Here is a 140,419-nt window from a genome sequence, read left to right on the forward strand (position 1 = left end):
GGAGAACCCTAAAAAGTAAAATAAATGTATTGAAAAAAAGTTAAATAAAAGTGAAAAAAACGACCAAGGAAATATAAAGTAATCTATCTAAAAAGTTGCAATTATTTTATTATTTTCGCAAAGATGTAGTGTAAAATATTATAAAATTAAAATTACCTTGCTGCTTCTTTCAATATTATCCCGTTTTATCGACCATGCAAATGTTTGCGCAATACACAACATACATATTATAGAAAACACGTTATACATTATTTTCTTAATGTTTTACTTTACTATTTTAAAAACAAAGCATAATTTTATCTTAAACATTTTATCATTTATATTACATTAAACATTCTAAGTTAATGTTTATTAAAATATCAGCCAATAAATTAAAAAAAAACTTTACCTTTAAAAACTTAGCATAAATAATTTGTTATAACTTTTATTTTTGCTACACATATATAATTTAAAAAAAAGTTTACATAACCTATACAAAAAATTAAAACATTAAAAATTAAGCAAAATTATATTGATCTTATATTAAAACCACTTATTCAATCAATATATCGCCATTGACTTTTTGAGGTAGAACGCCAATTCGTTTTGAATTTTAAATTTTACTTTAAACGAACTTGTCGCAAAAAATAAGTTCCTATACAATTTCTTGTTTTTATTTTGCTACGATGTTATATTTTACTGATGACATTCGTCTCTTTATATACCTTCGATGAACTAAATCAATGTTATAAATTTTCCCCTTTTTCTTTTTTTCTAAATCTGTAATATTCTGGTTCTTGTAGATGTTATTGCCACCCAGGCACTTTTCGCTATAAAATATAAACTGTTATATTATGGTGTTACGTTTAATAAAAGTAATATTCGAACGTGAATTGATTTTCTAATAAAACTGTTGTTTGAGACATATGGCTTACGTATTTTTTCCGGTTTCTTTTATGATTTACACATTTTATCTTTCAAATTAACCGGAGTTGCCATCCATGTCAACTAGCCATAAAAATTTTTGCAAAGATAGCGCGTAATGATGACACGCAGGGTGCAAAAGATTATACTGTGCTAATTTTAAATTAAGATTAAGGTGGCACACTTCTCCTTAAAATAAGACAGTTCAACAAAATTTCGTTACGTCATAGATTTTTATGTTTTGAAATTCGTTTGCGATGAAACTACAATTTCCAAAAACCCATTAAATTGATTTTATTTTACAGCCCTAATGTTTTAATACATATTATTTTCGCTTAAAACAGCCACGTTAAGTATAAACAGCAATGGTTAGCTCATTAAAAATAAACAACGGATATAATAAAATTAAAAAATGAAACTAAAATTCGGAACAAAGGGTTAACAAAGATCTTCAAATATATCGTAATCGTCTGTGTGAGAGGAATTGGTTCCGTGAAGACAATTGTAAGTCGCATTTCTATTTTCTTGGGTAAATTCGAATGATTTATTTGATGGTTTATTTCCTAAAAAAAAACAATTTCTGTACAACGTTTTTTTTTGTAAACTATTTTATTGCAACACTGATGGACGGACGTACACAATGTTTTGAAATAACGTCATGAATAATAAATCAACTACGTAGTTTAAACACCCCATTATACATTTTAACGATTTTATTATCAATTATCTTATCTAATAGTTTTACACCAATATATAAAAAATAATATTTATACATTTTTTATTTTTTCATTGAAACTAGTTCAATTCTGTTTTATCTAATTAGCAAGCATACCTTTATTTAAAAAAAATACTTCATTATTTACGTTGTCTGCGATATCATCAGCAATTCCCAATGGTGATAGCCTCTTCTTAATGGTCATTTGTCGACGGCCGTCTTGAATTTTTTTACTGGAATGACGTCGACCGATTTTATCATTGTGCGACGACGTCATATCAACTTTAATTAACAAAAGTCAAGACTGTGTTTTTAACAATGTTAGTTAGATTGTAAAAAGCTCATGAATGTCAAGACTTGTTTAAATTACCCATACATGAATTATTATTTTACACTACGCCAAAAATATTTAATAATGTATTTAGTTTTTTTACAGTTGTCAGTTGAACTTGAAATTGTTTCTTCATCATCATCAGTTCCACTTAGACTTTCATCGTCGCTCTCAATTTCTGTCATAACAAAATTATTTAAATCGTTTTCCAGATCTTCGATGTCGTCTGTCAAAATAAAGTATGTATACGTAAAGATGATGTTTGATTATGCATACAAATACAAATGTTTAAATTTAAACTGAGAAGCGCGATTTCATTAAGTATAAATTAGGTGTTTTTCCAAAATACACGCGTTCAATTTAAAACAATTTTCCTTAATAATTTATACATATGCCGCAAAAAATATGTCTTGGTTTTTAGCAAGACATCGAAGTCGAAATAGTATTAAAACCAAATAGATTTGGGTTAAATGAAAGATGAATTATGTAATTGTGTTTACGTCTTTACACTGTACAATAAACATAAGAAACATAAGCCATTTAAAATAAATAAAATTGCGACTGAGAAACGACATATTCATTAGAAAAAAATTAATTATTTATTGAAGTATATTTCCTAAAATTGTTAGTTTATATGGCCTAAGTTTACAGAACACATAAGACTTGATCAATAATGCATTTACATGGGATATGACCCCATTGTGTGTTTGGTTACACAAATTGTATCCAATTTGTTTACCATGCCTGCATCCTACAATTAAGATTACATGCACTAATATATTTTTTCAATAAATAATTTAACAACATTTATAAACGGATTATAAAGCAGTGTAAAGATTATAACATCATCATAAAAAAATATTTTTTGCAGGAGCTAGTTTTTCATTTTTTTAAATAAAAACTTTAATTTTAATAAATGTTGTTTATGATAGTTTTTACCGTATAAATTAGGCCCAGTTAAATCAAATTCATGCGATGTGATTGGTAAATCTTCTTCCCGACTGTCTTTTTCCATTTTGGTTTCATGATTATTTAACAGAGCCATCATGCGGTTGCTTGCTTGTCTTTTTTCGTGGATTTCGGAGGAAATATTTGCTAGGTTCAAAAGTGATTGTTTGTATTTTGCCTTTGCAGCATCGATATGAACTTGAATATTTATAACTTTTTTTTGTTGTTCCTAAAAAATATTTGCTTTTTAGATTTGTTATTTTACCCAAATATAAACATAACTTTTAAAGATTATTACTTGTAAAAATTTTTCAAGACTTTCTTTTTTCTCGAAGTAAGATTTAGTTTTTTCTGTCGAGTTTTTGTGCTTATTCTTAATTTTTTGACATTTTTTTTCATAAAATTCAAATCGCGTTGTTGCTTGTTGGTGCAGCAATTCACTTCGCTTTCTAAATTTTATGGTGGTTAGATAAAAAAACTTAAACATTTTTCTTTTATTATATGTAACAACAAAAAACAAATAAATAATGTAATATTATCTTTGGAAGTTATGGCTAATAGTTAAATTGCAATACGCGCTAAAACTAATCTATGAACTTTGCATTGTGACGTCATAGACTGGAGAAAACGTAGGTGGCTTTTGTTTACTTGCAAAAGCAATGTTTAAAAAAGGGCATTGAATACTCTTACTTACGTTAAAAATTAATCGTTTTCAACGATATTTCTCTTAAATAATCTTGAAAAAATATTTTAAATTACGGTGCTGATAAAAACGTTTGGCTGATAATTTTACAATAAATAAATTTATAAAAAGTCAAGCCTATTATTGGTGAATATTTTTACTGTGTTTATTTAAAGAAGTGCGTTGTTTTGGTATACTAGAATGATTGTATATTGTAAACCTGATTCTGATTTAAACCAAAAGTGACATAAAAATCGAACACGTTGCAAAAAAAAAACAACTACCCTAAAATTTTCATGTTAATAATTAAGCAAAATTAATAAAAGTGAACATGTAGTACAAGGTAGTAGAAGGGATACAGAAAAAAAGGTTTGTTTCATCAATAAAATAAAGTTAAGTAATTTGATATTTTTCGCAATATTAAGTTCATTTAACCATTGCATGTATCGTAGTTTTGGCTACTGTTCTACGTGCAGATGTATTAATTAACTTTATTAAAAATGAATGATGGCTGAATAAATCAAATACAATCTATTTGTTGTAGCTTAGGCTAATAATTATTTAAAAAAACACCTGTCCGCATCAGCCTCCATAAAACGATTGGTCTGCAAATTTAAAACTTCCTGCCAAGCAGCATCGACCTTGTAGTCAGAAAATTCGGACAACCTTTGTTCTGCAAGGTTTATTGTCTCTTTAGCTGCGCGGTAAACCCCGTTCGCTCTTTGAAAGTTGTGCGCTGCTCTTTGAAGGGCTGCGCGAGCCTATGCCAAAAAAACAATTAAAATACTAAATCTGATTTTTAGCATCTCACGCAATATAATTGTATAAATGTTTTGCAAATATATAATACTATGTATAATTTGTGATTTTTGTAACCAAAAACATGCCTGATTTGCATCTTTCAGTGCAGCGTAGTAAGGTCTAGCTCGGGCAATCGATTTTTCAAATTTCTTTCCAACTGCCTCTAATTCTGATGTAGCATCGCTAAGAAGAATTTTAAAGTTGCTTCTTTCATCTGAAATTTCGGTTTCGTATTTATTAATTTCGTCGGTCGCTTGATTTAATGATTCTAGTTCGCCCTTAAAAATAAAAATATATTTAGTATAAATGTAAAGCCATTTTGTTTATTTTTAAAGTACAAATATATAAATAACATTACAAACCTGAACTCTTGGATCCAATTCTTCATTGTCATCACTGTTGCTATCCATGTTAAATAAACTTTGCTTACAAAAAAGTTAAATTGTAATTTTAAAACACAGGCTAAATAAATTGAATCCCTAAAAATAATTGAATTTCGTCAATGGAAAATTGTAATTTTAACTTAAATATTTTAACTCAGCTTTAGTTAGAGCTTCTGCATTATAAGCAGGTACAACAAACAAACTCGGGTCGGTTTATTACAACATACTACATATTTTAAGTAAATGTTTAATCAATTGTACCAGGTTGCGATATCGAACAAATAACCGAACTGTAAATAGGAAACGTAACAGTTTTTGAATTTAATTGCATCCTGAATTGATTTGTTGTTTGAACAAATTTAAAACGTTATAAACATTTTGTAACATGAACGAAGCTTGTTTGTTGCATAACAATTTACATGGCAAAAATTGTGAAAAAATAGTCAAATTACTTCTGGAATAAACATGACCTATCGCCAGTATTTGCTATTTAATGATTAACAAATCTTTTATTAAGAAAATGATATTAAAAATGTAAAAAAGGTAAAAAAAATGGTAAAAGGGTTATACAGTAATTTTTACTCTCTTAACATTAAAAATAAAAAACACAAAAAAATTGATTTCAAACCGTTCTGAATTATAATCAGGCCAAAAATTGATTAAAAAATGAATAAACGATGAAAAGCGGTTAACCTCGGGCTATTTGATAATTAATCCTATTTATTTGACCGTTTGTTCATAAGCCAACGTGATTAGATAAATAAAGGACCTTGTCGTGAAGTGATTAAGCACACGTGACGTGATTTTGTTGTAAGGCAAAGAGTAAGTGGCTTAATTATTTCTGTGTCTATAATTTTTCTGTATTTAGAGTAAACTTTTTTGTTAGGTATACAAGAGCGCAATAAATCGGTCAAACACGATTCGCACTGTTAAAAAACAACGCCTAATGATTAGAAGTTAAATATGAATATAATTTATTTACAAAACAACACGCCGCCCTTTTTAAATAATTGCATTTTTAAAGAAGGGGGAATTACAATTTAAATACTATGGTTACAATTTTATAAAGTCGTCAAGAATAATGTTAGTTAAATATGTTTTAAAATATAATGTTTTAATTTGAAATTAGAAAAACAAAAAAGTATTGGTAGTTGTAGTTTTACTGTAAACATAGCTGTTTCAGTAAATCTGATTCGTTTAGAAACACATTCATATTTGTTTATAGAAGCTTGAAAAGTTGCGTTTAAAAAATAAGTTTTGCAAAAAAAAGATTATAAAATTCATTATTAAAAACAGATCCGGTTGTTAATTTGATTTTAGCTTAGACTGTTATCAATACCTGAAAACAAAATATTAAACGTATAAAGTTTTTTTTACAACAAATTTTTATTATATTTAATTTGTAGGTTGTTATCTTCGAGGTTTAAATATGTTATTATGTGGAAAGGAAAATTTAATATTTAATTAAATGATGCATAGATAATTATAAAGTATTTTCTTTTTAGTATTTAAAACGCACATCCATGTATTTAAAAACGTCATGTTCTTCATTTTTAACCAATAGGCTTATTAATCTACCTTTAGCGCAGGTACGACTTTTTTAAAGGTATGCGGCAATGCGACTTTGTTGAGTTTTTAGAACAGGATTATTCTTTGCTTGGGATTTAAAGGTTTGTTGCTAAATACTTACGTGAAAACTGGTATCAGTACTGCGTGGTAACAAGTTTAAATGGCGTTGTAACTAATCCGTATGTATACCATAAACATGCTTTTATCGCTTTGTCGTAATTAAAATTTCAAGTTATTATTGAAAATTTAACCGGATTAATGGCGTTAGGTTAAATAAAAAAAAATTGTCTGACATTTTGTAAAGGTATTATTATTCAATTTTAAGCTATAAAGGTATGTAGGGTTTCTGACATTACATGTTGACTGATAAGAACTTCTATTACAGAGAAGTTACGGAAATATAACCTGCAATTTACCTTTAGTTTTTAGTTGCCGTTATTAGAACACGTTTGTTTGTTAAATATCAGCAAGTAAGAACGGTTGGATTAGAATTGCTAACGCATTGTTAACGTGATGAATGGCATTAAATTTAGTTGATTGTGTTTAGTACTGAGCATTACCTTACATTTAAATACAATTTAAGTATTTTTTAGCTGAGGTACCAATTAGCTCGTTTAGGATGTTTATAGCAATTTTGTGTTTTAACTACCTCCGGGATTTATTTACATTGCTTTTACAACGACTTTAAATTTTATGACTATAGTTTTAAGGGCACAATATGTCATAATTTTTGACTTTGTTTTTGTTTACCTATGTTAACAACATTCAGTAAAAAACAGAAGCAGAAAAATTTGAATAATGTTTTTTCAGCCCATTAATTTATTATCAAAATTTCTATAGAAAATAGTTGTCTGGAAACTTAGAAATATTTTATAAAAGATGTTTAAAATTAAACTAGCACATGTTGGAGTATTTAAATTACAGGCGCCAGTGTGACGATTAAGTAACTCAGTCATGTTTAAGGTGTGTAGGTGGTGATTAAAAATGTCTTCTGATCAGCAATTAAATCATTTTTTCAACCCACAGCATAGACTTTTCAAGTGATGGTAAATACCAAGGTTTTCCAAGTAAAATTGACTTGAAATTTATAATTAAATTAAGTAATTATTGTTTTGGAGCATGCGACGTTTCCGACATTTTGTTTGCGTTGTCGTTTTATGCGTGACGTCATTTCACTGGACAATCGCAGCCAGAGGTAATTTTAAAACAATTATATCCAAATTTGCTTTTCATTTTGACACCCAATAAATCTTTAGGTTTAAAAGAAGTTGTAAATATATAAAATAGCTATTGTTTACAATAGTAAACAATAGCTATTGTTACTTTTTGTATAGTTTGGGAGAGAAATTTAAATAAAGTTTATGTTAATTTAATGCATGCGTTTATTCTGTTGTGATTAAATGTTGTTTTTTTACAGATTACCGTGATCATGTTCTGGATTTGCCCGACCTTAAAGCCTACGAACGAATAACTAATGCAAATACATCAAACCCAGCAATCTCAGCATGGTCGAATAAACTAGAAATTTCAGAGCCCGTATCTGCCTTGAGTATTGGGGTTTGGATAAAATCGACTAATTTACTACAGACCGGGACCATATTTAGTTATACTACCAATTTACACTTACACGAAATATCGTTGGTTGCATTCAGTACTCAGTATGACAATCGCAGGTTAAGCGTTAACTTGCATCTTATTGTCGGTGACGTCCTAGTTTCAAACAGAGCCATCCCATTAAGAATAGATGACGCGAGATGGCATTATATCGTTTTAACTTGGAATCACCAAGGTCGGTGGAGTATGTATTTGGACGGAAGATTGTTAAGAAGTGGACAGAACCTCAAGGTCTGAATTTGCTATTAACATAGTTTGTTTTGCGTATTAGGCTAATAAATTATATAAGCCTCATTTTTTAAGTGCGTTTTGTAAAATCTTATTTTTTATAGGTGACTAGATCTATTGTTGGGAATGGGCATTTTATTTTCGGGTCTGGGCTTAATCCTTCCTCTTCTAAAATTGTTAACAAGTTTCCAAGGGGTATTTTGCCATTTGTTGGTAAAATAAATGCATTTACAATGTGGGGAAAAGTTCTTTCCTCAAAAGAAGTTAGATTATTATACAACTGTGAGGTAGCAAACAATAAACAGGTCCCAGTTGGTTATAATGAGGATTTGCAAGATAAATCAACAGCAACTTACAATCGTCTGAAATCTGTGGTACTGTACGATTGGTCTCCACAAACTACCAGCCTTGACAACCTGGCTAGTTTTATAGAAGGCGAAAATTTATGTGGTAAATAAAAACCATTGCTGTTTTTAAAAAACGTTTTACAGTTTTTATTGTCTGATTTATTATTTTAATAAACGTCGCTTACATTTGGGATAATTGCATGTGGCCTGCGTTTGGTTTGGTTGGCTTATAACTAGTTATTTTATCTTACAACAGGTGGCGAAATTACAGTTGATTGTAGCCACAACCATATTCTTATTTCCATTTCAAACAAGGGACTTTCAGCTGCTGGAATTAAGAAAAATGATCTTCATTTAAACGACAGAAGATGTCGACCAAGTTTAAGAGGGGCGCGCGGTGACTTCTTTTTGTTTAATTTAAGAAACTTTGAAATGTGTGGAATGCGAAAAAAGGTAATTTTTTGGTATTCCAATTTTACTTGAACACTGTTTTAAATAATATTAAGATTAGGGTTTAAATTTGTAATCTTCGGATTTAAAGCTGATATTTTTTTAATATAAAAGACTACATTTTTTTTCGAAATGTAACATCATTATTTTTTTAATATTATAGATAACGACTTCCGAGGTAATATACAGCAATGCTGTTAGTAATTCTCCTGCTGTCAGAGAAACAGTTTTTATTGGCCACATGTACAACTCGTTAATTCAATGTCGATATCCTATTGATCTTACAGTCTCAACCAGATACCTTAGTACACAAAAGAAAGAAATTATGTAAGAACATGTCATTTTTATGGTATAACAAAGGAGCTCTTGTTAAAGTTCTCTTATATAATTGCAACGTTTTACGTTAGTTTATAGGGTTTGCTGTTTATTTCAAGCTCTTTATACTTACATAGGCCTAATTAAATTACCCTTTTTAGGTATTAGTAAGTAATGAATTACCAAGTTTTTTGTTATAACATAATTTTTAGAACTAGAACGACGATGGAGAACCCAGAAACCAAAGATCGTGACCTTGAAACAATTTCTTTGTTGTTTCAAGAGGAAACGTTTTCGCAAACTTTTGGCGAAGCTCCCGAATTATCTCCCAACAAAGATTTATTCGTTGGCTTATTGGTACAGGTACACACAGTTTTTGTAATGTTAAAATATTATTATTACAGAGTTTTATCAAGATGAGGCAATTTTAATTTTTTTCAGAACAAAACAAATAATCAACCTGCAGAGGGCGCTAACGTAGTTGTAGACCAGTGCTGGTTGACCTCGGAAAAACGAAGGCGTAAATTAATTGATCAACAAGGGTATACTAAGAATTAATATACTAAGAATTAATTTATTTAATTCCACTAAAATATTTATTTATTCGTTTCGAATGTTCTTTTTTAGTTGTTGGACATCTTCAAATGAAGGGGTTAACGTTTTGGAAAATGGCCAACAATCTCAGGCTCGATTTAAAGTCTCGTCCGAGGAATTGGCTTTTACGAACGACCCAGTGTTTCTTAAATGTTCAGTATTCCCCTGTGTTGGCGAAAAGTGTTCGCCTCAATGCAATACAGATTCAGTAGTTCAACAGTAAATTTAAGAATTTACAGTTTTAGATAAAATAACTTTATGTTATCTTTTTTGAATTTGTATTTGGTTTTAGGGCAAACAAAGATGCATTTGAAAGCGGCAAGGATTCTAAGTCAAAACGGGGTAAATACATTAAGAATTTAAAATTAAATGTTAATTTAACTAACCATAGCAAAGACGCTTAATATATTGTTTTTTTAAAGATATTTCGAGTATAAAGTCTTCTGTAACTTATTACGACATCGTTATTGGGCCCATGTACACGAAGGGGTTTAAAAACATTTCAGCTGAACCCAGTGAAAAAAGTAAGACAAATTTAAACTTATTTTTATTAATTTTAAGGCAAAATTGTTTTATAAGCAATATGCTTTGTTTTATAAGCAATATGCTTTGCTCTTTTTAAACATAGTTGTAACTTTTTAACATAAGGTTTTTAATTAATTAACGCTAATACTAGTTAAATTTTAAGTACTTTTGATAGAAAAATGTTCCCCGTGTAATCAATCATACAGACTCGAGTTTTTTTAGATAGGTTTTAGGAAATTATTCAATACCTAATCACTATAAACTTTGCAGAGGAAAACAATAAATTGTATGTTCATCCTATTTTGTTTGCAACGATTGTGATCCTGTGCTTTATCTCCATATGTTCTGTCATCTTTATTTTTACCTTGGTCCGAAAGCGTAAAAAACAAGTAAGCGGTTCGGCCGTAGTCCAAAAATCAGGCGGTGTGCAAGTGACAATGCACAAGCTCCACTTACCACCTTCTGGAGATTCGATCTCTTCAGTTTCCTCTTCATATCTAGGTAGCATAGAATCGATAAATTCTTCCTTTGATTAAAATAGTTTGGGAATTTTTTTGCTATTACATATTTGCTTAATATTGTATTTGGCTACGTAAATATTACAGGAAGTTTTATTGCCAAATACACTTATTCCGTTATAGTGTTATTTATCGCCTTACTTTTTTATATTTATTGCATATTTTTTAAAATCGAATCAGTTTGATAAAATATCAATCCACATTTGTAAGTTCCTATTATGTTCAAAAAAGTTTTCATGCCATTGTTATTGTCCTGAGTTTTGTTTTACTTCACCAGTGCAGAAACTTTAGGTAACATTGTTATAACAACTTTTCTTGTATTTTTTTATGCAATCAACTAAAAAAATATAATAAACACAAGGGAAAATGTTTTTTAGTTTGCTTTGATTAATACTTTTTAAAATTACATTTTTTTATTGTACATAAATTAGGTTTTATTTGTATATTATATTTAACCACGAGAAAAAGTGCGATACATTTATACATGCAACATTTTTTTGTTTAGCACCATAGGTTTTTGCTTGCCTTATTTTGATAATAAAAAATATGCCATTATGTTGTAGCTATTGTGTTGTAAATTTCATTTTAAAAATAATCTTTTGAATACTCTTAAGTCACTTGGTATACGCACAGTTTTTGTATTTAAACTGTAATCCGACACAGTTTCTACACTAAGGCACGCTTTCCTATTGTTATTTAGCCATTTAAGATATAACATAATGTAAATGATATCCTAAACAATGCACAGCGACATTCTTAAGACAATTTTTTTACTTTATTTATTATAATTGTTATTATTGCAACTGAATCATTTTATACGAAGACTTTTATAATCATATATTAAAATTATACCTTAAAATCACTACAAGGTTGTAAAGTTTTTAAGATGCGTGCCATTTAATGGCCAGGTTTTCTTTGTTTCTGGACAACAGTGGTCTTTTGTATTAAGTTAACCTGTAGAGGTAGGTAACGTGTTTGACAAGTTGTACCACAACGGAGCAAGACTGGTTCTGGTACTTTACTGTAAATAGTGGAACAAGAATTCGGCCAACGCTGAATACCTACTTGGTTAAAACAAATAAACTAATAGAAAATCGTGAGTAAACATTGAATAGTGTTTTCTAGTATTTTATGCTCTCTATAATAGGCGTGTTGCGGTATATTATAAAATAAGCGTACTAATCAACGCGACGCGATTATACGACCGTAAGCAAATAGAAGTTACTTATTAACTTAGTTTATTTATTTGATATATTTGTTACATTGGAATTCACTTAATATAGTACTTTTCGCGAAAATTAATTTAAATTGAATTAAAGTTGTTAAACTAACTATCAATATTGCAAGAAAAATGGCTATAGTTAGTGATCATATAAATCGTTATGAAGTAGAAAGTGTAGCATCAAATCGGTAAGCATTTCTTATTTAAATCCATAAAATGTGCTGTCTGTCTATCGGGGGCTAGACAAACAAATCTAATTTTATTATTTTTAAGGTAATCTTGTTTTGTGTATTTATTTTATTCAAACAGCAATAAATGTGCAAATTTAGTGAACGCTATTAAAAATGAAAACCCATTTTAAAAACTATTGAATGCTGTATACTTAGAATACATCTAGATGTTTTGTCAATGATATTTTTTATAGATACAGCATTGGGGAATTGTTAGCAAATATGCGATCAGACAACCAACAGACAGAAACAGTTGGGCCACCTGTGGATTTCTCTTTTCAGGATGCTCATAAAATGTCAGAATTTGTTCGAGCGGTGCCACGAGAAGGGCCTCACAACTACGTCACCGTTTCGGTTGAGTTACATGACGACGAACTAAATAAGACTCGTGCGAAAACAAACAGCGGCGGAAATGAAAATGCCAAAGAGGAAGCAGTTAAAAAACACGTCAAATATTGCAGGTACTATTTTTTCTTTTATACCTTATTAAAGGCAAATAACTGCCCATTACTTTATCTATAAATGTAAAATTGCAATTTATAAATGCTGTAGAGTCCTAAAGTAGGGCGCTTTAAACGATATAAACTCCTGCTGAGCCAGCAGTTAATCAACAGCAAAATTATGGGGCAATTATATTCTATAATATCTAAAACTGCAAATAGCCAATGGCAACACGAGACTTGGTCGGGGTAGCAGATGTTACTTTATGTTTAGGCCGTGAAGTCGACCTTTCTACATCGAGGACAAAAATACATAAAAAAAAATTTTTTAAACTGTTTATAATTTTGTTTGTTTTATAAGTAAGGCAATTCGTCTGAGCAACAACTCTCTTTCAAGTTACCTTGGATTTACAACGGCCATGCATGCGGTGTTACATGCACCAGAAAAGCTAGAATGGATCGACCTGTCGTTTAACGACCTGACTTCAATCGGTCAGGTATTTTTACCTCTCTTTTTTCTAATTACCTTAGGCAAATAATATTAAAAAATAAAGATAGTAAAGACACTTTCCAAGGTTATTAAGAAACGAAACTTACTCTAGGACATTCTACAATATACCAACCTAAAGGTTTTATACTTACATGCTAACATCATGGATAACATTAAGCAAGTCGAAAAATTAGCGACTCTTCCAAACTTGAAAACGCTTACCCTTCATGGTAACTTGTTTGACGGAGAAGTGGGTTATCGGTTAGTTAATTTTATTTTTAAATATTAGTTTATAAAACTAAAAAAATAATAATATCGTTTGTATATATATGTTTAATATTATTTGTATGTCTAAGTACAACAAATTATTACCTACCAAATACTCATCGTTATAGTCTTTAGCAAGTAAATTAAAAAAATTAGAAACTTAATTAAATTTTAAAGGGTTGAATTCTGTAGAACAAAATGTTTAACTAGGCGCCAACTCTAATGCCTTTTGAGGACAATTGTAGCGTAACACATAAAAGCAATAAACACCCATGCAATATCGTTTAGTCAAAAAATTAATTTAAAGTAGAAAACAAAATACAATACCCTTATAGCTAGCATATACAAAGATGGTTGGCATTAAAGGCCGTTGCAACTCACGCGTTTAGGCTTAATTAAAGGTTGCCTTGAACTAAATTGTGCACTAGACTTTTTAGTTGTGGATATTATATATTAAGTGGTGTGGGTGGTTTTTAAGTATTATTCTACACAAAGGTGTAACAACCTCCTTTTAAAATATTCTGATGTAAAGTATAAGTATATATAAATTCAATGTGGTAAAAATAGTTCAAAATCTGTTTTAGGCAATACGTCATCTCTTCGATTCCCCAGCTCGAGTATTTGGATTTTAGTCGTATAACCAAATCAGACAGAGATAAGGCAAGTACGTGGAAAAAACTAAAAATTGTAGGAAACTTTCACACAAAAAAGAAAAAGGTTGTCAAAAAGGAATAAAGTCAAGAATTTTAAATTTTATTTGGCGCTTTGAAGTTTTACTAAATTGTCTCAAAAATTAGTTGTAATCCTTTATGTGTTATTCCCCGACAATACATGTTGTACTAAACATTTCTGTGTGTGTAACACTTAGTGTTGTTAGATGTTAATAATCTAAAATAATTATACAGTTTATATCTTTGATTTGTTTATTTACTTTAATAAAAATAACGAACAATATTCGAAAATATATTACAACTGTACAGTAATAGAATTATGTTGGTTAGCAAGGTAGTTTTTTCAGGTAAAAACATTTAGCTCTAATAAGATCATGAAAATTTACGAGACATGATAATCAAAAACGCTTACGTTCCAATTAAAAACTTTAAATTCTTAGAACATCGCGGAAAGCTTAATTGTAAACTATGTTTAAAACTTCCAGGTAAACTAACCCACGAACCAACAAAAATGTCCATAAATGGTTGGTAATAGTTCAATTCGATAAAAAAACAGTCACAACTCTCTATTTTTTAGCTGCCTTTTTCTTTGTGGCTGCTTTTTTTGCTGGGGCCTTTGTTGTTTTCTTTGCTTTCGTGATTTTCTTCTTAGCAGGAGACCTTGTCTTTTTGGCAGCAGTCTTCTTTTTGGGCGAAGCTTTGACCTTCTTTAAGACAGTTTTCTTTTTCGGCGATTTTTTTACCGGCGCTTTTTTCTTTGGCGTTACTGCTTTGGTTTTTTTAACTTGCATCCTTGCTACTTGCTTTTTGGTCACCACTTTTTTTAGAGATTTTGTTTTCTTTTCTGCAACGGCTAGTTTAAATCTACCTTTCACACCAGTTCCATCAATTTGATTAACCGCCGCACCTTTTATCATTCGCAAAAGGGACAATCTGGTTTGAACAGTGGCATTCGGACCAACTTTAAAATTAGCCTTAATGTAATTTAAAATTCTAGCCCTTGAACTTCCCTTTTTGTCGTTTAATTCCCGAATGGCTGTTGTAATCATTGCCGAATACGGGGGGTGATCGGGCTTTTTTGGTTTAACATTTTTCAAATCTTTAGTGACCATGATTTTCTGCAACTTTATTTTCGTTGGACGTCTAAGTAAAATGAAATGAATTTCTTACTATGCAACTCGCTTTGTTCAGTTGTTTGTACCGTTATTTCGGCGCGCAACGTGACGTCACGAAGTCAGACGTCGTCGAAGTGGTAAATAAAGAAACGAGAGAACATATGCGTAAATTTTTAATATGTGCTTCAAATTGTGCTTGTAGCTTTTAGTGAATCCGTTCGTGTGGCTTACCCCATTTTTTAAACAAGCCAAAACTTTGCAATATTAAAATATAGGTATTATACTGTAATCCTAACAATTAACGGATTCTAAAAAGTCAAATTAGTTGGTTAAAACAGGCTTTAAAAACACCTTACCTGGACGAAAAAAAAATAACGTTAGCTCATCAGACGAAAATCAATTTTTAAAAAGAAGCATCAATATCTATACCAATTTTAAAATTGTATGTGTTAATTATGTTATATTTTTAAATATTTAGCCAAAATTTGAAAAGTTTAATACACGCTTATATATCTTATTTGTTGTTATAAATAGCGTACCTAAGCACACAAATATTGTGAATCAAGCAGCTAGAGAAGAGAGGGGCTAGTTTACGATTTAACTTATATTATTACAGAGTAGTAATATATTAAATTTTAACATAAACTAAATACGTTTTTATTATAAAACATCAAGTAATTTAAGTTTAAAATGTCAAAGTAGCGTTGTAGTTTAAAATTTAGAAGTTCTATTTTTCATACCGTGTGATTTGGGCATCTAAAAGCCAACAACCCGTTTAACTTGTTGGAACGGTTGAAGAATAACACTTCAGTTAATCAATATTAAATGCCGTTAAATAAAACAAAATTTAATAACATTTTAATTTAAATATGTATAAATAAAAAAATGTTAAGCTTTTTTGTAATATCCATTAAAATATTTTAGTGTAATACATTAATTTATAGTTCAATGATTTCTGACTGTCGTGCAGTTAAGCGCTTATGTGATTAATTATACAATTAATGGTGATCATTATTTAGGTAAAAATGTGAATACAAAAACAATCTACAGAAAATTAGTTGACAACCACCCATAATATTTAGCAAAACTAACATTTTGGAAATATTGCTGGTAGATAACACAGTATTATTTAAACCTTAACCAGCATTTGTAAACGAATATTTCCGATTTTGAACGAAAATGTGTCAGATAAGCATCTACACAGACATCAACTTAACTTATTTAATTTTTTTAAGTTCAGAGGTTGGATATTGCTTTGTTATTGTAATAGATGTTGTTTGAAATTCAAGTTTTTATTAAAAAATAACTATCTTTGGCTTGTGTTTTGAGAGAGTTGTATTCACTAAACAATGTCATTTATTTTCTGAACTACAGTAAAGGGTCCTCTTTTAGCACTGGATGATAAAACCAGACCGGTTCACCTTCCTTTAAATATCTGTAGCCGTATTTCGATCGTGATAACGTTTCATTTACTTATCTGATATCTGTAATTTTAGTCAAGCAAACTCATGGCCAAAATCAATGAACATTTGATGTTTATCGACGTATTTAATGGCTAAATACTCTGTAGTTTCCGGCCTTTCAAATAAAAAGTCCGTTGGCATGTTAAGTTCTTGTGCAAAAATCACAGTATTTCACGCGTAGGCGTTTAGTAAGTCATTAGTAAATAAGGTAAGTACCCGTTCCAGTTATTTAGGCTATGATCAACATTGACAACTGCTCACTTTCCATATGCCATTGTTTATCTTATTAAGCTAAAAAATACACAAACATAATTTAAAATAACACAAAAAAATATATAAAAAAAACTTAAGAGATAAATAAGCGTATGTGATTTGATAGTGACTAAAAAGATCATATAAATTAACCCAGTAGGTAAAATTAACTTAGCTGAGTTAAATATCTTAATGATATCTAAATCTTTTTTCCTTACTTATTAAGTGGCGCTTTCTGTTAAAAAATGTCATCACTCTGCGTTTGACTGTCCTAACAGATTTGACTCCAAACTTAATCTTCACCTAGTGTACAAGGTGCATCCGGCGCTTTGTCAGTAACTTTGTGATTGCCATTCCAGTTCCCTGCATCCTACTCTTATGCCAGAACACAACATCACACACATCACGACGTTTACAATAATCGGTTTACTGTCCCGCCGTTACCATGGTAGAACGTTAGCAGTGTCTATATTCAAAGAGGTGGTAATATACCAGAATATACGTAGGTGTTAATAAGGTGCAATACGCATTCACGAAAAGCAAATGGCAAAGCATTTGTCGGAATACCTTTACATCCGTGAATGTTGCTTAGGCCGTATTGTTCAAGATCGTCCACCTTCCGATCCAGCTCCATCTGACACCTGTTGGGCGGTTTAAGATCATCTTTTAAGCTGGTGACCATGTTACGAACTTCCTGAATGAAGTTCCCAAGTCATTTAGCTTCTTTTTAGCGGTGTTTTGCATTTTAGCGGGGCTACGATACACCTGTAGCTATAGGGTGCTTTATATTCTAGCGGGGTTACGTTTGTTGCTTGTTTAGTCAGGAGATTTATGTTCTGTCTTTGCCTATTAACCTTTTCCGTTATTATGTTGCAACCTTTTCCGTTTTCCATTTAATAACTATTTGTTTGGATCTTTTAATAACGCGCGAATATAATGTGCTACTTTTTTGAAAAATGCGCTTAAATCGACTTTTTTTACTATTGTTTTTAATTGTTAATGTTTTGATTATTAATTTTCAATAAATCTTTTTTATCCTGGACTATATGTGAGTTTACTAGTTGGACGATAACGTAAATATAAACTTAATCGGCGGAAAACGACTGTTAATAATACTTAAATTAAATAAAAAATACAAGAAATTATATTATGTTTAATATGATTAAATGTTATTTGTTAAAATGATGGTAGAAACAAACTATACTTTTTCTATAAAAAAAATATTAAAAAACCATAAAGCAAAGGTGCACTTTGATCATATACGAAAATCAGAATTTTTGATCACCTATGTAACAATTGTAAACTGTTCTTATAGTGCCTCATCTACTTAGCCATGGCTGTAGTTTTGTGGCAATGCGTTTTAGGGCAAATTCTTCTAGATTTGTATCACTTATCAGTCTTGGCACCTTTTTTCTTGCATATATCTTGGCACCTTTCTTGTATTGGTACGTTTTTTTTTCGTCTAGTACCAGCCGTATCTATTCAACAACTCTTAAACTAACACAGAGTTTAGTATATAACATTTATTCACAAAATATAGACTAGCACCGCAACGACCAAACATAACCGTTCAGCAGATCCTTCAAAACGTAACTATTCTCAATGTAACACAACATATTTAACGTAGTAATTCGGGCCAAAAACTAACACGCCTTATCAGAAGGTGTCAAGACAGATAAATATTTTACTGGACAAGTACAACAAGGATTGGGGCAACTGGGATGTTTACGCCATTTGTTACAGTATTTAGTTTAGTTGTTTTTTTTAACTGTGTTTTATTATATTGGTTGTTCTCTGTAGATCTTTTATATGAATAACTGTACTTAAATAATTTGTATCTATATTTTTCATTTTATATGAATAAGATTCTATTTAAATAAGTTTAATAAAATTAAATAAGATTACTGTTAAATTTGGTGAAATAATTAATAAAAACTTGAATTCCAAACAAACATTTATTACATTAAACAACAGTACATTGTAAGCTATAAATATACAAAATGTAAAAAATAGTAGTATTTCAGTAAAAATATAATTAGCAAAAATATTTGGTTTTAGTAAGTATTTAAAAACATATATGAAATAAGATAGTAGTACTTGTAGCCTATAGAAGCACAAAAAAAGAAAAATATATAGTATTTTTGACTGCTGGGCCTAACTCAACAAGCCTAACTCTCCATGCAAATGTTGAAGAACAAATTGTTTTTTACATGTTTTCTTAACTGGAGAAACCTTGACAACCATTATAAGGCCTTTTTGTCGTTACCTAGATAAAAAAGAATTTAAAAATTGTTACATAAAAAATCCTTAATATTTTTATAATTATATTTTGTATAATTATTCTCAAAGAAAAGAACAAAAAGATCTGAGTTGCCTCAAAAGTTTTGGATATTATTTATTAATATTGCCTGCACATTAACTTGCTATTTAATTTTAGGGTGGGTAGGAGTTAGTACAGAAAGGAACGAACCCATCAAAAATTATTTAAATGCTTACAAAAAAATTTAAATTTCTTACAAAACAATTTAAATTTTAATATTGTAACAAATGTAAACTGTTCTTATAGAACCTTATCTATTCACCCATGTATGTAGGTTTGGGGCATTACGTTTAAGGGCTCATTCTCTTTTTATTTGTACCGCTTATCAGTCTCGGCACCTTGTCTTACCTACTTTATGTGATTCTTTAGTGTTTAGTTTAAGTGTGTTTTTGCGATTCTATTTGAATAAGTTAAATAAGATTACTGTTAAATTTGCTTAAATAGTTATAAAAAATTAAATTGCAAACACATATTTTTTACATTGGAGGTCCTGCCGAGATCGAAATATTAAATAAGTCGGCAGCAGATAATTTAAGTGGTTCGGAAATATTTTTTAAACAACAAAGAAAATGGAAAGAGGAAATCCATTCTGTCGCGATTGCAGAAATAAGAGTTTAAGAAACAAGTATGCATTGAAATAAGGGAAGAAACGGATCGGCAAATTGAACAATACAGAAAAGAATTGAGACAAACGTTAGATATGACTGTAATGGATATGATGCAGAAATATAAACTGATGGAAATGAAGGCGCAAAATTTTAGTTCATCCACTATTCAATTAATTAACGACTTAAAAAAAGTTGCCGATTTATTTTTGTTGGAGATCGAACTGAAGTAAACACAGACAACATTAAGAAAAGGGTAGAAGAAAAGCTCAACAAGAAAATTTAATCAATCAACTAAACCGACCTGTTGCAGAAGTTTTAATTGTTGGGTAATACTTGATCTACTAATAAACAAAAAGTAAGTACAAAAAAGATTGTACAATAGAAACTACTGCAAATATGATAAAAAATCTATACCATATATGAAAGGTGGCGGAGTATGGTACTGCAATTGGACAACACATGTATGATAAAACTTAACAAAAAATGATAAAACTTAACAAAAAACTGTACAAGTTAAAATAAAAGAAAGATAATAAGATTGGCAAAAGAAACTTTAAAGAAAGCTAGCATGGCAGACATTGTTAACGATGGCACAAAAATTACAACATACACCTAAACAAGGAAAACGATAATTCAGCTTAATCAACAGTTGTACTACGTAAGTGCAAAAATAATATTTACAACTTATATATAGGAAAAATACAATATAAAATTGCTGTTTGTTTAGTTTAAAATGGTACCATTTTGAAAATGTTACCATCTTTTAAATTTACAATTTGGAACCATTTTTAGGAGATTGGTTTACAATGGTATAGTAAGCAGGCGAATTCAACTCTATATCTTTGTTATGGTGTATTTTGGGCATGGCATATTCCAACTTAAGCTCAAAAAGATTTGTATCAAAATTGGTCTCACTTGAATAGAAAATGACCCTGTTTAACTAAAACAAAATAAATACTTATTAAAAAATTTTTAAAAATTCGCTTTACCGGAAGTTATTAGGTTCTGCAACTTTAATAAATAAGCGACTTACTTTAATCAAATGCTTGATCATTCTACATGTGGAGTCCTCTTTCGAATGTTGATTAATGTACTCTTTTACTCCGGGCAACATAATAAAAATGATTTTTAGTTTAGCCTCAATCATTCGCTCCAGAGCCTTTTAAAAATTTAAACAAAATTAATATTTTAAGCATTTGAAAAAGTAAGAAATTTATTAAAAAATAAATAAATATGATTTCCTAATAATTATAAAATTTTCAATTTTTTTATAGATTTACCTTCTGAAGTGTATAAACACTCCAGTGATTGTTAATGTATTGTGTTGACATAAAAACAACAGCACGGTGACTTTTCGACATTAGCGAAATACAATTTTCTGCACGTGCTTTAAAAAGAAAAAAAATCAGCATAAAAACATTTTATTTAAAGCATCATAAAACTTGGTTAGTAAAGTTCAAATTTAAAAAAATTAATTTTTTTAAGCAGCTAAACTTACATGCTCCAAAACCATCACCATCACAATTTTCATCAAAAACACTGTATCCATAATTTTGAAGAATACTGGTTGTCTTTATCACTGCATCTTTAGTGACTTGTTGAGCAAAAGAATCAATTTCAGTTTTTGAATACTGGTAGGAAAGAAAAGCTCCATATACCTTGTTGTCTTAATAAATTAAAGAAAAAGAAATGGTTCAGTCCTTTTTTAAAAAAAACTCACTGATTTGGGTTATAATTAAATACAAAAAAGTAAAAAACCTTGAAGTGGAATTTTAAAATAAATAACATACCTTCCTGAAACTTTCCAAATTTTCTGCGAAAGTATAACTTAAAATAAAATAGTTTCCAGTAAACAAGTGCCATCAGAATAAGAAGGCATACCAATATTCCAATACAAATGCCAACCACTTTTGCCTTTTTAATAAGTGAAGGCACCACATTGAGTTCTAAAGTCAAGGTTTCGTTAACAGAATTGTCAGAATTGACTCGAAACAAGAGCGAATACTTTCCTAAGTCTGACAACTGAACATCACTAAAACAAATTAAACAATTTGTATAAAAATGACATAACCCAAACAATTATAAAATACTGTAAAACAATAAAAAAACATTTAGTTTTTAATATGCTCTTGATAATGAAAATAATAATAAATAAATTTTACAAATTAAAATGTAAACCTTTAGTTTTAATAAAAAATTCCTTTACATTATTTTTAAAAAAGCAAAAAAATTATTTAACCTAATTTGAAGTTTTAAAGTAACAATGGAAGCAGATGCAATAAGCTCGTCTTCCGTTGGTACATTTTCAAAACATGGAGCGGACATTGATTGAATTAAATTCCTGATAATATAATTGTTTATAAAATACTGTACATAAATAACTATTAAATATTTTAAAATAATTATCAAATTTTAAACGAAAATCTCAGGAATATTTAAAACCTAGCATGACGGAAATTCCGTTTCTTTTAAAGAAACCAAATAAAAAGTTTTTAATTCAATTGTGATTAATAGGGAAATTTTAAATAAGATAAATTGAAAAATTACATAATAAATCAATCTTAATATAATTAGGTAACTTTTAAACATTATACCAGTACTTTATTTTTTCTTTTAAAAACATCTTGTATGACAAATCAGCATTTAAATTTACACTTTAGCGCTATTAGCAGTAATCTATTACATATTGGTTATGCTGTACTTTCTAATATATTACCATGAGCATATTATTTTGTTGTCCTTGGCAGATTGAGTTGAGTTCTTTAGATTGACACATGTTGTTAAATTGGTTGACACATCCTGGGTTGGAAGCTTAAAATAAATTCATACTGATCAAAACAAGTATCAAACACAACAACACTTACTTACTAACCATTTGTTACGCTAGATAATTCTATTTTTATCAAAAATGTTTTAAATAAATGTTAGTTTGTTGTTGGTTTTGTCAATCGATAAATAATAATTGTACACAAATTTTGTTATTAAAAAAATGTTTTTTTAACTTGTTGTAATTCGAGAGCATAAATTGTTTAATTCAAAAAAAAAGTCAATGGCGTGTTAAACCAGAAATACTATTTGTAAATACTGAAGTAGATTACTTCCTCTAAATAAAAAAGTCAACATAATTTAATAAATAGCATGCCAAAAGCAATAAATAAAAAACTAGCGTACATTTAAATTAAAAAACATTTTTTGTTGGGGTACTGAAAACCCCAACAAAATTTTTTTTTTAAATTGTGTGGGAGTTTTCGAAAATTTTACCTTTTAAAATTACAATTTATTGTTTGGGGATTTTACAGTGGGTAAATATAAGTTTTACAAAAAAATTTTTTGTTATTGTTACAGTAGCCTACTAAAAAAAAATAATAAAAACAAAATTATATATAATTAATTGCGTTTGCCTATTTCTAAATTGATAAATAATTTTTAAATAACCTTTATCTTATAACAAAAAACTTTAATTTGAATTAATGTTTCTTATAAAGTTGGTGGTTTGGGAAAGTTTATTTCACAATTCATTAGTTAAACAATTTTGTTGACTTGGAATATGAGTTTTAACAAACAAAAACTTAACCTTATATTGAACATATTAAACGAATGCTTTTGTATTAATTTGTTGGTAAAATAAAAACATTTACCTGCACCCAAGATGCAGCAAAACCAGTAAGTGTATTTTTTCCAGTGCCTAAATTAACAGAGCATTCCATATCAACATTTTCTCCAAGTTCAGCAGAATACTTGTTCTGAGAACACAACAACGACAAACTTCCTGGTACTTTAGGAACTAAAAAGTTACCACAAATGATAAATAATTCGCGAACCATAAAATTTAAATAGGTGTTTTAAATTATGATGTTAAACTCTTTAACTAAGACATTTTTGATATATTTAATGTTTTATAATATTTTATTAAATCCAATATTTTTATTTTTAATAGTATTTTAGTGAGTACAAAATAATATCGTTTTCAGTCAATCTAGTCATTCCTACATTATTATTAATAAAAAAAATTTTTGGAAAGTTTTAGTGATTTAAATCATGAACTGGCCTTTAAAAAATCTATAAATACTTTTTTTATTTTCTGTAAGTTGCAAGTTTTGCAAAAAAAAAACAAACTTTTCAACAAACGGCTTTAGGCAAAAAACGACCAATACTGTATATTTATGACACTTACGCCGTAAGCAGAGCTTTGTAGTGTGCAGGTATTGAGTCATTTGATTGTAAACATACGCACAAGTATAAAACGATCCTGCATGTTGTCTGTCCACTTTCGGCAACGAGAACTAAATCAAAAAAAAAATTAACATAAGAAAAAATCATGTTCTTTCCTTATATATACATACATATTTTATTAAACAACACATTTTGGGACAACATATTTTAATATTAAACAACACATTTTGGGACTTTAGGTTTTTATTCATAAATGCAATTATTAATTTAGGTTTTTCTATAACAACTTATTTTAAAAGTGCAATGAAAAACACATACTGAGTTTCCTGTTTCTGTTAAGGTACTAGAAACATTTCCACAATTCCGAAACCACCTCACTGAAAATTCTCCACTGTCACCTAAAAACATTTAAAATCTTCTTTTTTAATTAAATTTAACCTAAGTGTATTGATTAGTAAAAAATGAAAACAAAAGAAAATTTTTTCAGAATATAAAAAAAAGAATAGGCTATTTAATCAAGAATCCCATGTGTATATTGTATTTAAAATTAGTCTTAAATTAAAATAAAGTTATATATTATTACTTCAAAAGCAAAAGCAAAGTTAAAATTAAATTTTAACAAATTTTATATATACAAAACAGCGAACGAAATAACGGGTCGCTAAACGCGAATCGTTTTTTTAAATTAGCAAACCGTTTTTTACAAATATATTAGAATTAGCGAATCAACCAAAAAAGTTTAAGCGATAATAATACTTTCGTGTATATTTGTGTATTGTTACGATCTATTTTTGCGAAAAATTATTTATGATTGTTTAACAACCGTTACATTTTAAAACGCCACGCAACGCGTCAAGTGTTATCAAATAACGAAGATTTTGACTTGGACCTAATTATTGCTCTAAAAATTCAACCTCATTTTTAGTGAATCGTTTTTTAAACGTTAATTCGTACCCTGAAAAAAAATTTACCCTGAAAAATTTAGTCAAAAATATTACTTCAAATCAAAATAAAAAGATAATTGTAAGATTTGTTGACAATGCATTACTACTGTAACAGCCTATACAAATCTTTTAAAATTTATACATAAGCTTTAAATCATGAATTTAATTTCGTCGTTTTTTTTCTACCATTTATTTTGTCACTTTTGTAAATGTGTAAAAAAATAAAATTAAAAAAAAATTAACCTGGGCAGAAAATTGTGTATGGCAAGCCGATTGTTGGCCTTTCAGTAAATGTAGGAATCACATTAAGAGCTTGTTCACAAGTTTGTTGAACAAAATTAGATGCATTAATGAAAATATTAATCTTACTACAAACTCCGTTGAGCTAAAGAAAATACAAAAAATCTATTTAATACTTATATGTTATCTGAATGAAATTAAGTTAGCAGCCTTTGTATACACTTTAGATGGCCAAACAACAACTAAGTAAGTTATTCTGTGTATTTACTTAAATGTTTTTTTACATACAATATAGTTAATTTCATAAAGCACTGAAGAATTAGCAGAAAAATCTGAAGTCATGTAAAAAAGTTCCTCAAGATCATAATATGACGAAACAGACTCATTTAAAAGCAGTTGACCAGTTTCTAAGTTCCACAGCAAACACTAGAATTAAGAATTAAAAGTTTTAACATTATGTTTTTAAGTTAGTTAAAATTAATACTACAAAGCATAACATTTACATATAAAAGAGTTATTAATTTAGAAAAGTTAAACAAAAAATATGATGTTGGTGTTGCCAAAATCAGTATTTTTTTGTTGTTGAATACCACTATTATAAGTTTAATTTACCTTTGCCCCATGTTCTTCTATGTCATCATAATCTTTATCAGCCAAGTCATCAAAAACACTGCAACTTATTTTAACTGGCCACCCAAAAAAAACTGAAATTACTTGCCGCCCAGGATCAATTAAACTGCAGTTGTTTTTTGGTATATCTATAGAAAAGTTAATTTGTTTAATTATTTCGTTGTCTAAAAATTAACAAATATTATATTTTTCGAGATAAAACCATCAGAACCTTGAGAATGAACAGGAAATGAGAGTAACAGCAAAAAAAGGCATCCCGAGATAAAAATTGTCTTCATTGAATTATACAAACCTAAGTTACGATTAAATACACAAACCTAAAATTAGTAAATAAACAAATATTGGACAAATTTTCCTACCTACCTATTATGAATAAAACATTATTCTGTGTTATTTTTTGAACTAATATTCTAACATAAACTGCTTTTTAGCTAATTTAAAGTGACTTGACATCTTCGATATAAATTTTAATTAAATTTACTGACTATACAGTCTGGCAGTGCGTCATCAATTCTTACTTAAACGTTTTTTTATGCTTAACTGCTTAAAGCAGAACGATTACTTCGTAATGAATGACTCATAAAAATAAGACTAGAATATATGTAAACGTGACTTGACAATATTGTTTCCTTTTCGTACGATAAAAAAAGGCAATCAGCCTAAAAGTGTAGTAGTTTTACTATTTTAGTACTTTCCGAAAAAAAAAAATTATTCATGAAGTAAACAATGGTTTCTTCAAGCAGATGCCCACAAAATAAAACTTGAGCTTTGTGGAGGTTATTTCATTAAATTGAAATATTTATAATCAAACCAACATTAGTAATATTTTTAAAACGAAATTATTTTAAAAAACTTTTACTTTTATAAATAAAAATAAGTCAAAACTTTAATATTGTTAGTAAAATGCATATAACTTTACCATACCCTTTTTAACTAACAGTTAATTCTATTTTGTTAATCAAATAACAACAAACCGACTTTACTTTATCGAGGACAAACTTTAAATATAAAACAAATTTTAATATCTATAATTTTTTGATACGCCGTGTAGGACATGTTTTTCGGATTTTGTGTTTTTTTTTTTTTTGTAATTGCTGTGCAACCCTGAAATAGAAAACTTAATTTTAAAGACCGGCGACTCAAATTTAATTCGCAGAAACACAGTAGCAAGTAACAATGGAATTGATTTTAGAAAGACAACGAAGATTACATGAGGAAAAGGAGCGAATTATAGAAGCAATGCTTAAAGAATCCTTACATAATAAAACTACGGTAAAATTAAATAGCCTAATGCCTTTTCTCGTTTCTGTACCTAACAATGTTAATTTGTTATTGTAGTAGCTTTAACTTGAGGTTTTTTTAATGTAGAATGGAAATAAACTTACCTATTTGTTAGTTTGCTTAAATATAGTATATAAAAAATTGTTTTAACTTTATCCTCGATTTGAATTCTTTAGTATTAAAAAAAACCTTTTTTTTATATTTTTCTGTTATTTGTTTTAGCTTCGAGAAAACATAAATTCTGATCACCGATTAAAAAAACTCTTATTAGTAAGTAATGTCAATGCAATGTTATACTATTTAATAATTTAAATTTTTGATAAAAATTTAATTATATATATTAATTTTTTTATATATTTCAAAGAGGTCAACAGAATTATCCTCAAACTTAAACGAGTTATATGAAGACAAAGATGGACTACGAAAAGAGGAAATACAAGTAATCCAAATTTTTAAAATGTTTTTTAAATTTATAGCCTATGTAGCTACTATTTGTAAAAAAGTAAAATAATAATTTTAAATATTAATAAATGTATTAATATACTGTGCTTGGTACAAGGTTACAATTTCCTTAATCTGTTTTACACTAGACAATAGGGGGCCCTAATGAGTTTAACGAATTCTATAAAAAACTAAAAGATGTCAAAGAATTCCATCGAAAACATCCGGACACAGTTTTTATTCCAATGTCAGTTGAATTTGATGAACTTGATGAAGCAAGGGAAAACCCAGTTGATGAAACAAATAGTAAGTTATAACCCTGAGGTATAACCAAAAAAAGTCATTTTTTTATTTATATATGTAATGTGTTAATTTCTTAATTCTGCCAATTCCTATTAATGTTGTATTGTTGCCCTATTTAAAACTTTTTTATATATATTTGTGCCTGTTACTAAGTTTAACCATAATATTTTAACATATCAGTCATAAACACTAAATTGAAAATTTTTTGCTTTAATTATAAAACAACTTATTTTTCCTGTGTTAATAGTTAATCAATAATTTTAATTGCATTTACCAAATCTAATTTTAAAATGCATTTATAGAATTTTGAAGTTTCTTTAGTTTGTTTTTTTTATTAAAATTTTTAAATTAATTAGATCTGGTAGAGTTTAGTGATGAAGAATCTTACGGAAGATTTCTAGACTTACACGAGTGCTATTCCTATTTTATTAATTTAAAGGGGGGACAACGCATCAGTTACATCAAATATCTTGACACCTTTGATAAGTTGTTTGAAATAGCAAAAGAAACAAAAAACAAGCATTACAAAGAGTAAATAGAAATCATTTTTAAAACATTTACTTTTTAATATTTTTCTGGCTCTGTTTGTTTTTTTTTTGATTCATTTGCTTGTTTAAACGCCAGTCTATACCTAAAATTTTTTAAAACAAGGTCCTATGAAGGTAAATATGAGAAAGTAAAATGGTGTTTTTTATGAAAAAGTTGATATATATTATACTTGTTTAATTTTAAATTTTAACTTTTTTTAACATAAAGTATATAGTTGTTCCACCAAACCAATTTCAATAAAAATAAGCCAATGTAATTATTAAAGTGATGTTTTTTTTTTAACAAAACAAAGTAGATTATTTTTATTTATGTTTAGTTATATTGCAATGCTTGTCCACTACCTAGCTTCCTTCTACAAACGAGTTAAACCACTTTTAAATTTTGAAGAAGAAAAAAAAAAAATTGAACAAAACTTTAATGAGCAGTGGAGCAATTTACAATTTCCAGGTTGGGGTAAAGAGGCTGGAAGTGCAATGGCTCACTCTGGTGCTCATTTAGACCTTAGTGCATTTTCATCATCCGAGGTAAATGTTTCTGAATTATTATGTTATAATGAATTCTGTAACAATTAACACCCATTTGTTAAAATTAGAAATAAATTATTATCCTATTCCCTGTGAAAGTATATAAAAACTAGTTTGTGTATATATTTTCCAAATTTAATTTAAACAATTAAATTTAAAATAATTTTTTTTTTGTTTTTAGGAGCTAGCATCTTTAGGTCTTGATCGATTAAAGTCTGCTTTAATGGCGCTAAACCTTAAATGTGGTGGAACTTTAAACCAAAGAGCTGACCGTTTGTTTTCAACCAAGGGCAAGGAAATCAAAGAAATTCCTGCCACACTCTTTTCCAAAACAAAGCAAACAAAAAAGTAAATTGTTGTTATAATCTTGTAATCGAGACAGCATTTTTTAGAGATTAATACCATGTTTTTTTTAATGTCTGTATACTTTAGAGATGATCCAGACCGCGGAAAAAACATCGCCTTTCTCGAGGCCCAAGTTTATCACTGGATTGACCTACTTGGGGAGCAAAGGCAAGCAACCAGGGATAACGTGCAACGACGTCAAGCAAGAACTGAAAATGAAAGAGAAGATGATGGGGAAGAAGTTGTTTCAGGTAAAAAATAAAACATTTTCATGTATATGTAAAATTAATTTGTATAAGATTTGTTTCATAAAAAACGTATTTATATTTTTGTTATTATAAACTAGACTCAAAAATGTATATAGTGACTGTTTATTAAATTAAGCATTAAAGAAACGATTCAAAATTTAGCATGGGATGCCATGAAAGGTTTCTCTTTTAAAACAGTTGCATTTTTGTCCTGTCCAAGGATTTTTAATTATACAAACAAAACTTAAACTAGACAATGAAAGTGATGAAGATGATGATGAAATTATATACAATCCCAAAAATCTTCCACTTGGTTGGGACGGAAAGCCAATTCCCTATTGGTTGTACAAACTGCATGGATTAAATATTAATTACAATTGTGAAATTTGTGGTAATCAAATTTATAGAGGACCAAAAGCTTTTCAACGTCACTTTTCAGTGAGTTTAAAATTTCCTTATAACTTTTTCAAATAAAAAAAATTATTTTTTATGTTAAAAATCTTAGGTTCAAAAGTATAGAAAAATTTATTTTTGTTAGGAATGGAGACATGCCCATGGAATGAGGTGTCTTGGAATTCCAAACACTGCCCATTTTGCTAATGTAACCCAGATAGAGGATGCCTTGGCTTGTAAGTATGCACATAAGATTTAAAAATACCAAATAAAGTTAAAGTTAAACCTAAAATCCAAAATGTTGTAGTGTGGACTAAAATAAGACAGACTAAGGATCTGGAACGTTGGAATCCAGAAAATGAGGAGGAATATGAAGATTCTGCTGGTAATGTTGTGACCAAAAAGACATTTGAGGACCTTCAACGCCAAGGCCTTTTGTAAGCAAATCGATTTCTTTCGATTGCAGTATTTGTGCAGCTTACAATAATATGTACAGTCACACTTATTTTAAGACTTGTGATGTTATATTTAAGCTGGGTTTTTCAACAATTTTTGTATCAATTGTATAACCAGTTTCTAAGCCTACTAGTAATTGTTTTCATTCTTAATGAGATAAATGTGTACAGAAAAAACTAACAAATTACATAATACCATTTTAGATTTTTATTAAAAATCAATAAAAGAATTATTTTATACATACAATGATTGTCTCAAATCTACTGAATTTGTTAAGGTTTTTAAATGTTTCAAAACTTCCGATTCATTCTAAAAAGAAATTTCAAGTATGTAAAAAAAATAAAAGGCTTTACATGTTGTTTTATTTATATTCACCTTTTGAATACTAATAAATGGCTCTGATGTTAGAAGTTTATTAAAGGATTTTAGTGTCGAAAGGTCAATTTGCATTGTATCAGTTATGCAAATGTGAAGTGAACCATTGATTCCTTGTAATTCGCAATAACTCAACACTGTAAGTACAAACAATAGATATTTATACTGTTGTGTTATAAATGGAAATGTTATTTAATACCTACCGGCAGCTGATAAGCCTTTAATCATATTTGGCTGGGGTAAGGAAATGGCCTTGTAGTATTTTTTGCAGTTAGAAGTAAATATTGATCGAATAAAAGGAGGATTTGTTGTGGTGGAAAGATGATGATAATCATAAACTGATAATGAATCCAGAATAACAACTTGGCATTCATCAGAGATTGTGATATTTAAGTTCAAAAATACCTTTTTGTATGAATACTTCAAAGTTAAAACTTTCTACAATCACAGTCAGTAATAATTTACTTTTCTTACCATTGAAGTAACTTTCCATAGTATAGCTGGTGTTATATAGGAAGGAAAATGGCAGAAAACAGTTTCTATTCTATTTTGTTTCGACAATGCAGAGATGGATCCAATGATGTTATCTATGTTAAGGTAATTAATACTGAATCATGTTGGTTTGGGTATTATTTTAAACGTATTTTTTGGTATTAAATAAAACAGGTAACTGAACACATATTTACATATATATATATTAGAGGGCAAACCAATATAAAAATATGCAAGCAGTTTTGTAGAAATAACATTTACATGTTTCTTTCTTTAGATTTTTCACAAATAAATAAATGAAGATATACCGAATATTACAAAATGTGAGAAAAAAAGGACAAAATTAATTTTATAATTTAAAACATAAATATTAATATTTACATAAAGATTTAAAGTCTGTTATGACATGGTCACCAAACTCAATATAAATTAAAATTATTAACGAAAAAAAAATACATAAGGTTTCAAATACAGAAAAAAAGCGTGGAATGAAAAAATAATAACAACAACAGAAAGGTGTGAGAACTAAAAAAATTGTAACATTTGGCATACATAGTATATATAATATATGAGCAACTCTAACATTGTACATATATGTTTTTGATAGAATTTGTAAACAAGCGTGACATTTGCTTACATATTTTGATTAAATAATTTTGACGAAATGACAAGATAGACCTAGATAACAAACCTTATTCATTATAAGTGTTTTTTTTTAAGTTTACCTTTATCTGAATTTGTTTTCATGACTTTTCCAAGTTCAACTAAATGTTTACCATATTGACATTTCATTACTTGGGTTGGTATATTTCCTACTGTAAAAATGACCCATTCAGTTAACAATGGTGACTTAAGTTGTTGATAAAAAGATGATGGTTTCCAATCTATGTTTGAGGTGCTAAACATAAAACAATACTAAAGGGAGGGAGGTTTAATAAATTAGGACATAGCTAAAAAAAATTTGTCTTTAATTTTAAGCCTTGAAAAATTTTTTTTTTGAAAATTTCAAGTCTAAATAAGATTTTTTATCAGGAATAATGCACAATAGGTATGTAGGTTTTATTAATATATGTTTTTTCTTATCAGCGCCTTTTATTTTTTGCTTTGCAAACAAAATCGTTTTTAAAATTTACAATGTTGTGAAGAATTAAAAATGGTAAAAAAATAACTAAAATTGCTGTCATGCCTATCTATTAGTCCAAAACCTAATTTTTCTCATATTAATTTAGAATTATTAACAATTTTTTAATAATAAAACCAGCAGTGTGGTGTAGTGGTAAGAACCTTTGGATTCTCTACAATAGGTCTTGGGTTAGATTCCCACTGCTTTTATGCTGTGATAAATGGTGTGAACTCCTGCTGAGCCAAAACTTAATTAGCATCTTATAGTTATTAGGAATTAAAATCAATAATATACCAAACTTTTAAGGTCAACTCGAGACTAGGTTGGGGTAACTGATTTCTGGATGTAACTCTATGTTTAGATGTTAAGATCGTAAAGTTGAAATTTAAATTTCTACATCAAAGATAAATAAATGTGTAAAAAGAGTTATCAAATACACAGTCCAGCAATCTGACAATATAAAAACAGTAAACCAACCAGATAAGTTCTTCCTCTTCCTCATCTACAGCTCGCGACAATACTATGTTATCTTCGTAATTCTGCATTTCAATTCGTAGCGGTCATGTGGTAACGCGTACTTTAGTATTGTCCCTCTACAGCGGAGACGGGCTTGCGGGTTTTTTGACACATTGTGTCAAAATTTTGTGTCACGCAAAATGACACATTTTATGTGTCATTTTCTGTGACACTATTTTTGTTGCGTTTGGCGTGAAATTGACACAAAGTTGTGTCATTTTTTTGTTCCACGATAATTGTTACATAGAAAAGCTTTAGATTGTGTGTTATTTACTGCCAAGACTGGTGAATAAGGTCTACCTTTTGCTTACTCTAGCAGACAAGGTTAGCTATTGAGGTTTTATGTGTTTATAGGTTTAAATTCTAGATTTTTTCGTTGAAATATGAATTTCAATGTTAGATTTTTTAAGTTTTGCTTTATTCTGTATCACGTTATTTATTACTTAATTTTTTACATTTAATAATTTTAAATAATTTTACATTTAATTTTGTTGGTTATACGTTAGTGCTTATTTTTTAATAAAATTTAAATAATATGCGTTAGATTTTGAATGGTTAAATAATGTGTATAAAACTTCAGAGATTAGTTATATTCTAAAATTGGAAAACAAAACTCTATATTAAAAAATAAAAAAATTGTAACAATGGCACGACCTTATATGCTCTTGCAGAACCTAAAAATAATTTTAAATAAATTTTCTGATGTTTAAAAATTTGTATTGCTCAGTTATGAAGTTGTACAAACAACTGGTTACGTAGTACTATTAAAATTAAAACTGGTTATTTAATAAACAGATTTTAATTATGGTATGTTTTAAAAAGTGACAGTAATTTTGCACTACTTAGTTATATTATGTGAACTGCATCATTAATGCAAAAAAAATCTGGGTTTATGTCTTTTGAAAACACTTGTTCGTTATGTAATGGTACTTTTGCAATAATTTACACGACTTAGTTTATAAATGGTTGTTTTACTGCACATCTAAGTTAGCTTAAAAGTATAACTACGAGGTTTAAAAAACAACTTGAAGTGCTTTTAATTTTATACCAAACTAATTTAACTTACCAGTTTAGCATTATTTACTGAAATATTTCTTACAATTGCTAAACCGTTCACAAAGACATCCCCGAACAACACTTCAAACAACAAGTTTGTGCTGTGATGGTCTTTGTTAGTTTCTAACTTTTAATATTAGCAATAAAGGTATGAGAAAAATTTAACAAAAATATAAGAACATAAGTTACCCAACATATTCATCTGCAATGTTTTTTAGATATTTCACAACTTCTTCCAAATTTTCTTGTTCGCCATAATCTATCACTTCTGTAACATATATGTTTTGTCACGCGTCAGTGGCTCCTGACACCTGATAGTCTGTATATGCCCTAGTATATCTAATTAATTAACCTTATCAGGATTTCTTGCCCTAAACGGAAATGTAGCGCCGAATGTTGTATGTAGCGCCTACCAAAAGGTTAGTGCTGACGTGGGTGCGGTTAGGTGTAGTTGTGTTGTTTTTATACTGTTTTATTACTCTTATGTTTTTATTGCAAGTATTGTTTTAGTAGTTTTTATCGAATATTAAAAGTAAGTTTACACACCTACCGTACATGTTAATATAAATAACAGAGTTAGCCAACTTGGTTTTTACAGTGGACCGTTAAAGCGGGGTATCCTAGGCTTTACTAAATTAGGGAGATCGTTTCGTCCTACTAAGCAGTTAAGGGTGAGGGTTTAATACAATTAGGACCTTTATTATATCGCCACCTAAACGTTAGGCTAAATTACGAGACGATCAAACTTATCTTGTAACACTTCAGTTTTAGATTTTTTATAGCCATTCTTTTTTAAATTGACAGAATGTATCATCTTTAAAGGAAAACAAACACACGGTGCATTTTTTATCATTAAGTGTCGCTAAAAACGCGTCTGATGTTTTACCAGAGAAAACACTAGCCATTGAATTACTAATTTTTAATAACTTTATAATATTTATTTTTTGTTATTTATCTTAACTCTGTAAAATGTTTTTTGTTTTCCATGACCACTAACAAGCATAGGGTCACATATAATAAAAATAATATAGCCTATTATGATGTGTTAATTTTAACTCGCGAATTAACCAAAATTTGCCAAAAAAAACAACCATGTGACTTCACTTTATTCTGAATTGCATACAAACTTACGCTTTATTAAATAAAAAAGGCGTTACAAAAAATACAAAACAAATAGTAAAACTACATAATTCATCCATATAATTCATCCATCACGAATAGCGCTCGGAAGTGAAAAATCTTTTCCAGTTGCGTTAAATCAGGATAATTTAGCGATAAAACTTAGAATCTTACTAAAAGCGATCCCCTACTAATAAATCAAAAAAGGTTGCTGATAATATTATAACATAATATGACAAAAAATGTTTTTATCAAGCTATCGGACTAGGTTTTTTTATTTGACGATAACAACCTAATAAGCAGTTTTACAATCAATCCTATAAAAGATCAACAAATGATCTTTCTCCTGCCATATTAACATTTTATAAAAGTTATTTTAATTTAAAGAGATGGTTCGGTCAAAGAAGTTCTTTTTTAATTATGTTGTGATTTTTACAACTTGTACGATACCATTATTTTAAAAATTGGTCAAGTAGTTTTTGAGATATCGGGGTTTGCAGTTAAAATCATAGAGATACTAATATATACAATTAAAAATATTTAAAAAGTAACAACTGTCAATTTTGCTTATCATGCTAAGTTTGTTTTCTGCCAAAAATTTTTTAAAAAAGTACAACAAACGGATCAGAGAGAGCAAAATAATTTTATTTCTTTATGTCTCACATGATCTTACGACGATGACGTCGTGCGTCACGTGACTCGCGAGCGTAGGGAATTTCCCTATTTACAATATTTACCTTCAAATTCCGATATTTCAAAAACTACGCGACCAATTTTTAAAATAATGGTATCCTCGTGCAAGTTAAAAAAATTTTAACATAATTAAAAAAGAAACTCTGCAACCGAACCATCTCTTTAACTTTTTTTTTCGTATGTTAATAGGAGTATAACAGCAAACATAAATTTGTAGAATACAGCAATCTTGCAAAAATGAAAAAAAAGATTTTAATTACATTTAGGTCCAGCAGCAAAGTGGCGCAACCATTTTTTTATAGTTATGTGTGTCGACGCTTACTTTACAGTTTTTAAAGTTTGTGTTAAGACTACAAACATACTTTATAAGTTTTTTGATAAGCCTGAATGTGGCAAGTTTAAAAACTAATACTAACAATAGAAGTTATTTTTAATATTTAAGGCTGCATTACTATAAAATAAAACTTCCAAAACGACTCCAATATTTCACATAGCTCAAATGTTTAACATATTCTAATCTAGCACTAAACAAGAATTTTTTAATTTTTTTCTATTTAAATTTTAAATAAATTTCAAACTTTATTTTCTATTTAATTTTTTAACTTATTTATTAAATTTTTTTCTAAGAACTCTGTTAGTCTTAAATTGTAAACCTTTTAAAAATTTAAAACTTTATAAAAGACGTCTCTTTTTGCGAAATTAAATTTTAATTGTGAGGAATTTTATTTATCTTTACAAATTAAAAAAATGGTTTCCTTTTTTAAACACTTTTTTAATTACCTCTTGCTAGCCCCCTCTGTGTAGCGACGTAATTGTGACGCCATGTAAATTAAAGCTGTTTTATATTCAAAAAAAGTTTGACTTTGCAAAATCTGAGTATATATAACTTTAAAGTGTTAAACCCTTATGTTATTAACAAACAAAACACTATTCTAACACTACACAGCACACGTACAACAAAGGTTTTTTTAATTGTATAATATTATAATATTAATAAAAGAAGTTATAATTCAGCTTTAAATTAAATATCATGGTTAAAAAAAGTAGTTTTCATTAAATTTTATATAACCGGGAAAGCAAAAGAATTAAAGTTAATAAAAACATAGATAATTTTAATTGTTACTTTGATGTTAATTTTTGCTTTAATAACATAATTTGATAAATAGTTATTGATCTTGTGGCTTTTAGTTTTCTAAACAATTACACATCGTCGTTGTCAATCATAAAGCAACATCATTTTGTAAAGCTGTGGATCTGAAATAAAATCTTGTTTTTTAGTTAGTTAATATTGTAAACCAATATTTTTATTAAATAAATTTTAAAGATTGTGTCATTTTTGTGGAACACAATGTGTTTGTAAAACAATTGTGTCATTTAAAATTGACACAAAAATTGTGTCATTAAAATTGACAAAAAAATTGTGTCATTTAAAATTGACACAAAAATTGTGTCATTTAAAATTGACACAAAATATGTGTCATTTTATATTTTTTGACACAAAAGTTGTGTCATTTCTAGTGACACAATATTGTGACACATTGTGTCAATAAAGCCCGCGACCCTTGTTGCTACAGCGCGCGACGTTTTACAAACAAAGATTTATGACCAATGACGTAATATGAATAATCGAACTTATTTTTCCTGCTTCGCTAATGCCAATGCCATGGGACCTCATTGATTTTGTATTAGAAATTTACTTAACTGCAACCGAATTTTATTTTATGTGAAGACCATTCTAGATCCTGGCCATAATTATATTTTTTAATATAAAGTTATTATTATTTGTAAAATATAATAACGTCATTTACGGTTATAAGTTCTGTCAAGTCGACATCAAGAAAAGTAAATAGAGAAGAACCAGATATACTAAAATACTTAAAACGTTAGTTATATAGAATAGGTCTGTCTTTCTGTACGCACGTTAACATAAAGTGAGATTTATATTAGCGCTACAATTACGGCCATAAAAAATACATTTCTAATTTTGTTTCGTTAGAGACGGTTAGACAGCCATCAGCTAACAGGCTAAACAGCAGAAGAAGCGGATGATTTTAAAAATCTAAATGATGACCCGAAATTTATACGTTTTTTATCGTACAAAAAAGCTCTTTTCTATGTGTGTTCAATTATATGTGGCAATATTTTTTACATTTGCAATTAAATGTGATGCAAATCTAAGAGGTATTTTTTTGGTGTTTAAATTAACAGAATTTTTTGAAAAATTGGCATCAAATTTGGGTCCTGCTAATTAAATCCAGGGCTGCACAGGATTGATAAATTATCATCAATTTTACCACAATTATAAATTTAAATATTTTTAGATCTAATACCATAAAAAAAATTTTTTTAGGTCATGATTATCATACAAGGCTAAAACGGGAATCTAACAACATTGATTTCTTATGGAGTTGTGTGAAAGACAATGACTGTCTGAATCAAGTTCAGACCTGCCATTCAACATCTGGTAAGTTGTAAAAACTACTGGGCTTGTAGCAGGATGTGGGTTTTAAACACTGGGCTCTCCTCGATTCCAGCTGATTTTATGTTAAAGCACCCTTAAGTATGACTCTATTTAAAGTATATTTAAATGCCCACTAGGCCAAACACCAATCAAAAGATTAGTAATAGGACAATTACAATCGATATTCAAAACTGCAACAGATAACAATTGTTATTCGTTGTATTAGTCAGCTTTCTAACATTGATGACAAAAGCATACAAAAAATACTATTTTTAAATAGTTTTGTATATAAACTTACCCAGGATTTTTAACTTAACCTGTATTTTTCATGGTGTTATAAGAGTGTGCTGAAACATGGAAAATAAATGATGTAATGCCGTGCAACTGTTCTGTAGATCTTGCTGCCAACACCAATCTGGGTAAATATTAAAAGATTTCTGTACAAAATAAATTGTAATAGTTTGTAAATTTTTTCTTGTTCGTTTTATCTTTGTATAAATTTATTTACAATTTAGCTTTATTGGCAATGTATTTTCAATTTCAAAACCTACAGAATAAATAAAACTGCTGTTTGTGGTGCATAGATAAATAGTCATGGGCAAATTTTAGTTGCGACCACATGATAAAATTGACTAATATTACCAATGCAATTTGGTTTCTAAAATGATTTTCATAATTGATATTTAAATAATACAGATTTACCTGCATTGGATACTGTTATGTGTAATCCGCACTCTTTTGCATCTGTTTTGTTGTCTTGGATTCAACTTGCCAGCATGCCCGAGTATTTAATAGTAGCCTCTCCTAATCAAAGTGATTTAACACATTTTTTATTAACTAACCATACAACAGTTATTATATCACCCGATCAAACTACCTCAACACTTTCTTACCAGGTAAGTAATATGTTTGTATTTAGCAAATGTTACCTTGTGTACTGTCAATAGGATTAAAAAAACAGAATAAGATATTTAAAAAATAAATCTATATTGACAAACCCTAAAGCAAATTTACTGCATAATTAGCATCACTAAATAAAAGCTTAACTAACATACTTACATCAAATCCAATAAATAAAAGCTTTAAAATTTAATTTTTATAATTGGCTTAATTTTGATATTATTTTACTCCATTTTGGCATTGGGTAAGTTATGTATACTGTTTCAAAGAAAACTTTTAAATATCTTTCTTATTTTTTTTTGTTACTGTGTTAGATTCCATAAGCAATTCTGTTTACCACTTTCTATTATATAGGCCTAAATTTTTTTTTCATTTTAGGTTCAATATCAAGTTGGTTCTATGTACTCCAATCTTTCCATTCCTGTTTTCTGTAAACCTTTAAGTCCTCCAAATAATCTGATGATTTCGCCCCCGACAAGTCAATCTGTACCAGTTAGTTGGAAAGCCTATCCAGCTGGCCAAATTTCACAAATTATCATATTATGGGCTGAGTCTCAGGTATTTGCAAGAAAATTTTAAATTTTAAGACTTTTGTGATTTTATGCAGTTTATTTTTCTTTTGATAGAATGTTTACTAAATAACTTTTACTAGGGTTTTTTAGTGTCACTGTTCAAAATACTAGGGTATTATATTCTCAAACTTATTTAATAGGCCTAGCCTATTTAAAAGGGGCTATTTTCTGTGAGGTGTTGGTCTTGGAAATAACTATTATGAAATTAGGATTTTTTTTTGGTTATAGTTGCACATGGTTTATTACAACTATTTTTGTTAATAATTTTTTTTTAGATTACGTCATCATCTGATGAGGTATGGAAGAGTAGTTTGCCTCTTCCTGGGTCAGCAACTAAAGACACAATAACCGATCTACAACCTGGAACTGGTTATTTAATAAAAGCTCGTATTGTGTAAGTATTTGATGCTGAATTATCCAAAATTGATATTTATTGTTTAGCATGTGTAAAAAAGTAAAAAAATTGTCAATATGTGGAAAAGTATTGTTTTATTTAGCTATTTGAATTAAATATAGAAAATTTTTTATTTGGAACTTTTTTTTATTAAATATTTATTCTTCTTTTAAAAAAAATTTTTGTGTAGAGAATGTATAACTTCAAACAATTTTAATTTTTTATTTTATTTTTTTATTTTAAAAAATTTAAATAATGTTGTTAATAGCAAGTATTACATATATTAATATAACAACATCAGCATGTGCAATAAGATATGGAAATAGAGACTAAATATTAAAAATATGTAATAAGTTGTTGTCCCAACACGAGGTATGACTACACAACTTTAATTAGTTTTTTTTTACCTAAATAAAAGAAAGTCTGGGCTTTTGTTCAATATGGCCACTTATTTTTGTTTAGAGGTTTGAATTTGTTTTGTTGTATCAAAACTGCATATTTTTTTATGATATATTTTAATATATTTTTAATCAAAGCTGATTTATTCAATGTAAAGGTATGCTTTTAACAATTTTGTTAATTACACACTACAAATTTCGCTTATAACACTTGATGGTGTCCCAAATGCCCCACAAGATGTGCAAGTTAGAGGTCAATCACCCAATGGGTATTTAACGTGGTCAGAACCTCCACTACAAGGAAACCAGGATATTTTAAATTATGTCATTGAAGCCAGGTATGTAAAAATAAAAACTTAAGTTTAGTTGGTTTATGTTTATATTTGATGCATAAAAAAACAGAGTCTTTTTTTAGTAGTGAAGATTTTGGTGCCTTTAAAATATAAGCGATTTATTATATTTGTAAATTTATTTTTTTTCTAAATAAAAGAATGTTTTTTAAATTAAAAGACTTGATAGAACCACTAACATACAAGAATAATTGGAAATATTTTTTTGCTGTGTATGAATAACAACAGTAGCACTAGATTAGAATATCTTAGAACCAATCAATGCAAAACTAATTCTTTTAATGGTTTTCAGAGAGGTTTCGGATCCACAAAGTCCCCTTGCAATTCGTCAAAACTGGCAAAATGTTGATAACCTTACTGCAAATGTGGATAACATATGGGTTATAGATGGACTTACTGCACAAAAGTTTTATGAATTTAGAGTAAGTTATTATTTATTCATTTATTTATCTTGATAAAAATATAAAAAATTTAAATTTTAGGTATAAAAATTATTATTAATATTTATCTTAAATTTACTCTATTTTTATTGGTACAAGCACTCCTTTATGTATGTCGTAGCACCTTAAGTAAGATGCTTTAACTGGTATATACTAGGGATGGGCCAATTGAATCCGAGTCCGAGTACTCGGCCCAAGTATTAGAAATATGGTAATACTCGTGCTCGGCAAGCATTTTTTAGTACTCGGACGCCGAGTAACAGAGTAATAAATTGTCATTCAAGATCGTATACGATTTACTTACCATAAAAAATACGAGGTTTGCCTTTTTCTAATAAATTTTAAACTACTCAATTATGTTACGTAATCTAAGCAACAATTGCGCAACAAATACATTTTTACTTGGTAAAGTTTCACGGTTTAATAAATTTGAGACTTACATTTTCGTTTAAACTTAAAATGATATTGCTATCAGCTTTTGAAATTATGCGGAAGAGATTCTCGTAAACAGTTATATACGTATAAATGACGTCGTAACCGAGTACCGCGACAAAATACTTGGGCTCGTTGAATCCCGAGTAATTCGGATTTCAACCCATCCCTAGTATATAGTTATTCAGATTTCCGCCCCAGTAATTCGGATTTCAGCCCGAGTAATTCGGATTTCAGCCCGAGTAATTCGGATTTCAGCCCGAGTAATTCGGATTTCAGCCCTTACCTAGTATACTACTCAATTATATTACGTAATCTAAGCAACAATTGCGCAACAAATACATTTTTACTTGGTAAAATTTTACTCATAATAAATTTGAGACTTTTACATTTTCGTTTAAACTTAAAATGATATTGCAATTAGCGGTTAGTAGTTTTACCAACGTTAAATACTTTATAATCCATAAATACGTGTTTTTTGGCAAACCTCGGCACTTTTAAAGTTATGCGGAATAGATTCTCGTAAACAGTTATATACGTATAAATGACGTCATAACCGAGTACTCGGACTCGGCCGAGTACCACGACAAAATACTTGGGCTCGTGCCCATTCCTATTAAATACTTTTACCAAGCTCAAACCGAGCAGGTTAATTATCCGGCAGTGGCAATATGCCCCACAATATCCAAAACTTTTAAAAGTAACTCGGCATCGCCTTGGCGAAGTAAATGTCACCCTGCGTTGACTTACCACATCAGTAAAAGATACAAAAAAATATAAAAATCACGTGTTTGTTAGAAGTTGAATTAAATTTAAATATGATAATTATTTTTTTTTGTGTTATTATATATATATATAGATTTATGCAACAAATTCTGTTGGTAGAGGGGATGTTAGTGCATCAACCTCTATTTATCAAGTTCTTTATCCTATAGATGGTACAATTACTTTAATTAAAACAAATTATTTAACTAATTTATACATTTAAAAGAGTTATCAAAATTAAAAACTTATTTACATACAGTTTGTAGCATAAATTTAACTGATTACTAATTGTCAAATTTGTCATTTTTTAGATGGTCGACATTTATGGATGATAATTGGATCTTCAGTTGGTGGTGTAGCTTTACTTCTTATTATTTTTGGAGTTCTGCTTTGTAAGTTTTTTTTTAAATCTATGTTTGGTATTGTTTGTTGAGTCTAATTATAGACATGGGGGTTATTACTGTAACTCATATTTAGAATTATAAAGATTGCCTTCAATTTTTACTTTGCAGTCATATGGGTGTTGCAAAGTTTTATTTTTACTATTTCATTTATTTTGAAAAAAGGATTTTATTAACTTAAAGCCCAAACATTTTTTTATTTATAATAACATAAATTTTTTTTTTTCTGATACAGGGTGCTGGTGTAGGAAGAAACGTCGCTTGAAAAAATTACGCAAAAACTTTCCCACGGTTCCAACAACAATACATGTTGATTATGGAATGGACGTGGAGTTAGCTAACATTCGTCACATGACAAATCTTGCTGTGGCAGCTGTTAATAATGACTCAAACTTGCCGCTTGATTACCGAGAAAGAATTCCTCTGTTTCCTCGAGATCAACTTAAACTTGATACCTTACTCGGTGAAGGAGCTTTTGGAGAGGTTAACTTTACTTTAATAAGATTTAAAATTGTTTTGATAACAACAATAGTTTATTTAAATGCATCTTAAATTGTTTTATTTTAAATTATTTTCAATTACTTGCATATCAAAATGTTCAATAAAATTAATTTATTTGTAACAAAATTTAATTGCACAAACAACCTGGCCACTTTGGCCTACATAAAGTCAACTAATAAATAACAAAATTAAAGGTAATCTTTTAAAATTTTTTACTTCAATCTTGTATATTAGGTATACAAGGGTGTTGCAACCGATATTTTGGGGGAAGATTGTGGAATTGAAACAGAAGTTGCCGTAAAGACTCTTAAGGTTGGAGCAACTGACAGTGAAAAATGTGAATTTTTAATGGAGGCATACTTCATGAGGTAGCTTAGAACACCTTTCTTTAAAAAAATACATGTCCAGCTAGTTTATATAACTTAAAAAATCCAAAAAACTAGGTAATTTTTTAACCAACACACTGACCAACTAGTGTAATATCAATAAAATGTATTTTCATTTTTTTTAAATTTAATTTTATCCTATATATCTGTACTAACATTACCAAGCAGTAGATAAAAAATAAAGTAAAAAAAGTGTTACATACAAAGAAATGTAGGGTTGTGTAAACAACTATAGTTTTTTTTAGATAATTAATTTCTATAAATTTTCCAGCTTGTTCGAGCATCCAAATATTATATCGTTGCTTGGTGTGTGTTTGGACAACCAGTATCAATTTCTAATACTTGAACTCATGGAAGGGGGTGACTTGCTTAAATATTTAAGACAAGCTCGTTCAACTGCTGTAAGTTAAAAACCTAGTATCTGTTGTTTTATTTAAATTTTTTTTTTTTTGTAAAAAAACTTTAATAGTGTTTCACTTTTAAAAGATGCTTTTAATACGGTATCTATATATATGGCCCTTTTTGTATCTGAATATGCTAAAAATCAATTTTCTCTATATTTGTTGTGGAAAGGTCAATTTCTTAAATTAAATGGGGTATCACATGTAACCGGAGGCAGGCACATTTTCACTTTTAAGTTAACTTTAAAAAATATTATCGAACTTGTAAACTTTTGCTCAATAGTGCTTCCATTAATATAAGTTTGGTAATTTTATTTTTTTATAAACTATGCTAAGATAGAGATATATTTGTCCAATACTCTGTTTAAACTGTTGTGGTTTTTTAAACTAAGTATGTAAATGGCATCTGGCCATTATACCAGCAATTAGAAACTTTTTTTAAACTTACATGTTAAGTTAAATCATCAAAGATTCAAACTATTGATTATATAAAAATAGGATTGTTCATTTGTTTGTTTTAATTAAATTCTATTGTAAAAAAAATCAGTAACCTTCATCACAATCTGTTTAATTTAACTAATCAACAGTAACAAAGTTAATTTATTGTTGAACGAATTACCATTTAACAAAATTACTTTTTTGGTTACCTGTGCCAACTTATACTTGTTTCCCAAATTTAGTCTTTAAGTTAGCTTTGATATTTTTTTTGTGCTTGGTAATAACCTGGCCTGTTAGTCGTTTTGTGGGTCAACAGGAGTTTGTACAATATGGGGGGCTTTACTCAGAGGCACCTAGGGAAAAAGTATTGTGAATTAAACCTAGGCCTAGTACATTTTAACCATTAAATCACACCCCAGTTAAGTTGTTATAGATAACAATTGATATATTTTTAAGTTATCCCTCTAAAATTGTTCATTTATATAAATGTATTTGTACATATTGCAGTTGTTAAAAGCAAAACTAAATATTACCGACTTACTGGATATATGTTTGGATCTTGCTGCTGGATGTCAGTATCTGGAAAGTCAAAAATTTATTCACAGGTGTTTACTTTATTGCTTTATAATATTTAATAAAAGAAACGCTATAAAAATTATTTGCTTTTATACATTAAATGTTAATTTCAAAATGTTTTTTTTTAAATTTACCATTGCAACTTGTCTAGGGACCTTGCAGCAAGAAATTGCTTGGTATCGACACGCTTATATAAAGACGATGCAAGAATTGTTAAACTTGGTGATTTTGGTCTTGCTCGTGACATTTACAAAAGTGAATATTATCTAAAGGAAGGGGAAGGGTTGCTTCCTGTCCGCTGGATGGCGCCAGAGAGTTTAACGATGAAACTCTACACAGTACACAGTGACGTCTGGTATGTTATATTGGTTTAAATTTATTTGCAGATTTTCCTTTAATTCTTTTTTTTGAACATTTTTATTTTCGATGAGGGAAGGCTGACTTTACAACCTAAAGATATAGTAACAATCTTAACTTTGACCTAATTTTGAAATGCCTTTGGCAGTTTTGTATCAGCATTTTGCCAGATAATTAGCATAGCATACTGATTTCTTTGTTTTTGATTGGGCAGAAATTTGTACTGTTATAGCGTAAGCTACTTTTTGTAAGTTGTGTTACACCAGTAACTACCGTAAAGTTGTTTTTTTATCAAATTTGTATTAACCACATTATTTTAGGTCATTTGGTGTTTTAATGTGGGAAGTTATGACATTTGGGGAGCAGCCCTACCCAGCATTTTCGAATGTTGATGTAATTCAATATGTTAATAATGGAGGAAGATTGGAACAACCATTAGGGTGCCCTGATAAGATGTAAGTTGATTTAATTTATTCCTTTTTTTTACATTTATTAAAATAACCATTAAATCACAGCTATCAATTGATGCAGCGATGTTGGAATATTAAAGATATTCAAAGACCTTCTTTTAATGAATTACTGGAAGCATTACAGCAATATAAAGTAAAAAATTTCCTAATAAATCTTTTATTGCAAAACAAATTACCTTTTAATTTATTACCATTATAAATTCTTATATTACAGTTACACAATGTTAATCCAAAAGAATTTTTAAAAAACAAGACAAATTATTCTCTTGTATCTCCCGATGACTCAGTATTTGAACCAAATTCAAATTTTTATGACAATCAAGGTTTTAATAATACAGGAGAAGGTACAACCTAATTTCAAAGCTTCTTAACATTTTTCTATTGTTAATATTAATCAGTCTTTAAAAATTTTTGTTCTAGACGTAGGGGATAATAGCATAAGCAACTTATCTTCTTCGTATATCAACAACAATACTGCATTGGATTTGGTATTTCAAATAATGAGTTACATTAATTTTACAATAAAGAATTTTTTTTAATGTACATATAACATTTTTATAGAGTACAAACACAGCACCTACTGTACTTAATTATGCACAACTTGGATTTCCACCCAGCAGAGACACAAGCATGAAAAATTCAGGGTAAGTTTAATACTACAACAACAAAAAGTTCAAATAATAACAATTTGTTTTTCAGCAATGGTAAAAATGAAAACCAATACGTTAGTTCAAAGGTGGATACAGCAGCATTGCATTTATCTATATACAAACCCTTGCCGCAGTAAGTTTTCAAGTTTTTTAATTAAATTTTTTTCAAATGATGTCCACATACCACTTTTTGTTTACAGAAACCAAAATGAAAGCAACATTTGGAATAATACTTATTTGCCTGGGACCAAACAGGAGCCTAGTGCAACATATGTCTAACAACATTGCAAACTTAAAAATTATTTTTTCTTTTTTTCTCGATCTTCTCGACATTTTGGACAAAACCACTTTCCCTTAGGTTTTGAAGTAAGGTTTACGCAACCAAAATGAAACCATTCAATTGGGCACTGCAGTAAAAAAATATACATGTAACCTAGAGTTTACGAATGCAATAATGCACACAATCATTCATATATATATATATTTTAGCAGTATTATATTCCCGCGCAGTATTTTTTAAATTTTGTAAATAAAACTTGTGAAAATTTGCTAGTGTTTTTATACTTACATCCTGGTTATCACAACCAATCATTTCTCCATATGAAACCTGATGACATAAACAGTAAGTTGGTTCATTGGGATCAACTGGCATATCTAATACATCTGAAGATTGGTAAGCAGCTACTAATGGAGTTGCTAACAAAGAATCTAAAAATATATTAGTGTAGTAAATATTTTTGATAGTTTACTCGTTACACATGCCTTTAATAAACTTTTTTCATATTAATAACCTGTTTTTATTTTTTTTCTTAAAGTTTTTGTTGTTTCATCATCTGAACCCACTCGACCCTTTTTTCTTCTCTTTTTATCACAAATTCCACTTTCATCAGACTGCAATTCAAATATTATAGTTAAATAATGGTATTCGAAAGAATTAACATGATATAATTTGTTTCACCTTTAAACTTCCAGCTGCATCCTGAATTGATTTTTCTTTCAAGTCTGCTTCAAACCGTGCCAAATCTGCATCAAGTTTTCTGATGTGTTTATCCACCTTTATTAAAAAAAGGGGTATTTAAAAATGATTACAAGCTTGAAGTGTTATAACTGTTAACTAAAGGTGCTATACAGTCAATATTTACTTATGTGACGAGGTTATTGTTTAATTTTTGCTGCTGATAAACTTTGGCATTATTTTATGAATTATATACCTTTTCCTGCTTAAATTGTCATTTAAAAGTTAATAAAAGTCAACAATAGTCGTTTGAAATGTATATACTATTTAAGGTTGCCAGTCAGTCTGTTATCGATTCTCCCAAGGCAAATTTTATCCAAAAATACAGGAATCAATAAAAATGCCTATAGAAGTTAAACTTCTTGCAGACTGCCTGCAATATGGAAAATTGTAGATAAATTTCAAAAGTGTATATATTCTACAAGCATACTAAATCTCCTCTTTATATAGGTCAATTTTTACTTGCAAATCAAAAAAACATTTACCGTAGACGGTATTACACGACAGTAATGTAATCATCAAATGTTCATACTTGAAATTAATGTGCGTTGTAAACAAATTTTCATTATTTGGCATTTATTAACAACAGTGTAACTAGTAAGTTAAGTAGAGGTATTTTTATTAATAGTAATTTTTTTAACACTCTTTCATACATGGTTTGGAGTGTGCCTAAATACTTAATGAAGTAAAAAAAAGGGTTCCTGTAAAATACACTGGATTAAATAAACTATGAAACGATAGGATTAAATGGTTTGGATTAAGCCCTACCTTACCCATTTGAAACCCATTTAATACAAGCAATCTTTTTAATTCATGCAATTCATTTAATCTTATACATATTTTATAGGTACCGAAAAAACAAGGTTGTGGTATAGCCTTCTGTTTGAGTAAAAATTACGAACCAACTGGCTACTTTTATTTAAATATTAAAAAGTATTTTTAAATACAAAAATTAAATTAACGCACCATTTCATATGTCTGCATCGCAAGCTGAACCTTATCATCTGCAAATTCACGGCATTTTAAAAAAGAACTTTGTATTTCTTTGATCTTTTTCACCCTACTGTCTGCAGGCAATTGATTTGCATTTTTTACATATTTTTCTGTTTGTCCATCAATTTCTACTTTAAGGTCTTCAGAACGTTGATCAAGCTGGCGCATTAACTGGAAATTTCGCTGCAGTTCCAAGGGAAGATTTTCTAAACCTTTAAAACAACATTTTTTACACTACACTACCTGACTACTTACGTACATGTTGCCGTTAGAATGTATACTAACTAACAGCTACCTTCCTGACCTTGGTAAAATAGTTAAGTAACATTTTACGTATCACAAAACGTTAAAAAAAACCTACTGTCCAAATAATGCTCCAAGTACATAGCAGTTGCCATGTTGTTCTTCCTTTGACTTGCTTGTTAACAAGGAAAAAAAATATTTTGCTAACGCAGTAGTCTGGTAGTTCAAAAGTTTGTTTATTGAGATGTTACAAAAAAAAAAAAGGCGAATCCATTTTAATTACGTCATAACCATAGAAATAACACTAATTGTTAAATTTTTTTGTATTGTATTAGATACGAAAACCGTTAACATACAAAATTTATGGTCCTTTTAAATATTTTTTTACTAATTACATCTTCTCTGTTTATAAAAGCGAAAAATGTAATAATCAAGTATTTCCACTATTACCACAGAAAGATAAATAAACCCAACTTAATCACTACCTTATAAAAGAAAATTTATTGGACAATTACCCAAACTATTGTGTGCACTTGTATTAGTTTGAAATAATGAAATACATAATTTTACCATGGTAGAGTAAACAAACTCGTTTCCACAAAAAAAAATAACAGTTAAGAATAGAAAAACGAACTATTGAAAATAGAAAAATGTGCTGTTTATCATATAAAACTCAAGGCATAACAGGTTATCAATAGAAATCAATCATAACAGTTACATTTTAGGTAAGCGATTCTTTTAATAAATCGGCAAGGTCAATATCTTCTTTATCTGTAAAAAATGAGTAAGGAGATAAACTATTGCAAACAAATGACAGAATCTTTGAAATAAGAAAAAATTGTACCTGTTTCTGTTATGTCCTTTTCCAATTTTAACTTGTTTAGAGCAATTTTATAAATTCCTTCCTCAATTGATTGTTTTGAAACAAGTTTAATAATCTCAACTTTTCTAATAACAAAAAAATATATTTTTTATTACTATAAATGTATATGCATCTTCATCTTACCAAAAAAGATCAAGATTATTGATAGATTAGTAACAACAAACTTAGTTTATATTAATCTATTTTTTTAATTCCTAATAACAATTTTATAAGTTTATTTTAACAATATAATTATGTTTTAAAACTGATATCCCATACAGTTGGTAAAAACACACACAACAATTTGCTTAATAACAATAAATTTATATTTTTCTAAAATATTTTTAATAAAACTAAACAGTTACTTGGTCTGTCCCACCCGGTGACTTCTATCTTCAGCTTGTTTGTCATTATATGGATTAACATCAATGTCATGAAGAAGAACAACACTTGCTGATGTTAAGTTAATACCCAAACCACCAGCCTTAGTTGAGAGAATAAACACAAAGTAGGAATGGTCATTGTTAAATGTATCAACTAAATCCAATCTAAATGTGATATAAAGGTTATAAAATGATTTTTATACTTTTTGGATTAACCAGAATTATAAATCAAAAATAAAAGAAATACACAAATTTAATTGATAGCCTGCTTCAAGGATGGCACTTTAATTGTTGTAATATTGTTAAAATTTCAACTAAGATTTGCCTGTGATAATCGGTAGAAACAAAAAATAGACTTTAGACAAAAAGACAGATAATACTTTGTAAATTTTGATTTTTTACTTACCTTTCAGACACTTGTGTTTGTCCATCAAGTCTAAGAAACTTGTAATTTCGCTTTTTAAGATAAAACTCAATGATATCCATCATCATTGTAAACTGACTAAAAAGAAGAAGTCTTTTGCCCTAATAAAAACAATATAAAAATTAAACTTTATATTAAAACAATGGTTGTGTTTATTATTATAGGCAAGCCTTGTTAGAAAAATAATAAAAACCACATACTTCTTGCTTAATCTTTGGCAACAGTATATCCAGTTGAAGAAACTTTCCAGAATTTAATATTACTTCATCACTTAGCATAAAAGATTTTACTCTTTTGCAACCTGAACATAAATTGTTAAGCTCAAAGTCACTCATAACTTGCATGTCTTCAAACAAATATGTCTCATCTGAATCATAATATTTTACATCCTGGAACACAATACAATTTGTTATTGAAAAAGATTTGTTAATAGGTAAATATATTGCTATAAATTGCCCTACTAAAAATAAATATATCAAATAGTTGCTAGAATTCAATTTTAAGTAAAACTGCTGTATTGTATATTAAACATATTTTCTGTATTATTTTTGTGACAATATGAGTCATGTACATCCTTCTTTTAACAGAACAATGTTTAAATTATATATGGCGTTTTATAAGTGGTAATTTACCATTTTAAGAAATTGAACCATTTCTTTCAGCTTGGCATCAGAATAATTTTCCCTTCTTAGCAGCGGATGATTTGCAATTTTTCTTAATTCCATGTAAACATTTTTCAACTCATTTTTAGGCACTTCATAAAAATAAAAATGTGTTTTTTGTGCTCTCAGTAACTTGTAGAGCGAATAAAAAAAAATTTTACTGCAAATTTAATTTTCTTATCTTAATGATAGCCTATGTTAATGTAAAAATTGGAACTATTTGGTAATGCTTACATTGTGCTTTAAGGGATTTGTTTGAAAAAGATTTTTTTACTTTGTTGTAAATTTCTTCTTGTTTTTCACTCATATTGCACAAAATTAAAGTCTCTTCTTTAGAAGGTAATTGATGTAACACATCCTTTTTTAATCTGAGAAAATGGGTAGGTTTGATTTTTCAATATGTAAAAACAAGGAAAATAATAATTGTATTCAATAAGAAGACTGGCCAAAGGTTTGAGGTGATCAAAATGCAGTACATGAAAATAATAAAACAATTTAAAATGTTAACCAAAATATTAAAAAGTATCTTTTGGACAAGTTTTTGTTGTAGCCTTTTAACAATATGATATTAAAGCACAAATTGCAAACAAATCGGTGTCTTGATTTAACATTAGTATAAGTAGCCAACTTGTTGCTTGTTATACCATACATAAAGCTTACCTTCGCAATATAAAAGGTTTCATGATTTGTTTTGCATGTTCTATTCTTTTTTTCTCATACCTACTATTTGGATCATTGTCTGTCTTCAAAAAAAAACAAGTAAATTAGGTAAGCTAAGCAAATACAATTTTAATAAGAAACTGTAGGGAAATAAATATTAAAAAATCTACCGTTGAAAAAATCTTGATAAGTGTGCTACTTTTGTCATCAAACATATTAGGCATTACAAATCTTAACAAGGACATCAGTTCAAGCAAATTATTTTGTAGAGGTGTGCCCGTTAATAATAACCTTCTTTCTGCCTGTACAAGAGATTTACAATAATAAGTTAACAACAATATAAAATTCTAAAAAACTAAAAAAATGTTGTGGAAATCGTTTTGATAATTTAAATATTTTATTTTTAGAAACTTAAATAGGCCTATAGTAAAAAAAAATTCTGTTTTAAAAATACAATACATGTTTAACTTGTTATTACGTTAAATTTCATAAGATATTTATATCTTTGCGATGACATGTTTTTAAGCATGTGGCCCTCATCATATACTGCATAACACAAATCTATTTTTCGGAATAACATTCGATCTTCTGGCGAACTTATTGCTAAGTTGTACCTAAATTTAAAAAATTTAAAAAAACTTACATTTTTTTAGTTTCGTTATACACCCTAATAAAAATGTTAATACATAAATGGATTTTAAGCAACGCCTCTATATAGATACTTCCAATTATTTTATATTAAATATATAAAACAATGAAACAAACGTTGTTAAAATGACATCACATCTCATTTGATTTTTAAGTAAACCCTGACGTAAGTATCTTCTTTCATCTTGGCGTCCTCTGTACAGTAGAAGTCTTAAGGCTGGACACCAAGTTTCAAATTCCCGAATCCAGTTATCTGTTATTTTAGTAAACTTAAGTGCTGTTAATAAACCACTTAACATTTTTTAATTATTTTATATAAACCACCTTTTATTTCGACTTCTACTGTTAATTTGTTACAAATAATGTTCTTATTTTTTGTGTGAATTCTTGTTACTTGTATTATACAAATAACCATATGAATAACCTACCTATTGTAGAAGATGGTACAATGACAAGATGGGTTTTATAAGTTCCTGATTCTTTTAAATGAGCTAAAAATGAGATGGTTTGAATAGTTTTTCCCAAACCCATTTCATCGGCTAAAACCCCATTCACCTTGTTACGATGCAACAAAGCAACCCAATTCATTCCAATGATTTGATATGGTTTTAACAGCAGCCTATGTATATTTAAAAAAAAATGTATAAAATTATATTTAAAAACATATACTAACTCTATGATAAGGCTTTTTTAATTAAAGGGGGAACACAAAATTATAAGATTATAGTTTAATTTATCAAAACGATTTATTAACTAAATGCTACCAACTGGAGGGTTAGGTCGTATATAATACATTAGCCATTAGCTTAATAAATTACTTTGCATTACATTCAGAATTATTTTTTTATAAAAAACTCCTTAATTCAGATGTTAAAGGTTTAAAATCTAGTGTATCAAGAAGAATTGCTTACTTGTCTGGTATGTTTTTTGGTTGTCTTATGACAGATTTGACTTTTTTTCTGGGTGATTCACTTTTTGAGTCTCGAAAACTATTTAACTCAGCTTCTAATCTGAGTGATATTTCAGAGCATTTGTCCATCATGTTGCACAAGTATTTTCTTTCGAGTAACAAATCCAAACAACTCCATAACAACTTTCTTCCAAGAGATTTAGTGCTGTCCAATTTTAATACCTATATAGATGTTAAAAAAAGTTAAAATATTATTAAAATTATGTAGGATGGATTAAATAAAATTAAATGTCTGGGTAAGTCTAAAAAAATAAAGTTTTAACTAACAATAATAAAACAATGGGTTGTAAAATTTGATATTAAAAGTTGTTAATTTTATTAAATATATAAAGGTTTAATTTACCAAATCATTCCATGAAGTAAATGGTCTAAGTTGGATGAGACATTCAGCCTTTTTACTGCTGCACCCAGTAAGTGTCTGCAACTCCTCTTGTAAACTTTCCTGAACAAATGTTAACCAACAAAAGCGTAAAGTAGCCTTTAATATTCCAATTATTAACCCTTTTTTTACATAATTTTAGATATTTTACACCTAATCGAAGCAGTATGCACTGCCATCTGAACTCCTGTTTGTGCTGCATAACTGTTAGAAGGCCCCGCCCATAGAAATTAATATAGGCATATTTATTTAAACTTAAACACATTTTTATAGTTTAGTTATATTTTTTATCTAATATATATACCAGAGTAGTAAAAGATGTTTATATACAAACTTGAAAAAAAGTCAAAACTTTTTCTCTTTTGCTCGAGCTAATTTGATCTTCATCCTCTTCTTCTTCAGATGAATCCGATTTCATTTTTTTCTCAGCTTTAAAGATATCAACTACTTCAGGTTTTACCTTTGATTTCATTACATCGGCTGTAAATTTTCCATAAAAATTTAGCTGGTCAAATTTATAAAATTTAAACATAGATTAACATCAGTTACTTTGACCCAGTTTCAAATATCCAATTTATAGGCCTAAAAAATAAATATATTTTTGAATCACAGTAAATTATTGCATGCTAATATCAGTTGCAAGTTTTGACATATTCCAACTATTAAAATGCCAAATGTGGGGCTTAAGTTTAAAAATTCTCACCAGAGCATCTAGGACCAGAAGAAATTTTTGTAGAAGTATTGTTTGAATTCTGAAAATATTTGCTAGTGTTGGACCGAGTAGGCGAATCAGAAATAGTTACAGGTTGATCTTCCCCATCACTTGAGCTACTTCCTTCACTGATAAATCTACATCTTCTCTAAAGTATAAATGTTTTTTGCTTTTAAAAAAGAACAGTTTTGATCATAAATTTTCATTGAATAAGTTTAATTCAAAATTATTTAATTTTATTAGTAGACCCAAAAGTTTAAACTTACACTTACCAAAAAAAAAATATATACTATAATATGGCATGTGTGAAATCTGGTTTAAGTTTAAAATAACACCAAAGGTAAAAGGCAACATTTATATAAATATATATATTTATTTAACAGTATGCACATTTTAATTCATAAAAAGCATTTATGATATGAAAAAGCGATTACCCTTTTTTGAAAAGCATCATTTTTGTATGGCTTGTCAATAGATCCATTTTTTTCTAAATAATTAAAAAATAATATTTTAATACTATTTCAGACACTTTAAAATTAAAAAAAAAATTTAAGTTAAATCTTTAACGAACAAAGAAGCATAATTTTGACTTTTATTTACCTTTATGTGGGGTATTAAACTTTAATTTTCTTTCACAATTATTGTTTCTAAAATTGAAAAACTTATATTGATAAAATGCAACCAAAATTGAAATAAATCAAGTTTATTTTACTTAATATACTTTCTTTCTCTGATTATAAAAAAATAACTTTTATAATTAAGTCACCAATAAAAATGACTGTCCAAACTTACTTTACTTCTAAGTGGGGCCTTTTATTCCAATTTTCTTCATGATCGCTTGAATCAGATGATATTTTTCTTTTAAATGATGCCATAAATATATTATGCTACAAATTTTTAAAAAAATATATAAAATTAAAAAGTGTATTGTTGTTACAAATGGAGTATTATCACAAGCACTTCATATTTTTGTAATAAGCAATTGTAAATAACAAATAACATTCAATGGGCATTGAAAAAAATTTATTTAAATTTAGGGGTGCCAAAAAATAGTAAAATCTTTGCTGAAAAATACCGTTTTAAAGTGCTTATAGTAGGTTAAACTTGACTCTGAATACTTTTAAATTTAATATTCGCAAAGATAGCAGACCACATTAGTCTTTAACCAACGTAAGTAGAATTATTATTACATGGTATAAGGCACCAAACAACCGTTATTTGTTCCCCAATAATGCCAGTTTTAGACAATCTACAACATTTTCAAGTTTTTTTGGCGACATTTCAAGAATTTATATATATACATGTTATAATCTATCTCAATAAAACATTTTACTTTTTTATAATGCTTTGCAATATATTATTTTTTTATTAACTTATACTACTACTTTAACAAAACATCAGTACACAGTTTTTGCTCTACTGCCAACAATGTTGTTAAATCTGACTCTGGCAAGTTGTAACTAACAAACACAGGTTTTCCAATTCGTTTACACAATCTTTTAGCAAGGTTATTAGAGGTAATATTTTGTCCCAAAATATTCTGTTCCAGTGGTTGTTGTTCATATTTTGTTTTCATGGCAACCGAAAGATTTTCCATCATGATGTTGTTGTTGTTAATCCATAACATACAACTGTCTTTTAATTCCAACAAATGAATATTTAGATCAGAAGAGTTTATTACAAACAAAAAATGCTTTAACTTTGTCATTTTCTGATATTATGGGATACACGTTTGTTGTTTAAAATTTTAAATATATATCTTATACAAAAACAAAACCCGAAGCATATAAAAATATTAAAAACATATGAAGCCCAATCATCTAATGTATTAAACAGATAAAATAATTATCTGATTATGAAGATATAAAAATAACTGAATGGTAAAATAAAACTTTAAGAACAGAAAGGTTGTAAGTGGGGGTTTGAAAAGTGTTTTGGTTATATAAAAAATTAACCTACATACCTAACTGGCAACGTGGTGTAGTGGTAAGAACACTTGCTACACCAAACATAAGGTCGTGGGTTTAATTCCCACTGATCTCATGCTGTAGCACCTCGAGTAAGGCGCTATAAACAGTATGAACTCCTGCTGAGCCAGCACTTAATCAGCAGTATAATACTCTATGTTTAGGTCGCGCATTCGACCTTCCTACATCGAGAATAGAGATATACACAAAAAAAGTCCCTGATCAGCTGATAGCAGGATAGGTAATAGGGTGGTATTAAATTTAGAATTATAATGCATCAAATTAATATATTTTATTTTAAATAAAAAAATACATACTTTAATTACTAAGTACCAATACTCTTTTAACTTCAACCGTATATAGGTGGCGTACAGTCAATGGTGAAACAAGTCAGAATAATTTGCATGTCAATCAAGTAAGAAATAGCAGTTGTGACATTTACGTGATATATAATGCCGATATGTCAACCTACAAGTTACTATAATATCTGGCAAACAACTACCAAAAAGTTAGCCCTCTATAATATTATGTAAATAAAAATTTAATTTGTTATGGTATCTAAATTTTAAAAGTTGGTAATTGTTATAATATAATTTTTTGTATGTAATTTTAATTTAGCTTTTCTTATTACCAAAATTACAATAAAAAATTTACAATTTCTATTACGTAACAATCACAAAATAACATGTTAAAAGTTTTATGCTATGTCGGAAGTTTTTGTATAAAACAAAATAACTAGACTAGTAAAAATGTAAAGACATATATTTAAGGTGGAGAGAACGAAAGTTAAAAACAAACAAAAATATGGAGCATAGATCAAAGCATTCGCGTAAACGTTATAAGGCTGTCCGCCCCAAAATGCTTCTACCAAGACAAAGACAAGATAGCATACAACTAAAATTAAAAGAACAACTTGATGAAGACGCAAGACTTAAACTTAATGAACTTAAAAAAAACTTGGCCATCACTGGTATGAGTTTAGCTTTAATGATTTATAAAATGTATGCTCTTGCTTACTATACAAACTTGTTTAGATAGCGAAAACTATGAAGAATCGTTTCGACGTGGTTTGGCCGAGAACTTATCAGTATCGAATGACGTCATAGGTAAAATGATGGGACTCCAAGAAATGAAGGCGTTACGAAGAAAAATGAATATTTTGTCAAAACTAAAAGAATGTAAGGAAAGAATCGTTAACGCCTTGGAAATAGCCGAAGAAAGGGTAATTTATCACAACAAAACACTAGTGATATGCCTACCTAAAGGATTGAACTTTTTATATTTTTTTTCATGGGCTGCAGGTTTAACTTAACGAAGGTTGATAACCAGATACTTAAAACGAAATGTAAAAGTATATATAGAGTCTACGTAGATAAAAATTTACTTTGTATAGACTGATGACATACCATGGGATAGTAACAAGGATGTTATCAAAAAAATGGACCTCGGGGCTCCGGTCGAATGGGAAGATCCGACTAAAGAAAAACTCGATGATAAAACTTGGGATCAAAGACAGAAGAGGACTGAGATTATTTCTGGAATTAATCAGTACATGGTGTCTTGTAAAAGCAAGTAAGGGTAATCAAGCTAGTTTTTTTAACCAATGGCTTAGGCTATAACGTATATGTACATAACATTTTAACAAAAGTTGATTTGAAAACGCAGTACTGTATAAATTAATAGTTATTTGATCAAATTAAATGCAATCTAAAAATTGGCATGTCGTGCTAAGGAAACAAAAACGCTTGTTAATATTGGCTGGTTGCAAAGGTAATGTTGTTTATGTTAACGACCTTTGTTATACTATGAGGTTGTAATGTCAGCCAATGCCTTAAAATCTGGATTTAACCGACCGTTATAAACGCTATAGGCCTTTATGCTTAATTTAAAACACGTGCAAAAATTAGTTTCAGTAATATTACGACGTAATAAAAACTTTACTTAAAGGTTGCTTAGATTCGTATAACTTGATATCAATATATTTAACTTGTGTTTATTTAAAACGTGTTTCAAATTTTTAAAGCTCACATCCCATAATTTTCTTACAATTTGTTTTAGAATGGAAGATATGCATGAGTTAATCGAGTGGATGTCAAACTTTTGTTATGAGGTGACATGGGAAGACATTGGGGTTTTGCCTCTAGAAGACCGTGAAAGTGATGAAATAGACTCATACAGGTTTGTCAAATAAATAAAAAAATATATAGGCCTAGTTTTTTTTTTTAAATTACTTTAACAAAAATACGCCCATTCAAGCATAGTAAGCAACGCGTTGCAATACATTTAAAATTATATTAAGGGCACTGATTCTTTCTATGCAAAAGGCATGGCAATGTGCAAGACGAATCGAACAACTGATAACGCTTCTTGTCACGGATGACAATTATGACGTCATTTCTGGAAAGCTGCCCACGCACATTGCTGCTGCAAGACAGAGACGAAAAATAAATCTACCTAGAAAACTTTGGTGCAGGTTAGTTCACTAGCATTGGTTGGTTTAATAACGGCCATTTCACTGTCAAAATTTGTTTTAAAGTGGTGGTTAAACAAAATGTTTCACTATCAATGCAATGAAAAAAACACCTGTTTGATTTTGGTTAAATATTTGTTCAATAAAATGGTTTAAAAAAATATTACCTAAAACTATATATTAGCTGTTTCACGTTTTTTGGATTTTAGTTTACTTTTATCCCTAACAATTTTCAAAGACCTGAATTCTCTCAAGTATTCTTTTTAGTTACAAGTTTCGCAAAAAACTCGATCATTACACAGAAATGCGTCGACAAATTAAAGCCGAAAAGTCTTCTAGTGAAATATGTACCGAAGTTACCGTACTCACTCAAGGTTAATTAAACCCGTTTTCTTATTACATTTTTTTCAAAATATTAATATTGAAACCAAAATTATGTTTACAACTTTTATTGTTGATTAAGATTTATAGGTGATAAACAAAGAAGCCTGGCCAAAACCCTTCACCATTTAATATTTTACTAGTCTTGTGTCCATACTTTTATTTGTTAAATTTAAGATGACGAGGTATCAAAAAGTCCTTTCAAAGAGGAAGAGGCAATTATTTTAAAAGAAATTGCAACATCTTGGAGAGAGGCTCTTATGGATGTTCGGACCTATTTGGGGGAAGCAAGCAATCACAGATTTACAAAGGTTAGATTGTAAGGGTTTTTCCGTTTAAAAGACTTTTTGTGATTATTTTAGTGTAACGTTTCTCAGCAAATTTTGCTTCGCAAAAGTATTCTTTACGCTTTTAATTTGTAAAAGTATTCTTTACACGTTTAATTTGCAGTAAATTTTGCTTCGCAAAAGTATTCTTTACACGTTTAATTATGTCTTTTTTAAATATTATCTTAGTTTTTTTTTTTTTTTAATTTGTTTATGTTTTATTTGTATTGCGTAGCCATCATGTAAAACAAGAATCGAAAGGGCGTTGTTATTTTTGGAATTTATTGACGCTGGAATTGAAGGCAAATCTATTGATGCTTCAAGAACAAGAATGTTGCTGAAAGAAACCAAACTCACAGTTAACAAGTATATCGAATTTTAAGCTTATTTTTATTTAATAAAGTTAATTTTTTGACTTATACAAGAAACCTAATAATTAGACAGAAATATATAAGAACATTTGTTCTGTAGCATTAAATTGATTTGTTACATTAACTTTGTTAGAATGCATGAGGAAGCTGATAACCTCAAACGCGATTTATCTGAATCTCAAAAAATTGTGCAAACAGCTCGAAGAAAAATTACAAAACTAAAACGACAGGTTTAATATTAGATTTTGCGATTTTTCGTCTTTATTTTTAGTTTTGAATCAAACTTTATTTCCAAAATATAGCTGGAAAGCGCAAACAAGGAAAACGAAAAATTGACAGCAAAGCTTGTTACCATAAACGACCATATTGCAGCGTTAGAAAAACAAATCGAAGAGCTTCAGGACATGCCTAACCAATCCGAATTTGATGGTAAAAATGTGTAAGATATATTACAAAAAATAAATAAATAAAACTGTGCTTTTTATTTATATAAAACTAATTAAACACATATTATTAGAATGTAAGGAAAGATTAGAAGATTTGGAGGAAGATTTCGCGGAGCTGGAAGAAGAAGTTGAAGATCTAAAAATTACGATCGAAAACAAAAATGTGGAATGTGATGCTTTGAAATCAAAGTAAAAGTTTTTTTTGTTGCGGTTATATTGGTTTAATCTATATTTATTTACTTAAATTAATAAAAATTAATGATTAAAATTTAAGTATAGATGTTGAAAATTCGTTTTAAAAATTGTTTGACTTTTTCTTACTCTGTTCGTTCTTATATTCTGTTTTTATCTTAAACATTAAAGAAAAATATTTAAATCAAAATTCTCATGTTTAAACAGATTATCTGAAGAAAGTGATATTAGTGCAAGATTAGCTGCAGATTTACAGGCAATGGAGTTGGAAAATCAGAAAGCAAATGCACGAGTTCATGAGTTAGAAAAACAAGTGTCAAGTCAGGAAAGCAACGTCATGTCTCTCCGACTCATGGTTTATTATAAAGACGAGGTCATTTAATTTAATGTTTTATTAAATTAAATAAGAGTTTTTAGTTTATTGTGTTTCGTTTTTTTTATACTGATCAAGGTTTATTTTTTATTGGAAAAAAATATGAAGTCATTAACCGCTTTAAAGCGGATTAAAAGATACGTTTCGTATTATGTGGTATTTTTATTATCCAACTTTGTATGTTAATAAATTTGAGTAAAATTACTTTTATGGACGTAAAAAATATTTAATCGCCTAAGCATCAACTAGAAGACCAAAACCCACTGGGGCGCTAGAAAACGTTAAAGGAAAACAAATGAAACGGAAATAAATGAAAAGAAAAAAATTTCGTTTTGTTTAAATTGGTTCCAATATTTTCCGTTCCATTTCTTTTGGTTTTATTTAAATCTGTTTCATTTGTTTCCTTTCCATTTTTTTCTTATTATTTAAATCCGTTCATTTATTTCTTTTCAATAGATTCGGTGTCTTCAACCCACTAATGTGTAATTTTGTTATTTAATTATTTATCTTGTTGTCGCATCGTATCCATTAATCACTAACTTACCGGCCGAATATAAAAAAAGTTTTAAATTCTTTAAGACTATGGTGTAGTACACAATTATTAAATTTATTTCTTACTTTGACTATAGGTGATTCGTCGTTTAAAACAAGCTGCAATAGATCTTAAGTTAAACGAACGAAAAAAGAAAACACCTAAAAAACCACCTCCTTCACCTGAAGAAAGTAGATCGACCGAATCGGTTGGTAAAATACCAAAAGACCAAACCTCAGTTGGTAGCGAATTAAGCGAAGTTGCAAAACTTAAGGTTTTTTTATAAAATCCCTTTATTGTTGAATTAATTTCTAAATTTAATTAAAACATACCGTTTAACATAATAAGCATATTTAAAATAATAATATTAATCAAATAAATGTTTGAAAAAGTCAGCAGCAGGAACCAAAGGACTGAAATTTAAAAATTAAAATATTTTTAATTTATTGTTTAGTTTATTCATAGTCAAACTTTTTTAATATTTTAGTTTGCATTTAATGGTTATTTTATCTAAGTCAAAAGAAGAAGTGGCGGTAAAAAAAGAAGCAGAACCTAAAAAAGAAACAAAAACAGAAGAAATTGTAGTAAAAAGTAAAGAAGAAGTAAAAAAATATGATTCAGAGAAAGAAACCGAAACCAAAGTTACAGAGAAGCTCCCTGTTCAAAGAAAAAAATCGTTTATTCTAAGTGAAAGGCTCTCGAGAGGTTGTACACTCAATTTATATAAATTTATTAAAAAGTTTTATTATTGCCACCTGTATTTGAAATTTAATTTTTAAATTGTAATTTTACGCAAGATTTGAGTTTTTAGGTAAAAGTATTCCTCCCCCGCCCCCTACTAAAGTCTTTACAAAACCCAACGAAAGGGAAGAGTTTTTAAAGGAACAAATACGCTCTCAACGCGAGATATCAGAAGCGCACCAAAAGCTACAGGAAATGACACGGAATTTTCAGACAAAACTTAAAACGGCGATAGAACAAGAAAAGCACAAAGCTGTAATGCTAGACTTGCATAGGAATATGTTTTTTTATTAGAAAAGGGTGTACAGTTAAGATGTTGTTAAGTTTCCCGCAAACGTCGGAATCAAGGACGAATACTGTGTCCTACGGCTAAAATTTAAAACTTTTTGGTTGTAGTTAAATGCCATAACAGCTTAACCACGCCGATTATTGTCTTTAATAATTTTTTTTATAAATATATTTTAATACGATTGTTTTTTAGATTCTGGAAAAAATGAAAAATGAAGAGGACTTGCAAAATTTGTGCTTTTCTGTTCGGGACGAAACTATGAAGGTTCAAAAAGAAATGAAAAGGTTTAACGATCAACTTAGTGATGAGTTGGGAACTTTGCTTGGGCTAAAGGGTAATTATTATTGCATTTTTAATTAAACATCTTAAAATAAATTATTAAAAAAGTCGATCCGGATGTGGTTTATTTGTTTAATTTTACAAAATTGTATGCACTGGTACATTTTTGTATGTTTTTAAATTATTATTTAATAATCATAGCTTAATTTTTTCAATTTTAAAAAAAAAAAATTTAAAATCTGCAAATATGAAATAATGATTTAAATATCCCCCCTCATCTTAATACCTGAATTATTTTAAGAAACCTTTAGTTTAAATCGTTTTTTTTTACTTTTTAGGTAAAGTTTTTAACGATCAGCCAAAAAGAAATAAAAAAAGGCGACCTGGTGGATTGATGACAATGAACAATATACCAAACCCTCAAACTCAATATGGCACCCAGCAGTACGGGACTTTTCCTGGGGTTGACTTTCAAGTGGCGCCTGAAAATGCAGGATTGTTGGGTATTGGAGGAATGATGGGTATGGGAGGAATGATGGGTATGGGTGGAATGGGAGGAATAGGTAAAATGGGGGGAATGGAAGGAATGGGGGGCATAATGGGAGAAGGAATGATGAACTTCATGGATGCTGAAATGATTAAAAGTTTACAAGAGAAAGTTACGGTTGATGATGAAGGCGATGAAAATAAAAATAAAAATGAGGAAGGTGGGGAAAAAAAGAACGTCAACTATTGGAAGTCACTTAGGAACGTATTGGGCGAAAAAACTACAAACAAGGAACCGTCGGGGGCGGAAACGCAACCTGAAACCACGCCTAAACATAATCCCTTAGTTGCGCGTGTGTTTGCTGAAAAACAAAGACGAATGAGTACAGTCAATCCCACAGATCTGAGACGGGGTTCCGCAATACCGAACTTCGATCAAAATCAATTCGAAGCGCTTTCCGATAGCCTACCTATGCCACGAATGAGTCGGGGTTATGAAAATGAAGAACATTATAGAATGTCATCTTTTAGTATAAATCCCTCAGCTGGAAAACAGGCAGACACGACTGAAAATGAAAATCGTAATAATTCCCTAAATGACACTAAGCCAGAACTAGTTATTAGTGTTCAAACTTCAGCAGTTACTTTTGAATCTGATGATACCGGTGAATCGCGATTTTTAATTCCACAGAGTTCACACGAATCACAGCCATCTATAGGTTTTCAAGAAAGCACGTCTAATAACAATGTTCCAGTATTGGAAAAACAAGATGATTGTGTGCCAAATAATAACACGTTTATTTCCGTAAGCGTGGACATAGGTATAAACAACGAAGCGAAAAATAGCAATAAACATTTTGAAACTTCCGATATCACTGCGAATCCAGAAGCGAACAAAGGTTTTAATACTACTGGTATTGATATTGTCTGTGATGATTCGTCTAAAGCTATAGACCCACAACTTGAAACAAATGCCTTGCATCATAAAATTGTGTCGATCGTCGATCGTCGCAAAGCCCGATTCGGCGAACGAAGGCGTTCTTCTCATGTCCCATTCCGTGACGTCATGAACATGGCTCGACGCCAAAGTATACGTCAACCTCCGCCCCCTCGCATTACCAAGTTTCGTGGATTTTTTTCCGAGTTTGGAGGAGAGCAAAAGTTTGCTTCTGGCCCTGATATGGAAAAAAAGAGAGATGTTGCGTCACGTAGGTCGGCCGCTCGTAGAAGAAAGGCGAAATTAGAAGAGAAATTAGAAGCAAAAAGAAAGGCCAAAAAGGAGGCGCTTGCTAAATCTACAGGCATTGAAGACGATCCGCTAAAACAAGCTGAAGTTTTTGTCAGAAATATTTCTGCCGAGGTATAATTTGATAATTGTTATAATTTATTAGCATTTTTGGCTCATTGGAACAACTATTCGGTAATTTACCCTGTGGTCGGTATTAAAGTTGTCGTAATATAGCCGAAACTTTTACCAAATAATTGCCCGCAAAAGTTTACCCGCGTACCACAAACGGCAGTATTATCTGTTTTTTTTGGTCAATAAATTGGACATACCTATTGAATGCATCATTATATGAAGATTTATGTTGTTTCATTTTTTTAAATTCTTCCTTTAAGGTTATTAATTTTTTTGCTGGACTTAACCAAAACTTGGTTACTGCTATCACCAACGATAAAAAAAAGATGACAAACAAAATAGATGAGCTCGAAAACTCGCTGGTTTCGGTTCAAATGCGAGCGCATTCCGAAATTGCCCGTGTTAAACAAGAACAAAGTCAGCTTAAGTTAAATCAGTCTAACATTGCCAATTTTGGTCAGGTCAGATATAAGTAAACATTTAGGAACATAATTTTTTTTAGTTTAAAAATATAATTATATTTAATACTTTATAATTTTTGCTTTTACCATATAGTATTTTTGTTATGTAGTTAGTTAAAGGTACCTGGTAAAATGCCCGCTTTTTTACTCTTTAGCCTGAATGTGCCCTCCCTCCAAACATTTTAGCTAATATTAAACAAACTGAGGCAGAGTTAGAAGCAGCTCATGAAACATTGTTAAACTCAATTAAAAAGCATTCTAAATCAACACGCGATTACGAGTAAGAATTGTGATTGTTTGCACGATGTAATAGGCTTTTTTTAAATAACTCACATATCTCTTATGTTAATCGATATGTGATGTTTTCATCAAATAAATATTTATCATCATTTTCTTGCTAATATAACTGACAAATACTCTGACAAAAACATTTTTTTGTGCGTAATGCAGACATTTATTCGGTAAAGGTGATAAAAAAATATATATATAGAATACTATGGACAATACTAAAGTACGGGATGCGGGATAGTGCGGGACCGTATGTAAACGTTAACGAAAATTCGCGGAATGCGAGACGGAACGGAATTTTTGTACTTTTCTGCGGGATGATTGCTGTTTTTATCTAAAGGGCCAAGGGGTGATGCGGGATTAACTTTAAAGGTCAAGAAATGATGCGAAATTGAATATAAAGCACAAGGGAAGATTAGGGGAGGGTATAAAAATTCCGTTTTTTCCTCATTCAGCGATTTTTTGTTAACGTTTACATACGGCCTCGGTATTTCCCGCACTCCGCAACTTCCCGCATCCCGTATTTTAGTACTACCCAATACTATGTCTATTAACGTTTATTTACCACTCATCAAGTTTTGCATTAAGTTAAAAGGCTTATTTGACGTATAATGGCTTTATATTTGCAAAGTTTAAAAATACTTTAGTAAGGGCCTATAAATGATATATTTTACATGTTTGTAGAAGTAAATCGTTTTACCTTGATAAAGAAATACAAGATTCGGTAGCCATAAAACAAAATGTCAAGAAAGAAATTCGTAAGTACAAAAGCGAGAATAACGCGTTAAAGAGAGAGTTGTACAATCACAGAAAAAGAGAAACGCAGAAGATGTTTATGGAAATCAAGGACCACAGGACAAACATTAAAACTGTAAAAAGTACAGATCTAATTAACGATGACGTACAAAGGGTCAGTAAAGTTTAATATTTTTTTTTTAATTTAAAAATTTGGTATTTTGATTTAAATTTATAGTTTTTTACGACTTGTATCAAGAACTACTTTTTAAAATAGGTCTATTAAATAACAACACCTTGGTATCAAATTTAATTAAATTTTATTAGAATATTTTAAATAAAAATATTATTTAGGTACTTCTAAACCTTCTTCGCAAATCAATGGAGTACCCGGGTTTGCGGTTTCGTAACTTAGTACAGAGATATCGAAAGCATGTACAAATACAATGCTGCATCGAAAACATTAAAATAAGGCTTGAAGAAGATAAAAATGCAAAAAAGAAGCTGAAGGGCCGAAAAATAAAGGTATCAATGAACTTGTTAGTTTATTATTTTAAACATGATAAATGACATTAACAATACTTTTGCCTAAAGTTGTGTTAATTTTTAAATAATTATTTAATTAGCGGTCAGAATTATTAGAAGAACAAATGCTGAGGAAATTGTTGTCACAAATTAAAGAGCGAAAACACCGACTTCATTCAAGATGGACACAAATGGATACCGACACGGACAGAGATCGCCAAAAATTGCTTTTAAAAATTACTCTGTTGTTTCACAAGATCCAGGACGAAAAACGGGATATTCATTTGATTCAGCCAATTATAATGCACGGTAAATTTATGTTTAAAGAATGTATAAAATATTAATTTTAGGATGACCCAAGTGTTGATATAGTTTAACACGACCTGGTCAAGCTTGGAAATGTATAGTTACATGTTTATTAGTGTTTTTTACGTCAACAGCATAAACTATTATTTTTTTAATATCATCATAAATCAGTTTCAGGCAAGGGCATCGACCGTGCGCACAACAACTCTCCTGTTGCCGGAATAGACTCGAACTTACCAAACTATCGAATTATATTTCCCCGGAGCGAGTATAAAGAGTACGTGAAGACAGATACTCCCATATCGAATGAGACGTTTCAACAATCACAAACACCTGACCAAGTTTTATGCACAAATTCTCAGCAAGAAAGCGTGGTTGAGCCTTTGTTAATTAATGGTGTTATGCCACCAAAAGACAAAAAAGTGCATGGTTCTTATGTAAGTTATTGGGTACCAGAAAAAAGCGTGTTTTACCCTTTTAACCGTTCCGGCAGGCTGGTCCCAACAAATTCGCATATTAAATTAAATTCGGTTCGGTCGTTGGAGAGGTCTTTTTTCTCTAATGTCCAATCTAATTTTCGAAAGTACAGCAGACAAACTTCATCCATGATTGAAACACCGAAGATTGTGGAGCTCGATGTTCAGTCTAATTTGTTAAAAGCGAAAAAGTCAATTTTAAAACTAGCAGAAGATGGCTACAATTTTAGTTACAACCTTGATGCGACCTCAAGTGGTGAATTATTTTTTGGGGAACCACCCACCGCTTCCAGTGAGCTAGAATTTCGAATCGAAAGTGGTAGTTATTTATAATTTATTAAACACAAGGCAGAAAAAAATTATATCACATTTGTTTTCCTTATGTTGAGCTTGCAAAAAACATATTCTTTAAAATACTTTATCATAACATATAGGATTTTTTGCAAAATTTTTAGATCATTTCTTTGCAAAACTTTTAGATCGTTTTCTTCCTCCGATTGTACCGAACATCAGAAAACTATCAACAATACCTGGCGGTAAGAGAAATAGTCTTGCTACTGCTACGCAAATAGCAAAGTTACCGAAACAAATTAGTCCAACGTCGGACTATTTGATAAACACTGCGAATACGTACTCGGCGATAAGGTGAATTGTTGATAATTCAAAAAATTGTTCAGTAAGAAATATTAGTCTTTAAAACAAGTATGCCATTTTATTGTAGTCAAAAAAGCACAAGCTTTGTGTCAGTAACTAGTGAAAAATCGATGTCAGATATTTCAACAAAGTCTTCAGTTACTTTACCACCGATTAACTATTAAATTATCGTGTCGTTAAATTGTGATAAATTCCTACTTTATACTGTCTTTACGTAATACAAGTTTAGGAGTAGCTTTTAATAATATTAACATGTTTCGTTATGTAAAAAAAATAGTTAGGATTTTGAGCAAAGAAACTAAAGTTACAGCTTTTTAGTGACGTCAATTTGCGCAGTTTACTAAAAATAACCGCAAAAACCCCAGCTATTCCTATCCGCTTTTCTGTGTTTTAGTTCTTTCCGCGTTTCAAGTCCCTCGAAATATACTACAAGTTTAGGCGGCTATTGAATTTTATATTTATTTGTGGATATACAGAGTAAAAGATTGCACATTAAACTTTTAAAGGTTTGTTAAACTTAAACAACTTCTAATCTATGGATACCAACGACCAGCCTAACAATCAATATGCTAAAGTTAGTTTTACCGCGTTAAAATTAAAATCAGCCATATTAGTTGTGTTTTAAAAACAAGAGTTGTGACTGATATGTGCCTATAAAAAAGTTTTTTTTTGTTTAGCACCACAAGTCTGCAAGTGTATTTTATTGACTAAATTCTACATAACCCAACTTTTTATGTTTGTTTAAAGGTTTTTTATAATAAAAAATTTTAAAAATATATCACTGACACCCTAACCATTGCACAAATGTAAATAACAACCATTATAAAAAAATGTTAACAACTGTTTTTGTCTGTTTGTTTATATTAACAGATTAAACAATTCAATGTAATTGGGTTATGTGTATAGTGCTCAAATAAGGTAAAGAGATTAAGGTTTTTACCAAAGATCTTAAAATATGTCTTTCGAGAAAAAAAATGATGAAGTAAGCTTAGCAAACAATGTTTTTCCACCCTCAAGATCTGTTACACAATCAACAGAAAATGCATCGGCAATATCGCAAACTCTTTTTACATCTACTCAGTCAGAACCGACAAGTGTAGTTTCGACTTCCTCAGCTTATTCTAGTCACACAAAACATTCTTTGGCTGTTCCATCACAGTAAGAATTTAAATTGCTTTAGTTCTCTGTTTTTTTATAGTAAATTGTAAAACAGATATTATTTTAACTAGGTGACCTTAATATCTATTTTTATTTATATATATATGTATATATACGTTGCTAGAAAATATATAATACTAAATGTTAATATAAGAATATTTTTTTCTCTTCTGGTCTATATAACTTTCCCCATATTTTTATTGTTAACTTAAAACCTGAAATTATTTAGTGATCCTATTGCAAGTTTAAATGCATTAAGTGGGGCTGCAAGTCAACATGCAGCAGTTACTAGTAGATCAACAAGCCATGCTTCATATTTACCTAATCCCAATACTACTTCAATAACAACTTCATCACAACGTCCACAAACTGGCATTTCGCAGGTTTTTCCTTTATTTTTAGCTTTTTAATTTTAACACAAACCTAGACCTTCTAAAATCTGTTATATCTTAGGAATGTTGTAGCACAAATGGTATAAATCTTGTATTAGTATGTAAGTGTGAATGTGATATAACTATACTGGCATTAAATCCACAAATAAATTACTTATTACACTTGAAAACTGTTGTGACTATACAACTTTGATAACATTCCATCTAGGTACTTGCTGCAGGTTTAGTAAATAACTCTTCACACATAACACACTCCAGTCAAATGCCAACCCAACAACAACAACATCAATTTCAAAAACTTAAGGCAAGTTACATTCTAGTGCTGCTATTATGTGTTGAAAGTGTTTTAATTTTATAGTCAAGTTAGTTATTTAAACATAAATGTTGTAGGTAGAGGATGCATTATCTTACCTTGACCAAGTAAAATATCAATTTGGCAATCAGCCTCAAGTTTATAATGATTTTCTTGACATAATGAAGGAATTTAAATCACAAAGGTGAATTTTATATTATGCTTGCAAAATTATACTTAGTCATTGTATCACTATTTTTGTTAATGCTTTTAATTAAACTTTTTTTAGTATTGACACACCGGGAGTAATTGCAAGAGTATCTCATTTGTTTAATGGTCATCCTGATTTGATTGTAGGATTTAACACTTTCTTGCCACCAGGCTACAAAATCGAGGTAAATTTACCTATTTTTATAAAACAAAACTAAATAATTATATACATATAGAGAAAACATATATTTAACAGATACATTTTTTTTTAATATTGAAGTATTTAACTTTAGTTTTAATTTAAACATGATGAAACTTAATTTTCTTTTTGGTTTTTTATTCCCTTACTGGTACTTGTAATTTTTTTGTTAAAATTCAATGTAATTAAAATTTTATTTATCTTAACCTAAGTATAGGTATTTACCTTTTTTTTAATTTAAGGTTTCAGCAAATGATCAAGTTAGTGTAACTGGCCCAAACATGATTTCACAAACTATTCATCCAATTGGTGCTCGTATTGAACCTGGTCAATCGGCAACCACAATTCAGGTATGGTGTTAAAAAATGTGTCCAATGGTTATGGTTTACAATATATTGCATAATTTATATAACTATTATTTCATAAAAAATTTTTATGTATTACCAAATTTAGTATTATAGCATCTTCTTAATTTTTCTGCTTTACTTTAATTATAAGTCCTTTATTATCTAAAAGGCTTATATAAGGCGTTTGCATAAGAATTATCCAATATTTAATTAAGGTGCACACACCCCATGGAAAATTTGCTACCACTTTACCCCAACTTCCTGTTCATCGCTCTTCTCCCACTCCACCAGGTGGTGGTGTTCAAGCTTTATCCTCGGCTGTGTTTTCGTCACAACAAAGGACCAATGTTCCAACTTCATCAACAACTGGGCCAGGTTAAAAAAAAAACATAAAAATGTATAAAAATGTATTTAACAAAAATCGGTTATGGAAAATTTTTACTTTTCAATCTTAAGCTGTATATAATAATTTTAATTCGTTTTGTACAATTAAGGATATTTAAGTATAAGAAATCAAGAGTTTTAACATCTTTGTCTTTTTTTCTAGGTCCAAACACTAACACAGCAGCCAACCTCGGAAGTGCGCTGATTGGTCAATCTCAAGGTACAGGGGCAGGGGGCCAACCTGTTGAATTTAATCATGCAATCAACTATGTGAATAAAATTAAGGTATATATGTTGTATAGTTTGTTGGGTGAAAGGTTTATGTAAGTTTAGATGACATTAAATTTAAAACATTGGTTAAAAAATTAAAACTGCTGTTTTTGCATTGTTTTACATGTTGTTATAGATTATGTTAATACTGTAAAATTGAATTTTATTTGTTTAGAATCGATTTCAAGGTCAGGCTGATATTTACAAGGCTTTTTTGGAAATACTTCACAAATATCAAAAAGAACAAAAAAATGTGAAAGATTCCAATGGTTCTTACACACCTTCTTTATCTGAGTCTGAAGTTTATGCTCAGGTAACTAAAATATTAAACAATAAAAAATTTTTCTCTGTTTATTTTCATGTTCTGTAATGTTAAGGTGGCCCGCTTGTTTCAAAATGATGAGGATCTTTTACGAGAGTTTGGCCAATTTCTTCCCGATGCTGGAGGAGCTGTTGGAGCTGGAATTCCTCCTTTGTTTTCACATGTAAGACCTTATTTAATTTTTTGTTTTGATTTTTAAGATTTTGTTCTTTTTGTGTTTTTTGAAATTACGTGTTTGAAATTAAAATAATATAGTTAGGATTTTTTTAGACTGGTAGTCATTCTGGTGCGTCACTGTCTTCAGTAAAACTTGAAAGCGTTACTAAAGATCATGGTTCCACGATTAAAAAACCAGGTAACCATGGTGCAAGTAACTCAAAACAATCTCGGTCCAGCTTGCATCAATCTGGAAAAAGAGTGGCACAGTCTACTTCTCATACATCCGGAAACAAGGTACTAATTATTGCAGTGTCAAAAAGATAAACGAGTTTAATTATAGAATAAAATTATATTACATGTAATATGCTAAAAACTTAAATCAAAATTCCTGCATGAATCACTCAAAAAAAATAACTGACTAAATATATCAAATGTAATAAAAAGGAACAAAAGTTTAATTTATAACTTATTTTCTGATTTTTTTTATATGGTTTTATTCCAATGGCTGCATTGGCATAATTTACACAGTTTATTACCTGAATATAATTTACAAGAAGTCTTGTAGTTAACATAAGCTTAGAACATAATATTTAGTGCCTAGTGGTGCAATATTACATTATGTTATTCTTATTTGCTGATTTAGACTACGATAGCATTATACCTTAATAAATTAAATATTTGTAATTATTTAATGTAATCAGCCTAATTTGAAGTACTATTTTCTATTTTGATAACCAATTTGTTTATTTTTAATCTAAATTCCAACTTTATTTTCTATTTTTATGTTTAAGAGGGTTAAAAGTAGTTCTCTTAAAGATGTAAGTTTGGCAGAAGCATCAAAACATGGAACACTGACCGAATTTGCCTTTTTTGACAAGGTAAATCTTAAAATTACTACAAAAATTTAAAATTCAATAAGATATTTAAGTTTTACTAAGCTTTAACAAAATAATTAATGTAGTTATTTTGTGTGAATTTGCTGATTAAGTTAAACAAACTTTAAATTATTTAAAAACTAAAAATTTATTCAAGTTTTAAATTTTTCATATATATACCAGGTAAGAAAAGTATTAAGAAGTCAAGATGCTTATGAGAATTTTCTGAGATGTTTATTATTGTATAACAATGAGGTAATTGGAAGGGCAGAGCTTGTCCAACTTGTTCAACCCTTTTTAATGTAAGTTTATTAAATGTTTTTTGACTGTTTTTTTTTACTAATATCTTGAATTTATTATAGTTTTTTTGTTTATTTTTATTGAAGTTAGCACAGTACTATATATATTGGTGCTAAATGGACGATATATAATAGAATAACTTTTGGTTATGGTGGGTAGATTATTGTGGGCAAATAGTGGGGAGTTGCAAGTTGCAACCATATTTTGTCAATTCATATGTGGACTGTAGAGCTAGCTATTTACTAGGATATGTAATATATGTGAATGTATCTAATTTATGGGTATTTATTAAAAAACTGGCTTTTGTGTTGTGCTGGTAAATTATGACTGGCGTTTATAAGTTGCGACCATTTTACAACAATAAAAAGAAGCACAGAGTGCAGGCAATCGGCCTGTATTAACTATTAATATCTGTAAAAAAAAATTTTAATAGTAATTTGTATTTTAAATAAAATTGTTCTGTAGGAAATTTACCGAGTTGTTTAACTGGTTTAAACATTTTCTGGGCTACAAAGACAGCCACACGACAGAGCTAGAGAACGAGATTATCATTCCACAACAGCAAATACCACAAGAAAAACATGAAGGAATGGCAATGGAGATAGGTTGGTGCATTTTGGTGCATGTGTTTTTTATGGTGTTAGTTTTTACCAAAAAAATTGTTTAAGACATGTTAGGTGATAAATTATGTTTAAACACACACATGACATAGATATAACATATTATAACATTATTTTACATCCAAATTACTTTTAAATCTTTGCTATTTAGTGCAAAATATAAAGTGGTATAACATTAGAAAATATGTTCTTTTTGCTGCAGGCATTATATAAAAGACAAATTACTAAAAACTAGTAGATGACAACTTCATTTTTTAGTTTCTATCACTCTAAAATAAGTTTCTAAATTTGCAAAGCAGAAAGTTTAACTTCCAAAAAACATCTTTAGCTAAAATTCAAAGTTATTTGTTGTATTACAGATTACACTACACTTAAACGCCTGGGTTCGAGTTATAGAGCATTGCCTTCTAGTTTTCAGCAACCATGTTGTACTGGTAGAGATGCTTTGTGCAAGGAGGTTTTAAATGACACTTGGGTTTCTTTTCCTTCATGGAGTGAGGACTCACAGTTTGTGACCTCAAAGAAAACTCAGTTTGAGGAACACATTTATCGGTGTGAGGATGAGAGATATGAGGTCAATTATTTTGGTTTTAATACTTTTTTAACCTTTAGAAAATTATTATTTTCTGGAACATTGGTCACTTTTTTTTGTTTAACAATGTGTTTACCTATTTTATTTTAAACTGGTTTATTGTTGCTTATTTCGATTATTTCGATGTTTTGTTATAATAGTGAATTTTGTTAAAGTCTTCAATTGTTTAAAGTATTTTTTATATTTATTTTTAATGTGGTAAACAAACTTGGTGATAATTAATCTTCAGATCGATTTTGACTTTTTTGGAATTTGAACTATTTATAGTGTAATTCTCAAAAGCGGTATATTTTAAAAACGGTAGGAATAAATACAGTACCTTACGTATAAAAGTCTTGTGTTTTAACCACTTAACCAAGCCAGTGGAACTAAATGTCAAAATCTTATGAATTTTTTTGCCGTATGCATTATTTGTAAATATTTTCTGTTTCCTGTAAGAAGTGTTTTGTTTAAATATATTTTTTCAATTTGAAGTTGGATGTTGTGATTGAAACAAACTTGGGAGCCATCAGATCATTTGAGGCGATCAACAAAAAACTCTCGAGAATGAGTGAAGAGGATAAACTTAAATTTCGACTTGACAATTATCTTGGTGGATCTTCTGAGGTAAGTTAATTTTATAATTTTATAGGATTTTTATTTTTTTTTATTTTGTAATTTATGATTGTTAACTTTCTATCTCTAATTTTGTTAAACCACTTGGCCAGTAAAATCTATGTTTAAAGATATATAATAAAACCATTTAAAAATTTTTTTTGTTAAAACTATAAAATTGCTTTTAATTTTGCATTAATAGATTACACAAAGAAAAGCAATTCACAGAATATATGGGGACAAAGCCTCAGATATTGTTGAAGGCCTTAAAAAGAACCCATCTGTAGCTGTTCCACTAGTTTTAAAAAGGTGTGTATGTTTGTATGGCTGTTGGTGATGTTACTATGTGAAGTTAAAAAAAAATGAATGTGCATTTGAAATTTTAAACATGATTTTGCATGCTGTCAATTACGGATCAAACTTCTTGTCTTCAAACCTTAAGAATTTGTATTTTGGTTTAAGTTAAGTCTTTATAAGTAGTGCTTAATACTTCCTTTTGTGTAAAGAACCAAACTGATTTATAGATGGTCAAGCATAAAAAAGATAACAGCATTAAATATACAAAGTATATACTTTTTTCTAGTATTTTTTATTTTTTTTACTATGTTAAACTGCACCATTTTTTTACCATGTAATCTTTTGTGCTAGGTTGAAAATGAAGGATAACGAATGGAGAGAAGCCCAACATCAATTCAACAAAACATGGAGAGCTCAGAATGAAAAATATTATCTCAAGTCACTTGATCACCAGGGTATTAGTTTTAAGGGAAATGACATCAGACATTTGCGCTCAAAAAGTCTCCTTAACGAAATAGAGACAATTTATGATGAGGTAAGTAGTACTAAATCAAATTTTAACAAGTATATATATATAATAAAAAAATAAAATTAATTGCAAGTAATTAATCTAACTAAACAAATAATTTATTTAGTAGAATTTTGGTATATGTGAAGTGCTTTTAAGACATAATTTAATATCATTTTGTGTAATTTTTTTTATACTTCTCTCTGCGAAATCTGATTTCGCAGAGACAAGAAGCTGTGGAGAATGGTAATACAGGTTTAGCTGGACCTCATATTTTGTTAACATACGAGGATAAATCTATTATGGATGATGCAGCTTCGTTGATAATTCATCATGTGAAAAGACAAAGTGGTGGGTCACCCTAAAATTTTTAAATTTAAAAAAATCCAATTGAAAAAAAAACAAAAATTTAAAAAGAGTGTTTAGCAGTTAATAAAACCAACCAAAAAATTTTGATTATTAAATGTTAATAAAATGACAAAAACTATAGCTAATAATATGCTAAAAATCCAGCTAAAATTGATTCACGTTACTTATATAATTTTTTTACTTTTTTGGTACAATTTTTTCCTTTTTTTTGGTTTGTTTTTTTTTTAATTTAAATTTTTTTAAATCCCTTTTCAGTGTTGTTTTATCACTTATTTTTAAAATATTTAAAAAAATTCTTCTAAGAATTGTTTTAAATCACGCAATAATTTGAATTAATATTTTTTTTAATATGGTTAAGGGATACACAAAGATGATAAACAGAAAGTAAGGCAGGTGATTTATCAAATTCTTCCGGATCTTTATTTTTCTCCTCGGGGAAATCAACCGAGTGATGATGACGATGAAGAAGATGAAGGTAAAAATTTTTTTGAATATTTTTGGTTTTATTATTTTTCGGTGTTAAATGCTTTTTTTTTCTGTGTTAAATACAATTTTTTAAGTGGACTAGCAAATTTAAACTTAAACTTTTGCTGAAACTACACTATAGTACTTGTGTGTGTAAACATTGTAAGTGTTTATTGTGGCTTGTTTTTAAGTTTGATCTTACATATAACATTATAGCTATTACATATAACATTATACATTAAATAAAAAATTTAATTTGTTAATATTATCTTAATCTCAAACATAAAAAAATATTTTTTGATTTTTATATAACCTTTTATAGACGTCTCAGAAATGGAAGAAGTGGAAAAGAAGAGAATAAATGGAAATAGGGAAACCAAGTCCGGAGGTTACTCAGCTACAGACAATGTGGTATTTAAAGTTTTTTTATTTAATTTCTGTTTTCAAAACCTGAAAGTTATATTATTTTAAATGTTATTTAAAGTTAATTTAATGTTAAACAAGTGAGTTTATGTAATCATAGATAAATTTGCTGAGTTTTTTTAGGAGGGACAATGTCACGTTTTCTTTGGGAATGGCAACTTTTATTTGTTTTTTCGATTGCATTATATTCTGTGTGAAAGGTTACTTAAAATCTACAAGTATGTCAACTTAAAAAAAAATTAAAATATATTCAAGTGCTACCCTTTATAATATATAATACTGTTTTTTTGAATTAATTATTTTTCTAAATTAAAAATATTTTTAGGATATCGGAAAGCTTAGCAGAGGAAGAAGCGAGAGAGAAAAAAGAACGTAAAGAAGAAACAGTTGCTGACATGCTGAGGCTCAGAAAAATTGGTAAAGATTTTTTGAAAATACATTGGAAGTTTTAATTAAGTATTGATTTCCATGTATAAAGGATTATAAAACAATCTATTTATTTTAATATATTAAGCATTTTATAATGTACTAAGCAATTATTAAAAAACTAATAATTTATTGCAAAATTCTAACAAGTAATTAAAAAAAATAATTGCAAAACGTTAAAGGTGATGTGGAAGTGGAGGAATATTATCCAACTTTTTTGGATCAAGTTCGAAATCTTTTGGATGGTAACGTGGACTGCTCCCAATATGAGGACACTTTAAGAGAGATGTTTACCATTCATGCTTACACAACTTTTACCATGGACAGACTGGTGCAAAATATTGTTAGACAAGTAAGTAAAAATTAAGTAAAAGGCAATGTAAGTTAGTCAAATTTAAAAACAACACACTAAAGTATTTCTTAAATTGTAACAACTAATAATTTATTTTAGGTATTAGTTATAAGTTCAACAGCGAAATAAGATGTCTAAAAGAATAAAATTGTATTTAACGTGCATACATGAAGTCCATAAAACGATCATTGCATGAATTGTATTACTGAGAAATAGCATATCTAAAATAATTACATCAAATTCAGTTAATAAAAACAGAAATCCAATATTAATTATATTTTGCTGATTTTTAAAGTTTTTTTATTCTTATATGGTACTTAGTCTGTCATATATATTATTTCAAAGGTAACCTATATTAAATAGTTTAATATTAGTATATTTGTGGTTGTCTGGTCTAATTGAAATTCATGTGTGCCTTTATTTTTTACTTATTACTATTTTTTGCATTTTGATATCAGCTCCAACACATCGTTCAAGATGAAGCCTGTGTGCATCTTCTTGATCTTTACCAATCCGAGGAGGCAAATCATGCTACTGGAGGTTCGATTGTATCGCAACCAAGAAGAGCAACTGCGGAAGCAGCTTATCAGAGCAAGGCGGAGCATCTTACGTCACCAGAAAACTGCTACAAAATACTTATTTGTCAGGTACAAAATAAATTTTTTTTGTGTTTAAGAATTTATTTTTAAAATTTTGAATCAAGTTAAATTTTGGGTTTAATAAATAAATGGGTTCAGTTGTAAGGGGGTTTAACTAAATAAGTAAAACCCCCTGATTAATTGTACCCTCAATTGTAAGGGGTTTAAACTAAAGGATTTAGTTGTAAAGGGTTTAAATGTAATAAAACCAAATAAAAGTTTACTATTTAAAACAAAACTTTTTAAATATTTAATTTATTTTTTATTTATTTTTTCATTAGAAACAAAGCCAACTCCAGGTTGGTGTAGAGTTGTTGGACACGGAGGAGGAAAACAACGATCTTGCGGAGGTTGCAAAGTGGAGCGAATACCTTGAGAATTACGCCAACGCGGATGACGTAGACATGACGTCATACATGAAAGATAGACTGGCAGAAAACCCGGTGTTTTTGCAAAGGTAAAAGTTAATTATTATTTTTCCATTTCTTGTTCTATTTTTTTCTGATTGCTACCATTACATTTAGTACAAAATACCATTTTATAAGGTGATGATCTGTAGTTTAAATTTGTAAATACAATAAAATTGTATTTTTGTTGAGTATTTTAGAATACTCATGTAAAAAGATTAAAAACCTAAAAAAACTCTGACATATATAGTGACTAAAATTTGGATAAAAATTGTTTTAAATATTGTTTTATATTCTGTTATCAGAAACGCGAATGTTTTAAGACGTGCGCATAAAAATGAAGACGAGACAAAACTTTTCGTTTACAACAATCTTGAGTTAAAAGTCAAGCCTGCTAACTACAAACTACGTTATGTACCTGAAACTGAAGATATTAGCTACAGAGCTCGCTGTTTTTTCAACGCTAGAAACGTAAGTGAAAAAAGTCGTATTTAAACGAAGTTATTAGACTACGTTGTAGTTTGGCGTTTTACGTTGTGGTAATACTAGACCAACTTTAAGCGGGGTGGTATTCTAGTTATGCCAACACACTACAATCTGAAAGGTTTTGGGTTAAAGCGGCACCAATGTCACACTATTCACTTACAGGCCTGTCGTTTACAGACCCCAACATCATTCCCTTACCCAACAAACAATATAAATATCACGTCAACAGTTTAATCTTGCAGCGGCCTTTAATTACGAACAGAAAAATCAATCCCACACACTATTTGCCCTTAAGCCTGTTGTGTTCTTGGCTAGTTTTTTTTTATTATACCTAATGTTTGCGCAGAAAATATTAACATATGTAAATATATATCAGGGAACGAAATAACGGGTCGCTATTCGCTAAAAGCGAATCGTTTTTTTAAAATAGCGAATCGTTTTTTACAAATATATTAGAAATAGCGAATCAACCAAAAAAGGTTCAGGCAGTGATAAAACTCTCGTGTATATTTTTACGATCTATTTTACACCGGTTTCACACTAATTTAATTACATCATCATAATCCTGCGTAAATGTAGGTTACTATAGGGCATTTAATAACAATAACTTTCCATGTTTTGGCAATGCGTAAATTTCGCCCCCGAGATCGTTTAGTTGTTGCACAATTTTTTAAATGCATAACACAGCCTTAAAAAAATTAAAAATGTCTTTTCGTGCAAAATATTCTTAACGATTGTTTAACAATACGTTACATTTTAAAAATGCCACGCAACGCGTCAAGTGTTATCAAAAAACGAAGATTATGACTTGAACCTAATAATTACTCTAAAAATGCGACCTCAATTTTAGCGAATCGTTTTTTAAACGTTAATTCGTACCCTGTATATATATATTTATATGGATCAGCACAACAATAGTTGCTTTTTATACATAAAACCAATGCAGGCATTAAATTCGTATTAATAACCTGCTGAATACACGTGGGCGTCATACAAAAATCCACACTTGTTTGCTTAAGTAATTTAGGTATTCTCTGCGTAGTCGTGCCTCTATTAACTTGTGTGTGACGTCACAACGCATTTTGATATGATTAACGGATTTAGGAATTTGTGTAAACGTGCTATTAGCTTTACCTTTATTCTAATATAATAAACTGAAGTTGTTGTTTAAAGTTTTAAATGTTATTTTGGGTTAATTTTAAAACTTTCCGTTTTTTACTTAACATAGTTATGTTAATAAACAACAAAACAAAATGCCATATCTTTGATCTGGATTACTGTCGGAGTGCCAAAATTTAAATTTCCGAAAATATGTTATTTCAGTAAAAAATGTCGTTATTTTAAATTTCAGTTTTCGGGTGAATACCATTTTAACCTGCTTGGTTTGGTGACCCTTTTGTAATATAAAATACATAGATATAAATTTAATATAAAAATATATTTTAAAACTATTTTTATTTTAATGAAACGAAAATTTGTATTTATTTTCCAGGCACAGGAAGAAATAGTTGAAAAACTACACAGTAAATTCAAGACATGGTTGGTTAAATGGGAACAAGAAAACGTAACCAGAGATATGGCACGACAGACCATTAATTGGTTGTTAGGCAAAACGCCAGGTTTTTAAACCCTGTTTTTTTTTGTAAACAACAACAAGCTTTGTTAGGATATATATTTTACTTAATTAATCTAATAAATATTAAAAATAAAAGCTAAAATATTAAATACAATTTTAACAACAATACAATAAATGTTTAGTTCTTGACTTAATACTAAATAAAAATTGTGGATTTTTTTTGTAGAGTTTTGCTTGGTCTAAAGACTTTATTTTAAATCTATTATTAAAATTATTTATTTACTAACTAATTTAGTTTTTTTAGTTATTTTTGGTAAAGATTTTTAATCTTGTTCCCCTAAATTAAGTTCGTAAGGAAAGTTGCTTATAAATTACATCATGTTAGGTTTTTTAGTCCTATTCGGGACAAAATTTGACCAGTTTTTTAACGTTTTTAGGGTTAAAATGACAAAGTAATAAAATCTAATGATCTTTTTTTTATTTTTTTGTTGCAAAATTTTTAAGTTTTATTTCTTTACTCACGATATCCTTAATAACTAAATGTATGGCTTAGGAGTAAAACTGTAGTGTTAAAAATTTTACTTATATTTAGGTTTATCAAATGTAACCACCACCTTAACTGTTAACGAATCAAAAAGGTTGTCTAGAAATATCTACAAAGTTACCTTACTCGAGAAAGAAGCAGGTGTTTAAAAAAATGCATTTTTTTGCTTAAAGCTTAAAAATCTACCATCAGATCTAACTTTTTTATAATTCAATTTAAAAGAAAATAACAATTTAATAACTATATGATATTTAACGTTTTTTTAAAAACTTACATAATTGTAAACTGCAATAACAATGATAATGCAGCTAAACTTTATAATTAAAAACCATTTACCTAAATATGTAAGGTGAATGTTATTGAATATAAATGTACATAATTATTGTTCACGTATTTGTAATAAACAAAATTGTGAAAAATATTTGTTAAATTAATTGATTTATTTTGTTTTGTGAATTCTCTAAAATAATTAGGTTTTGACATTTGTGGATATTGTATTAAAACATGGTTCTATAACATGAAAAGTGTCATTTCGTAAAAACTACCTGTAGATTTTAATTACAAAAGTTTAAGCTTAGTTCTATTAACTTCAAAACGATTTTACGTTTATTATGCGTATCTTAAATGTACATTTTTATTATTAGGCGTGCGTATTTCATTAACAGTGTAATATTTTAAGGTTGAAATTTTATAAGTTCGCTGTAATTATGTATTTTGGTTCTAGCTGAATAAGTATTCACTTTTTAAAGGTAATCGTCGGAACTAGTTGGCTTCGTGCTTTTAAGGAATTTATACCTAAATTTCTCTAACCCACGCGAAAGTAATAGGCTTATATGGGTTATTGTTTAGATGACGTTACGTGGGGTAACGGTTTAAGTGGGCATTTTAACGTGGGACCATGTTACGCAAATAAAACCCCGGTATTTATTTCAAAAGTTCAAAACGTGGTAATCCGTGAAAAACGTGTTTTATTTAATTCTTCGAACTCCTTTTTTTGTTCTTACAACAACTTTATTTTTGCGTTGCTGTTTTTTAAACCATGATATTACGAGATAATAAACTAGTATTAACCCTTACTTGCGTACGGATGTCGTCTACATTTTCCTGAATAACAATGGCGTGATATATAGCTTTGCTTAAAATGTAAGCAGTGCGGTTTTGATGCTGGTATAAAAAAAGAAAACACGTTTGCGCAATGCGAGTAGGCAAAAAGGGACTTGATTAAAAAGAAATATTTTTAAAGTAGATCATAGCTGAGACTAAACCAGTTTAAAAAGTCCATTTACTTGAATTTCGTTGTTGAACTGAATTTAGATTTAACAAGTTGAGGTATTTAGGTTGTTTTACAAAACAAAAAATGCTCTGCAAGCAGCTTTATTACATATAAAAAATTAACCTGAAATAACAAGCTTAATAGTACCACAACAGGTCAACTTAACTACAATTCTGCTAAAAAAACTTTCTTTATAATAATTAAAAAAAGTTTTGAACCACTTGTTTAGTTTACAGTACTATTAGTGATTTAAAGTTTTAAAAAAGCATTATTTTGTATTTGCATTTAACGTTTTCTATTTTTAAACTTTATTTTAGGTTATAATAAATATACCAATACAATTTAATCGGGATGCGCGCATTTTGTATTGCCTTAATAATTGGATTGTTATGCAACAATGTACTATCACAGGTAAGATTGCTTGGAAACGTTTAAATAAAAACTTCAGCATAAAATCTTAATTCGTTTTAAGAACACTTGCTCAGTTCAACCCGAGGAAACTTTCAACTTTAAAGATGTAGTGTTGCAAGGCCTGGTTGATGCTACAACACGATTTTTTATTCGCAACTCTGTTGCTAGCAACGGATTCTCGAATATTCAAGAGGGTCAGACCTACAGACTGTACGAATTGTTTCAACTTAGATATGGAGATAGTGCAACATCAACTTCACAGTAAATCATTTAATTTTAAAAATAAAAATTTATAATTTTCCAGTCATTTTATGTTAATAAATTGATAACCTTAATAAAAAAAAAAACAACTCACAAACAAGAAATGTAAGGTATTTCATGTAGCCCTAATAACTAAAAAAATAAGATGTTTGTTAGATCCAATATGAAGTATGTTTTAACGCCTAAATTGTATTTTTATTCACTTTAAAATAGATTCGTTGCTGGTTATTTGGACATCATTAACACCAACCTTCAAGATGATACCGGCGGGAACTTAAACACGCTGTTGGCAGAAGTCGTTGGCTTAATTGTTGGTGGTGAAACAGACGCAGCCCGTAGCGAAACTGCTTACTTAATTGAGGCGTCTATGCGGGAAAATTCAATATTGAACTCAGTTAATCTAAATCAATTAACGTTGGCAGAACGCAATGAGTTAAGATCAGTTTTGGCGATGATTTTTACAAACATTGAAAATGCTGTCAGTAAGTTTAAGCTTTGTTATTGTAAAGCTTTTGTATAAGGTAATATAACAATAATGACTTATTTTCTATAAACTTGTATGAGTTGTAATAAAAACAGAAGTTTAACAAAATTTAATCAATTACCAGGTAATAAAAAAAAATTAACTATTATGTGATAACTAACAAACGACAATCAATGATTTTAGCTCCTTCACAATTCGAAATTTACTTGAGTTTAAACGTGGGGAGTACCTTGTCGTTTGCTATTGACACAACTGGAAGTATGGCTAGTGAAATTGAAGCTGCTGTCGAGAGAGTGACCCTAATTATTGAATCTACAAGAAACACTGTTAACATGCCAATACTTTATGTTCTGAGCCCCTTTAATGACCCAAGTTAATAACTAATATATTTTAACTAGCTAACAAAAAAGGCCAATTTTTTTAAAGTTGACATTTTGTTAATCTAGGTGTCGGACCTGTTACTGTAACCAGCGATCCTGATGTATTTCTTGAAGCTTTAAATGCATTAACAGCGTCCGGCGGCGGGGACTTACCTGAACTGGCACTAACTGGAATTCAAAATGCGCTTTTGTTTAGTACACGACGGTAACATTTAAAAATTATTTATGTATTTTTGCTGCACATCTATTTCCTTAAAATGTTAATGTTATTGGCCCAATCAAAAGTTTTTAGGCTTGCAATCTTAAATAAAAACAAATTTATTTCTTAAAAAATAGAAATTTTTACTGAAAAAATATTACAAATTTTATTGTTTTAGGTCTGTTTTGTTTTTGATCACTGATGCTGCTGCCAAAGATGTTGAACTGAAAAGCAGGGTGATAGCACTTGCACTTATCAGAAAAATCAGGGTATGGTATTACACAACTTAATACATTTTTATTATATATGAAACTTAATTATAAAAAAAATATAGCCCCAACTTACAAAAAAAAAATATTTGCAAATTTAAAATTAAATAAAGTTAATCATTTTAATTTATTAGATTATATCCCTTCTCACGAATGACATTGAAGGCGACGATGGATTTGTTCTTTACGATCGAATATCGTCCAGTTCTGGTGGTTTGGTCACAGTTACTGATAAAGACAGCATTAACAGCATCACAGAACTTTTCACAGCCTTAACCGACCAAGGCCAGGCAAGATAACAATTTGTATGTAATATAAGTCAGCACAAAAAATGTTGTGCAATTTGCTCAAAAAAGGGGTAAGCGGATTGGTTAAAGTTAGTTGGTTAAAAAAGAATGTGTTATAAATCTGTAGTAGAGTGGCGTAAAATTGCTTATTTTACCAAATACTCATAGTCGGGTAGCTTAGGTGCTTTTCGAAGTTGTGTTTTACAATGTTTTTTTTATGTAGGTACAATTGCTGATAGTAACTAACTCCTCTGCAAATTCTGTTTCATTTGTGGTCGATAATACAGTTACAAGCTTTAACATTGTCTTGTCCGGTGCTGGTGCTTCATTTGTCACCTCTTTGAATATAACAATAAGTGAAGCTGAAACAAGTAAATGCATAGTTTCTTATTTAAAGCAACCGTAAAAGATTATATTGTTGTTTATGGCTTATTAGACCCAACAGATTAAGTTTTCTCATTTTAATTACAGTATTAACTTATAAAAAAATTATGATAAGGTTTTAAATACATTTGCTTTATTAGATGTTATTCCCAATGTGAGAGTAAACACTGAAGGTTTGGTTATTCTGCAAATTCCAGACGCCGTTCCTGGTACATATAGAATTGATCTTGCAGGAGATTTGGGTTACAGGTCAAATGGATTTTTAATTACAACGCTCAATACTGATATTTATAATTCTAAATCCAAAATCTAATAATTTTAAACAGAATGGAAGTTTTGGGTTCTACAGTTCTTGGTGCGTGGCCAACTTTATTTGAAGAAGTAAATGGAGAATTTGTTCATAGAGAGCAACCTCGGCAAGGTTAATTGACTTTTTTTTTATAATATTGTGACGTTTTTTCTACGATGTTCTAGAAGTCAATGAGTTGTATTTAACAATAAAAACTTTTTTTATTTATTTTTACGATTAATTTATTTTAGGTAATCTTGCGCACTTGTATGTGAATGCTTATGGAGATCTTCAAAATGTGGCCCTGACAGTTATTAACTTACGTTCATCTGAAGATTTGGTTTTGGCCACGGAAGTATTAATTCCATGTGGTTCCAATATGGGTGAATATCGAACTCAAGAACCTATAAGAATACCTAATGAACGTTTCTTGATTGTAAGTTAAAATTTATATTTTAAGTGCAAAAAAGTTTTAAGTAGCATAAAAAAAAAAATAAAATTGCAATTCAAAAAAAAATAAAATAAATGCAATTTTCTTAAAATTTAATTTACTCTAATTTTTTTTATTCTATAGCTTAGTAAATCGAAATGGCTTTTACATCCATTTAAAATATAAAATGTTTTAGCTGTTTTATTACCTGTAAAATATTATTTTGGCTGGTTGCCTAAGCAATCGCGCTGGTAAATTTAATAATAGTACGTACTTTCGCCAGCAACTATATTCTCTTTTAAAACGTGGTGTTTAGGTTATTCGATAGATTATAACATACAAATATTATTCTTTCTTTTCGCCTTACAAGCATAAGGTTAATGTTATATCTTAAACAGCACCTATATAAATTCAGCATTAATATATTTTAATGCTTGCGTAAACAAGATTAAAGTTAGTAAACTATTTAGATTTATTGTTTATCATAGGGTATTACAAAATAGCAATTTTGGGTCAAAATTTTATAATTTGATTTTTAACATATGTTTGTATTTTTGAAGCGTATAAAATTCTTACACGCTACAAATAAAGAGCAATTTTTTTGTTAATGTTAAAATCGTGATGTTGCCTAGTTGCCCTAAACACCGTTACAGTTCAATAAAAACATACTGAAAGATACATTAACGCATTCTCTTTACCCTGTTAAAAAAGAAAAATATTAGCTAAAAGGCATAAAAGGACGAAAATGCAGGTATATTTGTTTTTGGCTGGTAAATGCTCTAACGTTTACGCTAAATTAATCTTGTACTTATTTTTTTTTTACGTGCTTTTTATTGGCAACTTTGTTTCTTGCATCGGCAAGTTAATTAACTTTTTTCTTGTAGCATAAAGTAAAATTCAATTTTCGTAAAATAAATTAATTTGTTTAAATTACAAAATCAATAAGCGTGAATTGCGACACTAAAAATATGCTTAACATTAATACTTAAATAAGAAAAATTGCCCTTTATAATTTATTTTGAAATATTCTTCAAACCATTACGAAAAATAAAGTATTGAGAACTAATGATCTGAGCCAAAGGCGTAGGCGTCTGTAGACCAAACCCTATTTCGGAGCCATATCATTTTAGGGTAAACAAAGCCAAGTTTCTATAAAAGACCACACAAATACATGGCATTTAAATTGTTATAATAACAAAGTATATTTTGGTTGTTAAATATTTTTAATTGAAAAAGCTCGCTCTACTTGTCCAAAAAATATATTATTTAAAATGTTTTAGATTTTTACACTAAGTTGTTGTTTTTATTTTTAAACCACGTAAATATTTTAATTAATTAAGTATATATATATTTTATTAATTTTAAATTACACCTAAACAGTTATTATATTTTTTTAAGCTTAAATATAGTTTTCATCTTTATGATTTTTCAATAATTATATAGGAAACTATTGGGCTAATTGACGGTATCTCGGAATTTCAACGTTACGACCCATGCACTATAACGCCTCTAGCGACCAGAAGCACCTTGGATGACATTCCTGATATTATTGTTGACGCTGGAACAACGATACAGGTAAAAAGGTCCAAATACGTCATATTTAGTTTTTGTTACTGATTTTATATTTAATTAACATGTTGTATGGAAAAGTCTGTGTTACATGAATTTAAAACATTATGCAAGAACGGCTAAGTTCATTGAAAAAAAAATAAAACAAAAAATGAAAATTGCCAAATATGAGTAATAAATTATCTCAAATTTAATAATTATTTTATTTTCTATATTCTCATTTTATTTAAACGTTGTTTTTTTATTCAATTATAACTAAATTGATTTTAAAACTTTGCTATTGTATAGAATATAATGTTATGATATGGCTTTGTATTTTAATAAGTTTATTGACTTTTCTATTTTTTAAAAATAACGCAATATTGCTTTACAATAGAACTCGACTTCTCCCATTTCGACCCCACCCTAATATTTTTATCATAATATTTTTTTTAGATTTCGACGTTACTAACTAACCTTGGCGATTCGAACAATTTCACTTTTGATGTGTTCGACCCAGTCTCTTACGCCGACTTAACTAGCCCAGAAACGTAAGTTCGATCTTGTAATATTGTATACACTTTTAAATATGGTTAAAAAATTAAGGGGCGCGTCATTAATTTTATAAATCTAAAATTAATATAATAAAAAAAAGTTGTTTTTTTTTAGTTGTTTTTTAAATGGTATGTTATAACAAAACAATTAAATTTTATATTTTTTTAGTAACCATTAACCATATTTTCGAGTTGTCTGTCAAAAATTTAAAAGTTTTATCTTGTATTATATTTGAATGGCTTACAATTAAAACAGTTCAACCTTACAAATCGAATAATTAAGATTTCGTGATTGCATGGCCGCCGCTATATGAAGCACCGCGGGTCCCGAGTGTCATATTAGAAATAAAAAGGAAAAAACGTCATTATGCTTTATGTATATTTATAATTTGTTTCAGAATCGAGGTATTATCCAACTCTACAAATGTCATCGACATTTTAATTAATGTCCCTTCTGATGCTCAGAATAATTTCATCAGCCGCGTCACCGTCACGGCGACATCAAGCGGAAGTAACGAGTTTTTGTTCGTGTACTTTAACATTATCGTACGGAACAACAATACTGTAACAGTAAGTTAAATTTAAAAACTTTGAGTTCTGTAAAATTGGTTTGCGCTTACTAATTTAATTTTTTTAAAGCTTTACTACATTTTAATTTTATTTTAAAGGCTAAAAGCATTTCGAAACTTCTTTTGAGTAATTTTTTTGGTATTTTGGTTTATTTAAGGTAATTTGTGTTTTTTAATAATTATTAAGTAACCAAGTAGAGGTAGTAATTAACTTAAATATATATTTATTTTAATACAAAAACTTACATTCAAAGTGTCCAATTCTAATTTCGATGCCCGGTAGTACAATCACTTGCTCAGATTTTAACAACCAGGGCTCCGAATGTTATCTGCAATGCAGTCCCGGGTATATTTCAAATGCAGTTACGATGTCGGTATGTCAGGCGAATGGCACTTGGACGTACCCAGAACTCGAATGTAGATTTGTAGGTGTGTATTTTAATTTAGTATATTATTATATGTTAAAAGCGATAAACACATAGACCATTAGAGAAGAGCTCTACGAAAAAATACGACTAGCTAATTTTTTTAAGACTCATTATAACCGCAAAACTGTTCGTAATTGTTTTTAACTGAACAGTTAAAATAAACACATTAGCCGTCCGTTTTTTCTATTGATTTTCTCTTTAAAATATTTAAATTTTAAAGTGTATTTAAATATTAAAGTGTCTAATGTTAATGGTATTTATGAATACTAATCACTATTAAAACCAGATTGTTGTTTTATATAGATCAAGTAGTCATTCTCGTGTTGTTTATTAATTTTTTAAAAAAGGTGCTTTTTTAACATAGAATTACTTGTTACAGGAACTGAAATGTGCACAATTGCCGGTGATCCACATTATAGAACTTTTGACGGAAGATTTTATGATTTCCAAGGAACTTGTATTTACAATGTCGTGTCAACAAACCTTTCAGAAAGTTCTGACCTTGAATCGTTTACTATATTAGTAAGTTTAAATTAATTAAACTAAAACACAAACATAATGTTAAATTGACAGACTAATATGATAAACTTATAGGCTTTAATTAACTCTTTTTGTGGTTTATTTTTTGTATCCAACATTTTTTGTTGAACGTTTTTTGAGATATTATTTTTTTGCAGATTGAAAATGAAAGGCGTGGCAGAAATAACAACGTGGCTTTCTTTAAACGAGCTTTTGTAACAGTGTACAACCAAACATTTATATTTTATCAAGGTCGCCAATTATCGGTAAAAACAATCATTATTTATTATTTGTTAACATTTCAATATTTTTTTTAAACTATTTATTTTTAATATGTTTATGTAAACTTCGTTCAAAATGTCTGATTTGGTTCAAACTATTTGATACCAAGATTAATTTTTTTAATTTCTTGTGTTTTTTATAACTATTATGGCTAATATAATCTGTGTGTCAAGGCACACAGTTGTTAGGTAAAGGTTCGGTCGTCAAAGGGTGTCGCAAAACTTAAGAAATTTAAAACAAAAATATAGGTTTCTTTAGTTGGACCGCCGAATTATACATCTATTAAATACATCTCTTTTTAATTGAATTTATTCTTTCCACGTTCTGTGATTTTGCATACCAGAAATGGCTAAATTTACATGTGACCAACTTATAAGCTATACGAAATGCCCCTAATATTAATAATGCATTTTCTTGCAGGTTGATAGTATTATTGTTACTCCACCTTTTGAGATCGGATCTGTTGGATTTTCCATTACGATTGAAGGAATAAACATTGTTATGCGAACTAGATTTGGATTAGAAATTCGATATAATGGTGACTCCAACTTCCGAATTTTCCTTTCTGCTTCGTATGCTAATTTAGTCACAGGTTTGTTTCTTAATTTATTTTATGTTGTTTATTGAAATATATTTAAGGTGAAAGCTGTATTTAAATGTCTTAAGCAACTGAATCACTTTTTTCCAATTTTTGAACTTTTTTTAAATTTAATTTCTAGTTTGTTATAATAATGTTCCAAAAAATGTTTTTTTTGCAAATATAATAAGTTTAAAAATATTAAAATTGTTTGATAACATTATAAAAAAAAATTTACTTTAGTTGACAAGCTTTTTAACTGTTTTGGTAATTATTCACCTTTTTAATTTAAAGGTTTATGTGGAAACATAAATGGAGATCCCGAAGATGAATTTCAGTTAATCGCTAACTCAACTGAAATAGTTGATGAAAATGTTTTTGGAAATTCTTTTCAAGTCGGTGGAACTGAAGAAGGGTAACAGCTAGATTTTTATAAGTTTAATTTAACAATTATGTCATATTTTGTAATTTAAGATAGCTCAACGTATTTTAAATTAAGTTTATTTTTGTAACATAAGAAAATATTTAAAAGTTTTTTATTAAAATTTTTTTATTAAAATAGAAATTAAATAAATACTCCATTTAAGTTACTTATGCTATAAAACGCCGGTTTAAGGTAGTGTCATTATTCCTTTTTAAAGGAAGAAAAAAATGTACTGCGCTTTCTAGGCTGGTAAAGTGGTATACCGGTCAAGGAAATTTTAATAACTCTTGGGGCAATTTATTCTACAAACTGACGTAACATCTATTTATTGAATTATGTTTTATTGTTTCACCTTAAAATTATTTTAGGTGTTCTTCTGGCGAGGATTTCAATATGCAATGCCTGGATGAAAGTGAATACGCAGAACAATGTAATATACTGGACCGAGATTGCTTTGAGCAATGCAGAATGCAAGTTGCAACTCCAAATATTATTCAAGTAAAATTATTTCAATATAAGAAATCGTTTTAATCAATTTCAAAAATATAGCTTATTGCAGGTGGAGATATAAAAATTATTATTTTTTAAACTTGTTAATAAAATACCGAACATACAAAAGGTAATTTAATTTTTATTGTTGTCGTTTTTAGAATTGTGTATTTGACTTATGTGTTACGGACGGGGAGCTAATGTTGTTGGAGCAAGCTGTATCTGAGTATGCACAAATATGTCAGGGACTTGGTATTCCTATTTGTGATTGGCGAAACGAAACAGGAACACGTATTAATTTATATTTATTAATAATTTATATTTATTAATAATTTAAGCAATGCCTTTAGTATTATTGAAAATATGTTCAACTTTAGTTAACAGATCTAAAAATTTATAACAATGTACTTTTGTAATTTTTAGCTATCATTTGTCCTTCTAATTCACACTATGAACAAAATGGACCAGGCTGTCCAAACACCTGCTTAAACCCAACACAAGCAAGTAGATGCGATCGTCAAAACGTAGAAGGTAATAACATTTTTTTTAGCCGATTACACCTTTAGAGTTTTATTAAATTAACTTATTTATTAAAGATTGCCAATGTGACGACGGGTTTGTACTTTCCGGCACAATTTGTGTTCCTTTGGGCGATTGTGGTTGTGCAACTGAAGGAAGATATTACATGGTAACATTTTTGTATATAAATATACTCCATAAAACTTTGCTTACAACTTATTCTTCGACAGAGTGGGCCCAGCTTTTTGAATGTAGACTGTAATGTGCGGACAACTTGTTTGGGTGGGGTATTAACTACCGAACCTGTTAATTGTCGGGAAGGGGAGATATGTGGAATTAATCCACTTACACAGGAAAGAGCTTGTCAACCTGAAAGTAAGTATATTTCTTATCGGAACCAACCTTGAGACATTTTCTTTTAATCTTCTTACTTCAAGCCTTTTTCGGTAATTTTTTTTTAATTAATGTAATACACTTACATGCAAATGATAACCATAAATACACGTTAATCGTATAATGTTTGTTTTCGTATGAATGGTTTTTTGAAGTAAAATAATTTGGTCAATAAAATAAGTGTTTAACGCATAAACTTGTGCTACATTTTAGGCGTTGCAACCTGTACCGGTAGTGGGGATCCCCATTTTACAACCTTTGACGGCCGAAGATATGATTTCCAAGGAGCTTGCAATTATACCTTTTCCGAATATTCGAGTGGCGAGGAGTTTTTTAACATCAGTGTCGAGTTAATAAACAGAAATGACGACATTAGGTTTTCTTACGTTCACCGTGTAAGAGCGACCTTTTCTTTCGATGATTCTTACGTCGGGGTTGAACTTGGAGTTTTTGATGAAAGATTCTCACAGGCCAAGGTTCTTTAAAAAAGCTATTTGCATTTGTAACATTTAAACTCCTTACGACCTACCCCTATGATGAAACCCCTTGGATTAAACCCATATCTACCTAGACCCTTACTATTTAATTTTCTAACAGCCAAACCCCCTTTTCAACTTCCTTAATTTAAACAATCTACATTTAAAAGCATTTATTTAAACAATTTACAACTATACTATTTTATTAAAACCTATTCTTAAACTTCTTACAAACTCCCTTTTTATTTAAATCATTACCATTTATATCTTAAAATGATATATCAATTTGTACGGATGTTTTATATTATGCCAAACAAATGTTTATTATTACATCTTCTTTGTTTGGCCTTTAAAAAAATTTTTGTATAACACTTTTTTTTTACGTTATAAAGATATCCAATTTTTTTCCTGAAACAACATTATTGGTTGACTATAACTCGGCTGGTTTTACGATATCTCAGTCGGGTAGAGGAATTACTCTTCGTTTTAGAGACGTTGAGGTCTTTTTTAGACGAAACAGAGTTAACCTTATTTTGCCAAATCGCTACAACGGACAGGTAAGTAAAAATTTGATAAAAATATGCATTTATTTTTGTAATTTTTCATATTATAAGATTGTTGATTTTAGTGTTTTATTAAAACAATGCTTTAATCCTAAGATTTGATTTGTTTTTAAGGTTTTGGGAATGTGTGGAAATTACAACAATGACCCTGCCGATGATTTTATATTACCTAATGGTACAGTGGCTAATACCGTTGAGGAATTTATTGAACCTTACAGCGTATTTGTTGGTTATTGCCCATTTAAAACTTTACCCGAACCTTTTGTTTGTTCACCTAACCAAACCGAAATGTGGTAAGTTTAATTTAAGTTTTTAAAAACAATATTTAATTTGTAAATTTCATACTATGAAAATTAAGTGGACACCACATGGGCGATTTTTACACCTAAAAACAATTAATATAATTGAGGTTTAAATGGAAAAATTCAATTATTTGTATACAACTAAAAGCTTAAAATAAAAAAATAATTTAAATTAGATTTAATTAAACGACTAATATATTAACTGTCCTTAATTTTCTTTTTTTTAGGTCCAGTAACGAATATTGTGGACAAATATTGAACGCAACATATTTTGAATCATGCAGACAAGACATTGATTTTTTAGTTATATACGAAGACTGCATTTTTGATCTTTGTGCCACAAACGGGCAAAGTGAAATTTTAGCCGATGTAAGTTAATACTTTTAAAATAATATGTTACTTGTTTTAGGAATATCACAATTCTAACACCAGTTTTTTATTGTTTTAGGCTTGTAGTAAATGCCATTGTCAGTCCAAAATAACATTTTTATTCTCATATTTTTTTTGCCTTTTTTTCTTATAACTGTTTTTGTTTTAAACAGACCTTAGCGATTCTTGTTGAACAATGTAGAACGGTTGGAGTTAACTTGTGCAATTGGAGAGAAGTAACAAACACTATTATACCAGAATGTCCAGCTAATTCCGAATATAGGGGGTGTACGTCAGCATGTCCCAATACTTGCCTCAATCAGTTTGCGGAGAATATGTAAGTTTGAAACAGGTTCATGTATAGGGTTTATTAACTTAAAATTGACTTTTTTGTATAATTTTTTTTAAATTTTTTTATTGAATTTTTAAGGTTTTTTAGTTGTTCATAAAAATGCCAAATTAAAAATGACGTTTAATTAAATTTTTATTGAACTTCATTAATTTTATTTTTTGTAATGTTTTTACTTTTGTTTATTTTATTCTTGTAGATTTTAATTTTTTACACTCCGAAATAAATTTTAAAATACTATAATTTTTTATTGATTTGATTACGCAGTTGTGGTCTTCCACAAGTTGAAGGATGTGAATGTAATTTGGGTTTTATTTGGAATGAGGGAGAGTGTGTTCCATTTGCGGATTGTGGATGCTATCCACCAGAACTTGGAAATGTTCCACAAGGTATTTATTCCTAACCAACCAAGGTGCTTTTTAAAATATATACATAAGTCACTTAACTGGGTTTGGTGACCATGCCATAAAATACTTAAAATCTTTATGTAAACATTAATACTTTTGGCATGTTTTAAATCATTAAATTGATTTTGTCATTTTTTTCCGTCGCATTGTTGTAATATTAATTGTATATCGTATTTATTATTTACTTTTATCAATGCGTGAAAAACCAAAAAAAAAAAAAATATATATATATATATATAGTTAAATATAAAATATTTGATTATTTAGGTTTTTCATATGTCGACCCACAATGCACCATGTCTTGTGAATGCACTGGTCCTGGTAACTGGCAATGTGAACAACATACATGCGAGGACCCAGGGCAATGTCTTGTAGTCGAGGGACAAAACACCTGCGTGTTTCCAACTCCACAAGAATGTATTGCGTCAGGCGACCCTCATTTCACCACCTTTGACGGTCTTAAATACGATTTTCAGGGAATTTGCAATTACACGTTTGTCAATTATACAGGTCCGAACGAGTTTTATAATGTCGCTGTCGAGTTGATTAACAGAAACAACAACAACCAGGTGTCGTTTGTATATAGAGTAAGATTCGAATTTTCTCTCGGACAAGATAATGTATTGGTTGATGTTGGACCCCAAGACGATTCAAGAATAAGAGCAATGGTAAGTCAAACAATTCTTCAAGCAGTTATTAATTTAATATTTTTTATTATTCTGCCCATGTTAAAAAAATAATTTTATTCCTATGTTTAATACCTGAAAAATAATTCAATTTTATAGGTATATAATCTTTTCGATCAACCAAGGATAATAGAGGATTACAGTGGCTCAGAATTACAGATTTTTCGCATAGGTGAAACAGTAGTGGTTTCTGTTCGTGGTTTTGTTGTTTCTCTGGATACATGGACAGTTAAAGTCGTATTACCGTATCAATTTATCAACAAGGTATTTATATAAATTAGTTTTTATTATGCGTTTTTAAGATGTGTTTCTTTATTTGAAATAAAACCATTAACACATTATTTGATTATGTAATATTGTTGTTTTTTAATTGATTCAAAACCAGTTAATTTTAAATTAAGACTTTGGGGTTGTGTGGAAATTATGATGGCGATATTACAAACGAATATGTGTTAGCAAACGGTAGCCTGTCTTCTAACTTAAACCAGTTTGCTTCAAGTTATCTTGTTCAAAATTACTGCCCGGACGAGACTATTCCCGAGCCTTTTATGTGCACTGAAGAACAAGTCGCAATATGGTAAAATAATATTAAAAAAAATTAAATAAACAAATAAAACATAGGTAATAAAAATTTTAAGGTTGTTAACATATTTTTGTTATTTTACAGGGGTGTGCAAGAATTTTGTGGTGCAATTCTAATAAGTGACGTTTTTGTGAATTGTCGAGAAGTACTAAATTTAACATCGTATTATGAAGATTGTTTGTACGATTTATGTGCAACAGAAGGCTCTGTTCAAGTTTTGGAAGAGGTAAGAAATTGTGCAATAAAAGAAAATACATTTGGAGTTTTTAAAGTGAAGTTTAATTTTAATGTAATGCCAAATTATTGGTAACCGGTAAAACTCAAAAATTATTATTTTTTTAGACCTAGTAGGCTAACTGTTTTTTTTTCTAACAAAAAATATGCTAAGTGTTAAAACGTTAAATGCAATACCTTAAACAGTAGATTAGTAGTTTGTAAATTTACATATATCACATCGCGTCGTAACATTTCGGGTGTAGAAGTAAATAAAAATTTTTATATTTTTTTTCTTTTTAGCATTTCAAACTCGTGGTAACACAATGTAAAAACACTGGACTGCCATTGTGTAACTGGAGGGAAGGTTTAGGTTTGCCAACCCCCGAATGTCCAGAAAACTCATTCTATATCAGTTGCAACGCTCAAGTACCGCCTAGAACTTGCTTAAACCCAACACCATTGCAAATGTAAATATCAGGCACTTATTTATTGTTTTTTTTAACCTTTTTCTAATTTTTGCTCTTTATTTTTAAAAACTTAAGTTTTCGTTTGAAACTAAACCTAACTTTTGATTTAACTTATTATAAACAAATGATTATACTTTAATATTAAAGGGCCAATGAACTAGTTAATTTGTTAAACACTGCTGATTCATGTCAATGCAACGACGGATATATTCTTCAAGAAGGAGTTTGTGTGGATCCAGGACAGTGCGGATGTTATCCACAAATGCTTGGTTTTGTTCCTCAAGGTAAAAATGTCATGTGTTTTTTAATTGTTTATTTTCGAGTTTAAATTATTTTAAATTTAAAAATTGAAGAGAAGGGTACCATAGTAAAATTAAGTTTGTGCTTTTTATAGGTTTCTCAAAAGTCGACAGTGAATGTACCAGAAGATGTATGTGCATGGGTCCCAATAATTGGGTTTGTGAAGAAATTTCCTGCTCGGACGAGGAACAATGTCTGGAAGTTGGGAGCTCATACGCATGCGTACCACCGGTAAAAAATTAAATTTATATTAATCTTAATTGCACGTGTAAGGTTTGCTTAACTAAACAACTAAACTTCTTGTTTTGGTTACCTTTGTGTCTTAGTCTTGAATATTTTACAATACGTATTTTATAACCGTGAAATTTACATTTTCTTTTGTAGACTGCATTCTGTGTTTTGTCCGGTGATTATATTTCGACGTTTGATAACTTCCAATATATTTTTGGTGGAACTTGCTCTTATACAGCTGTTGTGTAAGTTGCAAATGTTTTTACATATACTTGGATTAAGTTTAAAAATAAATTTTGAATAAGTTAAGGTCATCTATAGACAGAGTAAGGGCCATGTTGTTTCAAGATAAAAAATAGTTTTAAAATTAAAAGGTTTTATTTTTTTGAAATGTTTTTTGTTTAAATTAGAAAATATTTATATAAAAAAAAGTTTAAATAAAATATTAGGAATTGAAAAGAAAGTGTACAAAAGCCGTATTTTTTTGCTATATTTAAATATTCTTAATGTTTTAAGTAAAAATTAATCGAAGAATAATTAAATAGAACAACGGGGTACGAAAATATTCCAGGATTCACGATAGTTATAAACAAGTGCGAAGAGTTGGAAGGACTGCAAAGTTTTAACACAATTATTTCCATATCATCAACCGAAGAAATCCCTTCTTTTCGTTTTACAATTTCACCCGCTGCTGAAACAATACAGGTGCCTGTGTACCTTATGACAAGTTTTTTTTTTATTTTTTAAATTGGAGCGCCTGCTGCCTTTTTTAAATTTTATTAAAAAATATAATTTTATAGCCAAATATGATAAACCTATCTTTTATAATTACTTCATAGGTGAACGACCATAACGTTAACTCTGAAAGTTTCAACTCACAGTATCAAATAAAGTCCTACTTGTTTTTAAAAGTTATTGTATTTAACTTTGGCTTATCCCTTGCATTTACTCCGGACGGCAGGTAACGTCACGAGATTTGCTCTTTTAGAAAATACTTAAAGATGAAGGCGAATTTTAAATTGTTTGTTATTTACAGTCTTGTCATTACGTTGTCTGGACAATTAAGTGGCGAAGTCAATGGATTGTGCGGTAATTTTGATCGGGAAAACACAAACGATCTCCTTGTAGAATCCATATCTCGTGACCCGGCATCCTTTGGAAATTACTGGCGGAGCAATTTTGGACAACAACAGTAAATACAAACTATTTTAAAACTCTAAGGGTTTGTGTTATTAGGTATATCGTTAAAACTTTTAATTTGTTTAGATGCTTTGACGGGGAGAATAGAAATTACTCAACTATTAATTTATCAGCGACTTGCAAAAGAAGGCGTTTCTTCAATCTTATTCAGAACGCTTGTGATTCTTTTTTGGAAGGTGAAGCCTTAGCTGTTTGTCGCGCTGATGTTGACGTTAACTGGCCTAAAATTGCATGTACACGTGACTTGTGTACAACCAGTAACCACTTGGCTATCTTGGAACGAACTATCGTGGCTTATTCGATCGAATGTTCTCGAAGACTTGTTTTACCAATTTCGCTTTTCGTACGAAGTGACTACGACATAAGTAAGGACAGTTAGGATGACCAACAATACCTTTTCATTTCTTTATATTTAGTTAAATTATATTATTTTTTTTGCAATTTTTTAGGTATTGAGTGCCCGGAGAATTCGCGGTATGTTCGCATGTTGGATCCTTGTAGAAGAACTTGCGCGGATCCGAACTCCATAAACTGCAGATCAAATCCTTATTTGTCCAGTTTACCACTTTCTGAAGGTAACGTTTAAAAGAAAATCAATAATGTTAATAAAATATCAAAACAATATAGACTGCTGTATTGTGATTATGTTATCTGAATTTGGATTACTTTTTACTAATATTTAATGATTTTGCTAGGTTGTGAATGTGATGCTGGTTATATGTGGAGTGTAGGAGAATGTGTTTCAGCAAACCGGTGTGGATGCTTGGACTCAGTTAAGGGATTGTACTACAAGGTAAGATTTTAAACAAATTATAAAAAGTTAGTGATTTATATGGTAACGTTTGCTGTTTTATTAAATGTTTTTAATCTGTACGTCATTTAAATACCGCATGTATACGTTTAATGCCTTCCATACGTATAGGCAGACGAGTATTCTATTTAATAAAGAAGGATGATTTGGATGATACCTAAATTTTTTTCTTACGTTAAACATTTTTATTTGTTAGCATGGTCAATGCAAGATGTCTTCGGATTGTTCGGAAAAATGTCAGTGTAGAGGAGGTATTTGGCATTGCGAACAAAGTTCATGTTATGAAAATCAATATTGTGGAACACGTGAAGGTGTATGGGGTTGTCATTATACAGGTACTTTTATATCTACAAGTTAACATTAATTTTAGGCTATTGGTTATACATTTTTCAACAAAAGGGATAAATTTGTTCTTATGCGGAAATTTAAATATAGGTGTAAAATTTAATTATTTTGAATGTTTAGATATACCGAATAAACTAAATAATTTTTATAAAGATATTTGATATGCTTAATTATGATTTTAACATTTGTTAAGATCAATGTCTATACGATAATGGAGGTTGTAGCCATACGTGTACTTCTACACAATACTCAACAGAAACCAAATGTACTTGCCCAAGAGGTTACGTGATTGCTCGTGGATCCAAAACATGTCTAGAAGGTGATAAACCACATATTTTAAAAAGTTGGATGCTCTTACTATAAAATACTCTAAAGGGTAATTTTAAAGAACAAAACTGTGTCTTTATATTTTTACAAAATTTCAATTTTTACGTTTTTTGAGTTCACAATTTTTTACTACGTTCAGGCTTGAATTTAATAAACACATAAAGTAAAAAGCATCGCGGTACTAAAATACTCAAAAGTTCCTATCTAATTGCATTTTTTGGGATTTTATTAGCTTCCGCCGCGCCGTGTGGGGATAATTTGGCCCAATGGCGTGACAGTTACAAGGAATGGAGAGAAACGTTCGAGACATATCAGGATTACAAGATTTCTGGCGACAGTACAGAACTAAGATCGTGCAACACTTACGGAGGTTTTTTATCTTAATATTAATAAAACCGTACACATGGATCGTTAAATTAGTATATTAAATATATTTTGTTTAATAAGCCTAGTTCTGTATAAATTATAAGCTTGAACCGGTATTATTTTTTAGTTTTCTGACAAACTTACCCTTTTTACCTTTTATTTATTTTTGTCAAACATTTAGTTGTAACAGCACTTGTTTCTAATAGTCACGTTATTTGCATTAAAAACATTTTTTTAAAAATTAGGTTGCCAGGTTTATTGGACACGCTGGTTTGACAGTGATGATGCACTTGGCTGTGGAGACGACGAAAGTTTGGAAAGAATTCAAAATTTTTACCCGACTGAAGTTTGCGCGAGGCCGCTTGCTATTGACGTCAGAATTACAGAAAACAACGGGACGTACTGCTCCAGGTAACTTAAAACGTTAATTTGTTTCTATAAATATACATAGCAATAATAATTCATTATACGTAACCAATTCTTTTTTACTTGATTTTAGTGACATTATTATAAGGACAAGAAGCGAAAATGAGGGTTTAGTTTGTGACAATTCAGATCAAGAAGATGGCGTTTTGTGCCCAAACTATGCTGTCCGTTTTCTGTGTCGGTCATAACTTACCTAATATATATATATATAACCAACCTAATAACCTATAGATAAATATTTTATAAAAAAAAATTAATTGTTTTGCCTGCTTAAAAATTTGAAATTTTCAGTCTTAATTCTTCATATGTGCCTGCTGTCTATGCAAGGTTTTTTACCGTGCACTTATCAATTTAAAATAAATTTTTTTTAAAATTGTTTCTGTTCTGGTATCTCTATCAATTTTAAACAAAAATATACTTTATAAATAATGGTTAAAGCTTGGTTTTTAAAATGTGGTTATACAATTTAAGAAATATTTGAATGAGGTATAATCTTTGAAAAAACTAAAAAAGTTATACATATGCAGTAGGAGTTAGGTTACAAAAAAAGCTTGACTTGAAAAATGTCATCCTTTTTCTACAAAAACGCCGTCCTGTATTTTCATAATTACGAAGTTTTGATTGTTTCCTTTTAAAAATTAACTTTTATCTTACTACACTTAAGGTTCGGTTATCGCCAAAAACATTGTACATTGATTATACTAGCCCCCTTTTAGTTTATGGAATAAAGATATAGGTCCTAATTCCAATATTCAAAATGGCCCAATTTGACTAATTACATACATTATGTTGTAAAAAATCTAACAACCTTGACGGCTTCATAAATTTCCCTTTATTTATTAAATTAATAGTGTTAAACGTTCTTATATTTAAATACGTGTACTTAATAAATATATTAAAAGGCAGCCGGTCATTCAGTTTTATTAAGCCAGTAATATGTTGTGTATTTAAGAGTTGAATATTCGGTATCACAGAAAATATTGTTCACCATTTTAAATCGTTTAAATATAAAGTAACATCGAATACGATTTTAAAAAATTGGAATACGAACATTTTAAAACCAATGACAACAATTTATAACCCTACCACTTTTTCGGTATTTCAGCTAATGCATATTATATAAGTCGTTTTTTGCGCTAAAAATTAAAAGCTACAATCAAATAGTGCATCCTTTAACATTATTCCTAAAGCTAAAAGAAAGAAAATTAACATTTACTTAAAAAATAAGATTAGTACTAAAAGTAAGAGCATAATTAATTAAAAAATTAAAATAAGAATGATACATGTATGACTAACAAGGCTATGGTACAATAATTAGTATAGGCGTTAATTAAAATTAAACAAAAGTAGAAAAAAAACGAGTTTTAAAACCGGTGCCCATGTCGTCATTTTGTGACGTCAGGTCGAATTTGCGTCGTCCGACTTTTCCACGTTGTTAGCGAGAATGTATTCGCTCTTGTGCTTTGTTTCTCCAAAAAGCTGGTCGCAAGGGACTTCCCCCTTCTCGATCTTGTCGCAGCGGACTAGCAGGTCGTACGCGATTTCGTCGGAAACAACGGAGTCCTGTTTGTAGTCCGGATGAGAGCGGATAAAATGGCGCATCCACTGCGCGGCAGTCATATATTCACCTGCGATAAAAACACGTGACTTATTAACGATGTTTTAAACAAATGTTTAAATCGGAAATGTTACGTCGTTGTTATTAGGTTATATTAGTACTAAAAAAATTAACTTTAATACTTTGCATTTTTGAAATTTTTTGTAAATAAATTCGCTGAATCATTTAACGTGACTAGGTAAAAAACGCTGAGTCATATTCTTTCCGGCATAAATGTTGATCAAAAATGTCAAATTATGATTCATTTGATTTATTGCCTTGTCACGACTAAAATAACTATTCTGGATGTTTGCAATCGTATGTTTATAGCTTCGTAAGTGACGCCTACAGGCAAAGCAAGATTATAAACCACGTAATAGTTAACCGAATCACGTTTTTAGCAGTCATAACATTTAGGAAATAGCTGGGATTTTATTTGGACTACAACCTAATACTTGTGTTAAGATAAGAAGTAAAACTATTGAAAAAGTTATACTATAACTTAAAAAAAATGGTTAACAGTTCACTACACAACAGTTGGATAAGCTCAAATTCACATATAAAAAGGCCATATATATGAATTTGTGTTAAATTACCTGAAGCCCGCTTGCTAATAAGATTTAAGTATTCACTTATGCTACATCTAGCTTGCACCCCAACTTCAACACTGTCTAGATATTGACGAATAAGGGGAATAAAACCAGGAAATACTTCTTCCTAAAATAAAAATTTTTAACCCTAAATATGTTTTATATTACAGAATTAAAGTTAACAAATTTTTTGTACAATCCCTAATGCAAATTATCAGAAATATATATTTTTTCTGTTAAAACAATAAATAAACTGAACAAATTACCTTTCCATTGATTATTGTGTCGATGGATAGTTTTTGGCAGGTAGCTGCATTCGCTTCTTGACTATCATCTATTGTTTGATTTTCTAAAATTAAAATATAAAAAAATTGATATAAAGAAAACAAACACTGTTCTAGAAGTAAAGACATCAATCAGTTATACTTTAATAAAACAAAAACAAATGCATAAATTAAAAAATTTGTGATACCCCCATTGCAAGTTGCATCAGCATTCTCATTTTGGGGAGATTCAGGGGTATTAGAACACCCCGATGAGGAACAGAATTGGGTGCAACAGGACGGGGTACCACTTGTAATTATGTTTCGACGAAAGTAAAACATTTCTTCAAGAACAGCATTCCTTTTTTGGGAATTTTGCATGTTGGTGTCAACCTGATAAAATAAACAAACTTGGATTCAAAAATTTCTTTCAAAAAACTTGAAAACTGAGTTTTCAAAGAAGTTTATAATAAATCAGGTTTTTTTATGTTGCTTGCAAACTGTAATTTGAATATTACTAACAACAGGTAATCTTAATTTTCACATTCTGCAAAAAAAATGACATTAAAGTCATAATCATACAAAATAAAAGCAAAATCATAATTTTTTTTTAAAATTAAATCTGGCAAATATTTTACAAAATATTACATTAAAAAACAAAAATATTAACCCACACAAGAAAGAGGCATCAAAAAATCAAGCTTGTATGTCAAAATCACTCTTGTGAGCAGCAAGATAAAAATTACAAAAGCTGCATTCTCAAAATCCGTTATTTGAGCTTCACAGACTCGAAATTCAACCCTCCATCCAATCGAGGAACCAGGAGGAGGAGGTTTAAACCGCATAGACTGCCAGTTTGTTGATTGAATGTTCTATAAATAAAATTTTCTTAAATAATTGCTTAAAAATAATTGTATTTTGCTGATTATATGATACAACATTATTAATGATATATACTTGAGGGCGTTTTATTGAAATTTTTTACCTCAAAATGGTCAGCTACTTTTTGATCATCAAGTACAATTTTTTCAGAGAAAACAACCACTGGATCCCTTATCCATAAATGTGCAATATGTTCTGCTAAAAGTTCATCAATTCCTAAAACAAAAATTGAGACAGCTTTACAATATGACTAGTTCGTTTCTAAATATTTTTAAAATTTGGAAACTTTTTTTTTTAATTTATTAAATAAAATGAATATATAATAGCCTATACAAAATTAAAACTTCCTACCTGCATCTAATAATTTGCTTTTTGCTTTTTTATTTATTTCAACATCAATGTCATTAAATATTTTAGAATGAGAAGAGAGATAAGAGTCAATTGAATCATAGCGTGATTTGCGAATTTTCATTCTACAGAAACAATAATTTTTTACTTATCCATTTCTGCTGATATCGTTTTACATTTTTTTTAACTTAAAATATTAAATACTTCAGTAATGCAAAAAAAATATTAAAAAGGACCATAGACATAATACTAGCAATAAATTTGGTTACTTGTTATGTTTCAGTGGTTCCAATCCTCTCTCTTCTTTTGTTCTATCGTCTACACTGCCAGCAATAACTTGCCATCTTGTATCAATATCTGTTAAGTATCCTCTACACACAGGTGCTGAAGCAGTCAGTGCTAACTGAAAATGTAATCTTGAATAAATTATTCGAAAAATTTATTTGTGCTTTTAATGGGACTCTAAAAAAATAACATGTAGTAATATATAAGACCTACCCACTTTATTTTAAATTACACCAAAAAACTAAAAGTTTTTCGTATATAGGCAAAGTTGCAGTAAAAATTGAAATTCTTTACCATTATCGGGCACACAGGTGCAAGCTGATCATACAACAGTTTGGCTTCTTCAATGTTACAAGCTTGAAAAGTTAATTGTAAACAACAACTTCCCATTCCAAATCCCATACAATCCATGTAAACGTGATCTGGTTTAGCAGCTAAGTTGGCCTCTTCGTCGTCAAATTTTTCCGTAAAGGGGGAAGAAGTATTGATGTCTTTAAAAACTAATTTGAAATGTTGTAATGAACATTTTAGTGGTTGCCTTAAAAACGTGTACAAAGTAAATCGGTTACAAGACTTTTTGTAAATAAATAAAAATAAATACAATTTAAGTGTATTCTGAGTATTATGTATAATTACTTGGAATGTTAATTGCAACCTTTTCTCCCTTTCTTTTTCGAATATTGCTTGTTATAAACCTATACAACATACAACAAGTCTCTTTACATTTAACAGTACAGTGAAGTAAATATTTGATAAATGCAATATATTTTTTTAATTGAAAACAAACAATAAAATTACGGAAAGCGAGGGTGAGCAGAAATAGCCTCGTCAGGGAAAAAAAGGGACCTTGAAACTGGGTTGTCATCAGCAGAACTTATCTTTTTTGAGGGGTGGGTAAAATTTAAACATCCAAGTCTAAAGTTAATACACAATTTTATAGCAGTGAGTTATTATTTATTATGCTGTAAAACTATAAAACAGATTGTGTCACATTTGTTACTATTAATATTTGTAAATTTAATACTAATAGTTTCAAAAAAAAAAAATTTTTACTCATTCAACCAAGAAACACTTGCCTTGGAAAAGTAGTTAAACTCATTACTTGTTCATCTGGAAATAGCTCTCCCTGGATTTCTTTTCTTCTGCAAATTTAATTTTAAATTTTAAATAAATTAATAAATACAGTAGGCCACACCAATTTAAATTTGTATTTTGACACTTACAGTATCGTGTTTATTACCGTCAAAGTAATTTTTGACTGTTTATTTAAAGCAATATTATCCAAAAAAAGTATAACAGTTGCTATTTTAAATTTTAAAGGCTAGTAAAATTAAAAAAAAAAATTTTTCAAGCAAAAAAACTAAATAGTCTTATATTACTTAACAGTCCTTTAACAACTTTAAATTACAATATGGCATATAAAATGTAAGTTTTGAGTAATTAGCAATTAAACAGTATTCAAAATAATAAAAAATCAAAAAAAAAGTATGGAAGGTAACATAAGCTACCTCATTTTCATGTTTGCTTCAACAACATTGAATTGTGCCATGTATCCAAGATAAGGTATACCAGGAGTTCCTTCTACCATGTACCTGGCATACTCTGGCCTCCACAATGAGGTTAGACTGAACAAGGTTAAAATAAATCATGTCAATACTAAACCATAAAACAAATTTTCCATCCAGTAATAAGTTTGATGTATATATATACATTTTAAAGTTAAAAATAGAAAGAATTAAGTTATTTTTAATTTTTTGGTTGTTTATCAACACAAACATTTTAATAATTTACAATGCTTACTTTGGAATCTGATTATTTTCTTTTTCCTGTAGCTTCTCTAAAATTTCACCACCTCGTAAGGACAACTGAACTTTTTTGTTTTTGTGATCAAACTTTACTATCATGTATTCCACCTAGAACATGTCCAGAAAAAATATTTTTTTTTAATTTTTAGACATTCTTTAACATTTGCAATATTTAATTTTATAAAAATGAGATTATATATATAAGTCATTTTCATTCCTTGTGGCAAAATCAAAATTAAATTAAATAAATTTGTCAAACTGGCCATTTGTTGAAATTTAAAATCAAATGGCATTTTTGAGCTTGTTTTAAACGAGAATTTGAATTTACTCATAATTTACCTCATCACCCCATTTAAGAATGTCTCCAGGTCGCTTCATTAACCTTTCATAGTTGTTAAGAAATTGAATTATTCCATGTTCTTTGATGTAATCCACATGGGGTACAATTTGGTGCCAATCTAAAGGCTGACCATTGAAATCTAATAAGCCCATTTTTTTGAAAGCTCAAACTCAAATATCACAGAAAACTATTAACTAAAAGACTAACTTAATTAAGAAAAATTGTCAGTAAAAAATGAGTCTGCTTGCCAGCAAAGCCTCCTAAAACAAAGCTGCTCTGGGTTAAAGCAAACCACTTTTAGACTATTTAGTTTTGTGTGAGATCATACAGACATACCGCAATAAAAACTTAATTTTGACAAAACGGGATAGGATTAGCAGATTAGGGTAGGACATTTAACAAAACCCTACTACTAACTACCTACATACTGACATACGCTAACATCTAGAGGACTTTTATTAATCTTTTGATATATTATTTATTCTTAGTTACAAACAGTGTTGTATTTTTTACCGACTGCCTTGACATAAGATCGCAAAATTGACTGTTTGAGATCGTCGTTTGCCTGTCACCTGTTTGCAGCTTCAATTGTTTCGACATACTGACTGACATACTGACATACAACACCTGAACACGGTAACAATCTTACAATGTTGTTTTTATTCCAAAACAAAAACGTTAAATCGCTACACAATTGATGCTAGCCTGTCCACTAATTTTAATTCATTATTTACTTTTAAACCAATCATAACAAGTTGTCTTGTCTGTGTTATAATTAGTATGTGTATAGTCAGATAGTAAAACAAACAGAATTTGCTTAGTCATTATTTTTTTTCAACAATTTTTGCTTTTTTTAATATTCGTCGAAACGCTTCAGTGAGTTACTATAGGTTTATACTACTCACAGCGTTGGTTTAAAATTTATGCACAGAGCCGGCAAAAAATGTTTAGATATTTCCTCAAATATATTTAAAAATAAAGTAAACCACAACAGTACCGTGAACTACAAATGGCCTTGAATTTTAAAACAAAAGTGTAAAATAAATGACGTACATTGCCAATTTCTATGCTACACTCGATTAATAAAGAAACAACAACACAACATAGACCCTACTATTAACTGATTATTGTAACAAATAGCGTTATCACTTAGTTTGTCTTCAATTATTTGGCGCCATTTACTTTGCCTTTAAATTAATGATAAGAGTGAACCCGCTGATAAAGGCGTCACTAGCGGCATGTTTTCGAGTTTTTTTCGAATTCTGTTTTTATGTGGAGTGGCATAACAACCTGCTGAACGATTGTGTTAAGTTATTGTGTTGTGCATTTTCGCTTGTAAATAAATATTATACCCTAAACTTTGTGCAAGGTTATAGTTACAAATAAGCCGCAGAGACGAAGAACGTTACATTATGCAGTGGGTACAAGCGTCTCGGTATTAAATCCGTAGTCACAGATGCTTGGGTGCAACATTCAAAACCGCCTTCTGAGGGATGGCGTATTTGCATCCTGTGTTGTAAAAAAAAGGTTTGTGTGCTTAATGTGTGCTTAATTATTAACAAAATTAATTATATTAAACGTACTGTTTTTATGTTTTCAAGTAACCGGATACCGAACTAAATAAAATTAGCTTGTTTTTTACATTTTTGATCTTACCATGCTAAGAAAACAATTATCTCCACAAAACGTAAAAAATCTTTTTTTAATGTTTTACGGCGATATTCACCCACCATACTTTAAAAGTTTTTGCGAGCATTAAAGGTTAAAAAAATAGGGACAATTATAAGGTCGATCTAATCCTTTAGTATTTAGTAGAAGATTTCCTTTATAGCAGGACATAAGATATGGGTAATCTGATGTTACGTGATACCCGGAGAAAAATTTTGGGTTTTTTTGGTGGGGCGTGTAATCATTGATAACTAGCAATATCTAAATACGCTATAACCAGAATATGTAACACCAAAGCTTGGAACACAAACTTGATATTTTTATTAATAAACCTGGAAGTATTATCTGGCCCGAGTTTCTCGTGAGACTCGTCTAAATCTGTGGTAAACAGTTTGTTTCCGTTTTCGTCAACAGGGCCATAGATAAAAAAACGTCACAACAACACCTTAGTTAGTTATTAGTCATTACATTTTAACTAGGATTAAATGTTACATTGCGTCTTTTTTACCATAAAAACTTCTATTTACCTAAAATACCGAAAGTAACGTTGCAAACGTTTTTGTATGAACATCTAGGAGAAGTATGGTAATGGTAAGTGTTGTCCGGTGATGATTTTTTCAGTCTTCCCTTTCAATATAGAGTAGCAATATTTAAAATAATATCAGTTAAAACATGGCCATCTGCACACTTAATAGAACACAATCAACGATTTTAAAACTAGGTAAAAATTAAAAACCGCTTGTTAGCATCACAGCACCCAATGCTAAAAGACTTATAAATAGCAACTTCATTTATTGCCATAACGATTGAACCTATTGGCAAGCACCGGGTGTTTCAGCAAAAGTCTATTTGGAATGTTCTATATGTTGTTTTTTTTGTTTGATCAAGTTTGAAAATTCTTGGCTTTTACCGAAACCGCCTAAAATTAGTAGTTTCAAGTATAACAAACATTTAAACGCTGTAATTTGATTGCTCGTCTGTTTTTGTTGATTTTATCAAATTTTTTTTATCAGTATATTTAAATAAGCATACAATATTACGCATTAATACCAGTTGGGTGATCTGGAATTCTATTACTTCCAATATCAGATTTTCTGGCTGGGCGCCTCTTTTTATTTATTTTTTTTTCTGGCCCAAAATATTTTACAGTGACGAGTTTATTAAAACGTACCTGTATAAATGTTCGTGATACGAATTGGTCTTGCTCCGTTTGAGTCAACCCATTTGCTAAAGGGGCGCTAGAAACTGTTGGAAAGAAACAGATGGAAAGGGAACAAATGGAAAGGAAACAAGTGGAACCGAAACAAATGGATCGGAGACAAATGGAACCGAATTAAATGAAAAGGAAACAAATGGAACCGATACAAATAGAACGAAAATAGTTGAAACGAAAACAATTGGAACGGAAACAAATGGAACGGATTTTAATGAAGCGGATTTCTTTGACGGATAACTTTTTGGCGGAAAAAAAATTAACGGAAACAAATGGAAAAAACTAACGAACCGAAAACAAATGAAACGGATTTTAATTAAGCGAATTTTTTCGACGAATAGTAGTTTAACGGAAAAAAAGGGAAGCAAAAGGTAAAAAGCTGATGGAACGGATCCCAATTAACCAAAACAAATATAATTTAAGCTATAATTTTTATTACTTTAAATTATACCCTACTTACCCTAATTTTATAATAAAACACTTATTCTATTATCCTACTTGTCTGTCAAACAACTTAAATCAAATTCTTTTGGTTCTTTATGTTCAATTTAAATTCGCTTCATTTGTTTTCATTCTTTATTTAATTAACTTTCTTAAAAATATCTCATTTGTTTTCACTTTTTAAAAAATCCGCTTTAAATGAACTATTCGTTTAAAATTTGCTTTCATAAAATTCTTTTTATTTGTTTTCACTTTTTAAAAGTCCAGCTTAAAAATTAATCCGTCAAAACCTGATTTTATAAAATCCGTTCCAACTGTTTCCGTTCCATTTGTTTCTTTTTCATTTGTTTTGTTTCCATTTGTTTCATTTCCATTTGTTTCCGTTCAATTTATTTCCTTTCCATTTATATCCGTTTCAACAAATGTTTTCCAATAGATTCGGCGTCCCCAATTATAGTACTGTAATAAATTATTTTTATGAAATTTATGATCATTATAAAATATAACATGAAGGACTAAAAATACATTGAAAAGTTGTAGTTTAAACTTAAAAATACGATTTAAAAAATGTAGGCCAAACTACTAAACATTACCTAATAACGGTTGCAAAAACCGCAGGTTGTGCACACTTAGGTTTACCATTATTTGCTTATCGTTAAGGTTCGAGGTAACAAATATGTAAAATAAACTGTGTAAATAGGTCGATGTGTACGATATTTTTATTTTGGTTTTTCCAATATAATAATATGAATTTAAGTAAACTTCTGGGTTTACCGCAGTGTTATATTACTATATAATTATTTTGCAGTATTTTTACTAAAAATTAACCTAATTTGTCAAAACATGTTATGTAAAACAACATGTTGGGCAATAAACTTATAGCAATCAAATCTAACAAGTCAACAAATCGTTTGTGTTTAAGCATTTTTGTCAATACAAAAAAATGGCAAATTTAAGTAACGAAAATTTAAAAAATATTGGTCAAGATGAGTTACAGATATTTTCAACTCGATCTAGTTTGTTTATAGTACAGAATTCAAGTGTAAGAATGTCAGTTTAATTAATCAGAATTTAAAGTTTTTTGCACTAAGTTTGGCTCAATTCATATAAGTAAGTATCGTTAGCATAATATAACAGTTTTTAAAACTTTTACTTTTACATGTATTAAAAATTGAATAACTTTTTTCTAGGGTTTTGACCTTATAATATATGGATTGGCCCTGCCTACTTTAGCTGAAAATATGAAGAAAACTGTTTCAGAACTTTCGACTGCTTTAATTGCAAGGGAAGCTGGTTTTTTATCGGGATCTCTTATTATTGAACTAACAGAAGGGTAAGCCAATCTACATAAGTTTTATTTTATTTTTTTGCATATATCTTTATCTTCGATGTAAAAAGGTCAAATGCGCTACCTAAACATAGAGTAACATAAGTTACTCCGACCCAGCCCCAAGTTGCCTGTGGCAGTTTGGAGTATTATAGATAACAATTACCCGATATAGTTATGCTACTAATTAAGTAATTAGGAGTTGGCTCAGAAGGAGTTTATACCGTTTATAGCGCCTTATTCGAGGGCGCTACAGCATGAGAGCAGTTGGGATTAAACCCACGACTCCATGTGTTGTAGCAAGTGTTCCTACTACTACATCACGCTGCCGGTATTTTTTGTAACGCAATTTTAAAACACATTTTTATGCTAGTAACAAAAAAGGATAGAACTGATTTTATTTTACAAAAGATATAAATTAACCTTATAACAAAAAAGTTTACAAGATAAACATATAACAAACAAAACAGACCGCTTTTACTTTTAGACATATGTATATTGAATTGTCTATATTACTCTCCATGGCAGTAATTTCATTCGGTTTATTTTTTGTTTCAATTTTTCAAAACTTTGTAGTTTTTCTTGTTTTCACTTTCATCAGTTCACTGGGGTTAGGTGGATATCTAACTGGTGGGTAGAAAATGTTTATAATTAAAACAGGCTTAACTTTGATTAAAGCAACTTTTACAGAAGCACAGTTTAACTTTTATGTTTAATTTTTAGTTTCAAACGTTTTTTGTATAAAACTTTGGGGCAAGAAAGCTAAGATTGCGTTGCAAGTTTTACGGTTTATTAATATACATCATTATTGCTGGGGTTGGGTTTTTTATATCGTTGTTTTTCTTATTCCTTAAATTATTTTTTAAATCAACTTCGAGTATTGCCAAGGAAAAAACAAAAGAAGAAACTAATCAGTGCTTTAGGTAGTGTTATAACGTATCAACTAATTAAATGATTATTAAATTGGTAAAGTTGTTGATATATTCTTTAATGAGAACGTATTGAAAATTAAACCATGTTACATTTACTGTTTGATTTTAGATATAAAATACTGGCGTTCATGTTCGTTTTATCTTTTCTCTTTATCGGAATACACCTAACTTTGACAACATTTTTATACACCTTCGCTGTAAGTGATATTCCTGGAGCTGGGTATATAAAAAACCAAGCCTCTGGTCTTAACACAGTCTATCTAGTTGGGGTAACTGTTGGACAATTTTTGGCCATTTTTATGGCAAAAAAGTTTTCTACAACAGGTATTGTGCTGGTCTAAAAAATGTTTGAATCAGTCTTAAATGAAAAAAATTAAAGAAGCGTTTGGTTTAACTAAATATGTTTTTTAGTAAATCTAACATTGAATCTGTCGGTTGTTTTGATTTCTTCAACTGTTTTGCTTTTTTTCCTTATTACACCGATTATACAGCTGTATTCTGGATAACGGTTGTACTTTTTGGCTCATCATGGTTCGAAATTATAAGACACTGGAAAAGATTAATAATAATAATACTGACAATAACAATATGTTTCGAAATCTAAGATTTCGAACCATAATACATATACGGGCAATAACAATATGTTTCGAAATCTTAGAAATCTTAGATTTCGAAACATATTGTTATTGTCAGTATTATTATTATTAATCTTTTCCAGTGTCTTATAAGCTGTAAATTTTGAGTTAACATAACTTTTGTTTGTGAACATTTACAGTTTTGAAATTTTAGTATGTTGTTTATTATCAGATTGTGTTTTCATTCTCCTATTTACAACATTTTATTATCACTAATTACTAAATAATAGGTGTTATTTATTAAAATGTAAAGTTTGTTTTTTATTTTTTAAATCTTGGCCATTTGTATATCATGATATCGGTAACTCAAAAATGAAATAAAATTTTTATTACTAATAACTAATTTATAAGTGTTTGTTTATTAAAATTCAAAGATTGTTATTTATTTTTTAAATCTTGGCCATTTGTATATCATGGTATTGGTAACTCAAAAATGAATTAAAATTTTAATTTTTATCACTAATTACTGATTAATAGATGTTTATTTATTAAAATTTAAAGATTGTTATTTATTTTTTAAATCTTGGCCATTTGTATATCATGATATTGGTAACTCAAAAATAAATTAAGATTTTAATTTTTATCACTAATTACTAATTAATAGGTGTTTATTTATTAAAATTTAAAGATTGTTATTTATTTTTTAAATCTTGGTCATTTGTATATCATGATATCGGTAACTCAAAAATGAATTAAAATTTTAATTTTTATCACTAATTACTTATTAATAGATGTTTATTTATTAAAATTTAAAGATTGTTATTGCTTTTTTAAATCATGGTCTATTGTATATCATGATAGCAGCAGTAACTCAAAAATAGATAAAAAATTTAATTTTTGTTTGTTTATTATATTTAAATTATTCTTTATTTATTTAAAATTAAAGTTCGACATTAAATATTTAAAATTTTAAATAATGTATTTTATAATATAAGTAGTTAAAAAACATATTTAAAAAATATTTTTGTTTATTTATCATATGTAAATGCTTGTTTATTTATTAAAAATCAAAAATCAATTTTAGGAATTTAAAAATTTAGTCTAATGTGTATCTTGATATTAACAACTTAAAACTCGGTTAAAATATGAATTATTTTTGTATGTATAATTGTGATTAATATTATTCAGATTAATCTTTTCCAGTGTCTTATAAGCCGTAAATTTTTAGTTAAAATAACTTTTGTCCTAGAACATTTGCAGTTCTGAAATTTTAGTATGTTGTTTATTATCATGTTGTGTTTCAATTCTTTTATTTCGATAATTTAAATATCACTAATTACTAATTAATAGGTGTTTTTTTATTAAAATTTAAGGATCGTTATTATGTAGTTAAATTTTGGCCAGTTATACATTATAGTATTAAAAACTCAAAAATGGATTGAAAATTTAATTTTTGTTTGTTAAATACGTAACATTTGAAATACGTAACATTTGATTTATTAATTTAGTTAGGATCCTTAATTAAGTAATGTTTATGCATAAATTTATTTATTAATAGAGTTTAATTTTAAAAATAATTAAATGATTTCGAACCATATTTTATTTATCAAATAAATCTAGTTATTTTTATTCTTACTAATCCGAATTTTAAAATCGAATAACTTTTGATTTTGTGTATACAAATCTCTAAAATTTTAATATGTTGTTTATCCTCCTATTTTGATAATTTGAATATCACTAATTACTAATTAATAGGTGTTTATTTATTAAAATTTAAAGATCGTTATTGGGTTTTTCAAATTTTGGTCAGTTATATATCATAATATTATTAAGTCAAAAATGGATTAAAAATTTAATTTTTGTTTGTTTATTATATTTAAATTCTTGTTTGTTTATTAAAAATTAAAGTTTGATATTAAGCATTCAAAATTTAGTATAATGTATTTCATAATATAAGTAATTAAAATACATATTTAAAAAATAATTTTTGGTTGTTTATTTTATTTAAATGCTTGTTTATTTATTAAAAATCAAAAATCTATTTTAGGAATTTAAAATTTAGTATAATGTATATCCTGATATTAACAACATAAAACTGGGTTAAAAAATTAATTTTATTTGTATAATATATTTTAATGCTTGTTTGTTTATTAAAAATCAAAGATATGTAATATCCTTATAGTTAAGGTGTATGCATATTTTTTTTTATTTATAAAAAATTATGCTAAACATAATCAAATAATTTCGAACCATATTTTATTTATCAAATAAATCTAGTTTTTTATTAGTATTTATGGGTTCCTTTACGCTTGGTCAAATGAATACATTGTAGTTAATGGAAGGTAAGTATAAAAACTAAACAATTTGCCTTGATTTTTAAAATACATATTTCTGTTCTTAAACTACATAAAGCCTAAGCGTATATTAAATTCTCAATATTGCTCACCCTTTTTCGTATATATCATTATCCTTGATTTATAGCACCTTACTCAAGGGCGCTACAGCATGAGAACAATGGGGATTGAACTCACGATCTCATGGTGGTGTAGCAAGTGTGCTTACCTCTACACCACGCTACCGGTACCTTATTTTTACAATTTTTACAGAGCTTCAAGTATATTTATAATAGGAGGCTCCTGTGGTGAAATGATACTTCCGGTAATACTTGGTATTTTTATTGATACACATCCAATGTATTTCCTCTACAGTATTTTTTTGTATATTGTTGTTATGCTGATTATATATTTATTTGCTGTTAAGGTCGCAAGGAATTATGGATCAAAAATACAACGGTAAATAAAAATAAGGCTATTTATGAAAGTATCAGAAAGTATTTATATTACACTTAATAATATAACTTCCCTTTTAACCCAAGAAGTTTTAATGATTTTTAGGTCTAACAAAGATTTTATTAAAGTCGGTTAGAAACAAATTTAGCACTGCCATAGGAACTTTTCTATATCGGCCAAAAGCGCAAAAATATCAAGCATGTAGTTCGACGTTAAAATATATTTAAGCGTTATCTAAATTTATAAATGTTAACCCAACGACACACTGAATATCCAATTCAATGTATGAACAATCACCAACTAATAATAAATGACTTTACAAATCTTTACCTTTATATTTTTTTTGGTTTTAAAACAAAATTCGAATGTTGGTTAATAAAGCTAAATATTGAAGTTTTTTTAGTTGCAAATGTGAGATCAAGCCTTAAATGTTCTAAATTTTAATATATGCAATTTCTAGATACATTTTAAACAAGAAAATTTTTTTTGTAATTAAACAAAATAAGAATTTATCAACGCAATATCATATTCAAAAATAAACTTTGAATATGCATTTATACAATACTGTAATATATTGTTATTTTCTTACTAAACACTTCAATAACAATTAAATAAACCGCAAAAATTTTGCATTTTTTGTTTTTAAAAAGTACTGCTCAAATATTGCCAACAAAATTTTAACAGTTACAAAACCGTTAACCTAATGAAAATATTTTTTTGTATTTTGCCATAGTCTATTGAAGAATATTTGATTGGATTAAAAATCATTATGCACAATGTTTTAAAAATAACCTAATCAAACAAACTGCTCTAACGAAACGTATTTGATAATACAAATCAATTTCGCATAAAATTGGATCAATGTTTGCTATAAACTTAGTTGACTAATCACTTTGTTTTTATGTCAGAAAACAACATTTTGTTGTTAAACTAGGTTTTTAGGAAATGTGCCAATTTAATTCCAATATTAACATGGCATACTAAGTATTCTAAAAGTGCAATGTTGATTAAAAATTGCAAATTTAGGTGTATTATTTCTGTCTATCTATGCTGCAGTAAATGGAGCGTGTAGTTAATTAAGGTGCTGTTGTTGTTGTTTGTTTTGCACCACTTTAAGTTAATTTTTTACTGATACTTGAACAAGGTAGTTAATTTTTAACTTAGTGCAACAACAACAAGCTAAATAAAATTAGGCTAAATTATTTTTTGTAATAACACAATGCTTAGTCAGCAAAGTGATGAAATGAAATGTTCATTTTCTTCTACAGTTTTTCCTAGGTTTTACTTTACTGGTCGTTAAAAATTGCCAAATAACTACATACCTATATGAAAAATACTGTAAATATATAAAAACATCAATATGGACAAGGTAAAAAAATACCCCAAAGTTTTCAGGTAGTTTATATAACAGAAACTAGTCGAGGTAGTACAGATAAAAGGCACTTAAAAGGAATGTTAATTTGAACAGAGATTTGAAAACTGTGGCACTGTCTATGGCCTACTTTATATTTGTAAGTATTCCCACTGCACATACTAGTCCTAAACATACGTAATTTATAATCTATTGCTTGTTTAACAATTTTGTCAAAAATTAGCCGATGTTATTTAATTAAATATACTAAAATGTATTTGTCTACAAAAGCTTTAGGGGTTCAACTTAATAAAATACGGACTGGCACTACCTGCGTTAGCTGAAAATATGAAGAAAATAGTTTCCGAACTTTCGCCAGCTTTGGTTGCAAGAGGTGCTGGATTTTTAATTTTATAATAAACTTATTCTTTTATCCTACTTGTCTGTCAAACAACTTAACTGATGTTCCTTTGGTTATTTATGTTCAATTTTCAAAAAAACGCTTTATTTGTTTTTATTTTTTTCTTAATTAACATTCTTAAAATCGTTTCATTTGTTTTCACTTTTTAAAAAATTTGCTTGAATTAATTATTCGTTTAAAATTTGCTTTCAAAAAATTCTTTTCATTTGTTTCCACTTTTTAAAAATTCGCCTTAAAAATCAATCCGTCAAAATCCGCTCTTTTGAAATCCGTTCCATTTGTTTCCACTTTATAAATGTTCGCCTTAAAAATGAATTCGTTAAAACTCGCTTTAATAAAATCCGTTCCATTTGTTTTTTTTCCATTTGTTTCGTTTCCATTTGTTTCGTTTCCATTTGTTTTGTTTCCATTTGTTTCGTTTCCATTTGTTTCGTTTCCATTTGTTTCGTTTCCATTTGTTTCCGTTCCCTTTATTTCCTTTCCATTTATATCCGTTCCAACAATTTCTTTGCAATAGATTCGGCGTCCCCTGGCTAAACCACAAAAAAAGTCCAAGTAGAGTTGCGTAAAACATTTTATACTCGAAATTTCGACGCTAAATAAAAATAGTTTTAAAACTTTTAATTGATAAAATTGATGCATTTAATAGGCGTTCTCGTTTGAGGAGAAGTTATAGTGTATAATAATATTTATATAATTTCAGGAACTGTAAAAGTATTAAGAAACTTTGAGAACAGTAGAGTTATAGGTTTCTATGTATTATTATTTGTTCAGAAAAAATAATTGTATTAAAAATTTTTATCAGTGATAAAAGTATGCTCATAGGCTTATTTGTATTAACTCTTTGATAATGAGAAAACTACTTTGTATTTTAACATGGAAAAAAATAAAATTACGCAATGCTAACATTAAGGTCGTCGCTAAACTTATTTACATTGTAATATACGAAAATGTATTTTTTTATCATACAAATATGTGTAATATTTTGTAACTTTGTTGATAATATACAGTGCGGGTTGCCATACCGGCCTGTGGTGGAGTAGACCGTAATCAGCGTAGTAAAGCTTTGTACCGTTTTGGGGCAAGACAATTATTATAGTTACGTGACACCGTTGGTCGACTTGGTTTCTGCCTTTGTTCAGGCAGTTCTGAATAGAGTGCTTCGTATACTGACGTGTTCTTTTATGTATCTTTTATTTATAACGATTTTGAATATTTTAGACCTTTTTAGCTTTGTTTTATCTGTCAATAAAAACGTGATATGTTTTAAATATAGTGCACTCTACTACTAGCAAGGTTACAACTGGTCTTTCGGTGGGCAGTATTTTTATTTTTAAATACGGGTGTGATAGTATTTCGGATGGTCTTGCTTGTAGTGAGGCATGTACCGATTAAAAACAATTTGGCGGTTTTTCTCAGAAAACTAACCGCATTTTTTTTTCGAATAAGGCAGGGGTCGGCAACCTTTTTTGCACTGCGGACCGATTTAAAACTGGAATCTTTTTCGCGGACCAGCCTTTAAACATTTTTGTGGCATTTTCGGGTAAAAGTAATCAATTAGTTTAGCTAATAATAATGTTTCAAGGGACGCAAATTAGTTTAAAGCAATTTATTTCTTCATCAAATCGATAAAAAACATTTTTAAATGTTTCTACGACAAAATAAGCTTACAAATAAAAAAAAAAAACGTTTTTGTTTCTAATCATTAAACCTGAAAAAAATACGGCCCGGTAACGTACTGCTCATGGACCGGTACCGGGCCGCGGCCCGGTGGTTGCCGACCGCTGGAATAAGGTATGTCTTGATTGTATACGTTTGTTGTTTATGTATCTACATTGTACACGTTTGTTGTTTATGTATGTAAAAAAACTTACCTTAATTCCCACGTCAAGAATTAATAACAGCCGTATATGTTTTTGGTTAATTAAAAATAGTGTAGTGGTAAGAACACTTGCTACACAACATGATGGCGTGTGTTCAATCCCCACTTCTATTATGCTGTGGCGCTCTTGAGTAAGGCGCCAAAAACGGTATAAACTCCTGCTAAGTCAGCACTCAATCAGCAGCATAATTATTGGACAATTATAATCTATATAATATCCCAAACTGCCACAGGTAACTCAAGATTGGGTCAAAATACTTGTTGTTATTTTTTGTTTAGGTCGCGCATTCTACCTTCCCACGTCAAGGATAAATATATATAAAAAAATGCTCAGACTTTGTTTGTAGTATTTGTATTGCGACGTTAGTATTTAATATGCAGTGGCTAGCTCCACGATGTCCACACCAATAAAACTAACACTAAACACAGTGTGCAATTTTCCGTGTTACTTAAGAAAATAGTTGCAAGCAAGTAATCAGTTCCACAACATTAAGTACTTGTACGTCAGCCTAAAGATTAATATGCACAACTATCTTTTAATGACAGACATCTATCTGTTTAATGTCAAACGTTTTCTAAATAAAAAATTAATGCTTTTATCATTATAAAGTTTTGAAATAGAAGAGACAACTGCAGATTAAAAAATTATAAATCGTGTTTTTGTGGTATCATTTAAAAAGTAAGTATAGTGTTAAGATAATTTATAAAAAATAATTGTTATTAAAATTATACTTGTTTTTAGGGCCACCATGCTGAAGGATAAAATAAACAATGAACTAAGACTTCGGGACATTGCTGTCAATTTTATTATAATTATTTTTCTACTATTTATCCTGTATCTTGTCGTTAATTTTGTACAATGAGTTGAAATAAATTTTACGTTTGGTTACGCACAATTAACACTCACTTATAATATTCTAAACGACACGATTTATATGACTCGTCGCAACTTGAAACTTGATTTTGATGATCAAAAATAAAAACACTTTTTATCTACTAAAACAACTTTATTTTTCACAAATAAAATAATTTTAAAAATTTTAGTGTTGATTTAAAAATGCCAATCTCCTGATTTAATTTGTAACATCCAATTAGTAGGATATGTAAACTGGTATATATAATATATTTTGTAGTATAGTAAATTGTTTTACCATTTATTAATATAAAATTTTATATGTTTTCGCTAATCATTTAGAATGATAATAAACTTATTTTGCCTTATGTAATGAAGTTGATTTTACTATTATACAGGATATTGTTTTTCATGATACTTTATTTACTTGTAATTAAACCTGTACTAAGCAGTTTTAAATTTAATCATTATTATGGTTCGAAATCTTGGATTTCGAAACATATTGTTATTGTCATTATGGTTCGAAATCTTAGATTTCGAAACATATTGTTATTGTCAGTGTATTTATTGTTTTTATTCTTTCTAGCCAAAATTTTGAAAGATGATAACTTCTGTTCTTTAAAAGTAAAAGTTCTAAATTTTTAGTATGTTTGTTATTATCCCAACGAATCGCAAACCTCCTATTTACGACATTTAAATGTCACTAATTACTAATTAATATATTTTATTATTAAAATTTAAAGATTAAATTTTCTGAAATTTTAATATGTTGTTGGTATTATTATTTTGTATGTTGCTATTTAAAATGAAGATTTAACTCTAGCTAAATATCGTTTAATCATTATTTTAGTTTTTTTATAAAATAACGAATCAGTGTGAGTTTAACGCTTGAATAATTTAATAGCGTTCTGGTCGCCGTCAAAAATCGTCCTTTTCGCTGTCCATTAAAGTAAAAAATATTGGTTGAAAATTTAAGTAAAATGTTAAAGTATAAGTCAAAAATGCGTAAAATTTTTTTTTTAATTGTTTTGTTATTATTATATTTTAATACTCGTTTGATTACTAAAAAATTAAGATCGGTATTTTGCTTTTAAATTTAGTTTACCTTTCTATTACAATATCAATGAATGCGTGTTCGTTTGTTAAAATTAGGTTTAAATATAAAAAAGTTCATATTTAAATTTATAATTTAATTAATAAACATACTAAATAAACTATATTTATAAAAAAGAATCAAACGATTTCGAACCATATTTTATTTATCAAATAAATCTAGTTATTTTTATTCTTTCTAGTCCCAATTTTGAAAGAAGATATCTTTAGTTCCTTAGAATTTAAAAATCTGAAATTTTAGTATGTTGTTTATTATCAGATTATGTTTTCATTATCCTATTTACAACATTTAATTATCACTAATTACTAATTAATAAGTGTTTATTTATTAAAATTTAAAGGTTGTTATTAATTTTTTAAATCTTGGTCAATTGTATATCATGATATTGGTAACTCAAAAATGAATTAAAATTTTAATTTTTATCACTAATTACTAATTAATAAGTGTTTATTTATTATAATTTAAGGGTTGTTATTAACTTTTTAAATCTTGGTCAATTGTATATCATGATATTAGTAACTCAAAAATGAATTAAAATTAAAATTTTCATCACTAATTACTAAATAATGGGTGTTTGTTTATTCAAATTTAAAGATTGATATTAGGTTTTTAAATTTTGGTCGGTTATATCTTATTATTATGGTTCGAAATCTTAGATTTCGAAACATATTGTTATTGTCATTATACTTATTATTATTATTATTATGGTTCGAAATCTTAGATTTCGAAACATATTGTTATTGTCATTATGGTTCGAAATCTTAGATTTCGAAACATATTGTTATTGTCATTATATTTATTATTATTATTATGGTTCGAAATCTTAGATTTCGAAACATATTGTTATTGTCAGTGTATTTATTATTATTATTATTATTGTTTTTATTCTTTCTAGTCAGAATTTTGAAAGACGATAACTTTTGTTCTTTAAAACTAAAAGTTCTAAATTTTTAGTATGTTTGTTATTATCCCAACGAATCGCAAACCTCCTATTTACGACATTTAATTATCACTAATTACTAATTAATAGGTGTTTGTTTATTAAAATTTAAAGGTTGTTATTAATTTTTTAAATCTTGGTCAATTGTATATTATGATATTACTAACTCAAAACTAAATTAAAATTTTAATTTTTATCACTAATTACTAATTAATAGGTGTTTGTTTATTAAAATTTAAAAGTTGTTATTAATTTTTTAAATTTTTGTCAATTGTATATCATGATATTAGTAACTCATAAACGAATTTAATTTTTGTCACTAATTACTAATTAATAGATGTTTGTTTATTTAAATTTAAAGATTGTTATTAGGTTTTTAAATTTTGATCAGTTTTATCTTATAATATTTATAATTCGAAAATAAATTAAAAAATAATTCTTGTTTGTTCTTTATATTTGAATGCTGGTTTGTTCATTAAAAATTAAAGTTCGACATTAAGCATTAAAAATTTGGTATGATGTATTTTATAATATAAGTAATTAAAAAACATATTAAAAAAATAATTTTCGTTTATTTATCATATTTAAATGCTTGTTCATTTAATAAAAATCAATTTAAAGAATTTAAAATTTACTATACTTTATATCCTAATATCACCAACTTAAAACTGGGTTAAATATTAGTTTTTGTTTGTATTATATATATAAATGCTTGTTTGTTTATTAAAAATCAAAGGTTTGTAATATTCTTAGTTAATGTTTATGCATATTTTTTTTTATTTATCAAAATTTATTTTAAAAATAATCAAATATTTTCGAACCATATTTTATTTATCAAATAAATCTAGTTATTATTATTATTGTTTTTATTCTTATTTGACGAATTTTGAAAGACGATAACTTTTGTTCTTTAAAACTAAAAGTTCTGAATTTTTAGTATGTTTGTTATTATCCCAACGAATCGCAAACCTCCTATTAACGACATTTAATTATCACTAATTACTAATTAATATATTTTATTATTAAAATTTAAAGATTAAATTTGCTGAAATTTTAATATGTTGTTGGTATTATTATTTTGTATGTTGCTATTTAAAATGAAGATTTAACTCTAGCTAAATATCGTTTAATCATTATTTTTGTTTTTTATAAAATAATGAATCAGTGTGAGTTTAACGCTTGAATAATTTAATAGCGTTCTGGTCGCCGTCAAAAATCGTCCTTTTCGCTGTCCATTAAAGTAAAAAATATTGGTTGAAAATTTAAGTAAAATGTTAAAATATAAGTAAAAAATGTGTAAAATTTTTGTTTTAATTGTTTTTTTATTATTATATTTTAATACTTGTTTGATTACTAAAAAATTAAGATCGGTATTTTGCTTTTAAATTTAGTTTACTTTTATATTACAATATCAATAAGTGCGTGTTCGCTTGTTAAAATTAGGTTTAAATATACAAAAGTTTATATTTAAATTTATAATTTAATTAATAAACCTACTAAATAAATTATATTTATAAAAAAGAATCAAATAATTTCGAACCATATTTTATTTATCAAATAAATCTAGTTATACTTATTATTATTATTATGGTTCGAAATCTTAGATTTCGAAACATATTGTTATTGTCAGTGTATTTATTATTATGGTTCGAAATCTTAGATTTCGAAACATATTGTTATTGTCATTATATTTATTATTATTATTATTATTATTATTATTATTATTGTTTTTATTCTTATTTGACGAATTTTGAAAGACGATAACTTTTGTTCTTTAAATCTAAAAGTTCTAAATTTTTAGTATGTTTGTTATTATCCCAACGAATCGCAAACCTCCTATTTACGACATTTAATTATCACTAATTACTAATTAATATATTTTATTATTAAAATTTAAAGATTAAATTTGCTAAAATTTTAATATGTTGTTGGTATTATTATTTTGTATGTTGCTATTTAAAATGAAGATTTAACTCTAGCTAAATATCGTTTAATCATTATTTTAGTTTTTTTATAAAATAACGAATCAGTGTGAGTTTAACGCTTGAATAATTTAATAGCGTTCTGGTCGCCGTCAAAAATCGTCCTTATTGCTGTCTATTAAAGTAAAAAATATGGGTTGAAAATTTAAGTAAAATGTTAAAGTATAAGTCAAAAATGTGTAAAATTTTTTTTTTAATTGTTTTGTTATTATTATATTTTAATACTCGTTTGATTACTAAAAAATTAAGATCGGTATTTTGCTTTTAAATTTAGTTTACTTTTCTATTACAATATCAATGAATGCGTGTTCGTTTGTTAAAATAAGGTTTAAATATAAAAAAGTTCATATTTGAATTTATAATTTAATTAATAAACTTACTAAATAAATTATATTTATAAAAAAGAATCAAACGATTTCGAACCATATTTTATTTATCAAATAAATCTAGTTATTATTATTATTGTTTTTATTCTTTCTAGTCAGAATTTTGAAAGACGATAACTTTTGTTCTTTAAAACTAAAAGTTCTAAAATTTTAGTATGTTTGTTATTATCCCAACGAATCGCAAACCTCTTATTTATGACATTTAATTATCACTAATTACTAATTAATAGGTATTTGTTTATTAAAATTTAAAGGTTGTTATTAATTTTTTAAATCTTGGTCAATTGTATATTATGATATTACTAACTCAAAAATAAATTAAAATTTTAATTTTTATCACTAATAACTTAATAATAGGTGTTTGTTTATTAAAATTTAAAGAATGTTATTAATTTTTTAAATTTTTGTCAATTGTATATCATGATATTAGTAACTCAAAAACGAATTAAATTTTAATTTTTGTCACTAATTACTAATTAATAGGTGTTTGTTTATTTAAATTTAAAGATTGTTATTGGGTTTTTAAATTTTGGTCGGTTTTATCTTATAATATTTATAATTCGAAAATGAATTAAAAAATAATTCTTGTTTGTTTTTTATATTTGAATGCTGGTTTGTTCATTAAAAAAGTTCGACTTTAAGCATTAAAAATTTAGTATGATGTATTTTATAATATAAGTAATTAAAAAACATATTAGAAAAATAATTTTCGTTTATTTATCATATTTAAATGCTTGTTTATTTAATAAAAATCAATTTTAAGAATTTAAAATTTACTATAATTTATATCCTAATATTACCAACTTAAAACTGGGTTAAATATTAGTTTTTGTTTGTATTATATTTTTAATGCTTGTTTGTTTATTAAAAATCAAAGGTTTGTAATATTCTTAGTTAATGTTTATGCATATCTTTTTTTATTTATAAAAATTTATGTTAAAAATAATCAAATATTTTCGAACCATATTTTATTTATCAAATAAATCTAGTATTATTATTATTTTTATTCTTTCTAGTCCCAATTTTGAAAGAAGATATCTTTAGTTCCTTAGAATTTAAAAATCTGAAATTTTAGTATGTTGTTTATTATCAGATTATGTTTTCATTCTCCTATTTATTATTATTGTTTTTATTCTTTCTAGTCAGAATTTTGAAAGACGATAACTTTTGTTCTTTAAAACTAAAAGTTCTAAATTTTTAGTATGTTTGTTATTATCCCAACGAATCGCAAACCTCCTATTTACGACATTTAATTATCACTAATTACTAATTAATAAGTGTTTATTTATTAAAATTTAAAGTTTGCTATTTATTTTTTAAATCTTGGTCAATTGTATATCATGATATCAGTAACTCAAAAATGAATTAAAATTTTAATTTTTGACACTAATTACTAATAAATAGGTGTTTGTTTATTTAAATTTAATGATTGTTATTACGTTTTTAAATTTTGGTCAGTTATATTTTTTTTTATTCTTACTAGTCCCAATTTTGAAAGAAGATAACTTTTGTTCCTTAAAGTTTATAACTCTGAAATTTTAGTATGTTGTATAATATCAAAATGTGTTTCAGGTCTCCTATTTACAATATTTAATTATCACTAATTACTAAATAATAGGTGTTTGTTTATTAAAATTTAAAAGTTGTTCTTAATTTATCAAATCTTGGTCAGTTGTATATTATGATATTAGTACCTTAAAAATTAATTAAAATTTCAATTTTTATTACTAATTACTAATTAATAGGTGTTTGTTTATCAAAATTTTAAGATTGTTATTTATTTTTTAGATGTTGGTTAATTGTATATCATGATATTGGTAACTCAAAAATAAATTAAAATTTTTATCTTTATTACTAATTACTAAGTAATAGGTGTTTGTTTATTAAAATTTAAAAATTGTTGTTATTTTTTTAAATCTTGGTTAATCGTATATTATGATATGAGTTACATAAAAACAAGTTTTAAAATTAATTTTTGTATGTTTATCATATCTAAATGCTTCTTTATTTAATAAAAATTAAGGATTGTAATTTAAGCGCAGAACAAAGAAAATTTTTTAATTTTTTTAGTCTAATAAATAAAAAAGGTATACGTAATATTTGATTAATTAGTTCAGTTAATATTTTTAATTAAGTAATGTTTATATATAAATTTATTTACAATAAAGATTAATTTTAAAAATAATCAAATAATTTCGAACCATTTTTTATTTATCAAATAAATCTAGTATTTATTATTATGGTTCGAAATCTTAGATTTCGAAACATATTGTTATTGTCAGTATTATTATTATTATTAATCTTTTCCAGTGTCTTATAAGCTGTAAATTTTGAGTTAACATAACTTTTGTTTGTGAACATTTACAGTTTTGAAATTTTAGTATGTTGTTTATTATCAGATTGTGTTTTCATTCTCCTATTTACAACATTTTATTATCACTAATTACTAATTAATAGGTGTTTATTTATTAAAATTTAAAGTTTGTTGTTTATTTTTTAAATCTTGGCCATTTGTATACTATGATATTAGTACCTTAAAAATTAATTAAATTTTTATTTTTATTACTAATTACTAATTAATAGGTGTTTGTTTATCAAAATTTTAAGATTGTTATTTATTTTTTAAATGTTGGTTAATTGTATAACATGATATTGGTAACTCAAAAATAAATTAAAATTTTTATTTTTATCACTAATTACTAAGTAATAGGTGTTTGTTTATTAAAATTTAAAGATTGTTAGTGCTTTTTTAAATTTTGGTCTATTGTATATCATGATAGCAGTAACTCAAAAATAGATAAAAAATTTAATTTTTGTTTGTTTATTATATTTAAATTATTGTTTATTTATTTAAAATTAAAGATTGACATTAAGTATTTAAAATTAGATATAATGTATTTTATAATATAAGGAGTTAAAAAACATATTTAAAAAATAATTTTTGTTTATTTATCATAGGTAAATGCTTGTTTATTTATTAAAAATCAAAAATCAATTTTAGGAATTTAAAATTTAGTCTAATGTGTATCCTGATATTAACAACTTTAAACTCGGTTAAAATATTAATTTTTGTATGTATATAATATTTAAATGCTTGTTTGTTTATTAAAAATCAAATATATGTAATATTTTTAGTTAATTTTTATGTAAACCTGTTTTAATTTTAAAAATTTATGTTAAAAATAATCAAATAATTTCAAACCAAATTTTATTTATCTTTTAAATCTAGTTGTTTTTATTCTTATTTGACCGAATTTTGAGGGACGATAACTTCTGTTCTTTAAAATTAAAAATTCTAAAATTTTAGTATGTTTGTTATTATCCCAACGAATCGCAAACCTCCTTTTTACGACATTTAATTATCACTAATTACTAATTAATATATTTTATTATTAAAATTTAAAAATTAAATTTTCTGAAATTTTAATATGTTGTTGGCGTTATTATTTTGTATGTTGCTATTTAAAATGAAGATTTAACTCTAGCTAAATATCGTTTAATGATTATTTTTGTTTTTTTATAAAATAATGAATCAGTGTGAGTTTAACGCTTGAATAATTTAATAGCGTTCTGGTCGCCGTCAAAAATCGTCCTTTTCGCTGTCCATTAAAGTAAAAAAATATTGGTTAAAAATTTAAGTAAATTGTTAAAATATAAGTTAAAAAAGTGTAAAAATTTTTTTTAAATTGTTTTGTTATTATTATATTTTAATACTCGTTTACTTTTATATTACAATATCAATGAATGCGTGTTCGTTTGTTAAAATTAGGTTTAAATATAAAAAAGTTCATATTTAAATTTGTGATTTAATTAATAAACCTACTAAATAAATTATATTTACAAAAAAGAATCAAACGATTTCGAACTATATTTTATTTATCAAATAAATCTAGTTATTTTTCGCTTTTGTCGTATGCGTACCATAACTTTATCTTGTGTGTACAAGCTACTAAAAAAAGGGCTATAAATAAAATAAATGAGCCGTTACAACCACACACATTCAAAAAAAGCAGCGAAGCGTAACATTGCTCATACGAAATAACATACGTATTAACATTTAAGTTCACTAACATTTGTTTTGAAGGGTTAAAAATTAAAAATGGAGAGCCAGTATTGCAAGATTACTGATGATGAGCCGTATTGTGAAACACACCCGCCAAAGTGCACGAGTTGTGTTTCAGCAAATAAAAAGTTAAATGAAGTGTTGCATTTGGTGAGACAAATAGACAGTCGAACACGAAGCAACTCCCTAGGAAAATTACCGCAGCAGAAACCAGCCTTGCCCGTCAAACCTAGAACCTCCCCACTACGTTCAAATAGTTCTTTACCAGGTAAACTTACAAAATCTTATTGAATGTGATGTTTTGTTTAGTATTCTCATACAATCCACTGTGTTTAGGAATGCCTTCAAAACCTTTTATAATTCCACCACAAAGACCTGCAAAACCAATTGAAATGAGCAACATTACTGGAAAAACATTTAGCAACCAAAATTGTGAATACTTCTGCCTGCAGTTACAAAGTGTAAAAAATTTTTTGGATACTAAATTGGATGACGAATTTGATGAAAAAAAAGAGAACATTGCGATTTTAACACATCTCATGGAAGCTTTTACAGTGAAAAAGTAAAAGTTGACATAAAAAGAGTTTTAAACAAAGTCATTTTTATGTAGAAATTTTATTACGTACGTTACCGTTGGACTTTAATTTGCTTTACTCAGCCGATAAATATGTTTACCATTCTCTCACTTTAGTTTATTGTTTGCTCTGGAGGTTAACATTATTTTTGGTATATTCTTGTTTTTATATAAATCAATAATGTAAGCGGTTTTAAATTTAAATTTGCATGGAATGAATGTTGGCTTTGAGAAATTTCTCAACTTATTTTAACATATTAGCATATAATTATGTCGAATTGTGATAGAAAATTGAGCTGTTTTGTTTTCTTTTATGAAATACATAATTTATTTTAAGAATAAAATGTGATTTGTGGCAATCATTACATGTGTACATCATTATACATGAAACTATTTTTCTATACTTTTTTAATATTGTAAAGAATAATTTTTAAAATGTTATGTTATTTATATTTAGCTATGCTCTGATACCGAGGTTTGGGACAAGTGTTCATTTGTTTTGCGTTTTGTGATTAGTTTTTGCTTGCCAATCTTGTTTTGTTATTTATCGCCTTTTAAGTTAATTCATGTTTCCTTGTGTTGATTTTGATAACATTTTTTATAAGTTATAGCATTTTATTTCATTTTATTATCAAGCAGATATGATTATAAAAATCTTAGATTCAATAAAATGTAAAACTTGGTTATGTCATAAACAGTTTGTGTTAGGGTTAAAACCTAAAATCCAGGTTTTTATAGACGCGAAAATAATTTTATGTACACTTTAAATTTTAATGTAAAAAATTTTAGATTTTTTAGTTGAGTTCCACTTAAAGTGATAAGTTTCAATACTCGGTTCAAATGTTTTATTTGAACAAGCAAACCAAATTGTATTTTGGTTTAAGGTATGAACATGAATTAAAATAAACATTTACTTTAAATATAAATTTTAAATGGGATATATTGGATAAATCTTTAATAACTAAGCAACAAGCATAGTTTACTATGGACAACGAATTATTTAGGTTTTGTTCTTGGTTTGTCAGTAATTTTTTACATTTGTTGTAATTAGTATGGCTATTGTGGTTACATTGCGTTTTTTTTAACAATTTAACGTTATTTACAGTTTTTTAAAGCCTTTATTTCGTTAATGAATTTATATTTTTATTTCTAGTAACATTTTTTATAAATAATTTTTATATAATATCAATAAAATTTATATCAAATTATTAATTATTTTGTTACGTTTTTATTGCAAATATTATTATGGTTCGAAATTTTTAATTTTAAAACTTATTAATATTGTTAGCATTCTTCTTTTTTTCTTCTTGTATTTCACTGTTTTATAAGCCGTGAATTTAGGATTTGCAATACCTTAGGATTTGCAATGTTCTAGGAAATTAAAATTTCAAATTGTAGCAAATTAAAATTTTGTGACATAAATACATAGGTGGGCACAGTTAAACGAAAAAGCAACTTCGTTAAATGGTTATTTGTTACACATAACAGTAACTTCGCTAACGTTTTTTCGGTAAATTAAACCAAGTGTAACGGAAGTTATCGTTAAACGTTAACGTTAAAATTTAATTAAAACAAACAAAGAAATTACCTTTTTTATAAAAAAAAATTTAAAAAAAATAGTTTCTTCTTAATCGATGTTTTAACTAGACGAAAATGGTTTTGAAGAAGTTTTTAAAACTGGCATAGGCCTAATGCCCAAATAACAGTGGCCGGATAGTAATTACTTACATCGTTTAAAAATTGCGACGATTAAACCCGATAAACGGCGATTTTAAACATATATATTCCTTATATTACCATGGATTTACTTGTAAAATATTGAGTTAACGGGCTTAATTTAACGGAAGTACAATTTAACGAAAGTTAACAGGTCCGATAACGATTTTTAAAATTAACTTAAAAGTTAACTTTTAACAAAAAAATTAACTTCGTTATTTAACGTTTAACGCATTAACGATTTGGTGCCCACCTTTGCATAAATATTACCCATTACTAACTAATCTTTGTTAATTAAAATTTAAAGATTGGTCATAATGTAACGTTTATTTGCCGGATAGTCTTTTGTATGAAATCAGTTTTAATCTTATAGTATTTTATTGCGAAAAGGTTCGCAAACAACCGTTTACAAGTTTGTACCACGACATATAATACATTGCAATACGGGTAACTAATAATTCTACATATAATACATTCCAACACGGGTAACTAATAATTCACATGATAGGTCCCACGTGATAGAGATAACGGTGTAAACACGTGACTTGAGGTGTAAACACGTGATTAGGAACAGATAACACTTAGCGTAAACAAAAAAATGGCGGATACACTTGTAGAGACTGAGGTTAAGAAAAATCTAATCGTAAAAAATATTGACTCCTAAGGGTGATCTTATCCAAATATAATGCCAGTAAAATATAAAGTATAAGTCTCTAATGTCTAAAATAGGGTTTAAGACCCGTCAGAAATGGTCAAAAATAGCAAACCGAATCTACAGACAACATCTATTTATTAATCAAGCACGTTCATCACATATTTATTCCGAAAGTTACATTACATATATACAAAAACGGTATTTACGTACACACAACAAAATCTGGTTTCTAGGTTACATACATAACGAATAACATAATTACGAGTACATTACACACACAAAAACGTCTTTCGTATATCGACTACATCCTTTATATGGTATTTAACTGTTAGTTAATTCTAAATAAAAAAACTTGACAAAGTAAAAATTCTATGAATATATAAAATAATACTACAACTGAACAGGAAATTAGGCACAGTTTCCACTGGCTCTACATAACAAATAGCGACAATTTTTACAAGGGCACGCGAAAAATACACAATTGGACCATGTTCAATATAATAACGATTAAATTTAGAGCGTCCAACTGCCTTATGGGCGTTAGACTTGTCCTTGAATAAAAGGGTTAATTTGTTTGTACCCTTTATTAATTTGTTTGTACCCTTTAAGTCTTTTGTACGGTGTTTAAACCGCACGGGATGGCAGTGAGTTTGCACTGGTTCGGTTCGCCTAACGAAAGTTATTATTACACCTGTGAAAAGGGGTTTCTTAGGTATTTCTTTTGTTTTTTGAATCAATATTAGTTGATTCTTGTTAATAATGTTCTGTTTTTGGTCCCCCAGTGGCCAACGCTGTATTTTATTGTCCAAGGCCAACAAGTCATACGGTTTTCTCGTCGTTCGGTGTGAACCGGCATCAAGTCTGGTTTGAGGCTAAAAAGCCTTGGCATTGTATTTGATGGAGATGCTAAGCGCAAGCGCTTTTCTACAAGTTTCTTTATCCAACAAACCAAACCTATTTAAAAACAAAGACTGTTATATCTAAATTCTTCCAGGACATATTTATATTATATTCTTTGCAAAATCAATCTAACATCAATAAATTAAAACTACTATTAACAAGAATATTTACCTAGCAATCCATTCTGTTGCAATAACCACAATTTTTTTAAAGACCATTTTTTTTTCACCTTTTTTAGAAAAAAAAACTTTTAACATAAATAATTAAAGTAACTCAAAAATTTAAGTAACAATAGTTCATAAAAAAACAAGTTAATTTACTAATAAATGATTTTTTAATTTATGCTGTGTCTTTAAAAACTGCTATATCCTTAAGCAGTATGTCAATTGAAAATGGGAACAGAATTGTACTACGTTGAAAGATAACTCAAATAGTAAAAGTACCGGGTGTGAGATAAATATATAGAAGTTTCATATTAGCAAACATATGTCTAAACTTTAAACAGCTAAAAAAATTTGTATGTACGATTTATTTTAAATGGAAAGCCTAACCCTGGTTTTCTAACCCTAATCAAGGAGAAACCCTAACTCATGCGATTTTCAGAAAAGAAAGCAAGATCCGTGACGTCACAATAATTTGCCTAAACTTTAAACGCCCTTAAAGTAATTAATATATTGTTTTAATTAATTTATTTTATAATTTTAGACAAAAAAGATATATTTGGTAAATATAATATGGTTTGAAATAAATACGACAAAAAATTCCTAGTAACACCAACTTGACCTTTTTATTTTTTGGATATCAAGCTTGAACGTATAAACAAAAACTTAAATACTGGTAAAAATTTAATCTACCTAAACAACAAGTTTTCACAATTTTTTTTTGTTTGTAATTTTGTTTATATATAATCTATCCATCTACTATGGTAGATGTTCAAAATTCATATTTTAATAAATTTATTAACAATTCTTTCTACGTTTTATTCAACTCAAAATAACTGAACGCCAGGCTGGTAACTTGCCTTTTAAAAATTTTTGGCTTACGGACGTTAACGATTGGGTAAAGCTAAGCTCCTATGGACAGTTAAAACTTTTTGCCAACTTAACATAGAAACACACAAAAAAAATGGGAAATAATCACATATGTTTTGTATTATACTTTGTGTCGCATTTATTTTGCATTTCATGGAGTTTTAATTCTGATTAAAATCAGCTTGTACAGGTTAAGTCATAGTAGGAGTTTTATAGATCCTAAATATGTTTTTATATATACAAAGTTTACACCTGTATTTGACTACTTTCTAATATTTTTTCTTTTTTTTAAAGATATGTCGTTGTTTGGCACTTTGTTTCCCACAAAATATGCTGAATAAATTGAAGCGACATGATAGGTAAGTTGTCAAAATCCCGAATTTGTGAGGCCCCTAAGTAGCATATATTACAAAAATAAAAAGTTTACACCTGTATTTAACCACTTTTTAATATTTTGTTAACCTTTTTAAAGATATGTCGTTGTTTTGTACGTTGCTCCCCACAAAGTATTCAAAATAAATTGAAGCAACATGATAGGTAAGTTGTCAAAACCCCCAATCTGTGACGTCACTTATATCGTGTATATTACAAAAATACGAAGTTTACACCTGTATTTTACCGCTTTTTAATATTTTGTTTACTTTTTTAAAATATGTCGTTGTTGGATACATTGTTCTTCACAAAATATAAAAAAATACACTGGAGCGACATGATAGTAGGTAAGATGCCAAAACCTCCAATTTGTGACGTCACTTATATAGCGTATATTACAAAAATACAATAGTACACCTGTAATTGACCACTTTTCAATATTTTATTCACTATATTGAAGCTATGTTGTTATTGGGTACGCTGTTCTTCACAAAATATGTAAAATAAATTGGAGCGACATGATAGGTAAGTTGTCAAAGCCCAAATTTGTGACATCACCTATATAGGGTATATTACGAAAATACAAAGTTTACAGCAGTATTTAACTACTTTCTAATATTTTATTTACTATTTTGAAGATATGTCGTTGTTGGTCACGTTGTTCTTCCCAAAATATATAAATGAATTAAAGCGGCATGATAGGTAATTTGGTAAAACCTCCTATTTGTGATGTCAGCAATAACAGTAATTTCAGTTTAGTACAAAAGTTTTCTCCCGCGTTAAACAATTTTGTAATGTTTTTTTTTAGTTTTATAGTGCAAAAAAACTTGTTCACTTATTTTATTATGGTTCGAAATCTTAGATTTCGAAACATATTGTTATTGTCAATTTTATTATGGTTCGAAATCGTAGATTTCGAAACATATTGTTATTGTCCTTATATTTATTATGGTTCGAAATCTTAGATTTCGAAACATATTGTTATTGTCATTATATATATTATTATTATGGTTCGAAATCTTAGATTTCGAAACATATTGTTATTGTCATTATTATGGTTCGAAATCTTAGATTTCGAAACATATTGTTATTGTCAATGTATTTATTATGGGTCGAAATCTTAGATTTCAAAACATATTGTTATTGTCAGTGTATTTATTATTGTTTTTATTCTTTCTAGTCAGAATTTTGAAAGACAATAACTTTTGTTCTTTAAAACTAAAAGTTCTAAATTGTTAGTATGTTTGTTATTATCCCAACGAATCGCAAACCTCCTATTTACGACATTTAATTAACACTAATTACTAATTAATAAGTGTTTGTTTATTAAAATTTAAAAGTTGTTATTAATTTTTTAAATCTTGGTCAATTGTATATTATGATATTACTAACTCAAAAATAAATTAAAATTCTTATTTTTATTACTAATTACTTAATAATAGGTGTTTGTTTATTAAAATTTAAAGGTTGTTATTAATTTTTTTAAATTTTTGTCAATTGTATATCATGATATTAGTAACTCAAAAACGAATTAAATTTTAATTTTTGTCACTAATTACAAATTAATAGGTGTTTGTTTATTTAAATTTAAAGATTGTTATTAGGTTTTTACATTTTGGTCGGTTTTATCTTATAATATTTATAATTCGAAAATAAATTAAAAAATAATTCTTGTTTGTTTTTTTATATTTAATTGCTGGTTTGTTCATTAAAAATTAAAATTCGACATTAAGCATTAAAAATTTGGTATGATGTATTTTATAATATAGGTAATTAAAAAACATATTAGAAAAATAATTTTCGTTTATTTATCATATTTAAATGCTTGTTTATTTAATAAAAATCAATTTTAAGAATTTAAAATTTACTATAATTTATATCCTAATATCACCAACTTAAAACTGGGTTAAATATTAGTTTTTGTTTGTATTATATATATAAATGCTTGTTTGTTTATTAAAAATCAAAGGTTTGTAATATTCTTAGTTAATGTTTATGCATATCTTTTTTTATTTATAAAAATTTATGTTAAAAATAATCAAATAATTTCGAACCATATTTTATTTATCAAATAAATCTAGTTATTGTTTTTATTCTTTCTAGTCAGAATTTTGAAAGACGATAACTTTTGTTCTATAAAACTTAAAGTTCTAAATTTTTAGTATGTTTGTTATTATCCCAACGAATCGCAAACCTCTTATTTACGACATTTAATTAGAACTAATTACTAATTAATAGGTGTTTGTTTATTAAAATTTAAAAGTTGTTATTAATTTTTTAAATCTTGGTCAATTGTATATTATGATAATACTAACTCAAAAATAAATTAAAATTTTATTTTTATCACAAATTACTTAATAATAGGTGTTTGTTTATTAAAATTTAAAGGTTGTTATTAATGTTTTTAAATTTTTGTCAATTGTATATCATGATATTAGTAACTCAAAAACGAATTTAATTTTTGTCACTAATTACTAATTAATAGGTGTTTGTTTATTTAAATTTAAAGATTGTTATTAGGTTTTTACATTTTGGTCGGTTTTATCTTATAATATTTATTATTCGAAAATAAATTAAAAAATAATTCTTGTTTGTTTTTTTATATTTAATTGCTGGTTTGTTCATTAAAAATTAAAGTTCGACATTAAGCATTAAAAATTTGGTATGATGTATTTTATAATATAGGTAATTAAAAAACATATTAGAAAAATAATTTTCGTTTATTTATCATATTTAAATGCTTGTTTATTTAATAAAAATCAATTTTAAGAATTTAAAATTTACTGTAATTTATATCCTAATATCACCAACTTAAAACTGGGTTAAATATTAGTTTTTGTTTGTATTATATATATAAATGCTTGTTTGTTTATTAAAAATCAAAGGTTTGTAATATTCTTAGTTAATGTTTATGCATATCTTTTTTTATTTATAAAAATTAATGTTAAAAATAATCAAATAATTTCGAACCATATTTTATTTATCAAATAAATCTAGTATTTATTATTGTTTTTATTCTTATTTGACAAATTTTGAAAGACGATAACTTTTGTTCTTTAAAAGTAAAAGTTCTAAATTTTTAGTATGTTTGTTATTATCCCAACGAATCGCAAACCTCCTATTTACGACATTTAAATGTCACTAATTACTAATTAATATATTTTATTATTAAAATTTAAAGATTAAATTTTCTGAAATTTTAATATGTTGTTAATATTATTATTTTGTATGTTGCTATTTAAAATGAAGTTTTAACTCTAGCTATATATCGTTTAATCAATATTTTAGTTTTTTTATAAAATAATGAATCAGTGTGAGTTTAACGCTTGAATAATTTAATAGCGTTCTGGTCGCCGTCAAAAATCGTCTTTTTCGCTGTCCATTAAAGTAAAAAATATTGGTTAAAAATTTAAGTAAAATGTTAAAGTATAAGTCAAAAATGTGTAAATTTTTTTTTTTAATTGTTTTTTTAATTATTATATATTAATACTCGTTTGATTACCAAAAATTAAGATCGGTATTTTGCTTTTAAATTTAGTTTACTTTTCTATTACAATATCAAATATAAAATTTTATAATTTAATTAATAAACCTACTAAATAAATTATATTTATAAAAAAGAATCAAACGATTTCGAACCATATTTTATTTATCAAATAAATCTAGTTATTATGATTCGAAATCTTAGATTTCGAAACATATTGTTATTGTCATTATATTTATTATTATGGTTCGAAATCTTAGATTTCGAAACATATTGTTATTGTCAATGTATTTATTATGGTTCGAAATCTTAGATTTCGAAACATATTGTTATTGTCAGTGTATTTATTATTATTATTATGGTTCGAAATCTTAGATTTCGAAACATATTGTTATTGTCAGTGTATTTATTATTATTATTATTATTATTGTTTTTATTCTTTCTAGTCAGAATTTTGAAAGACGATAACTTTTGTTCTTTAAAACTAAAAGTTCTAAATTTTTAGTATGTTTGTTATTATCCCAACGAATCGCAAACCTCCTATTAACGACATTTAATTATCACTAATTACAAATTAATATATTTTATTATTAAAATTTAAAGATTAAATTTGCTGAAATTTTAATATGTTGTTGGTATTATTATTTTGTATGTTGCTATTTAAAATGAAGATTTAACTCTAGCTAAATATCGTTTAATCATTATTTTTGGTTTTTTATAAAATAATGAATCAGTGTGAGTTTAACGCGTGAATAATTTAATAGCGTTCTGGTCGCCGTCAAAAATCGTCCTTTTCGCTGTCCATTAAAGTAAAAAATAATGGTTGAAAATTTAAGTAAAATGTTAAAATATAAGTAAAAAATGTGTAAAATTTTTGTTTCAATTGTTTTGTTATTATTATATTTTAATACTTGTTTGATTACTAAAAATTAAGATCTGTATTTTGCTTTTAAATTTAGATTACTTTTATATTACAATATCAATGAGTGCGTGTTCGCTTGTTAAAATTAGGTTTAAATATAAAAAAGTTCATATTTAAATTTATAATTTAATTAATAAACCTACTAAATAAATTATATTTATAAAAAAGAATCAAACGATTTCGAACCATATTTTATTTATCAAATAAATCTAGTTATTATTGTTTTTATTCTTTCTAGTCAGAATTTTGAAAGACGATAACTTTTGTTCTTTAAAACTAAAAGTTCTAAATTTTTAGTATGTTTGTTATTATCCCAACGAATCGCAAACCTCCTATTTACGACATTTAATTATCACTAATTACTAATTAATAGGTGTTTGTTTATTAAAATTTAAAGGTTGTTATTAATTTTTTAAATCTTGGTCAATTGTATATTATGATATTACTAACACAAAAATAAATTAAAATTTTAATTTTTATCACTAATTACTTAATAATAGGTGTTTGTTTATTAAAATTTAAAGGTTGTTATTAATTTTTTAAATCTTGGTCAATTGTATATTATGATATTACTAACACAAAAATAAATTAAAATTTTAATTTTTATCACTAATTACTTAATAATAGGTGTTTGTTTATTAAAATTTAAAGGTTGTTATTAATTTTTTAAATCTTGGTCAATTGTATATTATGATATTACTAACACAAAAATAAATTAAAATTTTAATTTTTATCACTAATTACTTAATAATAGGTGCTTGTTTATTAAAATTTAAAGGTTGTTATTAATTTTTTAAATATTTGTCAATTGTATATCATGATATTAGTAACTCAAAAACGAATTTAATTTTTGTCACTAATTACTAATTAATAGGTGTTTGTTTATTTAAATTTAAAGATTGTTATTAGGTTTTTAAATTTTGGTCGGTTTTATATTATAATATTTATAATTCGAAAATAAATTAAAAAATAATTCTTGTTTGTTTTTTATATTTAAATGCTGGTTTGTTTATTAAAAATTAAAGTTCGACATTAAGCATTAAAAATTTGGTATGATGTATTTTATAATATAAGTAATTAAAAAACATATTAGAAAAATAATTTTCGTTTATTTATTATATTTAAATGCTTGTTTATTTAATAAAAATCAATTTTAAGAATTTAAAATTTACTATAATTTATATCCTAATATCACCAACTTAAAACTGGGTTAAATATTAGTTTTTGTTTGTATTATATATATAAATGCTTGTTTGTTTATTAAAAATCAAAGGTTTGTAATATTCTTAGTTAATGTTTATGCATATCTTTTTTTATTTATAAAAATTTATGTTAAAAATAATCAAATATTTTCGAACCATATTTTATTTATCAAATAAATCTAGTTGTTTTTATTCTTTCTAGTCAGAATTTTAAAAGACGATAACTTTTGTTCTTTAAAAGTAAAAGTTCTAAATTTTTAGTATGTTTGTTATTATCCCAACGAATCGCAAACCTCCAATTTACGACATTTAAATGTCACTAATTACTAATTAATATATTTTATTATTAAAATTTAAAGATTAAATTTTCTGAAATTTTAATATGTTGTTGTTATTATTATTTTGTATGTTGCTATTTAAAATAAAGATTTAACTCTAGCTAAATATCGTTTAATCATTATTTTAGTTTTTTTTTTATAAAATAACGAATCAGTGTGAGTTTAACGCTTGAATAA

At 28.1% G+C, this 140,419-nt stretch overlaps 15 protein-coding genes across 20 annotated transcripts; 8 read left to right on the forward strand and 7 right to left on the reverse strand.

Annotated features, from left to right (window-relative positions):
- Positions 1-1,182: 1,182 nt before the first annotated feature.
- On the reverse strand, positions 1,183-4,861 carry LOC145756056 (SH3 domain-binding protein 5-like). 2 transcript variants are annotated; one of them, XM_082572295.1, is made up of 8 exons: positions 4,743-4,861; positions 4,467-4,658; positions 4,153-4,340; positions 3,196-3,346; positions 2,889-3,126; positions 2,053-2,175; positions 1,767-1,900; positions 1,183-1,466 (listed from the first exon to the last, which is right to left on the reverse strand). In XM_082572295.1, exons 1-8 carry the CDS (start codon positions 4,788-4,790, stop codon positions 1,281-1,283), a joined length of 1,260 nt encoding a protein of 419 aa, XP_082428421.1. In that variant the 5' UTR covers positions 4,791-4,861; the 3' UTR covers positions 1,183-1,280. The 2 variants fall into 2 exon arrangements, with proteins under 2 accessions (XP_082428421.1, XP_082428428.1); XM_082572302.1 differs by having other exon boundaries at positions 1,736-1,900.
- A 2,565-nt stretch (positions 4,862-7,426) lies between these two features.
- Positions 7,427-11,194, forward strand: LOC145756039 (uncharacterized). Its single transcript, XM_082572310.1, has 11 exons — positions 7,427-7,527; positions 7,750-8,177; positions 8,279-8,624; positions 8,778-8,974; positions 9,135-9,298; positions 9,499-9,649; positions 9,728-9,828; positions 9,914-10,099; positions 10,173-10,222; positions 10,303-10,404; positions 10,676-11,194. Exons 1-11 carry the CDS (start codon positions 7,452-7,454, stop codon positions 10,939-10,941), a joined length of 2,067 nt encoding a protein of 688 aa, XP_082428436.1. The 5' UTR covers positions 7,427-7,451; the 3' UTR covers positions 10,942-11,194.
- A 547-nt stretch (positions 11,195-11,741) lies between these two features.
- On the forward strand, positions 11,742-14,530 carry LOC145753842 (leucine-rich repeat-containing protein 51-like). Of its 3 annotated transcripts, none has more exons than XM_082570338.1 (5): positions 11,742-12,019; positions 12,570-12,836; positions 13,177-13,312; positions 13,418-13,566; positions 14,157-14,530. In XM_082570338.1, exons 2-5 carry the CDS (start codon positions 12,598-12,600, stop codon positions 14,305-14,307), a joined length of 675 nt encoding a protein of 224 aa, XP_082426464.1. In that variant the 5' UTR covers positions 11,742-12,019; positions 12,570-12,597; the 3' UTR covers positions 14,308-14,530. The 3 variants fall into 3 exon arrangements, with proteins under 3 accessions (XP_082426464.1, XP_082426455.1, XP_082426474.1); XM_082570329.1 differs by lacking the exon at positions 11,742-12,019 and adding an exon at positions 12,035-12,333; XM_082570348.1 differs by lacking the exon at positions 11,742-12,019 and adding an exon at positions 12,368-12,418.
- LOC145753857 (histone H1-like) lies at positions 14,461-15,422 on the reverse strand. Its single transcript, XM_082570362.1, has one exon. The coding sequence runs from the start codon at positions 15,353-15,355 to the stop codon at positions 14,810-14,812; it is 546 nt and encodes a 181-aa protein (XP_082426488.1). The 5' UTR covers positions 15,356-15,422; the 3' UTR covers positions 14,461-14,809.
- Positions 15,423-20,300: 4,878 nt separating this feature from the next.
- On the reverse strand, positions 20,301-26,453 carry LOC145754257 (uncharacterized). Of its 3 annotated transcripts, none has more exons than XM_082570569.1 (14): positions 26,352-26,453; positions 25,971-26,116; positions 25,647-25,784; positions 25,362-25,503; positions 24,493-24,572; positions 24,176-24,284; positions 23,640-23,785; positions 22,718-22,812; positions 22,241-22,342; positions 21,792-22,033; positions 21,500-21,667; positions 21,282-21,388; positions 21,035-21,160; positions 20,301-20,941 (listed from the first exon to the last, which is right to left on the reverse strand). In XM_082570569.1, exons 3-14 carry the CDS (start codon positions 25,698-25,700, stop codon positions 20,771-20,773), a joined length of 1,542 nt encoding a protein of 513 aa, XP_082426695.1. In that variant the 5' UTR covers positions 25,701-25,784; positions 25,971-26,116; positions 26,352-26,453; the 3' UTR covers positions 20,301-20,770. The 3 variants fall into 3 exon arrangements, with proteins under 3 accessions (XP_082426695.1, XP_082426693.1, XP_082426694.1); XM_082570567.1 differs by lacking the exon at positions 26,352-26,453 and adding an exon at positions 26,200-26,345; XM_082570568.1 differs by lacking the exon at positions 26,352-26,453 and adding an exon at positions 26,200-26,345 and having other exon boundaries at positions 20,823-20,958.
- Positions 26,454-27,090: 637 nt separating this feature from the next.
- Positions 27,091-30,896, forward strand: LOC145740681 (splicing factor 3A subunit 3-like). The gene is made up of 11 exons (XM_082558508.1): positions 27,091-27,260; positions 27,492-27,539; positions 27,634-27,708; positions 27,860-28,016; positions 28,370-28,544; positions 28,879-29,086; positions 29,268-29,434; positions 29,519-29,682; positions 29,933-30,117; positions 30,218-30,308; positions 30,380-30,896. Exons 1-11 carry the CDS (start codon positions 27,165-27,167, stop codon positions 30,511-30,513), a joined length of 1,500 nt encoding a protein of 499 aa, XP_082414634.1. The 5' UTR covers positions 27,091-27,164; the 3' UTR covers positions 30,514-30,896.
- Positions 30,713-33,135, reverse strand: LOC145740682 (proteasome assembly chaperone 1-like). Its single transcript, XM_082558509.1, has 6 exons — positions 32,996-33,135; positions 32,121-32,293; positions 31,378-31,490; positions 31,107-31,308; positions 30,904-31,040; positions 30,713-30,837 (listed from the first exon to the last, which is right to left on the reverse strand). Exons 1-6 carry the CDS (start codon positions 33,061-33,063, stop codon positions 30,763-30,765), a joined length of 768 nt encoding a protein of 255 aa, XP_082414635.1. The 5' UTR covers positions 33,064-33,135; the 3' UTR covers positions 30,713-30,762.
- A 4,610-nt stretch (positions 33,136-37,745) lies between these two features.
- LOC145764253 (proto-oncogene tyrosine-protein kinase ROS-like) lies at positions 37,746-47,136 on the forward strand. Its single transcript, XM_082575872.1, has 22 exons — positions 37,746-38,083; positions 38,253-38,366; positions 38,705-38,782; positions 39,060-39,259; positions 39,642-39,821; positions 40,111-40,229; positions 40,786-40,965; positions 41,270-41,399; positions 42,709-42,787; positions 42,926-43,006; positions 43,251-43,498; positions 43,751-43,884; positions 44,174-44,303; positions 45,249-45,346; positions 45,469-45,672; positions 45,995-46,129; positions 46,190-46,277; positions 46,359-46,488; positions 46,565-46,632; positions 46,706-46,788; positions 46,844-46,927; positions 46,995-47,136. Exons 1-22 carry the CDS (start codon positions 37,966-37,968, stop codon positions 47,071-47,073), a joined length of 2,760 nt encoding a protein of 919 aa, XP_082431998.1. The 5' UTR covers positions 37,746-37,965; the 3' UTR covers positions 47,074-47,136.
- LOC145764254 (inhibitor of growth protein 5-like) lies at positions 46,321-49,290 on the reverse strand. The gene is made up of 6 exons (XM_082575873.1): positions 49,164-49,290; positions 48,776-49,014; positions 47,753-47,848; positions 47,586-47,685; positions 47,363-47,502; positions 46,321-47,201 (listed from the first exon to the last, which is right to left on the reverse strand). The coding sequence occupies exons 1-6, from the start codon at positions 49,198-49,200 to the stop codon at positions 47,094-47,096; spliced, it is 720 nt and encodes a 239-aa protein (XP_082431999.1). The 5' UTR covers positions 49,201-49,290; the 3' UTR covers positions 46,321-47,093.
- A 74-nt stretch (positions 49,291-49,364) lies between these two features.
- Positions 49,365-57,116, reverse strand: LOC145763968 (SWI/SNF-related matrix-associated actin-dependent regulator of chromatin subfamily A containing DEAD/H box 1-like). The gene is made up of 20 exons (XM_082575523.1): positions 57,030-57,116; positions 55,538-55,632; positions 55,346-55,392; positions 55,180-55,232; positions 54,737-54,893; positions 54,368-54,513; positions 53,998-54,096; positions 53,596-53,816; positions 53,113-53,303; positions 52,802-52,937; positions 52,515-52,650; positions 52,207-52,338; positions 52,037-52,119; positions 51,611-51,744; positions 51,347-51,468; positions 50,915-51,103; positions 50,697-50,815; positions 50,273-50,455; positions 49,890-49,993; positions 49,365-49,816 (listed from the first exon to the last, which is right to left on the reverse strand). The coding sequence occupies exons 2-20, from the start codon at positions 55,618-55,620 to the stop codon at positions 49,767-49,769; spliced, it is 2,385 nt and encodes a 794-aa protein (XP_082431649.1). The 5' UTR covers positions 55,621-55,632; positions 57,030-57,116; the 3' UTR covers positions 49,365-49,766.
- Positions 57,117-57,516: 400 nt separating this feature from the next.
- Positions 57,517-68,567, forward strand: LOC145756161 (uncharacterized). The gene is made up of 25 exons (XM_082572349.1): positions 57,517-57,682; positions 57,747-57,934; positions 58,106-58,284; positions 58,771-58,890; positions 59,012-59,185; positions 59,450-59,556; positions 59,741-59,874; positions 60,125-60,255; positions 60,394-60,490; positions 60,563-60,689; positions 60,778-60,895; positions 61,106-61,271; positions 61,901-62,077; positions 62,319-62,508; positions 62,615-62,799; positions 63,026-63,167; positions 63,451-64,958; positions 65,219-65,419; positions 65,575-65,699; positions 66,392-66,617; positions 66,797-66,967; positions 67,069-67,276; positions 67,445-68,068; positions 68,205-68,394; positions 68,471-68,567. Exons 1-25 carry the CDS (start codon positions 57,517-57,519, stop codon positions 68,565-68,567), a joined length of 5,751 nt encoding a protein of 1,916 aa, XP_082428475.1.
- A 712-nt stretch (positions 68,568-69,279) lies between these two features.
- Positions 69,280-82,116, forward strand: LOC145763658 (paired amphipathic helix protein Sin3a-like). Its single transcript, XM_082575162.1, has 29 exons — positions 69,280-69,561; positions 69,791-69,944; positions 70,162-70,261; positions 70,348-70,450; positions 70,535-70,640; positions 70,897-71,004; positions 71,217-71,376; positions 71,549-71,670; positions 71,831-71,968; positions 72,033-72,140; positions 72,248-72,430; positions 72,928-73,014; positions 73,195-73,313; positions 73,777-73,916; positions 74,291-74,505; positions 74,998-75,129; positions 75,320-75,426; positions 75,766-75,949; positions 76,147-76,273; positions 76,650-76,766; positions 77,079-77,167; positions 77,303-77,397; positions 77,505-77,596; positions 77,788-77,957; positions 78,416-78,604; positions 78,877-79,052; positions 79,308-79,473; positions 80,981-81,107; positions 81,657-82,116. The coding sequence occupies exons 1-29, from the start codon at positions 69,359-69,361 to the stop codon at positions 81,755-81,757; spliced, it is 3,918 nt and encodes a 1,305-aa protein (XP_082431288.1). The 5' UTR covers positions 69,280-69,358; the 3' UTR covers positions 81,758-82,116.
- Positions 82,117-83,197: 1,081 nt separating this feature from the next.
- Positions 83,198-101,412, forward strand: LOC145745230 (zonadhesin-like). The gene is made up of 49 exons (XM_082563241.1): positions 83,198-83,292; positions 83,354-83,553; positions 83,767-84,035; positions 84,221-84,409; positions 84,484-84,622; positions 84,795-84,885; positions 85,020-85,175; positions 85,396-85,543; positions 85,697-85,805; positions 85,883-85,977; positions 86,097-86,281; positions 87,719-87,850; positions 88,280-88,374; positions 88,776-88,947; positions 89,201-89,375; positions 89,754-89,896; positions 90,052-90,159; positions 90,596-90,767; positions 91,047-91,167; positions 91,545-91,674; positions 91,827-91,956; positions 92,089-92,196; positions 92,262-92,353; positions 92,415-92,559; positions 92,791-93,053; positions 93,446-93,610; positions 93,731-93,909; positions 94,146-94,287; positions 94,461-94,624; positions 94,904-95,025; positions 95,311-95,711; positions 95,829-95,993; positions 96,131-96,306; positions 96,397-96,538; positions 96,829-96,995; positions 97,143-97,279; positions 97,390-97,526; positions 97,680-97,771; positions 98,072-98,231; positions 98,366-98,487; positions 98,563-98,718; positions 98,793-99,091; positions 99,176-99,301; positions 99,422-99,519; positions 99,734-99,872; positions 100,076-100,201; positions 100,442-100,579; positions 100,821-100,986; positions 101,075-101,412. Exons 1-49 carry the CDS (start codon positions 83,233-83,235, stop codon positions 101,187-101,189), a joined length of 7,461 nt encoding a protein of 2,486 aa, XP_082419367.1. The 5' UTR covers positions 83,198-83,232; the 3' UTR covers positions 101,190-101,412.
- A 410-nt stretch (positions 101,413-101,822) lies between these two features.
- LOC145763936 (glutamate--cysteine ligase catalytic subunit-like) lies at positions 101,823-107,867 on the reverse strand. The gene is made up of 15 exons (XM_082575494.1): positions 107,111-107,867; positions 106,767-106,879; positions 106,475-106,591; positions 106,043-106,108; positions 105,765-105,881; positions 105,603-105,661; positions 105,261-105,466; positions 104,951-105,084; positions 104,685-104,806; positions 104,437-104,549; positions 104,126-104,323; positions 103,661-103,844; positions 103,455-103,537; positions 103,195-103,315; positions 101,823-102,629 (listed from the first exon to the last, which is right to left on the reverse strand). Exons 1-15 carry the CDS (start codon positions 107,261-107,263, stop codon positions 102,400-102,402), a joined length of 2,016 nt encoding a protein of 671 aa, XP_082431620.1. The 5' UTR covers positions 107,264-107,867; the 3' UTR covers positions 101,823-102,399.
- Positions 107,868-129,019: 21,152 nt separating this feature from the next.
- LOC145763428 (uncharacterized) lies at positions 129,020-130,304 on the forward strand. Its single transcript, XM_082574873.1, has 2 exons — positions 129,020-129,316; positions 129,385-130,304. Exons 1-2 carry the CDS (start codon positions 129,085-129,087, stop codon positions 129,612-129,614), a joined length of 462 nt encoding a protein of 153 aa, XP_082430999.1. The 5' UTR covers positions 129,020-129,084; the 3' UTR covers positions 129,615-130,304.
- Positions 130,305-140,419: the final 10,115 nt, after the last annotated feature.

This window comes from Corella eumyota, chromosome 1, assembly GCF_963082875.1.
Source record: "Corella eumyota chromosome 1, kaCorEumy4.1, whole genome shotgun sequence".
Lineage (NCBI taxonomy): Eukaryota > Metazoa > Chordata > Ascidiacea > Phlebobranchia > Corellidae > Corella > Corella eumyota.

Excerpts from the sequence above, each read along its gene's own strand:
- LOC145763428 (XM_082574873.1), top strand. The coding sequence starts at position 129,085 with ATGGAGAGCCAGTATTGCAAGATTACTGATGATGAGCCGTATTGTGAA. Across the intron at positions 129,317-129,384 it reads TTCAAATAGTTCTTTACCAG|GAATGCCTTCAAAACCTTTT; the intron begins GTAAACTTACAA and ends CACTGTGTTTAG.
- LOC145753842 (XM_082570329.1), top strand. The coding sequence starts at position 12,275 with ATGGCTATAGTTAGTGATCATATAAATCGTTATGAAGTAGAAAGTGTA. Across the intron at positions 13,313-13,417 it reads ACCTGACTTCAATCGGTCAG|GACATTCTACAATATACCAA; the intron begins GTATTTTTACCT and ends AACTTACTCTAG. Across the intron at positions 13,567-14,156 it reads GACGGAGAAGTGGGTTATCG|GCAATACGTCATCTCTTCGA; the intron begins GTTAGTTAATTT and ends AATCTGTTTTAG.
- LOC145763968 (XM_082575523.1), bottom strand. The coding sequence starts at position 55,620 with ATGGCATCATTTAAAAGAAAAATATCATCTGATTCAAGCGATCATGAA. Across the intron at positions 55,393-55,537 it reads AGGCCCCACTTAGAAGTAAA|AAACAATAATTGTGAAAGAA; the intron begins GTAAGTTTGGAC and ends TTTCAATTTTAG. Across the intron at positions 52,651-52,801 it reads TGTGATGTCATTTTAACAAC|GTACAACTTAGCAATAAGTT; the intron begins GTTTGTTTCATT and ends TTTTAAATTTAG.
- LOC145753857 (XM_082570362.1), bottom strand. The coding sequence starts at position 15,355 with ATGGTCACTAAAGATTTGAAAAATGTTAAACCAAAAAAGCCCGATCAC.
- LOC145756039 (XM_082572310.1), top strand. The coding sequence starts at position 7,452 with ATGCGACGTTTCCGACATTTTGTTTGCGTTGTCGTTTTATGCGTGACG. Across the intron at positions 9,829-9,913 it reads AAATTAATTGATCAACAAGG|TTGTTGGACATCTTCAAATG; the intron begins GTATACTAAGAA and ends GTTCTTTTTTAG. Across the intron at positions 10,223-10,302 it reads GGATTCTAAGTCAAAACGGG|ATATTTCGAGTATAAAGTCT; the intron begins GTAAATACATTA and ends GTTTTTTTAAAG.
- LOC145764254 (XM_082575873.1), bottom strand. The coding sequence starts at position 49,200 with ATGGCAACTGCTATGTACTTGGAGCATTATTTGGACA. Across the intron at positions 49,015-49,163 it reads CTTGGAGCATTATTTGGACA|GTTTAGAAAATCTTCCCTTG; the intron begins GTAGGTTTTTTT and ends GTTGTTTTAAAG. Across the intron at positions 47,849-48,775 it reads CGATGCAGACATATGAAATG|GTGGATAAACACATCAGAAA; the intron begins GTGCGTTAATTT and ends TTTTTAATAAAG.
- LOC145763658 (XM_082575162.1), top strand. The coding sequence starts at position 69,359 with ATGTCTTTCGAGAAAAAAAATGATGAAGTAAGCTTAGCAAACAATGTT. Across the intron at positions 77,597-77,787 it reads GCTGAGGCTCAGAAAAATTG|GTGATGTGGAAGTGGAGGAA; the intron begins GTAAAGATTTTT and ends AAAACGTTAAAG. Across the intron at positions 78,605-78,876 it reads ACAAAATACTTATTTGTCAG|AAACAAAGCCAACTCCAGGT; the intron begins GTACAAAATAAA and ends TTTTTTCATTAG.
- LOC145754257 (XM_082570567.1), bottom strand. The coding sequence starts at position 26,266 with ATGAAGACAATTTTTATCTCGGGATGCCTTTTTTTGCTGTTACTCTCA. Across the intron at positions 25,785-25,970 it reads TAGAAGAACATGGGGCAAAG|TGTTTGCTGTGGAACTTAGA; the intron begins GTAAATTAAACT and ends TCTTAATTCTAG. Across the intron at positions 21,389-21,499 it reads TGGTGATGGTTTTGGAGCAT|CACGTGCAGAAAATTGTATT; the intron begins GTAAGTTTAGCT and ends TTCTTTTTAAAG.
- LOC145740682 (XM_082558509.1), bottom strand. The coding sequence starts at position 33,063 with ATGCAGAATTACGAAGATAACATAGTATTGTCGCGAGCTGTAGATGAG. Across the intron at positions 32,294-32,995 it reads GAAGAGGAAGAACTTATCTG|CACCTCAAACATAGATTGGA; the intron begins GTTGGTTTACTG and ends TTTTATGTTTAG. Across the intron at positions 31,491-32,120 it reads GAAAACAAATTCAGATAAAG|ATAACATCATTGGATCCATC; the intron begins GTAAACTTAAAA and ends ACCTTAACATAG.
- LOC145740681 (XM_082558508.1), top strand. The coding sequence starts at position 27,165 with ATGGAATTGATTTTAGAAAGACAACGAAGATTACATGAGGAAAAGGAG. Across the intron at positions 29,087-29,267 it reads GTGCATTTTCATCATCCGAG|GAGCTAGCATCTTTAGGTCT; the intron begins GTAAATGTTTCT and ends TTTTGTTTTTAG. Across the intron at positions 30,118-30,217 it reads CTTTTCAACGTCACTTTTCA|GAATGGAGACATGCCCATGG; the intron begins GTGAGTTTAAAA and ends TATTTTTGTTAG.
- LOC145756161 (XM_082572349.1), top strand. The coding sequence starts at position 57,517 with ATGGAGCATAGATCAAAGCATTCGCGTAAACGTTATAAGGCTGTCCGC. Across the intron at positions 60,256-60,393 it reads ACCAAACTCACAGTTAACAA|AATGCATGAGGAAGCTGATA; the intron begins GTATATCGAATT and ends TAACTTTGTTAG. Across the intron at positions 64,959-65,218 it reads TCAGAAATATTTCTGCCGAG|GTTATTAATTTTTTTGCTGG; the intron begins GTATAATTTGAT and ends TCTTCCTTTAAG.
- LOC145756056 (XM_082572295.1), bottom strand. The coding sequence starts at position 4,790 with ATGGATAGCAACAGTGATGACAATGAAGAATTGGATCCAAGAGTTCAG. Across the intron at positions 3,127-3,195 it reads GTCTTGAAAAATTTTTACAA|GAACAACAAAAAAAAGTTAT; the intron begins GTAATAATCTTT and ends AATATTTTTTAG. Across the intron at positions 1,901-2,052 it reads TTCAAGTTCAACTGACAACT|TTGATATGACGTCGTCGCAC; the intron begins GTAAAAAAACTA and ends TGTTAATTAAAG.
- LOC145764253 (XM_082575872.1), top strand. The coding sequence starts at position 37,966 with ATGATGACCCGAAATTTATACGTTTTTTATCGTACAAAAAAGCTCTTT. Across the intron at positions 46,130-46,189 it reads TTAGGGTGCCCTGATAAGAT|CTATCAATTGATGCAGCGAT; the intron begins GTAAGTTGATTT and ends ATTAAATCACAG. Across the intron at positions 46,278-46,358 it reads AAGCATTACAGCAATATAAA|TTACACAATGTTAATCCAAA; the intron begins GTAAAAAATTTC and ends CTTATATTACAG.
- LOC145763936 (XM_082575494.1), bottom strand. The coding sequence starts at position 107,263 with ATGGGCTTATTAGATTTCAATGGTCAGCCTTTAGATTGGCACCAAATT. Across the intron at positions 105,467-105,602 it reads GGTTGCAATTAACATTCCAA|TTTTTAAAGACATCAATACT; the intron begins GTAATTATACAT and ends ATTTCAAATTAG. Across the intron at positions 103,316-103,454 it reads ACACAATAATCAATGGAAAG|GAAGAAGTATTTCCTGGTTT; the intron begins GTAATTTGTTCA and ends TTTTTATTTTAG.
- LOC145745230 (XM_082563241.1), top strand. The coding sequence starts at position 83,233 with ATGCGCGCATTTTGTATTGCCTTAATAATTGGATTGTTATGCAACAAT. Across the intron at positions 88,948-89,200 it reads GGAACAACAATACTGTAACA|TGTCCAATTCTAATTTCGAT; the intron begins GTAAGTTAAATT and ends TTACATTCAAAG. Across the intron at positions 96,996-97,142 it reads AACCCAACACCATTGCAAAT|GGCCAATGAACTAGTTAATT; the intron begins GTAAATATCAGG and ends TTAATATTAAAG.